Genomic DNA, 115,939 nt, shown 5'->3' with positions numbered 1-115,939 from the left:
TAGGATAAATGCCATATACTGTAGTCTGATCTCACACTTGTAAGTCGCCAGCCTTGGCTAGGCGTAGTTGCCTAGCCAGGGCTGTCATCATGGGTTGCAGCTGTCAGGACGCAAGGAAGCCGGGAGGAAAATAGCATTTCTACATCCTAGGGTGGAACTGTTCACGTTTGTGGTGACCCTAAGGGCTGAGGTTAAAACGCTTTTGGAGGTGCGCCCTATTCACCTGTTTCGGCGGGAAGGTACTGGGACTCTTTGTGTGTGTGCTTACTAGTATACAAAATAAATTTTATATTAAAAAGAATCACACCCGTGTGAACTAAGTGTTGCAATTCCCCTCCTCCCCCCCCCCCCCCTCCTCTCTCTCTCAGTAGCAGGCAACAGTGCAGCACTATCTCTGTCTCTGTTTCTGGCACAACAGCGCCCCTACTGGTACTCAGTCATACTGGTGCTCATAGTCACATAGGTAGGTTAAAGTCACATAGATGAATAGGTGAACACAGACATTCCTGTTGAGCACAGAAATTGTGCTCAACACAATCAAATGCTCATTCTCAGATGTTCTTTATTTAAATCAGAACATGACAGATACTGCATCCCGTGCATTGGCGCGCCAAAATGGTCATGGCCTACGTTGAAACATGATCCAAGGAATCGAGGGGAAAATAAATGTATACGACCAAACAGTTCAAGAGTTATATGCCAAGACATGATGCGAGCTGTTATAGTGCCACAATGAAATGCGCGATTTGAAACATTTGGGGCAGAGGTCCTTCCTACCGAGAGTTTCACAACGTCCTCCAACGGTGCCAGAGATCAGCTTTTCACAGACACACTATAGGGCTGGGATCCTTTAGGATTTTAACGATTTCGGTTCCTTAACGATTCCCTCTTAACTTCTTTACCGCCATCTAGTGTACAAAAAGTTTAACCGCTTCACTGCCGCTCATTGACTTCAATGCTATGGAGCTTGTTGTCCTTCCGGGTTAAACAAGAAGGTGGGGGCTTCCGGAAGTGGAACGACACAACACAACACAGCCCCCAGCCTTTAGCTAGCAGAACAACCAGCTACATTTTTGATGCGATGCGATACAAAATCACAAATGATTTACGATCGTCGGGTATGCACCGGCTCACCATGGACAGCTCTCGAACCTTTGGAGATACGGCGCTTTGAAAATCGGTTATAATGGAGGCTCAACGGAGCTGGATTAAAAAAAAACATCGCTGTTGGTGAAGGAGGAGGGCTATACTAGCCGGAGCAAGGCTAAAAGGTAAACAGACCGACGGCGCGTTCATATATGGATTAAACATATGTCTACGCTTATAGAATTAACGGTCAAAGAGAGGGTACAAATGAAACCAAAAATGTGGTGTTGTACCCTCTCAGAGTTGTGGTGGTCTTTGAAATTAAAAATACATTTTAAAAAGAAAGACCACGCCCAGGCGGTGGCGTAACCGTCTGGGCACCCGACTGGTAATCCAGTCGCAGTGTGCTGCGGGTTCGACTCCCGAGCCCGACACGGCCTTTACTGCATGTTTTCCCCCATCTCTCTCCCGTTTCCTGTCAGCCTACTGTCTGTCCCTTCAAAAAAACAATAAAAGGCGTAAACCGCAAAAAAAAAAAAAAAAAGAAAGAAAGACCACATCAAGAACAGTGGTCCCTTATTGGCCGGTGGAGTACACCGACATACATCCATACCCAATCGCAGTACTTGCACGCTCTTTCATGCTGGGCATGAAAATGATAGCTGCATTAGATGTATACTATAGCAAAGACAAATGCACTGCACTTTATTTGTACTGGCTGTAAGATAGGGCCCTAGGTGGTTGAGATTTGCAGGGTAAACACTGGTGAGAGAAATCTACTATATTATCTGACCTGTCAAGAAAGAACTGAAAATGAGTGATGAGACACCATTAGCAAGTGAACAGTGGATTTCCACTTTTTAAGCCCCCCATATCTGTTGATAGAAGAGATCCACTGAAGCACGATTAAAACCCGGTGTTTAAATCCACTGCAACTGGAGCTGGAGTGTTGCGTATGTGCATGAGAGCTTGGCAAGAGGAAGTGTGTACTGTATGCACGTGTTGTGTGTGCTTTCCAGAGAAGAGGGTTAGGGTGAGAGGCAGACAGGAGAGCGTGGTTTGGTTATGTGTGCATGTAGATGGGAGAATGTTGGGAAGGGGAGGCCGGGGTTGGAGGAAGGTTAAAGCAATATTTCACTTTGGCAGAACATTTTCCCTTTTCAGGACACACACACACACACACACACACACACACACACACACACACACACACACACACACACACACACACACACACACACACACACACACACACACACACACACACACACACACACACACACACACACACACACACACACACACACACACACACACACACACACACACACACACCTCCCAGGAGCTCACTGAGAGCCATCCTCCACCACAGAGCCCAGATTTGCTCTTTACTGAGTCAGCAAGCATGCAACGCAACGTGGAGATCGATCACGATGGCTGCATGGCTGTGCTGCAGCAATTTGCACTGTGAAGCAGGACATAATTGGCTATTGTGTTTTTCTTGTATACATCTCACCTTTCATATAAACTATACTTAATTGACTGGGGTCCCACAAAAGGACAGAACATCTTCTCTCCTACACCAAATCTCAGACCAAAATATAAGCTCACAAGTCACAATGCATTTCAAACTTTCTATCAAAGCCAGAATAAGGATGCCATAGGTTTCATGTGGATAATACATTACTATTCTATCAAAGCCAGAATAAGGATGCCATAGGTTTCATGTGGATAATACATTACTATTCTATATCAAAGCCAGAATAAGGATGCCATAGGTTTCATGTGGATAATACATTACTATTCCACAGGTATGTGTCTATTGTGTCATGAATTCATCCACACAGAACGCAGGTATTAGGAACAAAATATGTTTTTTTCCCGAAATTATAGGTCACAGGAAATAACAGGTATCAACCTGTATGAATGCGCTTGTAGATAGGCTATTTTGACTACGAAATTTGACGTAAGGGAGGTAAGGAGCTGACCTAGTGTAGAGCCCTGGGGGATCCCGTTCAACAAAGTATACACTATGGTATATTTACCAACCAATACATTAATCTTAATCTCCTTTTTTTGTGTGATTAATTCCCCCAAAAATATATATTTTGAACTGTGTATAATTCATTCTATATAACCCTGTGTGTAATCCACCCCACCTAAACAACATGCAAAAAAAACATACAAAAGAGAGACGCCAGGGTTAATGGGGTCAAATAGCACCCAACACAACTAATCAGATTAGATCAAGGGGAAAGGGGGGGGGGGGGGGGACTATTTGGTAGAACCACAGATGACCACAGAAATCTTGACAATATCACAAGGCAACTGAAGACGGAACTAAAGCAGCATGGTAGAGGAGAGGTACACCCGAGGGGGTTAAGGGTAGCTCCTCTGACGTGTGCAGCCATCAATCACACGGTGTGAGTGTGTAATCTGAGCTACTGTTGGTAGCCCCTTTGCTTGGCATGCTACACATGACTGAAATAGCATTTTCCAAAAGGCCTGACACCCAAGACGTTCTCTAGGCACACTGCCCAACCCTCTCGGACATAAATACGCGTGTGCACACACACACACACACACACACACACACACACACTTGCGCACGCACGCTCGCCCCGGGTCTAATCTGGCGACCTCGGAGCGGTCACCACCAGGTATTCCTAAACGTAACCTCAGTAAAACTAATAACTATGCCTAAACCTAAAATTATTGCTAAACTTAACCTCAGTGAAACTGTGCCTATAACCCTGAACGTAGTCCTAACCTTAACCTCAGTAAAACGAATACCGCTGGTGGCGAACGGTCCTCGAACCCAAATACTTGTAGTCATCAACCTGTTCCAGAGGATTGTACTAGTATATACTATATACTACACTATAGTAAGACGCCCTGAGGGCGAGGTCGGGTGTACGCAAAGTACGCATCTGCCTGGGTGATGGCAGACTTCTGGGCGAGCACTGGCGCTTTGGCATGGGGGGTCAGATCAACATATGGAATGAATTCTGTACTAGCCATATATGGAGCGTGTCTTGAGTGTACAGGGTTTGATGAAGTCAGATCAACATATGGAATGTCAGAACAGGATGGACGGGTGTGGGAAGGATCAACATATGGAATTTCAGAACAGGTCAGCTCCATATATGGAGATCTAAGAGTTTGAGTTTTATGGTCAGATCTAGGTGATGATACAGTCTTCTCCATGTATGGTTTTCCAGGGTTAGATGAGGTCAGTGTCGTGATCTTCATATATGGAGATGGCCATATATGGTGGCGTGACGTGTCACGAGGTGTGATGTCACAAGGTGTGACCATATATGGAGGCGTGATGTCACAAGGCGTGACCATATATGGAGGTGTGATGTCACGAGGCATGAGCATATATGGAGGTGTGATGTCACGAGGCATGAGCATATATGGAGGTGTGATGACACTTGGCGACGCGTGACCATATATGGAGGCGTGACTAACACACATAGATGCAGGTTTTCATAGTAAATGCGATCTACAGTCGCAATAATGGTAAATGGTGCATTTGTATAACGCCTTTATCCAAATCGCTTCATAATGAGCGTTACATTCCCCCATTCACACACCGAATGGCAGAGGAGACTATATAAGGCCCCAACCTGCTCATTGGGAACAATTAGGGGTTTAGTGTCTAGCTCAAGGACACTTTGGCAGGGAAAATCCGATGGGCACCCCACGTCACTACTTTGAAAGAATACAAGGGCAAACAAAAGAGTTGTAAAGCGAAAGAAAGAGAATCAACTAGGTGCTCGATGGATGGAGGTGCAATTATTTTTTAAATCACACCTGTGTGAAGTGAGTGGTGCAACTCCTTGTGGGGGTCCGCACGTGGGGGGGTCCCCCCGGAACATCCACCCCCAGGAACGCGCCCAGGGGGCCGGGCCGGTTCCGATGTGCCGCCCCACGTCCGAAACGGTGGTTGCACCACTTAAAAAAAGGCTGGTGCTTCAAAGATCAGTGGGACTAAAATACTGAAGAAAAGGCGGCGATCCCAGCACTCAATCCTGATGAAGACTCCTTTGCGAGTCGAAGCATGTTGGCTTTTTAAACTTTTCTAATAAAGTACCTTGATTTTATATCCACCCTCTCCTCATTTTTACACCTTTTTGAGTGCTTGGATCGCCGCCTTTTCTTCAGTAATAAAGAGTCTATTAATAAAACATCTATCAGAAATCAGAACGTGGAAAGGCCTCAGTGACAAATCATGACAATAAACACATAACAAATAATTAGAAAGAAGAAAAACAACAACAAAAAAGTTACCTTTTTTTATTCTAATTAATTGTTCGGCCCAAAAACAAATTGTGTTTATTGTCAGGAGTTGTCACCATCCGAGTTGGCTTTGTCTGAGGCTTACAGGTGGAACACCATGGGTTCTGATCTGCTCCTCAGATATACATGTCCAACTTTAAAGATTAAAACACTGGGGAGATGCTCATTTTATGGTGGGTGACTGGGATTAAGGGATGAAAGGGGTTGAAATAGAAAGCCAGCAATGATGTCATCCACAGAGTTTATTTTATAGTCACTGGCTTGTCTTGCTACCTCTCAGGTTTAAAGGCAATGACAATGTAACCTTTGTTTTAATCCGTAGTGTGTGTGCATGTGTCGATGCGTGCATGTGCACGTGTACAAGGGTCTGAGAGAGTCTGACTGTGAGTCACTACAAGTCGCAAGTTGCAAGTGGTTTCAAATAGACTACCTTTTACCCTTTTTGTTATCCACAGCATGCCAATCGTCCCCCTTGATGTGCTTAATTCATCCATCACCAGCGATATGAATAGATACTGACACAGTCATCCATCACAAAGTCTCTAATCCATTCACTGTCATCACTGAGTTGCTACAGTTAAGTAAAGGAAATGCTGATGCTGAACAGTATCCTATGTTGTCTTGAACTTCTTCATGCCCAGGGTTGAAAAAGGTTAACCAAACCTGGTGCCATTCTTTTAGGCTTGTCATTGCAGACAATTCATTGTAGATCGTCACAATGCCACACGCTATGAGCATGTAGATTTGCAAAAATAGTTAATAGAGCTTAACTAGGTGTATAAGTGTTTAAGAATTCCACTCACAAATTAAAAATATATAAAGAATATTGACAAAAACACACACAAAAACTTTGCTCACTAATCATGGGTTCCCAAACTCGCGACCCCAACCACAACCGGCGGTAATTCTATGCACATAAACTTGCACGTTTGGTGCGCAATTTATGTTTTTCAATCCGAATGAAGACAGCAAATTAACCCATTTAGACCAGAGGCTGATTCTAATGCCTTCTAAATCAGTAGTACTTTACTACTTTTTCATGCCAAGGACCCCAAATTGATATAGCCTATACTTGGCCACGGGCACCCCATCTGAAAATGTTTTGTGCCAGGGATACACAGAAGAGAAGATTTGTGTAAAAAAAAGAAAGAAAGAAAGAAAAAGGGAAAATGATTCAAGATTTCTCAAAACCTTTCCAGATTTAAAAATAATAGAAGATGTACAAGCTTGCAGCTTGTGAGCTTGTAGATCTGCTATTTTTGAGAACCATTGTTCTAAAAACTCTAGGCCTATATGTCCTAAGAGTTTTCTGCAAAAGTATAATCTTGCTAAATGACACAGATGCTTTGCTGGTTTAATGGGTCAAATATTATACAAAATGTGTGTAACATTATAAAGAAAAATATAACATCTCATATCTGAACTCACCTGTAGCTTGTCAGTGGACATGGAGGCATTGGAGGCCATGGCCAGACCAGACAAAATACAGCTTGGCATGGATCCATCCACAGTCCACACACAGCAGACACGTCATTTCCATCTCACTGAGTGCAGTTAACAGGCAGGCAGTCTAATGGGATGGAGGAGTTGGTTTTAGCCTCTCAGACACAAAACTTATATTTTGTTATTAGTTGCACTGCTTAAATGCAGCCCTATAACAGATTTGAACATGCACAGTAGGCCTAAGTACATCATTACCATTTACCAGACCTATAAATGTCCCCTGAACCTCGGTTTTGTGTAGCATAGCGTTGTAAAACATAAAATATCAAGCATGATAACCTACTTAACATTGCGTCAGACCATTTCCCCACATTATTATTATTATATTATTAACATTTTAGATGAAAAAGAATAGCTAATTTAACTTTGAACTGTCCAGTGGACAAGAAAGAATGTCGACTCCCATTTCCCCTCACTGTATACGTATCTTTTCCCTTTTTGCTCCCTATATGATGAAATTGAATTCCTGTTCTGTTCTTTAGCTACATAGAAGTGTCTATTTGTATGTCTCTAAATGTTTTGATGAATTGAACAATGTGGACCCTGTTGTAAACAAATGTAATGCTTAATTGGGTCGTCCACTCACAGTTAACAGTCTTTGTATTGAGTTTGTGCTTAAAATGTACTGTAAATTCTACAAACTGTTAATAAATATTTCAATCAATCAATCAAAAACCCCGAGTCTGAGTGCCTGTTCGCTGGAGAGTCAATTTCCAAATCACATTTATAGTCCATGACAGCGGTGAAACATGTTATTGATGACCATGTAGAACACTTTTCGTGGTTATATTTTAATATATAACGTGAAGTGACTGTGAAATCTTAGACGCGTGCATAAAAGGTCATTTATATTCGTAAAGTAAACTCACGGGGATGCCTAGCTACTTTCGGGACCCTCGGTAGTAGGTTACCTTTTCTGAATTGTGTACGGTCCTTTAAAAGGGGTTAGGCCGGCATGCCAAAACACAACGCAGCCTTGATCTCCTTGAAGGAAGCGGAAACGTCACAGCTGCCGCGGGAAGCTACTTGCGTTTCAAATCTGCGAACAAGAAAACAACATTGACTTGAAGCAGTAACTGCGGTGGCAGTGCGGTCACGATCATGTAAGTTACTGTGTTTGTTATGGGTGCATCATGCAGCAGAAATGCTTTTTTGCTGCTGGCGAAGTGACGAACGACTTTAATCACAGCAAATTGATATCAGCTGAGCTAACGTTAGCAACTGTATGTACTGTGTGGCGATGCAAAGTTTAGCCCTGAAACATGACTGCCATGATGATTATCATGACAGTCATGCAGTAACTGCACCCTGTTTTTGGCACTCGCTGCATTTACAAGATTTCCGTATATATAAACATTCAGATTTCAAATTGTATGCAAAGTTAAGCCGCCCCAATATAGCCGACAAGCTCACACACAACGCTGTGCCTGTGAATCTCTAGATGAAATGAGTACAAAGGACCCCAAACAAAACAAGCCACATGCTTTCTTGGGATTTAATTTAAATCCGCAGAATTGTTTTGAACTGAACTTTCATGTGCTTTTTCTACAAACTTATAAGGACAAACAATATGTAGAATGGCAGTTGTATGCGCGACGAGAATCATTAGGATGATCCTAACCTAGTGTGGATGATCCTAAAACTAGAGTGTTCCATAAAGCCAGTGTAGTAGAATTGACGATATGCACACACGGCTGCCATCTTGCCAGCAAGGTGCAACGTCCCATAGACAGAAGACAGAAAAGTTGTATTTAATTTGTATTAACATTTAATGAAAGGCTTGAATTATCCTCTATCTGCAATGTGTAATTGTTTCATACAAATCCACTGTGTAGACAGACATGTGTTATGAGCTACTCCCTGTCAAGAAATGCCTTGCAGTTGATTTGTCTGGAGAAGTGCTGGAATTTGGAAGTGCTCGTTGACTATCACACAACAGCCCATGAGTACCACCTGTTTTGCACATGCAGCAGGAGGTTGCTGTACTGATAACGAGCGCTTCACAACTCTGACACTTAAGGGAAAAAAAATCATCTGCAAGGAATTTCTTGACAGGTCTACAGTGGATTTTTATTAAACAAACACTTTGCAGATAGTAAGAGGATAATTCAAGCTTTTTGTACAGCTGCAATGTTGGTGAGTTTGACGCTATTTAATACAATTAGATAGGACTTTTCTGTTTGGATGAATGGGCTGTCTATGGGAAGTTGCACCTAGTGCAATGGGCAGGACTTTGAAAACCTTGATCTAGGCTAGGGCCTCTAGGCGGAAGGATGGTTCCATATGGGGCTAGATCTAGGCTTAGGCTAGATGGAGGCTAATTTTGTACTTTTAAGTTGTTTGTTTTCCAGTTCAGGTAATGCTTTTTGTGTTGTCCTTTTATCAATAATTGTAAACCGTACCTCTGTACAATCTTTAGTATTTCAACAACAAAAAAAAGTTTAATCTGATGTAGTTTCTAACCAGACACGGAAAACTAATACCCGGTATACAAAATCAGCCTGGGGTTCCCGTTTAATCCATACACACTGTTCATTTTAATCCCCCTTATATCTACAGTATGTGGAGTGCCTACAATTTTGTGGATTCTCAAGACTATCGAGCCTTTTTATAATAATAGATATGAAAGTAAAAGTCAGACATCTATGATAGTATTGGTCCAAGGCTAGACATTTTCTTACATTGTAATTTAATAATCATGCTATCCAAAGTTTATTATCCAACCCTTGCTTGACACATGCCGTTCTTTCAGAAATATGAGTGATTTGGAGGATTACACCCATTATCTAAATGACAAGATATCGTCATTAAAACACATGCTGGAGCTGTCGGTTGATGGTATGAGAAAGTATCTTATAAAGACATTATAAATGTGTGTAGACAGAAGTACAAAAAGCCATTAACACTTTTTGGTTTGTTTTTGCTCTCATTCAAAAACAGGAAATATGATTGGAAAAATCATGATGGATGTAGATACAATAGCAGGACTTCTTGATGAGTTTGAAAAACGTGTGGCTGAAGAAAACATTCAACTGACACGTTTGAAGGTAACGTACAGCCAACATGTTTTGAGGAAGTGTCAATGTCAACTACGGTAATGCAAGGATTCCCATACCACCCTAAAATAATGATATTTGAACTGAGGACCACCCTCAGTGATGCAAATATCCTGCATCCATATAGCCCAAACCACACCAAAGGGTCAGGTCGGGACAACGGTTTACCTTAAAAGTTTTGTCCTGACTCCCAACCCAACCCCTTGGTATGGCTAAATTAGACTCACTAAATTGAGAAAGGATGCAATCATGTCACCCTCCAGGGGTCCTGGGATGCAATTCTGTCCCGGTCCCGTGACCCATTTCATTGAAATTTACTTCCCTGCAGCCTGACATTGCAATTAGTTTGACTCAGTTCCACAGATGCATATTGTGAAAATAGCCCATCTACTGCAAGGCGTTGTGAGCTTGTAGATAGGTTATTTTCACAATGTTTTCCTCTTTCTTATGTAATATTTGGTAATAAAATGCATTTTTTGATTTATTGTTTTTTTTACAGGAAATTAAGACGTTCTTCCAGAATGAACTGAAAGATGGACGACATCTACAGGACAATATACCAGAACACATGCCCAGGAAGAAGGCGCCAGAGTAAGACCTCTTATTGGTTAAATAAAAGTTGTTTCTAATGTTTGGACCCAGATATATTTTCTTGAATAACAAAAAAGGGTGAATTAGTCTCAACTTGGCAACATCAAAATGTTTAGCTTGTGTTTTTATTTTATGGTTGGTATAACACCAAGGGATTGATCGCATGCTTATGTGGGACTATTACCGTTCTGTGCTAGCAAATGGGATGAAAATTTGAAAATAACATCTTAACATAAGTTCTCATATGAAACATCCATGAACACTGCCCACTAAACTGTGGGCTAGAGTACTTTAATGTAGATTGGCCAAAAATAATGAAATTATGTGATTGCTATCTTTCTAATGTGTAAATCTGTCACCTGTGCTTGGAGAGTGGGATAATGGGATTTGCCCTCCAGAAAGTATTACGTGTGATCATGGATGTTTTTGAACTTCCAGGGTCAGTGAACCGCCGCCGTGTCAGAAAGGACCTGTCGAGCAGCAACCAGCCGAGAAACAAGAGCATATTAAAAAGCCAACTAAGCGTCCCATCAAGGAGATGGAGGTCATCACCATGCCAGAATATGATGGCATCCCTGCGTGAGTAGAATACCTGTGGAGGGCTTAAAGCTGCAGTCTGAAGCACATGCTTGTAGATCTGCTTCTTTCAGTGTGTAGCATCACACAAACTGAAGTACCGTACATCAAGCCTTTTAACACTAAACATATGTCTTGACAATGGAATTCCAGCAATATGTCTAGTTAGTTACTACTGGGTAAACATATTTGGTTTAAGATTTGTGATGAGATACTATAATTAAAATGTTAAGATCACTTAAGCTTGTTATTTCAGGCATTTACCCACCCCCAAAAAAACATTAAACTATAGATTCTGAGCGAGAGAACCAGGAACTCGTTTCTAGGTTTTGGAACTATAAACTTTGTTAAACAAAATATTATTTATGCTCATTCCAACCACTGTGTCCCTCCAGGTACATGAAAGGTCGTATAACATATGGCCAGCTGAACACTACGGTGCAGATCATTAACACAGCTGTGATGGGCAAGTATAAGATCCTTCGTCAGCCAGCAAAGAACTTGAACAACCATGAAAGGCAACTGCAGCAGCGCTTCAAAGAGGCAGAGACAAAGGATACTAAGGGTACATGAGGATAAACCCTACAACTGCTACTTAACAGTACTTTTTTCATGTTAATAGAACAAAATTTTGTATTCGGGTTGGAAATTAATCTTGCTCGCTCTCGAACCCCCTCCCCTCCCCTCCCCTTCCCTTCTATCTCCAACAGGCCATTTTTTTGTAGTGGAGAACGACCTTTGTGAAATAGGACAGATGAAGATGGACAAACGTTTCCAGAGCATTTTGAGCATGCTAAGACACTGCCAGCGCCTGCGTGAGGTGCGCGGGCAAGGCCTCACTCGCTACATGTTACTGTAACATTCTTCCATAAGAAACTTCTTTCTTTTAAACCTATAGCAATGAGAAATCAGAATTAAAATGCAAAGATTATTTTTGCTAGTATTTGTCATGTTACGTTTTTGGACACTTTAATACTAATAAAAATAAGATTGTGTGTTTGACCTAATTTGTACGGTATGTTAATTGATTCTAACTATTTGATTACTATATCGTCGCTGTATTAAATCTTGTATATTTCAGGAAAGGGGGGGATCTGTGTTGGATCCAATTATCACAAGCTCCTCTTGTCAATACTTTTAATTAGTTCAATATTTATAAAGCCTGAAGATGGACTTAAAGGATATTTCAATTAAATATAAATATCACACTCAGGATTATGTGAACACCCCAGACAGTTTTTAAGTTGCCTGATTAAGTATTTAGATATTTGGGCCTATGTCGAATGCCTAGAGCATAGCAGTGGGCGTGGATTTTCTGGACCCACTGAAAACTCCAATTCATTTTTATGGAAGCCCTGCCATACGTAATATCAAGCAGAGGTTGCATTATATCAAAACTTGAATCAAGTAGCAGTAACACTGCCTTCAGATATGTTTTTCATAGATTCTCTGAATGAGTGGCAGTTGATTTAAGAGTATAAATGCTTTATATTCAGACCAATCGCCAGTAGGTGGCAGTATAAATGCACTTTTCATTTAGCCCCTGGTGGTAGAGTTTTATGGAGCTCAAACATCACTACTGTATGCAAAGGGAGAATACACACATTACTGTTGACCTGCAGTATAAAATAGTAAAATATGGCAAATAAGCTATAATACTGTATTTCCCTAAACAAATTGTATTTACTAATAGTTTTTGGCCTGTCGTTGGTCAGTATATTACACACCATCCTTGGACTCAAGACGTCAGTTATATGGATGGACCTTTGAGTGTGGCCCCAGATTTAGCAGTCTTATCTGCATGTGAATGAAACGTAATAAAGTGTTAAGGGATCTGGCTGTGGATTGGACCAGAGGGAGGAGGGATGTGTGAGAAGAACTACAGTATGTGCACCATGCCAGGACTGTGCTGTGCTTACTGTCACAATGCTGATTATGGGGTCTGTGACCTGTCATTTGTAGTTATAAATATAGCCCATTCAGCACTGTTTCAACAAGTCTATATGTCTCTATCTTAGCGTCTAACCTAGCGTCCCGTCCACATAAAAATCTTCAAAAAGAAAAATCTGAATTATTGAAAATAGCTGATCCACAAGTTCACAAGTGGTGACTGGTCCATTCCATTGTGACATGTTTTGAGAATGCAGATAAGCAATTTCTACTAAGACACCATTGTACGATAAAATATCATTTAGCCTTATATAGCCATAATGCATTGTTTGACATTTTGGCGTCTTTATTTGCCTACTCAGGACATGACTAAATGTCCTCATGACTACAGTAATAGAAGAACAGGTAATTTAAGACAAGCAGTGTTTCTCAACCATTTTGGGGCCTTAAGGCCCCCTATAAAACAGGCAAGCTCCTCTTGTCAATACTTTTAATTATCTCAATATTCATAAAGCCTGAAGACAGACTTAAAGAGTAAGTCATTTATTATTCTGCCTTATATGCTGCTTATATCATTTAGTATAATGGTTCCCAAACACTGGGTAGATGTATGGGTTGCTCTAAAATTATTATTATTTTTCATAACATAAAACGAACATAAAATAACCCTAACCCAGAAAAAAGAAATAAACAAAAGCAAAACAAAAAACAGGCATTTGGACCACAAGGTCATGGGTTCGAACCCGGACACTGCCAACTCAGCTTAATATGAGTAGCATATGGTTGGATGGGACAAATCGTGCGGTAAGTATTGGGAGCTGATAGTAGATGTGGCACAGACTCATACTCTACCTAAGCAATCCATCTCAGGGTTCTATAGCACATTGTAATGGGGATACACTCCCGCGTTCTCGACTGATACCGACAATAACCTCTCCAAACTAGTTATTTACCCACAAGCTCACAACATGTTGGTTATTACTAGCCTACCTCCCAGGGAGGGGAAAAAAAGGTATGATATGCCATTGTATTATTATTTACTGTTAAACAACAGTTACAGTTATATATTGGAACATCAACATCTAACTGGGTCTTATTATTGATCACAATTAAGCAATCAGCAATCAAAGGATGCTAATTCTGTGCGGGTACCAAACAAGATGGATTACTTTTAAATATATCTTTTATCCCACGATTTTGTAACCCATTTTTCACCCCTGTGTCAATCATCTAATGTGATCCTGGGCTCTACACACCCTCCACCAACCTACTGTAGTCCCCATATATGGGGGACAAGGGGAGAGCAACGGACTTGAACTCATGCTTCCTTCATGCCTGAGTGTCCAAGTTGCTCCCCTCCATCAGGCGCCCCGGCTGGCCAGGGGGAGGCAGTTTAGTGACCAGGATTACTGCATGTTTTTTGTGAGGGTACCTACCCTAGGGGACACGGGGAGAACATGCAAACTCCACACAGAAAGGCCCTTTCGCCAACCCCGCCTTCGGGTATGGGCACTGATGACGCGGAGGAGGAAACACGCCGCCAGCACCCACAGCGTCCCGAGCAGGAATCGAACCCAGGACCTTCTAGCTGTGAGGCGACAGCACTACCAACTGTGCCACCGTGCCACAAGATGGATTACTTAATGGTTCCAGTGTAAAACATGGAAGAGCGTTATTGACTGTGCTCAAGAGATGTGCACAAATAGAGTACTGTCCAAATTCCAGCACATGCATTCATCAAATGCAACACCTGCACCACTTACTTCAACACCTGGTTGTGATTCAACATTGTTCCTCTATAGCTTAAATGAAATAAACTCAAATAAACCGTTTACTTCACACTGGGTGTGATGTTTCTATCCTCATTTTTTTCTTTTGCTGGTGGTAGCCACTTCCAGACCGTACTGAATAATTGCTAGCTTGCATAAGGTATTTAGACTTGGACTCAAGTCTAACATGTACAGGTCACCAGGTGTGTCGTCTTCTCCAAAAAGGATGATACGATCTCCCACCATACAACAGCACATACCATTCATTTGCAAAGGGCATTTCCCCTTGCGCTCAACCTTCTTCCAGGAAAAGGTCTCTGGATTAAATTTCCACAGATCATTGAAGACCCGGCGATTTCCACCAAACTGGTCACAGTGTTCACCACCAAATATGTACAGCTCTCCATTGTAGGCAAAAGCTGAATGAGCGCTACGTCTTTCTGGAAGGAGCTGTGCAGAAGGCATGCTCAGCCAGAAGTTGTTCTCCGTGTCAAAAACTCTGGTGTTGTCATGGTAGAACCCCTTGCCGCCAAATACAAACATCTTTGTCCCGATGATTGTGGCAGAGTGACATGACGAAGCATGTAGCGGCGTGCCTATGATGTTAATAAAAGACCAAGCCATTGTGGTGGTGTCCAACTTGTAGATGTCATTAGTGTAACCAGTTAGCTTCTTTCCTCCATAGATATACATGACCTTTCCCAAGACACAGGCTGAGTGGTTGAACCTCGCCTCTGGAACACTTCCAAAAGCCTTGGGTTGGTACCAACTGCGGGTCTCAACATCAAACCCAGACAGCACGTCGCAGTAAGGCAGCCCTCCCCAGATGTAGATGGTATAGTCTATAAGCACAGCTGTGTGGCCCCAGCGCATGGAAGGGGCCGCACTGGGGGCAACGTCATCCAGCGCAGAGATACTGTGTTGACAATGTGCACACCAATCCCGGCGTCGTCGTAACTGTACCCTCCAAAGGTGTAAACCTCGTGTCCCACTGAAACGGCAGCGTGGCGGTATCCTTTTGGACCTCCACGCAGATGGACCGTCCAGCAGAACATTTCCTCAACACTGTAGATCAAGCTTGATTTATCAAATTGTAGCTCTTACTGTATATGAATGCAATTGTCCTGTTGTGCACCCTACCAAATGCAAATGTCCACACCAAGTTTGACCAATCCACAAGGCCGATGACTGTTTAGTCAATTGATCACCAGCACGATCGCAATAGTCAGGGTCTGACGTCTACAGTTCTGCACAGCAGTGCTGACAGCTATAGTTCTCAGGGGAAAAGGTGAAAGTGTTGGTGATAAGCGCTAAAATAGGTAAACAGGCCCTTTTATGCCCATATGGAGATCCCTGATGTCATCAGTAGGCCTATATGCCCATATTGGTATGCCCATATATGGGCATATTGGTTGGAATGGCAGTTATGCACATTGATATATCGGTCTAATTGGGCTATAATGTTTGAAATATAACCCCCAAGAATAAAACATCCTGATGCAGAGCATACCTTCCAGTGACCAGGTATAGGAGCTGCAATATAATAATAATAATAATAATAATAATAATAATAATAATAATAATAATAAACTTTATTTATATAGCACCTTTCATACATAAATGCAGCTCAGTGCTAAGGGCTTCACGGGGCAGAGCATAAAAATAGCGTTAAAACACAAGCAAACAATTAAAACAATAAAACAATGGCAAAGAACATAAAAAAATAAAAGCTAACAAAACATAACATGCAGGAAATCAGTCAGGACAAAGTAAAAACACAGATATCAAAACTCAACTAAAAGCAAGAGTGAAGAGGTGAGTCTTGAGTTGAGATATGAAAATGTCTAGTCTACAGAGGGTGCATGTCTGAGCTTTACTAGTTTATTCCAATCACTATTTGGAAGAAATAATAATGCATATTATTTCTTATGTGGCCTTTTAGAGGTATTCTCACTGGCAAATTGTCTGATTAAGCTATAATGTTGTAAATATAACCCTCAAGTATTTAACTAAGTTATTTTGCGGCTGAAACAAGCCTTCAGTTATCAGGTAGGAGTTGCAATTTCTGGCAGAAGGAAACTGAAAAGCCTGCATTTTAAAGCCTGCTTTTATAGATATAACCACTATGTGTCTGATTGATTGGGTGCTAGTGTTTGAAATATAATCCACAATGACCGGTAGGAGCTGCAACCACTTTTTGGCAGGTGTAATACAGGCTATGGCCTTTCAGAGGCATGTCCAGTGTTGTGTGGTGCTACTTTTAGAAGTGGGGGGACCCATAAGACATGTGCGTGCACGTGCACGCACAGACATGTAGACGTGTATAGAAACAGGGTTTTGCTATGCTTAATTGTATCCATAAAAGTCCAAAAACATATTTATGGCAAAAATATATATGTGTGTACCAAATAACGATGCTTTGATTGGCTGGAAAAAGTACAACATTTGTGTACTTAAGTATCAATACAATACTGTGTCATTCATAGTCTGGATTTTCGGTGGTGAGGTGACCACCGAACTACAACATGACGTCACAAGCCGTGGTGAAGAGCAAACCACCACCACCGCCCCAGCCCTTCTCTCTGTTTTTACTCACCACCGCTCAACGCTATTTCAGCTCCGGTGGTCACCTCACCACTGAAAATCCAGCCTACAGTGGTTATGGTAACAAAATGTACCTACAGTACCAAAAGTAGAAAGTAGGCTACTCATGCAAGTTTTCAAACATAGGCTACATAAAATGTACAAAAATAAATCCTCTGAAAATATTAGATCTACAACTCAGCGCAAAGAGACAGTCAAAAATGTTTTTCACTGTTCATATTGCCAGCAGCCAGCAAATTGTAAAAATGAATAAAAATACATAAAAAAAAAACTCTCAGAATTATCCTATAATTACGATTTACTTACGTGTTACACTGTTTTCTCTTGTGATCACTATCCTTATTTTGTCTATGTCAAGGATATTCAGCAATCATTTGGAGAAAATAGCAGATCTACAAGCTCACAGTGCATCACAACTTGTAGCTCGGCTATTTTCAAAGAGATTTTCAGCAAGTGACCCCATAATAGATTATTATGGTTGATTCAGACTGTATATGGCAGCATGATTCATGTGATATCCCAACTCAGTCACTAGATGTCAGTATTCGACTGCGTGTGTGTGTGTGTGTGTGTGTGTGTGTGTGTGTGTGTGTGTGTGTGTGTGTGTGTGTGTGTGTGTGTGTGTGTGTGTGTGTGTGTGTGTGTGTGTGTGTGTGTGTGTGTGTGTGTGTGTGTGTGTGTGTGTGTGTGTGTGTGTGTGTGTGTGTTTAACTGTCATCAGACTGTTAAAGTATTCAATCAAAGATCTGAAGTCAAGACAATACCTATAGCAGCCTTTAGGCATCTATGAAAAAAGGTTGTTAGTAAAATAATAATAATAATAATAATGGGAATTCATTTAACTTTCTTTTTTATTTCCCCACTATTTTTATTTATTTTTTAAACCAGAAGATTAGTAACAAAATGGATTTATTTATGGTTTATTTACAGAAGGTGGCAATGTTTGGCTGATAATGAAAGTTACAATTATTGCCTTAATTAAAATGATTGGCTGATAATGAAAGTTAAAATTATTGCCTTAATTATTATTTTTTATTTTTAGTCGATTCATTCACATAGCCTACAGTAGATCTGTCTGAAATGACAGTGGTTTGGTGTAAAAAATAAAATAAACAGACGTGCAGACGTCCAGAGTAGCCTACTAAAACGTTTGCTTGGTTGCAAATAAGTTGGATAACTAAGCTATTACATTTGATCAGTGGTATTGGTTATTGGATTTTTTTTTAGAGATCATTGATTGTTTTAACTTTTTTATTATTGTTTTCTGCCGCCATCATCAGTAAAGAAATCTCCTAAACTCACAATCTCTCAAAGCCATTTGCAGTTTATAATATCCCGTCAAGAGCGGATACGGAAACGGTCTGTGCATGTACGTGCGTAGAAAACTTAGAAAATGACCGCATAGATAGCGCATACAGTAGGCGGGCTCTAGACCGGATCAGAGCAACGAACAGTAAAAGAAAAACAAGGCTTTCTAAAATAGCCGACCTACAAGCTCACAACGCATCGAGGACGCGGTGCGTTGTGAGCTTGTACGTCGGCTATTTTTGGCGCGCGCCCCCTGCGTGCGACGGGGCATAAATTAGGCAATCGGAACCCCGCCTGTTTTTTAAGAGAACTCTCTTCCTAACTGGCCAGTCAGTTCTGCTCTACAAAGCCCATTGGTTAAAATGAGACGTCAATCACGTGTAAATGAAAAAAAAATGTAAATGACAATTCAGTGCTGCCAAGTCTGCTTATTATAAGCGAGCGACGTTGCTATTGTTTCTCTGTACTCTGTAGTTGCATGGTTTTGGGGGCTTGTTTCAAAAGTGTAGGCTAGTTACTTAGTTATATTTGGCTTTTAATTGTTTCATATTGTCGTTTAAAGCAATGGTTCATCAAACATCTTCATGTCAAGGACCCCCACATTAATGTGTATTTGTTTTGTCTACAACGACCCGTGCCAAAAAACAGCACTGATCGTGCTGTTTGCATTTCTGATAAAGTAATCAATCAATCAATCAATCAATTAATCAATCAATCAAACTGGCTTCCCTCCCCATCCCCTCCCATATTTCTCAGAGATATAGCTCAGGGGTGAATTCACCCAACACCTGTCTTGACTCTTGTTTTCATAGACCCGGTTACTTGTTTCTCGCTCGCAAAACAGGATCTGGCAACACTGGTACAATTCTCTGCTTTTCTCCTGAAACCAGTCAGACAGGTTGGAAATAAAAAGACAGAGATAGTTTAAAGTATTGACGTATATAGAGAGATGTTTTCACCAACTGAGCCGGTCCTTTACCCTGGTTGGATTTAACATTTACACCTTAAAAGCACGCACGTTATGTGAGTATGATGAGACTAATAGACTATAGTACTATACATTGATATATGTTTTTAAATATGGTCAGTCAGCAGGGAGGCACAGAGTCACACACACAATGTGGATGATCTATTCTACATATTTGTTGTGAGGGACATAACTTCACGCCAATGTGTTTTTCATTGAGTAAAACCCAACTATAACTGCAGTTTGTTGACGCTTACCACCGTTCATTTACCACGGGACTTTTGTATATACACTATTGTATTATTTCTGTTATTACAAGTTTATAGACTCGAAACTACGATAACTGCTTCAGTGAAGTTTTAGCATAGCCCGAACACCGACTATTGTTGGATAACAACACAACTTGTTTCTTTTCTCGGCGATCTTTTGCACTTATATCTACTTAGTGTCACTGTTGACACATATAGCCTATAACACTTTATTCTTTTGCTGTTTTTATGAAAATGTTCGTATGATCTCGTATCTTAAATCTCTCAAAGCCATCTGGATTGGACCACTATAATAGCCTACTTTTGTTTGGGCGCCTGGTATGAGAGTTATCACCAGAGTAGCCCAGTGTATTTGTTTATTTATTTGTCGCACAACAAAAGCATTTTTGATAGAAGAAGTGTCGCCGTGACTGCATGGCTTCCTATTGGCCTTGGGACAATTAAAACTATCATATATGCATTTTATTGAGTCTGGCTGCTTTCGTGTCCGAAAGCAAAATTCAGACTCAATCACCCATTCATAGCCATAATTGGGTAAATAATACTATCATAGATGTAATGTCTGCATTTTACATCCGTATCCGTCAAATTTAATAAATTGGTCTTGATCCGAGCGGAGCTCTACAACAGTGTAGGGCTGCCCGTTCTATATATTCTCTGATTATGCAACCACGATGGTTAATTATTCAAGATTTAGGGTTTTTTGCATGTCACAGTGAAACTGTAATTAAAGCAAATTGCATCGACGTGCGTTGCCTACTAGGCAACTATAGACAGTTCCCTCCTGATTGTTCGATAACGACCAATAGCGGTGATTAATAGCGTCGATGCATAGGAATGCCGTTCTTTACTTCCTCTCTCTCTCTCTCTCCCTCTCCCTCTCTCTCTCTCCCCCCTCTCTCTCTCTACCTATTACCTACACAATAAGGTGTGCTCTTGTGAGAACTTAGAACAAAGAGATGCATTACATAAGACTTAAGAAGGTATAACGTCTATATTCTAGTTACACTTAGCATACATAACCATCATTAAACACCAGGCAGTCACATTAATATTGTGACTCAGGAGTCAGGACCCTCCTTGTCAAACTAGTGGCTGGCAGGCAGTGTCAAAAGATGACTTGTGAGTCTATACTCTATATTAATATGAAATGGTCTTCTGAGAAAAGCCGCCTGCTATAGCCTTGGATCAAGACTAGATGCATTTTATTATCGAGTCTGGATTAAGTCAGACTCAGACTCGATAAAATACATCTATATACTGATAGCCTTGAGCCAAGGCATGCCTCTATAACCCATAGCCATTCACTGCTATATCTAACTGTCCAATAATGTCTCATGATGTCCACATGTGGCTGAGCTAAGACGGCTTGTCCCCGTTTTGGGTTCTTAGCATGCAAGGTTCCAATGTTCTACAATCATGCTCCATTGATTAGTTGTCAGCTAGCTAAACAAACAGATCAATAGTTAAAGCACTGGGTGATCAGTGGAAGGGGTGGAGGCAGCTGTGCCTGTTACACCCTGAGAGCAGAATGGAATACACTTTAAGTAGAATAATAAATTAGAACAGGCACATGGTAGAAAAAGTAGATGTACAGTAGGCCTACAGATTAGAATACATTTATTAAATGAGGTAGCTGCATGGTTCTCACTACAATTCTAATCCTGATTATATTTTTCTTTGCATAATATTTAAATATTGCAATCCCAATATTGATAATGATAATGTTATTATTCTTAATGAGTTTGTTGCTCATCGCGTGCATATTGTTTCTTTTGGCTTTCTGTGATGTTATTGTGCCTCTGTGAGCGCATGGCTGGGGAGATGGGATGTGTAGCCTGCAAGCCATTGTTCTGGTTAACCCTTTGTGTATACTGTAAGGACAGGAAGGAAATAAAGCCTCAGCCCTCAGTTATACTTTGTGTGTCAGTCGTGCTCAGTAAATAGCAGATCTACAAGCTCACATGCCACAAATGTGACGCATTGTGACACACAGCTAAGTATAAATCAGGTTAGATGTTTCAATCAATTGCCGATTTTTTTAATACATATTGTGCAAAAACAAGCTGGATCTGAATATGAGCACTGCAGTTTTGGCTCTGAGGAGCGCTTCAGGCACATTGATCATATTGTAATAGTATGTCCTCATTTTTAGCTACCCTAACTCTGGACGGATGCCCCATTCATTCCAGTCAGCATCACCCCTCTCATCCAGTGTTGCCATGTCTGAGCAATTTTGGACATATTTTTCTGTAAAGTCGCTTGTAAACATTGGTGGTTGCGGGTTGCTAATTTTATTGGGGCGGGGGGGGGGGGGGGGGGGGGGTCTTGTTTCTAAAGTGTAATTGCTTGCTTATTGTCTCCACCAGGCCGAAGGCATGTGGGGAGAGTATGTTTTGCACTCCGTCCGTCCGTGTGTCCGTCCGTCCGTCCGTCCGTCTGTGTGTGTGTCCGTCCGTCCGTCCGTGTGTCCGTGAGCAGCTAATCTCGGCCACCGTTAACCCGGTCGATGCCAAATTTTGCACACACACTCCCTGGATGCCAACGATGAACCTCTGCCCCAAACTTTCCAGAACGGCCTGTTATAGCGCCACCAGGAGGCCGCTTTGTGCAAAACAAGTTTTTGCACAGTACACCTACAGATTTTGTCCAAACATCACGCAAATTGGTACACAGTCTCTCTAGAGCCATTCAACGAAACCGCTCTTTCAGATTTCTCAGACTCCATCCTGATTGGTTAAGATTGGCTTCCAAAGTTCACAGGAGTGCTCAGTTTCAAACAAAATGCTGCAAATCATGAACACATCGCGTGATTTCCGTGAAATTGTGCACCCACATTCCCACTAGGCCGAGGACGAAATGCCACATGAACAATTTCAACTCAGACTCAAGGTGGCGCTATAACTGGCCGAAAAGTGTTTTTACCTCTAACTGCACGGATCTGTGGATAACTTTGTATGCCAACTCCCTAGAGGCCAAGGAAAAACCTTTGCCTGGAATTTTTCACATCTGCTCTTTATAGCACCACCAGGAGGCCGACATATGTAAAACTCATTTTCTATTATTACTCCTTCAGATTTTATCCAAATTTCACGCAAATCGGTATACACTATCTCCATAGTCATGTGATCAACACGGAGCGGCACCATTTCCCATCTTCCATCCTGATTGGCTAAGATTGGCTTCCAAAGCTCACACGATTCGTCCATTTCGAAAAAAGGCCACAAATCACAAACACAGTGTGCAATTTCCGTTAAATTATACACGCACATTTTCACTAGGCCGAGGACGACATGCCACAATTTTTTCCTCAAAATCAGCCTCACGGTGGCGCTATAACAGGCCAATTCCTGTTTTTAGCTATAACTGCATCGATCTGTATACAACTTATGTATGCACACATGGAAAAACATTGTACCTGCATCCCTCCAACACGAACCTCCGGCCCAAATCTTCCTCAACAGCCTGTTATAGCGTCACCATGAGGCCACAACCTGACCTGCCCTGGTGGAGACCTGTGCCGATTGGCACTTTGTCTAGTTTGAGCTTGCTTCCTAATGTTGTTTAAACCAGTGGTTTTCATGTCATCATGGACCCCCAAATGAATGTGTATTTCTATTTATTTGTCCCACCCTAACCCCCAAATCTGAAAATGTGTATACCTGGTTGCTTATTTCTCTCACAAAATCTGTCAACACTGCTCTCATCCAGTGCATCTTAATTAACGTGAAGGTATACAACGTCTTAGTCACACTTGCTTATCCAATTTTCTTTTCGTGTTATTTCAAGCGATATCTTCAAAGTTTTAATATGTTTTAGGCTATAAACAGCAACACCTCTGACAGTCACTTTCACGACAGAGTAGAGATGATAAAAGACAGACACGTTGGCAGAGAAAGAGATAGAAAGTGGGACACAGGATGAGACAGCGAGCGACTCCCTGGAGTCCATATCGTTTAGAATAAGGCTCTTCAATGGTCAGAAGGGAAATCAAGGATGCACAGCACACAAAACCCATTGTTTGTGTTGTGTTACTATGCATAGAAGCACATCACATTGACTTTTCTTAATTCCTTAATCCGTACGCTCTGACCTCAATATTCATCAATATAAATACCCAGCAATTATACCCCCTCATCTTATCCTGGTTTCAACTGCACTCTGTTTCATCGTCAGCAGCACTGGGCAAAAGCTCATAGTTCCTTCAAAATGTTAATTTGTTATACCAACCCAAATTTGATCACAGCCATAGCATATAAGTATATATAAGTGTATACACACATATTAAGGCCTCTAGGCAGTTATAACACTTTGGTTAGACAAGACAGTAATAGTATACCAGATGGTAGATCTTTCTCTCACTCACTCACTAACTCACTCACTCACTCACTCACTCACTCACTCACTCTGCTTTAGGGTATACAGTACATGCAAACTTTGGAAAATGTCTGTAGTTTAGTTGGTCATACCTTTGAAACAGCTTGTGATGTTAGTTACTGAAACGCTGAACAGCATATGCAGGCTTAAGTGGAGTGTAGCACAGACAAAAGCTGTGTTTACATTTTAGCCTGCAATTTCTGCATTTCTGGTGTCTAAGTATGTAGTTGCCTGCATCCGTGCAAATACTCGCTGACAACTTGGAATGCAGTTGTTGATGTTAACTGTTGTTTTGAACATTTGCTTGTCAGTATTCTCCACGTGTATTTATTTCTAATATGCAGTTGAACAAATATACACTTGAAAACACAGTACAGTGTACACATAAGATAAAGGTGATACAGCCTCTTGCAAATCCTGAATCCATGCGTGCCACAGACTTTGACATGCAATGCAAACAAATGTTTTGATGTTCTTAAATCTGCCTCCACAAAAACCTGATGTTTTTGTGTGATCAGTAGGCTATCTGAAGTTAATTTGTACAACTAGATGCTTCAATTCGGCTTGTGATTTTGGCCAGGGTGGTTTTAGAGCACTGTCTGTTTCCTCCTTATGCATACAGACCTCCACGTGCATGCTATACAGCTTCTGACTCCAATAGATCCACTGTGGAGGAATACATTATCTTTGTCTCCACCAGGCCGAAGGCATGGGGGGAGAGTATGTTTTGCACTCCGTCCGTCCGTGTGTGTGTCCGTCCGTCCGTGTGTGTGTCCGTGAGCAGCTAATCTCGGCCACCGTTAACCCGGTCGATGCCAAATTTTGCACACACACTCCCTGGATGCCAACGATGAACCTCTGCCCCAAACTTTCCAGAACGGCCTGTTATAGCGCCACCAGGAGGCTGCTTTGTGCAAAACAAGTTTTTGCACAGTACACCTACAGATTTTGTCCAAACATCACGCAAATTGGTACACAGTCTCTCTAGAGCCATTCAACTAAACCGGTCTTTCAGATTTCTCAGACTCCATCCTGATTGGTTAAGATTGGCTTCCAAAGTTCACAGGAGTGCTCAGTTTCAAACAGATGTCCTACATTCCTATCCTGGTGGAGACCTGTGCCCAGAAGGGCACTTTTTCTAGTTCTCTCTCTTTCTCGCTCTCACTCTCACACACGCACTCTTACAAAGGACCCTGCCAGTGCAGTCAGACAATAGGAAAACAGCCAATTACAAAGTGTCTATAAGGTAGAACATTGTTACTTGTCAGACACAGCAGATATCAGTCATCATGGATAAAGTAAAGGAAACAACGCCTCCTCCAAATCAAATTGAGTGGCTTCCTACAATAGCTGAAACTGTTTGCCAGCCATTCGAATGCCCCTCAGTCACAACCAACTTGTTCACGTCCCCTAGGCCTAGGCTACCAAAGATTAAAACTAAATGTTTACATCTGTAGCCTAACTGTGAGATGGTCTGCTCTAGCTGATAATATTTTAGCTCTTTGGTTAGAAAGGCTTCCTCTAAGCAGTAATCAAAAGTACAGTTAAAGTGCAGGAAGATTGCATTTGCACACACGCACACCTAATTCTCCCAAAATAGGGCCCCTTCCACATGAATGTGTCTATGTGCATACTCACACTCATTTATACACACTCTCTTACTCTCTTGCGCGCGCACACACACACACACACACACACACACACACACACACACACACACACACACACACACACACACACACACACACACACACACACACACACACACACACACACACACACACACACACACACACACACACACACACACACACACACACACACACACACACACACACACACACACGGCACTAGGCAACCGGGCCAGCGGTGCAGCTATGCTCCCAGCGGGTAAATAAGTTAGGCAGGCTGACTGACTACCAGTCACAATACAAGGCAAGGGTTCATTCAACTGCACTCACACATACACACCAGTCTCTATACGGGAGTCCCAAATCTATTCACTTTCCGTGTTGATATTCCACCGGCGAAGTGAGCTGGCCAGAGACGGGAGTGAGTATTGTGTGTGTGTGTGTGTGTGTGTGTGTGTGTGTGTGTGTGTGTGTGTGTGTGTGTGTGTGTGTGTGTGTGTGAGTGAGAGAGAGGAGGGGAGAGGAAAGAGAATTTACACTGTATAGGGTAGGTGGCAGCTACTGTACAGTAGATGGCTAATTCTCTGTCTCTCTGTATGTCACACAGTGCATGTTAACTCTTCCTGTAGCCTGGTCAAGAAAGTTTGTGTATAGTAGCTCTAAACTTACTGGTTCTGTCTAAGAAGACACATTACATAGATGCCCTTTACTAATGCTTAAACCCATTAACACCGGGAAGGCTCCTTTACATGAAAAAGTTTGATTGAAAGTTTGACACTGTAATAGCAAGTAGCAACATACATTTTCCAGAAAAGCGATTTATTTTATACAGATTCCTTTCCTTTCTTTTCTCTCTCTCAGTGCAATGTAAGTGTATAATACTGCCTTTTCTCATATGTTTGATATTATTACCAGTACCAGCCATGAGCCAACAAATGCTTTCACATTTTGACAGGGCTGTGCAGTCTGGCTAGTACTGTGCCAACTATTTTGTCAATAATGTCCTGTTATTTATTGTCCTGAAACATAGTAAAGTTGTGAATGTGGCTATTGGAGTTCAACTTTCCATTTGTCATTGTGGTCTCCGCCGCATGGTTGGTGCCCGTCCCTAGGGAATTTCCAGCAGCTATACGCAGTATCAGCCCCAATTCTGGTACTCTACATCTGTGTCTGTGGCTGCTAGATGTCTGTGGCTGCTAGATTTGTCCACGCTTTATTTGTCAGATGGGGGCTGTACGTATTTTAACTTTCAAAATAAACCAAACCAAATACGCTACCAGCTACTTTAATGTGGTACAGTGACAGACTCAGTCAGTCATCATTTGGAGGTCCAGTTCTATTCTATAACATTTCTGACTGGTTACAGAAGTATAAATGCCAACATTCACCAGCTCTATTGTTTTACCAGCCACTGGAGCCGGTAGACAAAGAATGCTTCAGTAACTATTATTATGTACTTATGTACTCGCACCTCCTCTGCCACCTGGAAAGCAAGCAACCGCCCATCATTCAGATTTTTATTGCCCAAGGCACACCAAAGGGCACGGGGCAAGTCCAAATCTCAAGGTATACCTCTATTAATGAAGAAGGCATGTGCACGCACATTCGTATCGAGAATAGAGTCTGCACACTGGTGATGCTGAAAAAGCTCTGCTGTATTGCCTTGCGTTGTCAACGTTTCATGTACTGTATAGCCTAAGTCCTAACGAAGATCTTAATTGATTGAAACATTGACGCGAGAGGACCTCAATGGAAATAAGTCTCAGGACTTTGTGTTATCCTCAAACCTTTCAAACAAACCAAATCGAATCAAGTCAAAATAAGTCGCAATTAAATACAGCAGAGCTTTTTCAGTATCACCAGTGTGCAGACTCTATACCTCTATTAAATAAATATCAGGGCAAAATATCCTCTAGTCTATAGCACGTGTTATCGCTGTCATCATGCTGCAAATATGTATTTGTATTTGTCAGTACTCGTGCAGGTACAAAAAGCGAATGAGATGCAATTTTGTGAGGTCCTCAATAGTATCGTGCTATAAATACAATGACAATAATGATAACAAACATTAGTATCGAGCCTAAACGTTGGTCGGGCTCTAGTGCACACTGGTTAAAACATTTGTGCAGGCAGTTGTTGGTACCTGCAGGACATCTGACGTATCTTCCATGTTGCCTAAGCACCAGCTGTATAGGGTCTTCTTCTGGGAGCCATCCTGGCCTGGTGTTTCGCCCCTTGTTCACCCACCACCAGGGATCGACCTTCGACTCTGCATGGCAGGGGCGTCCTCCTCCCTGAGCCAGGCTTGCACCCGTCCGGATAACTGAAAAGTTGTGTTAAATAATAAATATGCCTTCAGTTTAAATCAGCCTGGGTGAATTCTACCAGCTTGAGGCAACCCCATATTGAATATCACTGCTATGTTCAGAAACGTCCAGTGGCTTTCTTATCAGTCTTGGAAGTATTAAATGTTTGTATCGGTATGTGAGGACACAGCACTGATATGTGTCAGCTCTACAAGTGCTAGAGCATTATTCTTTATGATAATGGACAATTGCTTTCTTATCAGACTGAAAAGCTGCCAAATACTTCCACTCTGCTTGGAGGCCAGCCAGTTACTGTACTTTACAATTGCTACAGCTCTGGGCGGGGCTAGCTTAGCTACTGGTTCTAAACCTAAAGTGTATGCTGGCCTTCTAGGGTTCAACGTTAGCTAAGAGAGAGATGAAGCAAACATATTGTATAAAATTGTGTTGCAGATTAACCTTTTTCCTAGGTTTCATATAGCTCAATAGACTAAAGAGGTGTTCTAACAGGTGTTCTATTGCTCAATCCAACATGTTTATAGTGTTTACATAATCAGCTCCTTGCTGCTGGTGCCTTTAACCTTTTACCCTCGTGGATACTTCGTAGAGATGTACCAATACCATTTCTTCCTTCCCGATACCGATTCCCGGTACCCATAACTTGCGTATTGGTCAATACCGAGTACCTAGGATCTGATACCAGTGTGTAAGAAATAAAACAGTGGGGTTCAGGTACCCCAAGAGTTCCTTGAGGGAGGGTTTACGAATAGACCTTTACATGTCTGTAACTGAGAGTGTACACTCTCAGAGTTAAGGGTGTCTTTGAAATGAAAACATTTGAGAATCAGAGATCTAGTAATGTATACAAATTCCATTAACAAGTTGCAGCTACAAGTTAGTAATAAATAATAATGCAAATCAATAGTACAGTAAGAGTACAAAACAGTCTCGCAACATCAACTGAAGCATTCAAAATATCGCATACTCGCCGTCGCTGATACCGATATAGGCTACCAGCATTTTGGGCAGTTGATGAGTATATATTGGAACAACTCTAGTGCTTTATAGTACTTGCTGCTACATATACTACAGTATGTAAATTATTAACATTGGACTGTACTATGTTTGTGTCTATAGCAGTACGGGGATGCAGAGCCCCCCTCATCTCCTGACTGTCAGTGCCTGTGCCTGGGTCAGCAGTCTTTGTCGCCGTAAGTTAGCCGGACATCATCGGAATGAAAGCCCCTTAACCCTGAAAAGTCCTCCTCCTTTCATGCCTGTCCCTTACCCTCCGTCCGTCCCTCCATGCCTCCCTCCCTCCCACCAGCGGTCTGTCCGTGAACATGAGCCTGCTGCCACTGGAATGAAGCCCCCCCCCTCTGCTGCTGCCACCCCTCCCTGTTCTTGTGTTCCTTTGTTTTACTTCCCTGACAGATTCGCCACGTCTTTGTGATTTCAAACCCCTTCGCCAGGCACCACCCCCTTTACCATGACAGCGCTGAGCACCAAGTACACACATGCTCGTAGCTACAAACATATGTTTGGTCTGTCGTACAGCATTTCGATACTCCACACAGCTCTGGTCTGTGTGTGACGTGTGAGTGCGTGTGAGTGCGTGCGTGAATGCGTGCGGGGCGGGACGATATGATAATTACACTTCTTCTTCTGGGAGCCTGTGGCAAAAAGCATTGCAATTAACGATTAGCGATAATCATAATATGCTTGAAACTTAAAATGCCACCACTTTTGTAGCAAGACCACTTGGGTAGAGGTTTGGGTTGTGTGGTTACCTTGCCATGATGTAACTCCAAATGTGGACAAGAAATCAGTGCTCCAGTGATTAGAAACTGATAATTCAAATTTCAAAATATGCCCCTCATTGACTTACATTGTATGCTGAAACAGCTCTCAAATTCACTCTTTTAGTATGTATACAAACAAAATTTAGGCAATATAGAGCGTCGCCAAACCTCATACTCTTTTTCTTTTAATGTTAACTTCCTGTTGATTTTACTATTCAACTCGATCCGGATCCGGATTATACAAATGTTCTAATCTATATTGAATCAACTTCTTGCTAGTGTATGAGGACAATTTCACAATATATATTAAAATCATCACGATATGATTACTGTGCGGCGGTTCTCATCACGATAAACGATAATAATGATTATTGTCCCATCCCATCCCTAGTGTGCGTGCAATCATGCTCTTCTGTCCCCTGCCCCCAACATTGTGGTTTATGTCAAGCCTGCATTGTGATCAGTGAAACACACACACACACACACACACACACACCCAGATGACCCTAAAACTGCATGTCAGCACATTCAGACAGACGCATGCAAACATGTCACCCTCTCTTCCCACACACACACACACACACACACACACACACACACACACACCCTCACACACACACACACACACACACACACACACACACACACACACACCCCAGACACACCAGTGAAGCTGCTGAAGCAGGCGTTTCTTCTGATCTCTTTGTAGTGGTTTGTGTGTGTCCCGCGGCTCACAGCACATACAAATGTTCACCATTCATTCATTAGAAGTGGCATACTGTACTGTACAACAACAACAACACTCAGGGATTTTCTTGTGAGAGTGCAGTGCAGCAAAGCAACCCAAAAATATCACCAAAGCTTCATTTTGTCTTTTGTGAACAGAGACTTGGTGTATGAATGACTAAAAAGCTCCTTATTGTAGTATATGATTCTCCCAGAAGGCCTGAGGCTTGTCAACATGTCCAGTCAGGCTTCTTTGAGGTGGGGGGGGGGGGGGGGGTTTCATCCATGACCTGCTGGCGCAAACGACGACCATCACACATGTGACGAGTAACAGATGTGTACATATGGTCTTGTTTGTTTTATGTTATCGGCGAGACGGCGGAGGGGCCCGGTCATTTTCAGATTTTTCCAGCTTCCGCAAACACTCTGCCTTATATGGGCCAAAGTCCAGACTCATATAGCGGGGAGGAGGCTGAGTGAATGCTCGTTCGTTATGTGCCTGGCTGCTCGGCAAAGGCAAAGGATCCCAGTGTATGATGGATTTTTTATCATATGATTACCCGATCCTCCCCCCCCTCCCAGCCCCCCTTGCTATAAATGCCTTCCCGCGTTCCTGTGGTTCCATTTGGTTCCACTTGTACTCTCAGAGTTACAGACCTACCAGGGTCCATTTGAAACCCCCTATATCAGTGGTTCTCAACCAGTGGTAATTGAGGGGGTACCAGAGAGTTGGTAACCAAATGGACCCTTTAGAAGTTTAGATCTTCAACTCTTGAGAGTGTATATTCAAACCAAATGACCTGTTCCATTTTACGCTCTCACAAGTTAAAACCTCTTGAGCCCCATTGCCCCCGCCGGCAGCGGCTGTCCACCTCTGAACAGCGCTCAGCAGGTCAATGGAGACCCAATTGGTCTCCGATGTTGCAAATTTACGCCCTTTACCCCCCTGGGGTTTAAGAGGTTATTAAATGTGTTTGTTAAATATCTTATTTGACAAGAAATCTACACAGGAGAATGTAGACTAATAGTTATTTTGATTTGCTGTTCTCTAAGTTGCATTTACTTTGTATGTAATCGTGCCGCTCTAACTATCCAGGTTTGAACGTTGCTTAAGTAGCTATAAGCAATAATATGTAAATGTAATTACTTTTTTGTTTTGGTATTCAGATAGCCAGCAAATTGCAGCAATGGGTAAAACACCCCCAAAAAATGTTAGTCTCTGTGACACATCTAGGCGCCGCAATCTGCATATTTTCCCCCTAGAAGCTTTGTTATTGGTCTTGGGTCTGAGAGGCTAAATCTCAGAACAAATAATGGCCCTTGACATTAAAAGGGTTGAAAACCACTGCCCTATATGAATTGTTAAAGAGAACCGTAAAGGGATCAGACTGTTAAGAGGGAATCATTAAGGACCCTATAGTCCAGTCAGTATCCAAACATCACATCCCATTCGGTTGTGCCACACAATTGACCTAATCCAATAATGTGTGTAATGAATGGGATGTGGAGTAGCTGTTGGTGTTCTCTAATGGCCTGACATCACAGTTACAGCTTTGGGGGAGAAAATATTAGAAGATGAAAAATAAAACATAATTGGAGAGGGAAAAGAACATAAAGAAGGCAAGCATAAAGTCTAGCGATGGAAAACAAAAATAATTTTAATTAGGAGGTGGAAAATAGAAGATGACAAAACAGAAACCTCCGTATTCAACATCAACAACCTACCTGATCATACTACAGCGTGGCGCCTAGCCAATGGAGCCAGGTGCAGTGCATGCTCCCACTGCCAACTATTGCCCTCCCGTATTTGTTTGCTACTTTTGAATTTGAATCCTGAAAAGTAACAGTTTTGGACATATAAGGTTTCCACCTGACAGAGACGATATGGAAAGAAGTTAGCTGGAAGAGTGACGGTAGACTGAGGCTTGAGATGAAAGGACAGAAGATCCAGAGAGAGCTGAATCTGGAAGAGAGACTGGAGACAGGGGCTTGATAAAGAACAGAGAGAGAGCATTGAAGCAGTTCTTTTTCCTCTGGGCACCTCTTTGATCTTTTTTTCTGTTCACTGTTCAGTTCTCCGACTACAGACGATAAAGTCTCACGAGTCTCACTATTCTGAGGATAGAAACAAGGCAAGCACTTAGTCTCACAAGTCAATCCTTTGGCTTGCGTTGTGTGTTGTTTTCTTCTTCATAATTGTTTGTAAGGGATGTTGGTGAAGGGGGAAGTTAGTCTGAACTGAAGACCTGTGCCAGTGTCCTTAGATACCATCTGAGCAAAGATGGTATACTGTACCAGTAAGCCAGCAGCACCGCCACGCATACACGCACTGAAGAGTAAACAGAGGGCATTTAGCCCACACGCTGCCTAGTAGTGTAGCTAATCTAGCTATCCGGTCAGACTCAACTCAAAACTAAATACTCACTCAAAACAAAATAAGCCCTCATTCAAAAGTTGTGTAGGCTGTCATTGTATTTTCTGTGAATTAACTCAGATTAACCCAGTGATCCTCACCCATTTTAATTTCAAGGACCCTCAAATTAAATGTACTGTATATGAATTAGCCTAGGGTGACAGGTTCCTAGGCCATTTCATCTCTGGACTGGGACCCCAATACATGGTAAAGACATGTTTACAATATTTTACAACAGTAGCTACTTATATTTTGTTATTTAAAGCTGTGATTATTTATTTAAGAAGCACTGTTCTGAACCAATGTTCACCTTGAATTTCTTTTCCCTAGAAGCTTTGTTATTGGTCTTGGGTCTGAGAGGCTAAATCTCGGAACAAATAATGGCTGAAAACCACTGCCCTATATGAATTGTTAAAGAGAACCGTAAAGGGATCAGACTGTTAAGAGGGAATCATTAAGGACCCTATAGTCCAGTCAGTATCCAAACATCACATCCCATTCGGTTGTGCCACACAATTGACCTAATCCAATAATGTGTGTAATGAATGGGATGTGGAGTAGCTGTTGGTGTTCTCTAATGGCCTGACATGCCTCGAAAATGAAAGCTCTGTGGCAAAACAAATGAATATATTATGAAGGAATATGATATGAGCTGTCTAACAGTCCTGGAGATTGAAAGCAAATACCGTATCTATATTCATTTAGCAGTGGTGAGCCACCATAATGTGATCTTTGCCAGACACACATTACAACTAAATCTACAGTTGATTTTGTTGACAAAAATATATTTTGGCAAGCCTTGATGTCGTCGTAATGGCAGATGTTACGCATGTTTGGTTAATTGGTTGCAAGCTGAAAATAGCACTGCACTATTTTTACAGTATACTACCGGTATATTATTCTCCTCAAAACTTGGCACCTAATCTACTCCTACACACTTTCACTTAGAAACTCCATTCAAACTGTAAAAACATCCAGCTTACTTGTGGACATTGAACTGTGGACATTTGAAATGTTTTATCATTTCTAACTTTAAACACCCCAAAACATCTATGAGAAAGTCAATGTTATTTTAACTGAAAACCCCCTTTTCTTTCACTTGTTTGCAATCGTGTTACTTCAGCATCCTTACATCCTAAAACGTACAGACTCCATTTAAACTTTAAAATGTTGAGGTATATTATGACTTCCATTGCTTTGTTTAAATATTTGATTACTTTTATACTTTTGAAGCTATCCCACTTTAAGGAACATGTTGATTTCACAGTCTGTTCAACTTTTCAATACACAATAATGGTGTTTGCTAGAAGATAGCGAGAAGCATCAGCAGGTAAAGTCACTGCAGATGCATACACTTTAGGCCATTCAATCTAAGATTTGACCCAAAGGTTTTTATGATCCTTAGGGTCATCCAAAAAATGATTTATTATATACATTTTGGATCATGGTAAATTAAGGTGTTGAACATTGGGGTACCAATGAAAACGTATAAGGCAAAAGTTTCAAATTTGAATTACGTTGTATACGATTTGTGTGGACGTAGAATACGCACATCGACAGGCTGGGTGCTGGGCTAAGGAAACTTCAGTAGATATCGGATGGAGCCCTGTTGTACACCACAGGTACAAGAAAGACGTTCTTTATTGAGAATCTATTTGATCTTCATCAGTTCGTGACCTGATGAAGATCAAATAGATCGAAACGTTGTCAGAATTCTCAAAAAAGAACGTCTTTCTTGTACCTGTGGTGTGCGGGCTCCATCCAATATCTACTAAAGTTGTACGATTTGTCATGTCAAACTAGGGGTTATTCATGAATCTGAACCCATTCCAAGCATTAGGTTTGCACAAAAAAACACTCCTTGGGCTAAAAACGCCATAGCCGTCTTCACAAATGTGATGAGGTCATCACATTTGGGCAAGTGGCTATATGGCTGTTTTTATTTTGGGTCACGCCCCTTTTTAGCTTAGATTGACTGTCCTACGTACAGATATATCTTTACATCACCAAGTTGGCATGCGTATAAGCATATAAGTGCCCATATATGGAGTTCTTTGTCAGGCATGCTAAAATATGGAGTCTAGAGTACTATACAGATGTCAGAACACCATTCTTATGTCAGAACAGTCCAGCTCCATATATGGAGATCTAGGGTTCATCAGGGCTAATCTGGGCCCTGTCCAGAGCCTGGGCCCTGTCCAGAGTGTGGGCAGAGGCTTTTGTGCTGGTTCTGGATAACGGTGTATCCCACCGACTGAAGGCCGGGCACTGCACTCCCGTAGTACTGTGGAACGCGTATGACCTCAACTATTCCTAAACCATAACCTTATTCCAAAAACGTAACCTCAGTACTATGCCTAAACCTAACCTTATTCCTAAACATAACCTCAGTGAATCAAATACAAGAATACAAGAACCGCTGGGAGTGAGCGTTCCGTTTACCAGTCAATACAGTTTGTTATTGATTAGGCTATTATTGTATTAACCATCATACTTAAACCATGTTCTTCAAAGTTAGAACTTGGCATCTGCAGTGTCCACCAAAATAAGTTGTGCCATTTTAGCCTATTTCAATGTGTTCCAGCTTTTCTCTGATTAATAATTCATGGTTAGCAGTCCTGTATAATGTGTCCTAACGTAACCAGCAGCTATTCTGTTCTCGAGACAGAGAGATAAGACGGGGAGAGATGTAAGGGAAAACATGCTAAGTTACCAGGTTACAGTTACAGCTTTGGGGGAGAAAAGATTAGAAGATGAAAAATAAAACATAATTGGAGAGGGACAAGAACATAAAGAAGGCAAGCATAAAGTCTAGCGATGGAAAACAGAAATTATTTTAATTAGGGGGTGGAAAATAGAAGATGACAAGACAGAAACCTATTAACATTATTCAACATTAACAACCTACCTGATCATACTACAGCGTGGCACCTAGCCAGGTGCAGTGCATGCTCCCACTGCTAACTATTGCCCGCCCGCCCTATTTGTTTGCTACTTTTGAATTTGAATCCTGACATATAAGGTTTCCACCCGACAGAGACGATATGGAAAGAAGTTAGCTGGAAGAGTGACGGTAGACTGAGGCTTGAGATGAAAGGACAGAAGATCCAGAGAGAGCTGAATCTGGAAGAGAGACTGGAGACAGGGGCTTGATAAAGAACAGAGAGAGAGCATTGAAGCAGTTCTTTTTCCTCTGGGCACCTCTTTGATCTTTTTTTCTGTTCACTGTTCAGTTCTCCGACTACAGACGATAAAGTCTCACGAGTCTCACTATTCTGAGGATAGAAACAAGGCAAGCACTTAGTCTCACAAGTCAATCCTTTGGCTTGCGTTGTGTGTTGTTTTCTTCTTCATAATTGTTTGTAAGGGATGTTGGTGAAGGGGGAAGTTAGTCTGAACTGAAGACCTGTGCCAGTGTCCTTAGATACCATCTGAGCAAAGATGGTATACTGTACCAGTAAGCCAGCAGCATTGGTGGTGTCTTATCATGAATACATTCTTCTATTCTTCTATTTTCCTTCATTAAATTTGATTCTTATTTTTATCTGGTGTATAGGCAACATTGTTTTGCAATATCAAAATGAAAGAATAACTTTATGCCTACTACAGAGGACCTTAAGAGCCGCAGGTTGCTTACCCCTGCCTTCCCCAAACGTCTCGCGCAGACTTGTATTGTCTGTATTGTAGTTGTGTTGCCATTTGCCAAGTGGTTTGATCATGGGGTTTGATTATTTTGCGTTACTTTGCCTTAATAACTATTCGTAATAACTGGTCGTCATGACACGCACACGCACGCATGCATGCATGCACGCATGCATGCTCCCTCCTCCGCGCCACGCATACACGCACTGAAGAGTAAACAGAGGGCATTTAGCCCACACGCTGCCTAGTAGTGTAGCTAATCTAGCTATCCGGTCAGACTCAACTCAAAACTAAATACTCACTCAAAACAAAATAAGCCCTCATTCAAAAGTTGTGTAGGCTGTCATTGTATTTTCTGTGAATTAACTCAGATTAACCCAGTGATCCTCACCCATTTTAATTTCAAGGACCCCCAAATTAAATGTATATGAATTAGCCTAAGGTGACAGGTTCCTAGGCCATTTCATTATGATTTTCATCTCTGGACTGGGACCCCAATACATGGTAAAGACATGTTTACAATATTTTACAACAGTATAGCTACTTATATTTTGTTATTTAAAGCTGTGATTATTTATTTAAGAAGCACTGTTCTGAACCAATGTTCACCTTTAATTTCTTTTTTTAAATCATCCTTAACCTTTAAACTAAAATAATTATGACCGGGGACTTAAAATCATTGTTTTAATTGATGGCCTTCATGCCCTGGCACTCAGCCTTTGTGCCCTCAAAAAGTTGCCCACACTAAAGGCCAAGTGGCCTTGCCCCTAAAAGGATGAAATTACAGGCCTGCCGGTGATTCTTTTCCACACGTCATCATATCACTTAATTCAAATATCACTTATTTTTTTGTTTTGTTGTGATAATCCTCCCTACTATAGAGTGTGCTGGCCATATAAGGAGTTCCTCCCTGTCCCCAGTTAACCCCTGGGGGTCAAAAAACCTTAGGTTTCGTTTTAGACTCTCTATCCTGATTGGACGAAAGGCTGGGTCCCACAGCCAAAAACGAAACCTAAGGTTTTTTGAGTGAAATCACTGAATATACCTTTAACGAGAGCAGTACTGTACATGTGGACGGATGTTGACTGGCCACAGGCTGACAAAAAAACATAAAATGCTAACATTTTAAACATGTGAGAGCAGGGGGGGACCTTTACTTTTTGGATACGATGTGCGAAAAAAGGTAAGAATCAACAATATTGGCCAATATTCGCCGGTGTCGTAATCTGCCGACACCCTACGCTGTGGAACCTCATCTGAGAGCTAGCAGAGGGAGAGGTTTCGATTGGAGTTAACTTATTTTTTTTCCACTATTTACTTGTATTATGAATAAAAGCCTGGTCACGACCTAATGCAGAGTGCCTATAGGGGCGGGACCTCAGTCTCAACACTTGTTTCATTCACGGAGGATGTAAACAGATTTGTAAACGTAAGTGTGTAATGCATGGCTAAATGACACGGCATCCCTACAACTCAAAATGTCAAGGAATCACATCTATCATGGATTTGTTATGGATACTTCGTTTCATTTTCCAAAAATAAATAAATGAAAAAAGTAATTGGAAAAAACACAGTCTCCTCACAAATTAGGACAATATCAGTCCAGAACCAAGGACGGGTGTTTTCGATGAAGTTAAAATGGGTTTGTATAGGAAGGGGGCAACTACCATGAATATCAAATATCTAAATACTGAATGAAGCTACTTGAAAACTGTCTGGGGTCTTCAAGTAGAGTAGATGATAATAAAAAAAATTGAAAGTGAAATATCTCTTTAAAAGGATAGTTTATTGGGAGTTAAGAAATGTCCTATACTACAACTACAACTCCCTATATTTGCACAATGCACAAAAACTAATGTTATTTCCCATTCTTCTCCCTCCTCCTCTTAGTGGGCGAGATCAGTCCGAGTGATTCCTTGGAGGTGCCGAGCGAAGCTGTCATGTCGGTGAGCGTGCACGAGAACCGCAAGTCGCGCACCAGCACCGGTTCTATGAACATCTCTCTGTTCCACAAGCCCTCGCACCCCGACAGTGTCCTGACACACCTGAACACGCTGCGGAAACAGTGCATGTTCACCGACGTCACGCTGTGGGCCGGGGAGCGCTCCTTCCCCTGTCACAGGTAAGACCAGGGTGGTTTGTGGTGGCCATTTGTCAAAATTACATACAAAATGAGTAGACAAACACATAAAGAGCTATGACTATTACAGGTCTGTAACACTGAGAGTGTTCAAATCATTGGTACACTTTCAGAGTTATGGGGGTCCTTCCTTGGAAATAACACGTCTGAGAAACGCTGTCCTAGTGGACTACTAATGTGTCATAGTAAATCAGTTTATTCTGAAGAAAATCTGGCGAAAGACTGGCGTTCAGTAATTGGGACATATTTGACCGTGTACAGACATATTGATGACCCCTGAACGAGACGCCTTCAACAGAGTCCAGTGCCAAATCGTGTGATTCTCTCTCTCTCTCTCTCTCTCTCTGTAATGCCTCAACCTACAATTCATGTGTTTGTCAGGGTGGGGGCTACCCCCCTCAGTTCAAATTATATTATTTTGGGGAGGGTCATAGGCTAGACTGAATAGGTTCAGAACCACAGCTTTAAAACATGATGAATGACTAAGTGTTCTTTGTCTGTTCCAGGGCAGTCCTAGCAGCATGTAGTCGGTATTTTGAAGCCATGTTCAGCGGAGGACTGAGGGAAAGTCTGGACAGCGAAGTTAACTTCAGAGACAGCATACACCCTGAGGTAAATCCTGCTACAACTAAAACTCCTAGTCCTAATGATGCAAGTCATATGTGGTGGTCATGCAATACCCGTGGTACTTGTTATAGTATTCAGAGGCTAGTTTATGATGCCTGCACACACAGGGATCTCCATATTGTCTCTGTCGGGTGGAAACCTCATGTCCACAAGCTGAAAATGTGTTGCAATGCTATATGATCACGAAGGCCGTTAATTTCCGGGGGGGGGAAATCACACACAAAGTTAGAATATGGAGATAAGAGGTTTCTGACCGACAGCAGCGTCATATGGGTGTAAAAGTCATATAACTACAACTGGTATAGTGGCACAAACGTGACTCAAAAGTGTCATGAAGCCGATAGATTGTTTTTGGCAGTCAGGGACGTCGATGTCTGTGGACACAGACAGACTGACACACACACGAAGACAGACTGACAGCTATACAGGCAGTTCTGGACAACCACTTGTCTGACTCGATTTGCACTTGGTACAACACATCCCAGGGTCACCAGCAACACACATGCCAAGTTTCAAGTCAAAGTTATGCCCCAGACAGACAGACAGACAGACAGACAGACAGACACTTAGATTCAGTGAATTTACAGATAGTTTAAAGTTTGACGACAAACATTATGTTGGGTATCTGTCAGAGTGTCACGCACATTGGCTACTGTATGACTTGCAGTATACCCCAACCATTTTCCAAAGCATACCGTTATTGGATTTTAAGGGAAGACAAGTGAATTCACTGCAGTATGGTATGAAAAACAACTTGCAGAGACTTGAAATCTGCTTGTGTTCTGATACAGTAGGTAAGCCAACAGTGAAAGTTGCTTCTTAACAGTAACATCAATCAGCTAAGGAATAGTCAAATCATTATTCCAAAATGTGGGTATTCTTTGGAAAAGGGTCAACATATTGTCAAGTATGGCGTTACAGTTCACCCTAAACATTTATTGACCTATAGGACAGCGCTAAATATTTTTCTTTAATACAGTCATTCACATACACCCATTCACAAAAACATAGGAGCAAGAGAGTGTTTGTATGATGTCAATTGATTGTAGAGGCATAATTCATCTAAAGCATTATCCTAATGCTCAAGAACATAACATTTCCTCTGTGGCCATAAAAACATTTCCATCCTGTTAAGAAGCTCTTTTGCTGAAATGTTTTTATTGACAGACTAAATAGTCATCTTCATCCATGATGCAAGTCATTTCTCTGGTTTTAGAAATGCTGAACGCACTCTGCTCTGCTTTGCTTTCTTAGAAATCCCAACAATGATATTAGCAGTAACTTTCCATTGGATTTCTATCTTATAAAATGACTGAAAGGTCTAAAATGTTTCTAAAACGTTTGACATAAATACCAAGCTAATATTTCTGTCATTGCTCCACCATTGGAATACTTACACTAAAAACACAAAACGGATTTATTATGCACAATCTCTCATATGCCATCACTGTTAACATTGTTTGCAATAATATGTTTGGCTTTAAAAAATGAACAATTACTATCTCTGCCAGCACAGCTGAAGATTATGTTTTCTCCCCTGTCTGTCCGTGCACATGTGTGTATGTCTGCACTGCTGCAGTGATCAGCATGAAACATTGCATCACACTCCCAGTGGGCCAAGGAAGAACCCACCCACTCCAACAGTCTCCAAATTGCCTCATGGTGGCACAATAGCAGGTCGATTCATGGTTTGGCCTATAACTCTTGAACTGTGGGTCATTAGGGGGCACGGTGGCACAGTTGGTAGTGCTGTCGCCTCACAGCTAGAAGGTCCTGGGTTCGATTCCCGCTCGGGGCGCTGTGGGTGCTGGCGGCGTGTTTCCTCCTCCACGTCATCAGTGCCCATACCCGAAGGCGAGGTTGGCGAAAGGGTCTTTCTGTGTGGAGTTTGCATGTTCTCCCCGTGTCCCCTAGGGTAGATAGTAGATACCCTCACAAAAACATGCAGTAATCCTGGTCTCTAAACTGCCTCCCCCTGGCCAGCTGGGGCACCTGATGGAGGGGAAAGGAACTGGTTGGAATAACGTGTTCCTTCCACACGCTACGTCCAACCAGGGAAACTCCCCCCTGTCAGGTGTAAAGGAGCAACTTGGACACTCAAGCATGAAGGAAGCATTTGTTAAGTCCGTTGCTCTCCCCAGGTTGGCAGAGGGTGTGTAGAGCCCAGGATCACATTAGATGATTGACACAGGGGTGAAAAATGGGTTACAAAATCGTGGGATAAAAAATATATTAGAAAAAAAAAATAAAAAAAAATAAAAATAGAATAACTGTGGGTCATTCAAGTTTTTTCCCCTGGATTCCTTGGATCATGACACAACTCCCCATATAGGCCATACAGTATGTGTGGGAAAGCCTCTTTCCATGACGATTTTGTTAGGTATTATCACACGATTCATTAAGACAGACAAAACCCATTCGATTAAAAAAGAAAAGTAGGAAAATTATATATTTTCCCCTTTGTTTTGGCTCCTCCCCTTTCTTGGTCCACATCCTCTCAGGTGCTTAGTAAATAGTATCTTTCAGTTGTGTAGTATATATTACATTTACCTACATAATTATGATACCGACTTGTCATACAACCTAATCAATTAAATCATGAGCTTTTGAGAAGCTAGTGTAATGCTCATCAGTCTATAGTAATGATGCTATATCTTGTTAGAATCCCTGTCCAGGGGCAAGTGTGTGGTGTGTCTGCTTCTAAAGCTGACAGTCTACGAATGACAAGAGCAGGTAGTGGAGCACACAGGCCATTAAAGCCTTTTTATTGTAGGTGCTGCAAACTAACGTTTCGATTATTACATCTTCATCGCCTTCATCACTCATAGTCTATAAATAAAGATGTAATAATCGAAACGTTAGTCTACACCTGCAATAAAAAGCTTTATGTAATGACCTGTGTGTTCACTGCTTCTCCCTCGTATTGCTAGATGCTCATGAGATGCACCACCATGGCCTGTCATAGTTGACATCTTCATGCCAATGACCCCCAAAGTGACATGTAATTGGCAGCAGACCCCCCCCCCCCCCCCCCATCTGAAAAGTGTTTGTGACAGGGAGCCCCCAGAAAAAAAAATGCAAAAAAATTGATTTAACATTTTCAATATTTTTCAAAGCCTTTCAAAAATAGCAGATGTACAATCAGCACAAAGTGACACGCTGTAAGCTTGTAGATCTGCTATTTTTGAACAGCCAACGTATAAATGGATAAAGTGGTTAAAAGTATTACGAAACTGTATTACTGAAACTACTTTAGCTGGGGACGCCCTGGAATCCCCCCCCCCCCCCCCCCCCCTGGAAAACAAGGAAGTGTTGATCGAATAAAATAAATTTTCGGTTACTGCATTGTGCATTTCTTGCTTCAAATGTTTTCAAGAACATTCTTGAGAGCAACGTTTAGTTGTGTGTTTGTTTACATGGCTGTCATGTTGCATACGGCGCAACATCTTGCAGCGCAGACAGGTGCTCTGAGGCTTTGATTAGACAGTGGTCTGTTATATAGCTGATCGGTCATTATCAGTGGAGTTTCCAGTAATTACATTTCTGGCAGGCAAGCTGTGTTAATTGTCGTCCCCCCACGCACAATCAGTAGCACTAAAGGTTTTCAAAGAGATATACCTGCCAGACGAGTAGGATACAAAGGCTGAAAGGCATGCATTTAAATTTACATTCGCGCTCTACCGCAACGGCCAATCAGCTGTCCACTAATAGTTCTCAGGTCTTGTTTTTGTCCTCTTTTCTTTTCCTCATTGTATTGATTTTGGCCAGGCAGAAATGGATTTGGACAGGCCTGTCCTCGCCTTATTGTAGATACGCCTCATGGTCATTATCCTTATTCAGCGATAGACCAATCAGAACCAGGCATTCCATCAAGACATTTAATAATCATTGATAACATTGTTCCAGATGGCGAATTTGAATACTAGCATGGACAGCATTTAAACGCATTGTATGTTATATTAGCTTTCTATGATCAAGAGATAGGTACCGACCTACTCAGGGACCATGTAAGTCAGGAATGGTGCTAGTTGGGAATGCATCACCTGTGCTAACCTGTTTATGCAATACCATGGCTCCCGTAGCCATTGTAATAGTAACAGTGTACTGTATATGGAATGCCCATAATACTGGTAAACCGGGTCCATACATGCCTGTACACCGTACAGTATGGGCATATCGTTCTGGACAACCGGCAATCGGATCAACTTTTACGCTTTGATAACTAATCAATCTAACCGTAATCACTCGGACCCCCCCCCCCCCCCCCCCCCCTTCTCACAGGTGTTGGAGCTCCTGCTGGACTTTGCATATTCCTCCCGAGTCATCATCAACGAGGAGAACGCTGAGTCGTTACTGGAGGCGGGGGACATGCTGCAGTTCCACGACATCAGAGACGCCGCCGCAGAGTTCCTGGAGAAGAACCTCCACTCGTCCAACTGTCTAGGAATGATGCTGCTGTCGGACGCCCATCAGTGTAAAAGGCTCTATGAGCTGTCATGGCGGATGTGTCTAGTGCACTACGAAACGGTAAACATTTAGGATGTATCTACTAGTGAACTACGAAACACTAAACATTTAGGATGTGTCTACTAGTGCACTACGAAACTGTAAACATTTAGGATGTGTCTAGTGCACTACGAAACGGTAAACATTTAGGATGTGTCTACTAGTGAACTACGAAACACTAAACATTTAGGATGTGTCTAGTGCACTACGAAACGGTAAACATTTAGGATGTGTCTTCTAGTGAACTACGAAACACTAAACATTTACGATGTGTCTACTAGTGCACTACGAAACGGTAAACATTTAGGATGTGTCTAGTGCACTACGAAACACTAAACATTTAGGATGTGTCTCACTAAACATTTAGGATGTGTCTAGTGCACTACGAAACACTAAACATTTAGGATGTGTCTAGTGCACTACGAAACACTAAACATTTAGGATGTGTCTAGTGCACTACGAAACACTAAACATTTAGGATGTGTCTAGTGCACTACGAAACACTAAACATTTAGGATGTGTAGTGCACTACGAAACGGTAAACATTTAGGATGTGTAGTGCACTACGAAACGGTAAACATTTAGGATGTGTAGTGCACTACGAAACGGTAAACATTTAGGATGTGTCTAGTGCACTACGAAACGGTAAACATTTAGGATGTGTCTAGTGCACTACGAAACGGTAAACATTTAGGATGTGTCTAGTGCACTACGAAACGGTAAACATTTAGGATGTGTCTAGTGCACTACGAAACGGTAAACATTTAGGATGTGTTTAGTGCACTACGAAACGGTAAACATTTATAGGTCGATTTTGAAAGTGGTAAAACACATGTGGTAATACATAAATTGGCCTCGCTCTGCGCTCTTTTCTGCGGCTTTAGTTGGTAAAATGTTGAGATTAGAAACGGCCATAATTCTTTCATTTCTCAACCTTTAACCTTGGGAAGTTTGCTTTAATACGCTGTATCACACCCGATTCAAGTCTTCTTAAATAAAATGCTACGAGCGAAGACCATATACCATCGGGGCCACAGGCACAGCATTACGCAGCACGCATTCAACTCATTCCTTCATCGTGACTTGAATGAAATAAAATATAATAAATGTTATTTTACTGGTGTTTTTCAATAGAAACTAATTATTTTGAGGCATAAAGGTGACAGCATGCAGTGCAATAACCCTAACCCAAATGTGACAAAGTCATGTCATGTCTTCTATGGTGCCAGCCTGAAGAAATGTAATACCACGATCCCCAAAGTGCGCATTCCGTATGTGACATCAGCTGACTGGTAAAGAGAATAGTACGGACATGTTGATTGGGTACGTCTCAAACACTCTAAACACTCCCATGACTAATTCAAGGCCGTTTTGCGCAATCCACGGGGTGTCGAAAGCGCTTCTTATCATGCCCAAAATTGCTATATGACATTCCACACGCCCCCCAATTCTTAAAACTGTAATATTATATGTAATATTATTGGAACTGCTTAATCGAGCCCTTAGGGCTGAATTTTGCGTGTCTTAAGTATCAGGTCTTATTCCCTAACTTGAGTAAACTAAAGACCTGGAGGCGTGATCAATGCCATTTGGCTATTCTGAGTGGCCAAAGAGCATTGATCACGCCTCCAGGTATTTAGTTTACTCAAGTTAGGGAATAAGACCTGGTACTTAAGACACGCAAAATACAGCCCTTATGGGTAGATTTTGAAGGTGCGTTTTACCAATGGAAATACATAAATTGGCCTCGCTCTGCGCACATTCGTATTATGAAAGGCATATCGGCCCGTGTTGAACGCACTGACCCGTGTTGAACGCACACACATTATGGCTTACCGCGGTCCTGAATATTTTAGCATTGTGGGAGTGTCCATATGTTAATTATTTTCGCTTTGCGCAATTTGCTATTAAGCCCCTTGACCTAAAGACACTCAGCGCATAACGATTAGACGTGGGTCTGACCACCTCATAAACGCAAAAAGCACTGTTTGATTTGACACTTGAGCGGCTCTGAGAGGCTGGTAGAGTGTTGCCATGTCTGTTTATTATAAGCGGCTTATTTTTCTGTAAAGTTGCTTTCTGTGTGGTTGTTTTTCTTGTTTCTAAAGTGGTTATTTGGGCTTTTCTCCTAATGTTGTTTAAACCAGTGATCCTCACACAGCACATTCCCATGTCAAGGATCCCCAGATGAATGCATTTGCCCAACTAAGGACAGCTAATCCAAAAATTAAATAAAAAGATTACTTTTGAAAATAGCAGATCTATACCAGCTCACAATGCATCACATTCATTCATTAAAACTATGAACTCTGACTGCAGGGGGATATATAATGATCATTATAACAATGTGCAAGAACATATTTAAAAAGAAGGAAGAACTTTATATTTGTGGACAATCAAAATATGTTTTTTTATTTTAATGTGGTGTCATTCAAATTAATCTGGATATGGCAGACTCACTATTTAGAAAATAAAAACATGGCACTTCATTTAAAATAGGTTACAGACCCCTGTTATATGCGCTTATTTTTATAGACCTATTTACTTGTTTCTATGAGACATGGCAGTTTTGCGTCTTTAAAAAAAAAATGTTGAGATTAGAAACGGCCATAATTCTTTCATTTCTCAACCTTAAAAATAAATAAAAACATCTCCATAATCCGTGGGAAATGTGCTTTCATATGCTGTATCACACCCGATTCAAGTCTTCTTCAATAAAATGCTACGAGCGAACTCAGCGAAGACCATACCATCGGGGCCACAGCATTACGCAGCACGCATTCAACTCATTCCTTCGTCGTGACTTGAATGAAATAAAATATAATAAACGTTATTTTACTGGTGTTTTTCAATAGAAACAAATAAAGAGCGTGTGTAGGCTACTGTGTGCAAGTGCAACAGTGCATATACATGCATGCACTAGGCTATATTTCTTCCGTGTCGGGATGGTGATTGAGCTCTTCAAGTTCATAGCCCGTTTGGTCTTTCATAAAAAAACGTTGATATTAGCCTATAAACACTCATGGTTCTCTCATTTCTCAACCGTTTTATTAAATGTAAAAATCTCCATATTCCTTAGGAATCTTGCTTTCATTCGCTGTATGGTACATGGTTCTATCGTTATCGAATTAATTAATTACGCATGGATTGGCAATTTGCCAATATGCTGCTATCTACTCGCAATTCCATTCCGATCTGAAAGGTGGGTCTGTTCTTTTGAGGCATAAAGGTGACAGCATGCAGTGCAATAGGAATAATTAACCCAAATGTGACAAAGGCATGTCATGTCTTCTATGGTGCCAGCCTGAAGAAATGTCATACCACGACCCCCAAAGTGCGCATTCCGTATGTGACATCAGCTGACTGGTAAAGAGAATAGTACGGACATGTTGATTGGGTACGTCTCAAACACGCCTTAAACACACCCATGACTAATTCAAGGCCGTTTTGCGCACTCCGCGGGGTGTCAAAAGCGCTTCTTAACATGCCCAAAATTGCAATATGACATACTACACGCCCCCAGATCATAATACTGTAATTAGATTAGTAATATAGAAGTAAGTAACATAGAAGTCCTAAATCGACCCCTTAGTCTCTAGTGTACTAGAGACTACACACATGATATGAAGGAGAAGTCTGACCCGAGAACCATGACAGAAGTGACACAGTGTGTTGGGGTAGATTAGAAAGTGAACGTCAGAAATGCATTTCAGACACTGAGGAAAAAACGGGGCTGAGTGACTGATTTTCATTGCAAACATAAAACAGGAAAAGCTATGCGGCCGTTGTCCAACACAGAATATTAAATTACATTACTGGCATAGTAAAGGCAAGCGATGTATAAATACATAAAAAATAACACCATAACTCAGCATTGAAGAGAAATTTACGGTTCTGTGTTCTTTTTCTTTCTTTCTTTTTTTTAAATCTTTGCAGACCGTTCCCCACTTTTAATAATAATAAGGGGCACTGTGACTGGATTGACCTAAACGCTGAGGGCTGCACTTTTCCCTGCCCATTCCAAGTACAGTGAAATGTGTTTAATTAATTGCGTATGTAATATATCTAATCTTAAAGATGACATCATACAAGCAGAGAGGCAATGTAATTAGATTGAGCTTGAGTTCTTAAGTTATACTGTATGCCAAGAGCACCCAGAATGAGAGGCATGCTTACAGCTGCTGCTTCTGTTGGGGCTCTCCCTTTTAACCCTAGTAATATAGCTTAAAAGGGATCCAGTATTTCCTATTTTGGTCCATTGTCTTATATAATTCATTTGGGATTGTAAAATGACTAAAGAGGCAGCAAATTACTGATGCTGATGATGTCATGTTGAAGATACACACAACTAGAGATGTCCCGATACTGTATCGGTAAATGAGATCACAACACTGGTATCGGTATTCGGTATCGGCTAACACAGAAATTGAGGTATCGGGATCGGAAACGAAAACGGGACATCCCTACACACAACTATACAAAATATTAGCGCACTATAGCCACTCCATAGTGAGTGCTCCTTTTGCACAATCAGTGCCTTCTTATTTCAATCCTCTCCTAATCCTCCCTTCCATGTGCATCTATTCATGGCTAGGGTTTAACCACTACTTCAACCTTAATGTCCCTATTTTTGGTGGACCATTTCCCCCTTGAATAGATATTTTGGGGGGATTTTGGCAAAGGCATTTGGCGTATAGACAGGGGTTCAGTGGTCCTGGGTTCTAATAACCTCTATAATGCTCTACATTGTTGTCACCCAGGTTAGAGAAACAGAGGATTTCTACAGTCTCTCTAAAGACAAACTGCTGGAACTGGTACTCAGCGATGAGCTGGAGATAGAAGATGAGCAGGTGAGGAACCTTATTTTTCTTACAATACCTGCTTTTGTCCCTACCTTCCTGTCTTATTCCCTTTGTCCCTACATCCCTGTCTTATTTCCTTTGTCACTACATTACTTACTTATCCTCTTCATCCCTACACTCCTTACCTTCCTTCCTTATTCCCTACCTTTCTTCATCTTGATCCTCTACCACTCTTAACGAGTCATGAGATGAATGGTCAGATATTTACACTTTACATTAACACATCAACTGCCAGGTATAATGAATGAATTCTTCCGCCACTGCCAGTGTTTTTCCAGACCCTTCATTTGAAGGCCCACCGGGACACGAGACGTGAACCGGATGTAACGAAATAAATAAAATAAACGCTGTGTGCAGTGACGGACGATCGTCTTTCCTTTCACCCGGAAAATAAATGTAACCGCGATGCTATATGTATAACTCAAATCTAAAATGACACGGATGCTTTCCCGGTGTTAATGGGTTTAAACATAAATGACGTTTAACCTAATGTTAATAAATGAGTGTTGTTTGTGAACCAGGTGGTGTTCAACTCGGTGATGCGCTGGGTCCGCTACGACTTGGAGGGCAGGCGCCACCATCTGCCCGACCTGCTGCGTGGCATCAGACTGGCACTGCTGCCCTCCGAGTGTTTACTGGAGGCTGTGGCCTGTGAGGAGCTGGTCATGGCTGACAGGAGGAGCAGGTACCGGAACCTGTGTGTGTGTGTGTGTGTGTGTGTGTGTGCAGGCATTCTTGCTTGCTTGCGTGCGTGCGGGCGGGCGGACGGACGTGTATGTGTGTGTGTCAGTGGTGGAAAAAGTAATCTTATTTTTTGATTTAAGAGTATCAATACTGCGATGTAGAAATATATAGTAAAAATATATAGTAAAATATATATACTACTGTATATAGTAAAATTCCGGAATTAAAAAATGAACTTGAGTAAAATACAAAAGTATTAGTATCAAAATGTATTAATGTACCAAAAGTAGAAAGTACTCATTGTGCAGAATGTCCCATTTCACAAGTTTTCAAATGTCTAAAATGTCTTGAAAATAGAAAATCTAATAGCCCACAATACATCACACTGTGAGATTGATTATTTTCAAATGGACGAAATGTATAGGGCTGAAGTGGTTAATCCAAATATTAAAATATTAAGTTTTCAAATCAAGGTGTATGTGTAAAAGTACAATAATTGTTTCTGAGATGAGTGGACTAGAAGTAAAAGTACTGACTATTGGACTTCTGTAAAGGTGGACTTGACCAAATGTTGGCATATAGTTACTTTCCACCGTGTGTGTGTGTGTGTGTGTGTGTGTGTGTGTGTGTGTGTGTGTGTGTGTTTTTCCATACAGTACATGCATGTACTGTACGTATGTGTGTTTGAGCATGGCCTATTTTCCATCACCTCGTCTCAAGGCCAGTCGTGTGAGTTTGTAGACATAACAGGTAACCCAGATACCACCTGGCCGGGCTCCTTTTGATCTTTGATAGATTTCCAAACATGGAGTGGTGAGCCTGAGGGGCCAGTAGAGACAGCAGCCAGCTGCCCAGCGTTTTGTCGCATTGCTAAACTAATAATGTGGTGTCCGGTATAGGAGACTGAGGCCAATGTAGGGCCTTTTTTAGGATTAAATTTGAATGCAGTTGAATTAATATCTATTTCAATAAATTGAAATATTAAAATGATCAACTCAAAAGTATGTAATTGAGGACATTGTAACATTTAGACAAAGATATACAACTCTGCTTATATAGTGTAGGAGCTTCATAATGACAACCTTGTTAATGTCTGTGTGTCATATTTCAATATGAAACGGAAATGTTAGCAACTTAAACTCGGGACATGTTTAACCCATTCAAACCGGGAAAGCGTCTGTGTCACAAATCTTTGAATATAATGATATTCTTTCACAGCAAATCTGTTCTCAGGTCTTAATGGGTCATGGTTCTCCTGTGCAGGTTAATCGTGGAGGAGGCCATGCAGTGCAAGAAGAAGATCCTTCAGAACGACGGCGTGGTGACCAGTCCCTGTGCAAGACCTCGCAAAGCAGGACACACCCTGCTGATCCTGGGAGGACAGACCTTCATGTGTGACAAGATCTACCAGGTACATACACACGATAAACTATAATAATGCTCATCGTCCCATCCCTGGCAGAGAGCACATTATAAAGTAGGTTGGTCAACAGCAGTTGCATCAATGGGAAGACTGACACACTAACAACAGAAAGACAAACATGGGTAGGACAGTTATTTTGCAGGACAGCAGAACTGCTTCAACAGAAAATGAAATGCAGTGAGGGCAATATTTATATCGGCCAGATGATGTCTCACGTTATCATTTACTGCCCTAAACAAACATTAAAGTCCTTAGACTTGGCTGGCCTATGAGATAATTGCGGAAAGTAGGGATGCACCGAAAGGGACATTCTTGGCCGAAACCGAATACCGAATATAGGAAACAGTTGGCCGAAAACCGAATACCGAATAGCCGAATACATATTTGTTGTAAAGCTACCTGATTATGGCAAAAGACATGATTATGGCAAAACCTAACTTAAATAATAAACACTTATGGGTCCATTAAAGAAACATCTAATTAATTGGAGTCTTTGTGATTAATTAATCTCAATTAATCACATTTAATCGCATAGCAATAGGCCTATTTGACCTGAGCAGTGAGCTTTTTTTTCTACATAAGCATAGGCAATAAAACAAGTAGTAATAATAATAGTGATAATAATATTATTTATATAAAGCTTCTCTGAGTACTTAGACACTTTTCAAGGAGAACATGAGAAAACAAATAAAAACAACTTTATTAGAGAAAAACTAAGACTATGGAATAAAATAAATTAAAGTGGAATGAGATAGCAATATTCCAGAGGTGGGTTTGAATTTATAGGTGGTGGCATGTCTCTGAGTTTTGGGAAGTGCATTATAGTTGTGGACAGTGAAACCCTGACCATTAAACATGGGCAGACGCAACGATACAGTATCATTCATTGTTAAAGCTCCAAATGATATTCCCATTCGTCTTTGTGTCTGCCCGTGTAAACGCAGCAGCAAGTGTGAGGTGTTGGGGAACGGATGGAAAGTACATAGTGTTAAAACTAACGTTAGCTCCCATGCTAGCTATAGCTTCCCTCGTCAACAGACCACCCGTCCACAGATCGGGTGGAAGAGCTGCTGATATCACGTTGCTTGTGCCCGTGGATGGGAAATAAGATTTAAAAGGCTATGGAAGCGTGGATGAAAGCACATATGTATGCAATAAAGTTGTGTCGGATCTGCCTATGCATTGAAGCATTCCGTGACTGCTGCTCGTGTGTTGTGTTGTGACTGCTGGCTGCTGCCAGCTGAGCTGATGCATAGTTAATGAGCGTCATAAGCATGCGCCCTTCCTGCGCTGAAAGTAGCAGATCTACAAGCTATCTACCCGTCGCAATGCACAGCGCGTTGGGCTTGTACATCTTTGTTTTTCCCGCAGTTTAGTTCGATTCACAACTTTAGGACCACTACTACTATTCGGTGATATTTTTCGGCTTATTTGAGCCGAAACCGAATAGGCCGAAAATACATTTTTAGCCATTTTCGTCCGAATATTTTCGGTGGTCGAATTTTCGGTGCATCCCTAGCGGAAAGCCATGCATTGGATGGGCTAGCGTCTAGCGCCCCTCAAAAAAATATACCAGTGAAAGATTATATAAAGAAAATAAATAAAAAGTGAAAAATCAGTATGGCTGATATGTGGTGTGGTGTTTGTAGGTGGATCATAAAGCCAAGGAGATCATCCCCAAGGCAGACCTGCCCAGCCCCAGGAAGGAGTTCAGTGCCTGTGCCATCGGCTGTAAGGTCTACGTGACGGGGGGACGGGGCTCCGAAAACGGAGTGTCCAAAGACGTATGGATCTACGACACGGTCCACGAGGAGTGGTCCAAGGGAGCCCCCATGCTCATAGCCAGGTAAAGACATCAGTGGTTCTTAGAGGAGTGGTCCAAGGGAGCCCCCATGCTCATAGCCAGGTAAAGACATCAGTGGTTCTTAGAGGAGTGGTCCAAGGGAGCCCCCATGCTCATAGCCAGGTAAAGACATCAGTGGTTCTTAGAGGAGTGGTCCAAGGGAGCCCCCATGCTCATAGCCAGGTAAAGACATCAGTGGTTCTTAGAGGAGTGGTCCAAGGGAGCCCCCATGCTCATAGCCAGGTAAAGACATCAGTGGTTCTTAGAGGAGTGGTCCAAGGGAGCCCCCATGCTCATAGCCAGGTAAAGACATCAGTGGTTCATAGAGGAGTGGTCCAAGGGAGCCCCCATGCTCATAGCCAGGTAAAGACATCAGTGGTTCATAGAGGAGTGGTCCAAGGGAGCCCCCATGCTCATAGCCAGGTAAAGACATCAGTGGTTCATAGAGGAGTGGTCCAAGGGAGCCCCCATGCTCATAGCCAGGTAAAGACATCAGTGGTTCATAGAGGAGTGTCCCAAGGGAGAAGGGGTTCTCAATGTTTTTGGCTGGAGACCCCCGCCCCGCCCCCCTCCACACCCCCAATACAAATTGACCACTACAATAACCTTAATAATAGAGAAAATACATCATAAATAAATACTGAAACCAGATATAATCATTAAGGAAAGTAGAAAGTAGAAAAGTAGAAAATGTTTTCTAGAGGAAAATGAAAAGATGTTTTTTTTTTAAATATCCAAAGCATTCCGTGATGAAAGGAAAACCATAAATGATACGTAGCCTTCTAGTTAGTTCAGTCAGCATACACGAGGTTAACACGCCGTGCATTACTATGTGGGTTTATTGTATACAGTGCTCTGCAGGTCCCATACGTCATACACTGATGTGGCAATCAGCTGGCCGATTTAACCTCACCTGCGTCTGTGTTCTTTCTGCGTGGCTTATGCGTATGCGTTCCTGGTTTGTGCTTATGCACCATTTGCTCCCACCGCCACCCCGACACTGGCTCTGCTATTAGTTCTGTTCCATATGGGGGGCTTTTTGTCTCTCTATCTCCCTGCTCTTAACACAATCTGTATATAGGACGTCGGCCAGACGTCTTAGCACCACCAACCGTCGCGTACTAAAGACGTCTGAGGGCGTCCTAGCGCATCCTCAATGATACCGGGCGAGATAATATATATATATTTTTTGGGCAGTTCGCCTTTCGGCTACCGTATGCTACGCTCTGGGCTCATATTAGCTTACCGTTGACTTAGCTGTTAGCGCGGCGGAAAGAATGACTCGTCTCTCCTAATCCAGGGCGCTCTCCGTGGTTATGAACGGATCGATATACTGGCGCTTAATTTCTGCTCCTCATCCGTCTCTCCCGCAAAATATGAACGCTTTTTGGATCATATATCGTATAAATTAAAATGATCGCAATGTAAGCTAGCAATGTAAAGTCAACTTTTTTTAGTAGATTGTTTCCGGGTCGTGGCTTTCAGAGTAAAAGCGCTCAGACAACTCCGGCCACCCAGAGCTCCTATTTTGAAGAACTTCAACAATAATGGTGGTTATCGAATTGTGCTGAGCAGGGAGAAAAATTTAGCAGAGCCTGAACGCCAAGATAAAATATATCACACACTCGTATTCACATTCTCTAATGAAATATCAGTTCATTCTATTCGTGAGTTTGGTGTTTCCCTCGGTTAATGTCCCCCTTGTCCCCGCTGTGCTGTGTGTGTCAGGTTTGGTGTTTCCCTTGGTTAATGTCCCTCTTGTCCCCACTGTGCTGTGTGTGTGTCAGGTTTGGTCACGGGTCAGCGGAGCTGGAGAACAGCCTGTACGTGGTGGGAGGTCACACAGCTATAGCCGGGGTATTCCCTGCCTCGCCATCCGTCTCCTTGAAGCAGGTACGAAACAACACTCATCTAAACCCTAATGACGGGTTTTATGGGTCCGATGCCGATCCCGATTTTGGTCCTTGACCACGGTTTCCCAAAACACTGGGTCGTGGACACAATTCTACGGGTATTTCATTTTATCGAGTAAATATACTTTTGATTGTTTCCTACATTTGCTTTTTAATCGTTATTTCAAAACGATTTACCCAAAAAGCTCACAACAAATCACGTTGCAACAACTTGTGAGCTAGTAGATTTGCTATTTAATAAATAGGAGTAACAAATATTTGCCTACTCTAAATTTACAGAAAAATAAATACGGTAAATGACTTAAGTCCTACATTTTTGTTTTGTTTCTTCCCTATGCTGAAGAACTACTATATCCTGCATTGTTTGTCCTAAAGGTGGAACGGTATGATCCTCTGAGTAATAAATGGACCATGATGGCCCCTCTACGAGATGGAGTCAGTAATGCAGCTGTGGTCAGTGCCAAACTAAAACTCTTTGTGTTCGGAGGTACCACCATACACAGAGACAAGGCTTCCAAGGTGAGTGGAGTCATCAGTCATATTCCTATTGAGCATGTGTGTCTATGGGACACTTCTATGTCAATGGCAGAGAAGAGTGTTGGTCTGCAATTGCCTGTATGCTCTACTCTAATTCATGCCTTATAACTCAATAAATACATATTTATTTGGGGGTCCTTGACACAAAGAAATGACTCCGACATAATAACTGCCAGGTGCTACAAGCTCTTGTAGCGTTGTTTTCATTAGTTTCCGACGTTCTTTTGTTGGTTCACTCACTGTGTTTTGTTATGGCTTTCCTCTAGCTCCAGTTAGCTCACAACATTAACTTCTGTTGCCGCTCACTCCGCGTTGCGGCGTTCAGAGTTCAGAAGGTTTTAATGCCGTTCAGACTATGGGTTGTATGGGTAAGTCTCCCATTGGCTTAGAGGCAGCCAATCATGAAAAGTGTCCACTACAGTCGTCTTTACGGTCGTTAGTAGAGGTACTAGAAAATGTAGTCCAGGCGCTTTTCAAGCACCTGGCAAAAAGACCACTGTTCTCAACCCCCAGCTAACAAACACAACCTAACCCCGTCCTCACTGTTCTCAACCCCCAGCTAACAAACACAACCTAACCCCGTCCTCACTGTTCTCAACCCCCAGCTAACAAAAACAACCTAACCCCGTCCTCACTGTTCTAAACCCCCAGCTAACAAACACAACCTAACCCCGTCCTCACTGTTCTAAACCCCCAGCTAACAAACACAACCTGACCCCGTCCTCACTGTTCTAAACCCCCAGCTAACAAACACAACCTAACCCCGTCCTCACTGTTCTAAACCCCCAGCTAACAAAAACAACCTAACCCCGTCCTCACTGTTCTAAACCCCCAGCTAACAAAAACAACCTAACCCCGTCCTCACTGTTCTCAACCCCCAGCTAACAAACACAATCTAACCCCGTCCTCACTGTTCTCAACCCCCAGCTAACAAACACAACCTGACCCCGTCCTCACTGTTCTAAACCCCCAGCTAACAAACACAACCTAACCCCGTCCTCACTGTTCTCAACCCCCAGCTAACAAACACAACCTAACCCCGTCCTCACTGTTCTCAACCCCCAGCTAACAAACACAACCTAACCCCGTCCTCACTGTTCTAAACCCCCAGCTAACAAACACAACCTAACCCCGTCCTCACTGATCTCAACCCCCAGCTAACAAACACAACCTAACCCCGTCCTCACTGATCTCAACCCCCAGCTAACAAACACAACCTAACCCCGTCCTCACTGATCTCAACCCCCAGCTAACAAACACAACCTAACCCCGTCCTCACTGTTCTAAACCCCCAGCTAACAAACACAACCTAACCCCGTCCTCACTGATCTCAACCCCCAGCTAACAAACACAACCTAACCCCTAACCCCGTCCTCACTGTTCTAAACCCCCAGCTAACAAACACAACCTAACCCCGTCCTCACTGTTCTCAACCCCCAGCTAACAAACACAACCTAACCCCGTCCTCACTGATCTCAACCCCCAGCTAACAAAAGCAGCCGTCCTCCATCCTCCCTGCACAGGTGCAGTGTTACGACCCGGTGGCTAACCGCTGGAACATCGCCGCAGAGTGCCCGCAGCCGTGGCGCTACACGGCGGCCGCCGTCCTCGGCAGCCAGATCTTCATCATGGGCGGCGACACCGAGTTCACCGCCGCCTCGGCCTACCGCTTCGACTGCGACGCCAACCAGTGGACGCGCGTGGGCGACATGACGTCCAAGCGGATGAGCTGCCACGCCGTGGCCTCCGGCAACAAGCTGTACGTGGTGGGGGGCTACTTCGGCACGCAGCGGTGCAAAACGCTGGACTGCTACGACCCCACCTCCGACAGCTGGAACTCCATCACCACCGTGCCTTACTCCCTGATCCCCACCGCATTCGTCAGCACCTGGAAACACCTGCCCGCCTAGCCCGGGACGGAGGACGAAGCACCCGGGAATGAACTCGCCGCAGGTAAAACCACTGACTGGATGTTACGTGTGTTATGCTTTGGTTGATATGCAATAGCTATACGAGTGGTTGTCAACCCTTTTAACCCATTTAGACCTGAGGCCGATTCTACAAATGTCTTCTAAATACCGTTTCTGAAAAACGTATGTTTTGCTATCTCAGTGGTGCTCAAACCTTTTCATGTCAAGGTCCCAAAAAACAATATTTGGATGCACCGACCCCATTGTAAAATATTTTGTTCCAGGGACCCCCAGAAGCAAACATTTGAATATATTCAAAGATTTGCACTCATTTTCACGATAAAAACAAATAGCAGATCTACAAGCTCTGAGCTATGAGCTTGTATATCTGCTATATAGCTAAAATATAAAATAATGGTTAAAGTGGTTAAAAACTGCATATGCGTTCCATGTCTTACTGGATTCATTTCAAGCACCCCAGTTTGGAATGCTTATTGAGTTTAGCCTCGCTCTCAGCCTGATGTACAGCATATCTATAGGTACAAGTAATGTAATGTCTTTTCCCACTAATCACAACATGGGTTTTATGCACGCAGAATGTAAACAGATCTGTAGAGCCTCAACTTCCCTGTGTGTGCGATACGTCCGTCAAATTCCAGCACTTCCGTTTAGACGCTCAACAGGCTAGGCTTCGCCCATCGTGGATTTACGTGTGTGTGTGTGTCTGTCTGAGAGTAATTTGTAAAACTGCCCTAGGTAAATAAAAGCTTCATCTCACGTAGACAGACTGTACATCCGCTGAAATGTGAATGTATCCTATGGGCTATAACAGCTGACAAACCTACTGTACACCCACTGCTTTGAAACATAAATCACACCACCATCCACAATGTAAAGGACAACCCCAAACATCTTTGAATTGCTTCTGCAATGCAGTTATAGTACGTTTCTACATTTTCAAACCGTTTCCACCCATTCATTGAACATACATGTCCACACACTTATATGTAGATGGTGTTTGGGTTGTGAATGAGTTAGTGTTTAGTTTGGTGCTTTAAAGTACGTTTCCCAGGGAGTGTTAGTATTTGTAGAAGAAAACAACAGCCTCCCTAGATGTTGGTACCTACTACAGATGAGACGCGCGCACACAAACACCCACAGTCACACATCCTGCTCCCTTTTCACACGCACACATGACTCCCACTTATGTGCATATGCAGCAAGCAGAGCCCTGGGGTGTTCTCTCATCATTCTCCCCCCCCGGCAGCTTTGTCTGCTCAAGTCAACATGCTATTATCTTCTCCATTCTGTGACCTGCTGGTCTCTGTGTCTATAGGGAATCACTGCTGGTCATCAAATTATCGGTTTAGGAATGTGACAAAAACAATATCCATGAATTCAAGTCTCCATGTGGTGATTAATCGATAGAAAAAAACATTTTTCGACTCATTTCAACTATCCCTTTAAGTAAGACTCGATGACTCAACTCCATAACGTCATTAATTACCTACCTCTAAAACGATATACTGTATGAACTTATTGGAGTTATAGGAGAAGAATCACCCAAACTGAGCAGCGGTTTGCAGCCAGCACTAATAACATTAGTCCTCCCCAACCGCCCCGTTTTAATGGGTTAAAGTGATACTATATACAGTACCTGGCAGCTTGACAGTTGGCACGGTAAGATTCTCTTGTTGGGTGCGAGCTGAGCTCACTCTGTGCCTTCATTTCCAATTAATTTCCTTCCCCTGTCATCTTAATCACCCTTTGAAATTTGGAAGATTTGGTGTTGCACTGAAACGTGAGACCCATTGCATTCTGTGATTCAGGAAGGCACAGGGTAGGATTACATTAGAATATAGAGCCATCTGCTTCATTTGCATTTGTTTGTCTGTTTTTGCCAAGCAAAGAAAGCGAATGTCGAGATGAAAGAAAGCATGATTCCTCATCCCTCCTCACCCATGGCACATACAATGTACTAGACTCACTAGAGGTTTGTTTGCATTTGTTTTTGTGATAGAAGTGTGATTTTAAGACGTGCTTTGTCAGGCAAAGAGCGGATGAAGAGATACAAAAATAAAATCACGATTCCTCATTCAACCGATAAACATGATTTGACAATATTGTGTGACTTGAGGTTTGTATCGTGGCCAGACCCAACCCGACTCAACCCAAAGTCTCTACCAAAGTTCAGCATCACATTATGTAACAGATAATGTCTGCTGACTGCTACAGTCATGTAATGGGTGGCCAGAGACACACAGACTATACAGTAGATAGATGTACCGGCAGTGGTGGTGAGCGGTCAAAACTCTTTCCATGTGTTTCCTGCAAGAAAGATGTTCCCATGCATGTTCCCATTAAGTGAAACACTGCTGACTCGGCTGCTTTACCCCAATAGAGTCCTGGCCCGTTCCATTACTTAATATGTGACAGCAGCAATCCAAGGAAATCCCTGGGGAGAATTTCTAGTACATCTTCTTTTACTGTAATAGCCTTCCTTCTAATATCATTTTCTTTCTGGACTCACTGTCTGAACAGTGAACACACAGTTACAGTGTCGAAAGTGTAGGATTTTAGATTAGAGTCTGACAGCTATATTGGACATTATTATTTGACATTTTTTTTGGTCAAGTAAATGCTCTAATTTTAGCCACGTTCAACCTGGGGTGCGTTGGGATATGCACAGACATATTAGTTTGTATTGCACAGTGCACTATATCTGTACGCAGCCCTGGTGTCCCTATTTTGAGTTTCAAAAGTTTTCAGAAATATAATAGCAGATCAACATGTTCACAACGTGTCGCAATTTTCTATTTTTAAAAGGTCTTTCAAATGGATTAGAATTGATTTAGCGGTTCCTCTCTCTCTCTCTCTTTTAAAATACATCGGTAGTAGTCTAGGGGTCTCGGAAATTGTATCGAAATTTTGATCGCATTTTTCCTCTTTCCTCTCTCTTTCCAAAGACAAAGACAGTCCTCTGCCTGTCCCTTTGGACACCCTGGGTTTCATCTTATGCCATGCTTTATCCTCAAGTAATAAACATTTTCCGTGAATTACGCATTTAGGAGCTTCCACTATGCGTAATCGTTATCTTGCGGCCACACAACCCACTATTCATTTTGCCGACTCCTATATTTGTGGGTGGAGGTGTGTCTGTAGGCGTGTTGATGCGCTTTCCCTATATTTGCCATCTTATGCACACAGGTTTAGGACAATGGAAAGTGCCTCTTCAAACCACCCATAATGCGAATTCTGTTTGACAAAAGAATGCACTATAACGCCCATGTAACGACATGCATACTGACTCTGAGACGGTGAGACCTGAGTTGGAGCTGCCTCGGCTTGAGTCATGTTGCACAACATTCACAGCTCAGAGGTCTCGTTCTGTCTTAATTCTCCACAAATCTCTGTGATTGGAATTTTACTATAATCAGCAGTGTCAATTCCTTGTGCTTATTCTGTTTAATTGTCTAGACACAAAACAACCCGGCCTCTGTATCAAATATATAGGCTATATTTCAAGGCAGCCATAGTGTAAATCACTGGTCATAATGTTAAATGGATAATGGATCTCTTAAAGGCAGGTGGCACAGTGATTGGTTTTGTAACGCCCAAACCTATGCATAATGTGTGGGGTAATGGAGGTGTTTTAGGGACTTAAGCTGTGGCACAATATAACACATTTTACGGGGCCACACCTCTCACACAATACTAAATCCCCAAGTTAAGGAAAAAGGGCCCCTGCCGCAAGATGGAGCCCCCCATATATATATATATATATATAATATATATATAAAAAATAATGTCCTTTCAACACTTCCTCACTCTGTTCCCTGTGGACAGGACACAATCAGTGTGTCCCCCTCGGGCGTTCCAGACTCCACTCTACCACCAGCTGTTCCTTCTGACAGTGTTCTAAAGTGAGGTCTAAGTCCTTTCCCTGCTGACATCCATTAGAACTGGCCTCCCCGGGCGCCCCAATGTGGATGGAAATAGATTCTCGCTGGGGACGCTGTGGGCGTGTTCTCTCCTCCGCGTCATCAGTGCCCATACCCGAGGCGGGGCTGGCGAAAGGGCCTTTCTGTGTGGAGTTTGCATGTTCTCCCCTAGGGTAGGTACCCTCACAGAAAACATGCAAAAAAAATGCAGTAATCCTGGTCTCTAAAACTACCATCCGGGGCGCCTGATGGAGGGGAAAGGAACTGGTTGGAATAACGTGTTCCTTCCACGCGCTACGTCCAACCGGGGAAACTCCTCATGCATAGAAGGACTCCTCATGCATAGAAGGAAGCATCAGGTTAGTCCGCTGCCCCCCCCAGGTTGGCAGAGGAAGTGTAGCGCCCAGGATTACTTTAGATAATTGACACTGGGTGAAGAAATGGGTTGCAAATTTGTGGGATAATTTTCTTTTCTTTTTTAAGAAAAGTAATAATATATTACTGTGAAACAAGAGATATAATATATTATAGCTCCATGGTCACTGAACTAAATACTGGACTCAATCATCACAAGGCACACAATATTTCCATGATATGCATACTAAAATGACTTATTTTAACGAGAAATCAGGAGAAAATCTACTTTGTTATCAACCTTTCTTTATCCCAGCAACAAACTCTCGCGAGATTTGAGGGGAAGAGCAAACCATGCCTACTTAGGAGACTATGTAGTCTATTGCGCCTCTAGTGGATCCAATGAAGTTTGTGCATCTTCATATAGACAATCTTTGGCCTTGGTCTGCCCCGGGGTCTCCTCCCAGTGGGATGTGCCTCGAGGACCTCCCTAGGGAGACGCCCAATCTCTAAGGGGGGTGCCAGCCACCCGTCGAAGAAAACTAATTTCGGAGGAACGATTGCTCGGTAGACGGAGCTTTTCCTTCTGGCTCAACTCTCTTTTCGTCACAACAGTGCGGCACAGCGACTGCAATACCGCCCCTGCCGCTCCGATTCTCCGGCCGATCTCCTTCTCCGTCCTTCCCTCACTTGTGAACAAGATCCTGAGATACTTAAACTCCTTCACCTGGGGTAATGCCTCATTCCCTACCTGGACTGCACAATCCAGTTTCCTGCTAAGAACTGATCCCAGCCTCGGTACACAAAATATGGTATTATTACTGTTTTGGCAGAGTAATACACTACTCGTTACTAGGTCAAATAATATTACAGTAATTTTAAAAGTAACTTGTTACTGCCCAACACTGTTCCTTTCTATACCATCCAACAGCCACCGAGGTAGTCCAATAGTTTTGCCTTCTATTGAAGGTGATTGTGGTGAAATGTTTAGAAAAAGACTTCCATATAAATATGTGTGTGTGTGTGTGTGACATTATGATTTCCAAACACTGAACGGCATCAATATTGCTTAAATTATTAGCACAGCATAATGATGGGGTCCCAACAAAATGCACATTCCATGTTTTAACCACTTAAACCTCTTATGTTATTGAGCGGAGTCCCTCTGGGCTTTATACTTTATTTCTGTTCACGCTTTTTTCTGTGAAGGTTTTCCCAGAATACAGATTCTTGGGTGTAAGTGGTTAATCCGAGAAGTCAAGGCTATACAAAACATGTCTACTTTAATGTGTGTAAGTGTGTGTGCGTCCGTGCTCATGTGTGTGTGTGTGTGTGTGTGTGTGTGTGTGTGTGTGTGTGTGTGTGTGTGTGTGTGTGTGTGTGTGTGCATGCATGATGCAGGTGAGCCTGGGAGTGATGTGATGATGTACAGTGCAGAATAGAAGATGCGTGCAGCCGTGCAGTGTACCATGAGTCAACAACACCCCTCTCCTCCACCCACTTCCTCTCCCTCCATCCATCCATCCTCTTCAATCATCATCTGTTCTCCCCCCCCACCCCTGTGGCTCTCAGCTCCTCTCTCCTTGCCTCTGTCTCCCGTTCTCTCCTCTTTGCTCATCTCCAGTCCTTCAAAAATTCATGTTGTGAAACTGGATTCCCTGAGCAGTTCTCTCTCTCTCTCTCTCTCTCTCTCTCTCTCTCTCTTTCTCTCTCTCCTTCTCCTATTCTCTTTCTCTCTACTCCTCTGTCTATCCCTCTATGTCTCTTTCTCTCTACTCCTCTCTCTCTCACCTTTCTTCTATTTTTTTTCATTGTCTATCGACGGTTGTCTCTACTTGGTTCAATACCCATATTTCATTTACACATTTCACACGTACATATCTGTCTATTTTTATAATCCCTTTTTTTTCACCACACACACATACGCGCCCGTGCACACGTGTGTGTATTTTTAGAGCCTCGTCCAGAGCATGGCTCTGACAAAACAAGCCCAGCTCTGTCAAGACGCCTCCTCTACACTAAAAGAAAAGTTTCAGGAAGACGTGGCTAATCCTCCAGAAAACAAACGTTTGTCACTTCCTCTCTGGTCTGTTGTATTCATTTGTCATCTGTGTGTTGCTTTGTGTACACACAAACACTTCAGTTCCTCTGCCGAGCAAATACATCCATTTTCTTTTTCTTTTTTTTTTACATCATTAACCACTTATGCTCCAGCCTCCATATCGTGGGGAAAGAATGTCACAAATAGCAGATGTAGCTGTGAGATTCTGCTATTTATAGCCTACACACATATATACATATACACACACACACACACACACACACACACACACACACACACACACACACACACACACACACACACACACTAGGGTTAGTAAGAAGAACAATGCTATAGTGACTCGTGTCACAATAGGAACTCCAAAATTGTTTTATCAAGCACGTGTTCTTCAAAAAATTGTGGTGTTCTGAAACTCTGCTCTCGCCACCACTATTCAGCGGTCTGTGATTTTACTATCTCTCTCTCACCTGGTCCGTTACTCCCTTTACCATGTCTCTCTCTCACATGGTCTCTACTCATAAGACCGACTGTCTGTCTGTCTGTCTGTCTGTCTGTCTGTCTCTCTCTCTTGCGCTCGCTCTTTCACTCTCTCTTAAAGAAAAAGCACTCCACCAGACTGGTGGTGCTCTAGATTAACGGCTACAGTGATTTACTGTTTATCGTGATTCCTAGAGATGAATGGATCGGACAATTGATCGAGGGGATCAGTCGATCATTGACGGCCGTATGGATCATTCTTTATGGGTGGATCTGTGGAATGTGTGGATGGATGGATGGATGGATTGATGACTAAATGATGGGTGAACGTCGCTGCATGGAGGCAAGATGGATGGGGTAACAGCAGCCTGTACTGACAGGCTGATTAACGAAGCGATCGATGGATGTGTGTTCTGATGGATGAAGTTCTGTAGATGTTGAAGACAGTGCTTCTCAAAGACGTTCACGTCCCGAAATTGATACGTATTCGACCTTTATCGACTGTGGATTTTTTTTTTTTGCATTACTAATTCTACATACTTCTATATACTGTAGGTGGGTAGATAACTGAACCACTTTCAGACCGGCATGCATTCCCACTTTGGGCATGTCGGTATAGGACGAACCTCCTATATTAAAATTGGAACACGACCACGTCACTCTGACTATTATGTTATACTTTAGCTATAAAAAAAAGCAGATCTACAAGCTCATAGCGCTGCACTCGGTGCCGAGCTACGAGCTTGTAGGTCTGCTATTTTTGAAAAATCTTGAAAATGCAGCACAAATCTTTGAATATATATGCTATCAGAGCGAACGTTTTTAACTCAAAATTTGCTTCTGGGGGGGTCCCTGGAACAACATATTTTCAGATGGGGGTTGGCGGCCAATTACATATAATTCTGGGGGTCCTTCACATGAAAAAGGTTGAGCACCACTGACATAAAAACATCGTGATTTAGAAGACATTTCTAGAATCGGCCTAAATGAGTTAAGATCCACCCGGGTCCGACTGACACGTTGTGTACTAGTAGCCCTTATAAAAGGGAGTGCTGGACTCCTACGCATTCAGAGTGAGGATAACAAGCACATCACCAGGCCATTAGCCTGGCCTGCTCATATCAGACCACACAGCAGCATCTGCTGCACAAAGTCATCATTTATTCAACACCAAAACAAAAGGCAATGCCAGGAATTTAGAAGACGTCCTAATAACCGTGGTTATTAATCCATTTGTAACACCTGTGGCTGCAAGGTAAAACCACTTGAGTTTCCTCAATATAATAAAAAAAAAGAACCGGAGCATTCTGAAATGCAGGTTCTTCTCTATGGAGAGTGTTTTCTAAATGGCGAGACACGGAGAGGGAAAAGGAGTGGGTGAATGAAGAGTGGTTGAAAGAGTCAAGGGAGCGATACAATGAGAAGCTCAGGCCCTAGTGTGAAGCTTTTTTTACTCTCAATAGTGTACTTCAGTGGATCTAGTATTCAGAATTCAAAAGTGCAAGTTAATTTTCTTTATATCAATGCATTGCTGAATTGATATTTAGAACATTTACAAAAGTATTTATAATTTTTCTTTTGTGAAAATAGCCAATCTACAAGCTCACTTATTTCTTCGTTAATTCATAATATAGTTTTTGAGTCAAGGAACTGGTGTCAAATGTAGAATATTATTAAATATTATTTCTATTTCAACTGTAATGGAGAGATAGTTGTGTGCTTTAAACTGAAAACAGCACTAGCACGTTATTCAACCATTTGAATGTTAGCAGCTCATTGACTCATTGTTCTTTCCAACATATGTGTTTGGGTAGCAATAATTATTGTGGTAAAGGCAAGAAAAGGGTACTTCAAGGAACAAAGCAGTGTTCTCTGTCTGCAGCCTGGTTGTTTGAGCACGGCGCGAATGCACGCACAATAGAGAGCCGCCTGCTCTAGTTGGGGGAAGAAGAAGGGAGAAGAAGAAACAAAAGAAGCACTTGCTGCAACAACGGCACAAACAGATCTGACTCGCTTAAAGTCTCGAGTGACAGTGTGTGCGAGAACAAAGACTAGACTAATTGAGATTTGTGCACTTTTGTCAAGTGACAGAGAGGGGTTCAGACGAACGTGACTGAGTGGCTACTGGCTGTCTGCCTGACTGTCTGTGTTGCCAGATTTTGCGAGATAAATTAGCCACCAGGTCTATGAAAACGATTGAGCCCAAAAGACTAACTGCCAAACTATAGGCCACACAGCTATAGGTTCACATGGACATGGTCCAATGGTCCATGGACAAATGGATGCGTATTCATTTGGGTCCTTGACATGCAAATGTTTGAGAACCACCGGGTTAAACAACATTAGGAAACGAGCAAGCAACTACGCTTGTAGGTTGTATGAATTTGAAACCTGTAAGTAACAGAAACAAGCCAAAATAGAAAAACGCAAACCTTCCGCAACAACCAATATTTAAAAGCGACTTTACAGTGTGTCATTAATGTCGATAATAAGCAGACATGGCAACAGTGCTGACTGTCTGTCTGTAATTATTTGAGATAACAACAATTATTGAAAATGTCCATACATATATTATATAAAAAATAATAATCTAAATTAGCAGAAATAGCAGTTATACAAGCTTACAAGTCAGTAGTGTTGTAAGCTTGTAGATCCGCTATTTCCTCTATATTGTTGTTATTGTAATTTGTGATTACGAAGTCTAAAAGGCAAAAATAAATACAAATTGTAACGTTCCAATGTTCAATGCAAAAAAAACCCACTCGTGTGACAATTAATCGTCAACTTAAATGTGTAATGGTGACAGCCCTACTGTCTGTCTGTCTGACTGTCTGTAGGACGCTGACTAAAGGAGCAGCCAGTGTTGTGTAAACAGAAATGTAGGGAATGGAACTTGACCTGACACCACTCCACATTCCTGTCTGTTGCATGTTCAGCTGAGCTGATGTCATTGTTGTTTCTGACTGTCCCGTTCCCCGGAAAGAGGAGAAAGAGAAATAGAGAGGGTGGAGGGGAGAGGGAGACAGAGCACTCCACCATCTGGTGGAGGGCTCTCGCTGCCACAAGTGCAATGTCAATGAGTGAAGCTTTTAACTTGAAAGCCTGGCTGGAAACCGTTGAGTCAGGAAGTCAAAATCCGCTATGTAACATGTCCCACGTTTGTCATTTAATCCACCCAAAATATACTTTTTGTAAGCGATTTTAGAGTTTAGATAAATCAGACGCAAACCAAGCTTGTTTTTGGCCAAAAAGAAGAATCCGAGATATTTACGGCATATGCCAGCGGATTTTAGATTTTGTTCACAACCAGCTCTACTGTACGAGCTCCAGCGATTCCAACAAACAACAGCTTGTAAACAAGCTCATTCACCAGCTGTGCTAATCATCCCGTTGCAAATGGGGCTAACATCTGCCCCATTTGTAAGCCTGAGTCTAATTAGTATTCCAGTGGTGCCTGCATATCATGCCAACTCTCGCCACCTCGGTCAGTGTGCTATGCTATGCTATGCTAGCCACTCCTTCCACGTGAGGTAAGCTAGCTACTATAATGGTCAGTGCTGGTGTTTGAGAATAGAGCACCGAAGTCCTGACGTCACTCGCTCGTCCCCTCGATTTCCCTGGTTCACGGAAGTAATTTCTCTATGGAGAATAACATGGGGTCATCTTAAAATCGTTTCATATAGGCGTTGTGGTCCAAAAATAAACAAGCTGTCTTGGCGTTATTGTCAGGGAGGTGTCTCTGTATCGTTTGCGACACTCAGTCACTCATATTATATGATACAGTCCGTTTCTAGCGAAACATTTACTAATTGCGTTTTCTCTCAGCCAGGTGATTCTTCATAACCATATGAGTGAAGCAGCCTGGATGATTTGTTTATTTTACTTATTAACAGTTATTATATCTAAAATCCCTCTATGGGGATTACAATGCAAATAGTACATGAACCCGTGGATTTGTCAGACTTCGGTGCTCTATGCCAGTTGTAGCTTCATGATGAATAATATAATAATGATAACATATGATATAAATAATATAATGGTCAGTACTGGTGTTTGGGCACGCCAGTTGTAGCTTCATGATAAAGCAGTGCTTCTCAAACCTTTCCGTGCCAAGGGCCCCCAAAATTCTATGTGTGTTTGCGTGCGTGTGTTCGTGTGCATGCATGCGCGTGTGTGGCATTGAGACGAGGCGGCATCCATTACACACACACACACACACACACACACAAGCAGGATGATATTCAGACAGCATGGCAGCCAAGCTGACTGAGGATGGTTGCTGTTGTCCTGGTGGGCAGTGTGGTGCTGCCAACTCTGTTCTGTGTGGGCAGCTGTGATGCCATGCTGCCATGGACGATGATGGTGATGATGTAGGGCCTGGAAAGCATTTAGTCTAACGGCTCTGCTCGGCTCTCTCAATCACTCCAATGACATGTGAGCTATTTGTTTAATTTAATTCATGCTTCACAGGTTCAGGTTTTCGTTCACTAATATATCTTGTCGTATATTAAATTAATAAAGACTTTAATAATTTAATATACAACTAACCACACATAGTGACAGTTGCTTGCAAGTTATGTGCGTGCGTGTGTGGGAGGGGGGGGGGGGGGGGGGGGTGGTGAGGTGGGCAACGAGGCGAGTGGGGGAAACTTTTATTGGCTTTCCATCATGTAACTATGGTTTCCATATACGTTGTTTGGTCGTATTGCAGTTGTTCATGTCATCAAAACGAGGGCGAGGCTTGATTTCATGGGGCTTGCCAGAGTGATTTCAGCCGTCACATTTATCAACGCTATAGGAACGGAATTAAGCAAGGATCAGCTGTTTGCGATCACTTCATAAATGCCGTGCCGACGTGAACGTACGGCAACACCCACGCTCTAATTTGAGGCCGAATTTACACTCCATTGATAAATGAGGGCCTAAAAGGGGAACTATGGAGATAAAAATAAAAGGTTTCTGCTCGATAGACAATATGAAGCTCTTTTAGAATGTATAAAGCCTCTCTCACACACACACACACACACACACACACACACAGCCTATTTCCATAGCTCATAATTTCCACTCCTCATTTTCCTGCTCCTAAAAAGCTGCTTTGGTAGATTGGTGTCATATTCTACATAATTGAACCAATTTGAGCTGGCTCCATGCTTATGGCTTTACGCCTGCAGATTGCTATGCTAATACTTGACAGTAGATTAGCCCATGGCTTATGACACATAGGCCCAAACCAGCACATTATAAGCTTCTTAAAGTTCAGTTGCAGTGTATCTGGAGAGGGAGGGAGAGAGAGCGAGAGAGCTAGGGATAGAAGTTATATGATCTTGACTTTTGTATTCAGATGGGTTTATTTTTGTGCACAAGTTTAAAAAGTCAGCCACTCATAACCTCAAGTCTTAAGCATCCCTTCGTGTGTACTGTAGTTGAAGATTAGATGTTTGACAACGTGAGTGCGTGCGTGTACTTGCGTGCGCAGCTTGTGTGTGTGTGCGTCTGCAAATGATGTCTGTGCATGGCTACAGTCTGTGCATGGCTACAGTCTGTGTGGATTGGGTGGAGAGAAAATAGAGAAAGAGAGTTCCCAGAGTTGATGAATGTACAACCAGAATCTGGTTCTCCCAGTCCCGGCAGAATAGTTCTGGAGCAACGGATTGTGTGGCATTGCTCATTCCCTGATGGAGGGTAGCTACTGGGACGTAAGTCGGGACTTGATCACCCCGGCTGGGTCGCCTGAGTGAGGGGTATACTGTTGGTAGACCCGAAACCCTGTTGACCTCAGGATACATCACTGAGGAATGAGGATACGTCCCAGGTGCATTCATGTGATGTATTTTTAGTTATACGTATCTATGTACTACAGTGTACAGAATACAGACACTAGTATTTAAATGTTGATAGAAATGATTTACAAAATGTTAATGTCTTGGCTATATAGCCAGGGGAGGGGGTTACAGAAATAATACAGCTTGTAAGATAATGGGGGGGTTTTCTTAGTCTTCTGCACTGATGGGGGTGTTTACGGTTTGAGGTCGACTGACCAGTCTGAAAACTCACTTGTACTCCTTGACGTTCGAACATGCTGACTAAGAGTTGCTGTTTCCACTGCATTATGTCTTTATGTTGCCTTTGCTCTCAATATTTTAGCTTTTTTTTTTTGGCACTGAATGTACAGCACTTCGGTTCAACACTGTTGTTTTAAATGTGCTTTATAAACAAAGTGGATTGGATGCATGCTATTTTCAGAGCGCAGCACCCGGGGTCCCGGGCGTGCGCAACCAAACATAAAATTACTTTTAGTTCTACTGGATCTTTTCTCCACTATAGAGCATCGCAGTCCCGCCCCCTCGAGAGACCTGGAAAAGAATTCCCCGTTCATTTTCCTCATATACTTTTTAAAAAGTATTTATTTAAAGACGTTCACGCTGCGGACAAAGCCAACTCAAGTTGTGACACATCATGAAAATAAACACAATGTTTGGGCCAAACAAATAATTAGAAAGAAGAAAAAAACAGCAGGTTACAACACCTTTTTTTTGTTGTTTTTATTCTTTGTAATTATTTGTTTGGTCCAAAAGTTGTCATGATTTGTCACAACTCGAGTTGGCTTTGTATGATGTGGTATTTATTTAAAGACCTTATAAGGACTTTAAATAAATACTTTATGAAATGTCTATGGGAAAAATGCATTGGGAATTATTTCCTGGGCCTGGCGTCATCATGAACGGGGGCAGGACTGCGACGCTCTATTGTACCTCCTTAACATTTTTGTCTACTTTTTATTTAGCTTAGATTTTAATTCGTTTTTGTCAGTGGAAAAGGTAGTCGACGAACATTTTTGGTCACAGTTTTAGCCAACAAAATCAACACTGCTCCTGAGCTACCAGGACCAGTCCTACACTCATTTCCTTCACAACAAGAAGGAACCATCCAAATGATGGCATTAAGAAATCAGCTGAGTGTTGGAAATGTCAGGACGCAGCGTGGATTCACTCTGAAAGCTTCTTGGAAACAAGCGTCACAACTGTCTCTTTTTCCCCTTTTGCCTAGAGAGGCTGTCCATACTGGCTATATGCACTATTATGCAGACTGCCCATGCACTGCAGTGATGCAGAGGTGATCCTGACTGCTGTCATGGTTGTAATGAGGGAATGGAAGAGAAGACTCTCTGGGGAGTCCTTTGTTGTAGAACCTGGTAAAGTTGCTTCATATCGTTGCTGTCGGGCAGAAACCTCTCATGTCCATATTCTAACTTTGTGTGTGTGTGTGTGTGTGTGTGTGTGTTATTTATTCTCTCGTAAATGAACCCCTTGATACTACAGCATCACACACAACCCGTTTTGAACTTGTCGATCTGCTACTTTTGCCATTTTTGATATTGAATCCTGAAAAGTAACGGCTTATTACATAAGAGGTTTTCACCCGACAGATAGATAAACTAGAAGAAGTGCCCCTCGGGGCACAGGTCTCCACCAGGATTGATATTGGGATAAAATCTGAAGGAGTAATATAAAAAAGTGTAGGGAGTGTGCATACAACGTTTCACGCAGATCGGTGCAGTTATATGTGAAGACGCGACTTGGCCTGTTCTAGCGCCACCATGAGGCTGATTTGAAAACTGTCATGTGTTATTTCTTCCGCAGCCTAGTGGGAATATGTGTGCATAGTTTCACCGCAATCTGACACTGCGATGATGAGTTGCGGCATTTTGTACAAAGCAGCTACTCCTGAGAACTTTGGATGCCAATCTTAGCCAATCAGGTTGGAATATGAGAAATCAAACAACCCTGTCACATGACTATAGAGATCATGTGTACCGATTTGCGCGAAATCTGGATAAAATCTGAAGGAGTAATATAAGAAAATGTGTTTTACATATGTCGCCCACCTGGTGGCGCTATAAAGAGCAGATGTGAAAAATTCCAGGCAAAGGTTTTTCCTTGGCCTCTAGGGAGTGTGCATACAAGGTTTTACACAGTTCGGTGCAGTTATAGGCAAAAACATGAATCGGCCAGTTATAGGCCACCATGAGGCGAGTTGAACATTTTCAAGTGGCATTTCTTCCTCAGCGGCCTAGTGGGAATGTGCGTGCAAAATGTCACGGAAATCACACGTGTTCATGATTTGCTGCATTTTGTCGGAACCAATGCAGCTGGGGTTCAAGTGGTTAAAACCTCAGGGATCTGGTAGAAGAAACGGAGAGAGAGAGAGAGAGAGAGAGAGATGTGGGATGGCCAGGAGGGGAGGATTACTGGGGAGAGGAGAAATGAGAAGGGGATCTAATAGAGAGAGCTGTAATCTACTTAAAAACACACCCGCTGGAGAGCATGGGATAGAGAGAGGTAGTGACTCGTGAGGCACATCAGAGAGAGAGATACAGGAGAGGAGAGGTAGTGAGACACATCAGAGAGACAGGAGAGGGGAGGTAGTGAGACACATCAGAGAGACAGGAGAGGGGAGGCAGTGAGACACATCAGAGAGACAGGAGAGGAGAGGTAGTGAGACACATCAGAGAGACAGGAGAGGGGAGGTAGTGAGACACATCAGAGAGACAGGAGAGGGGAGGTAGTGAGACACATCAGAGAGACAGGAGAGGGGAGGTAGTGAGACACATCAGAGAGACAGGAGAGGGGAGGCAGTGAGACACATCAGAGAGACAGGAGAGGAGAGGTAGTGAGACACATCAGAGAGACAGGAGAGGGGAGGTAGTGAGACACATCAGAGAGACAGGAGAGGAGAGGTAGTGAGACACATCAGAGAGACAGGAGAGGGGAGGTAGTGAGACACATCAGAGAGACAGGAGAGGAGAGGTAGTGAGACACATCAGAGAGACAGGAGAGGGGAGGCAGTGAGACACATCAGAGAGACAGGAGAGGAGAGGTAGTGAGACACATCAGAGAGGAGAGGAGAGGGGAGGTAGTGAGACACATCAGAGAGACAGGAGAGGGGAGGCAGTGAGACACATCAGAGAGACAGGAGAGGAGAGGCAGTGAGACACATCAGAGAGACAGGAGAGGGGAGGCAGTGAGACACATCAGAGAGACAGGAGAGGAGAGGTAGTGAGACACATCAGAGAGACAGGAGAGGGGAGGCAGTGAGACACATCAGAGAGACAGGAGAGGGGAGGTAGTGAGACACATCAGAGAGACAGGAGAGGGGAGGCAGTGAGACACATCAGAGAGACAGGAGAGGGGAGGCAGTGAGACACATCAGAGAGACAGGAGAGGGGAGGCAGTGAGACACATCAGAGAGACAGGAGAGGAGAGGTAGTGAGACACATCAGAGAGACAGGAGAGGGGAGGCAGTGAAAACTACTTTGTGGTCCTATCTGATTGCATTAAGCGACGTTAAAATCACTTTGCCACTTACTTTGCCACTCACTTTATGCATGCACACACACTATAGAAAAATGCCATTGTCCAAAACTTTTCAGGGTTCAAATGCAAAAGTAGCAGATCGACAAGCTCAAAACATGTCCCTTCACAAGCTTTTATCTGGGTTACTGTGACGCTGTAGTATGATTAAGTAGTGTTTAATAACAAAACAACAAACAGAATATGGAGATAAGAGGTTTCTGCCCGACAGCAATGATATACTGTAGGTAGGGCTTAAGTGTTTAAGTGTAATTTGGAGGTACTAGTAACCTACGCTGAAGTCATCAGAGGACATTGTTTTAGTGTATTCTTCAGTTACAGTATACAGTCAATATCAGCACTTAACTTACTGTTGGGATTTTGAATGAACTAAACAGAATTTGGACAGTGCATTTACGTGTGTGTGTGTGTGTGTGTGTGTGTGTGTGTGTGTGTGTGTGTGTGTGTGTGTGTGTGTGTGTGTGTGTGTGTGCGTGCGTGCATAGTGGATAATAGCTCTCTGAGCACGGATCATTTACACTGTATGGAGACTGCTGACAAAGGGCATGCTGGGGAGTGGGTTGTGCGTGTGTGTGTGTGTGTGTGTGTTGTTTAGGGGAAGAGAGAGGCAGACAGGAAGTATGCGTGTTTGCGATGGAAAGCATGCAGAAGAACGAAGGCTTTCTTTTATGCCTGTGGCACAAAAACCAAAGGAATGCATCTTACGCCTGTACTGTACGATATCTGCTGGTGTGTGTGTGTGTGTGTGTGTGTGTGTGTGTGTGTGTGTGTGTGTGTGTGTGTGTGTGTGTGTGTGTGTGTGTGTGTGTGTGTGTGTGTGTGTTCACTGTTCAGAAAGCAAAGAAGCAAACGAAGCAAACAAGGCAAAGGTCTCAAGATGAAATTTGAGAATTTTTTTCTCTTTTTCACAAATGCCTCTCTCTCTCTATCTCTCTCTCTCTCATTTATTTCGTCTATTGAAGAACAGAGGATGAGATATCAATGTAGCATTTGGAGCTCTGAGATTCTGGTCCTACACAAGAAAAGGATTGTTCTCCAGTTTGGCTTAGGGATTAGAAATAGTCACGTCTTATTTACACTTACGTAGTTGCGCGCTTGTGCCGTGCACCGAAACATAGCTGAGCTTCACCTTTGAGGAAGCTTCATGAAATATCCGCCACTCCTCTATACCATCACAGAGCTAGGATATACCGTAGGCACTGCTTATCTTTGGCAGCTTATAGGACATACAGTATGCATATAGGTTGGTTGTACGAGGCAGACATTGACAGATATTTCTGATTTAGTTTTAGTCAGTCTTTTGAATAAAATTCCATTTAGTTTTACTGAAATGTATTTTGGCGGGCCGAAATTTATACTAATTTTATACTACCGAAAATAGCAGATCTACAAGCTCACAACATCTCTGCGACACGTTGTGAGCGAGAGTGACACCTGCACACACAAAACATAAAATTACTTTTAGTTCTACTGGAACTCTTCTCCACTAGTCCCTTCCTAACATTTCAGTCTAGTTTCTATTTGTTGACAAAATTCTCAGTATATTTAGTCATAGTTTTAGTCATCATAGCTTAGTTTTTATTCAGTTTTTGTCAGTGAAAGAAGAAATCAACACATTCCCTCTCTCTCTCTCTCTTTCAGGTGGTGTGTTGTCCATTTCGAGGGGCACAGACGTGTGAGGACTCCATTCTTCAGTCTGACAGACAACTTTTGGGGGCATGTCTAATCTTCACACGGGACGCACCTCCTGTTCCTCCCCGTGTCGGCATGGCGACAGTAGCCTGGTTAATAAACCAGACTAATATCGCATGGACCGCAGGATATTAGTCTGGGGAGGCTCAGCTTGGATTTCATTTCCAGGGAAACATTTTCTCTTTGACGCAATTGGTCAGAGCTACTGTCAGTCAAAGGTCTCAAGCATTGAAAGTCACTGTACCAAAGCCCGCCCATATTGCATACCGTGTCCCGATTGGCCGCCCACATTCTCTGGTGTAGGAAATGGGCGTACAATTGAGCCTCTCCAGACCGAAATCCGCCGGCAGGCAATTTATTTTTGCCAACGGCTGATTCGGTCTGGTTTATTAACCAGGCTATGGCGACAGGACCCGACGACGACAGAGCCAATTGTAACTGTTGCCAAAATCAGTCCAATCAGAAAACTCACAACTCTGAGTGGTGGTGGGGAGGGCGGCTAATGGACCAGTCACAGACCAGGATCAAATGCCATTGGCTAAGATATTTACAAAGCTTCCTCCCCTTGCATTAAAAAGCACAACGAGAGGATTCTTCTCGACACAACGCTTCCTGAGCTGATGCTTCTCCAACCGGTGGTGGACGTACATTTACTTCAGTACTGTACTTACATACAATTTGTTTTTTACAAGCTGATGACTTTTACTCCGATAAATGTTAAATAGGAATATTTATACTTTTGAGTATTTATACCTTTGGCATTTCTAGAAAGAGACTCTTGGGACTGAAACTTACCAAATTATATTGAATGAACTGAATGACAGTAGCCATAGTCTTTTGAATACAATTTCATTTACCGTAGTATTAATCATCTGAAATTGTTTAGTTTCAGTCTAGTTTTAGTCGACTGAATCCACAGTTGATTTTGTCGCGCTCTGATTTTCAGAGCGCGACACCCGAGTGCAACCAAACATAAAATCACTTTTCTTTTAGTTCTAATTTTCTCTTCTCCACCAGTCCCTCACTACATTTTTGTTTTTATTTGTTGACGAAATTGACAATATATGTAATCTTAATTTTAATCATCATATCTTTTGTATTTTATTATTATTATTTTGTTTGTCAGTGAAAAATATGGTATTCGACTAATGTTTTTTTCCATACAGTAGTTTTAGTCAACAAAATGAACACTGTTAACCACTTAAGCCCTATTTCAAACATAGTGAAAATAGCAGATCTATATAAACTCAGTGAGTTTATATATGTACTGTACAATTTTTACCATTTCTTGACAAGCGAATGACAAACTGACACTTCCTGACTAGCAAACAGCAAACTCCTGTACTTCAGGTCAAAGTATGCACGGATACTCCTGTACTTGAGGTCAAAGTATGGATACTCCTGGTCAAATAGTGCAAAGCTGCTATACTTGAGTACTTAAAAAATACTTAAGTATTCAAAAGTATTGATAAAATAAATTAATTAATAAAATATATTGCTTTGTTAAAATGTAGACTTTTTCCTTCCAACATTCAAAGCTTTTCCAGACATTTTAAAGAAATGATAATAGTGAAAATAGCAGACATGTTACACAAGCTCTCTCACAGCGCACCATGACACACTTTGCAATGCATTGGTGTGCTTGCAGATCTGCTATTCCACTATATTTGAAGTAGGGCTTAAAGTGATCTACTTTTGGAGTGAAAGTCATTAAAGTATACAAAAAATTAAATACTCAAGAAAAGTACAGATACTCAAGTAAACATACTTGGATACTGTCTAGTGTCCACCACTGGAACAGCATGGGCAGTACTGAACACACAAGCTGCTGGGGGACATTTGGAACTTTTGAGGCCATGCTGAATTTATAAAATGGTTCTTATTTGTTGAAAGACCGACTACTAGAACATTCCACTTCTGTAGAACTCGGGCAGAAGCGTGTTATCTTTTTTTGTTTGTTTTTTAAGACGACGCCACATTTATAACAATGAATCGATCAGCAACATCTTATCTATTAAAACAGTGGTTCTCAAAATGTGTGGCCGGGGCCCTGAGGATATTGTAAAATGGGGGCCTCAATGTAACTGGCAAAACATTTAAGATTGTGTGTTTTTTTAAATGTTTGAAAAATGAGTTTTCATCGTCCTATGATCCGTGACGCAACACAATCGATTGATTGATTGATTGTTAAAATGAACATGCTCTTAAAAATAGCATGCGGTGGCCCACTCGTCTGTGTTCAGTGGTCAGATGGGTGGGCCACGAACACTTTCAAGTGGGCACCCAGATCTATAGAGGGTTGAGGCACCCTACGGTATTATGTTAACGTCTTGTTCCTAAATAACTTAAACTTGAGGACAGATATTATGAACGAAGATACTACATCAGGAAAACAATTCTCTCTGACCTAAACTGTTAACTTAAAAGTCTGTTTTTCAAAACCTTTATGGAGCGTTTGTGCTTTAGAAAAACAGTATTTGTTGGCTATAGTTACGAAAGAAAAAATAAACGTTATGCACGGATGGAATGTATGCGCTAGAGCGGCCAGATGAATGCATCGCCATCTCTTAATCACCGGCTATTTACAAATACTGGCCTGGTTGACTCGATCTGCTCAACAAGAATAGTTTTGTGCAAGCCAGATTACTGTAAACAGGAAAACGCATGGCCTTGTGCTGCCTAAAGTCTTTAAAACTGCATCTAACTATTGCTGGTCTATAATTATGATCCATGACCAGAAAGAATAATACTAATAAGTTGAATCTGTGAGTTCTTAGATCAATTTCACAAAATGTATTTGAATTGGGTTTTTATTTTGTTTTAATCAGATTAGAAATGTAGCTCTGTAGCCATTTTGTACAAAATTATATCTTAGGGGGAAAAAAAGTTTAGTTTAGTTTTTTTGGGCAGACACTCATCACCAGAGTTGACAGTGAATAACCACTTGAACCAGAACTTGTTCATATTCTGAGTTTTTATTTGGAGTAGCTGGGAAGAAGTGATCAAAGTACAGTTGTAACGCAAGTCCTGTTTTCTTAAAGGAGTAGTTCACCCAATGCCACACCCCATGAAGCCTTGAATTCATGTAGATTTTCTTTTTAGTTTTTGTCACATTCCTGAGCCAATAATTTGATGAACAACGGAGTCTCAATTGAGTCTCCTACTGAGCAGCCACCCGCTCATCAAATTATTGGCCCAGGAATGCGACAAACATACATGAATTGAAGGCTTCATGGGGTGTGTAATTGATTAATTTTGGGTGCACTACTCCTTTAAGACTACAGGGGTTTAAGTGGTTGTTAAAAGGTCTCAGAAATGGCCCTGTCAGCTGTTCTTGTATGCATAGGAAACATTCCTCATTCAAACCAATGGTGTACACTGTTAGTGCTAAGCTAATGAGACGGTCTGCTGCTCTGGCAGTGACCAGTGACCACACATTTATATTTGATGACCAATGCTGTCGAGTGTCAATGTTTGCTCCACATTTGTTAGTGGGTCTCTGCTGATATGAAATATAAAAAGACCTGAAATATAGGAACATCTTTAGGTTTTGTTTTTTAACAACTTTTGGTCACCCTGAATGCAATAAAAAAAAAAAATCAATCCAGAAAGTTGGGCGAAAGTGTTCTTATTAACACTTATTAACTAGTATTAGAATTACAAAACTAACAAACAGCTGCAGTGGTTGTAGTTGCTGTAACTGCTCTTCTATTGGAGAAAATACATTATAATTATACAGTACTTGAGGAGTACTTACTGTAGTTACGTTACACCACTGTTTTAGTCTGACCTTATTGAACTCTGGAACTCAGACCAGTTAAGGGTCCACATTTGGTTCCACTCGTACACTCTCATCGGTTCTCAAAGTGGGGTCTGGGGACCGCCAGGGGCAATACAGTCATTTTAAGCTTTTATACTTTGGCTATTCAAAAATAGTAGATATACAAGCTCATAGCACGTCACTTCATGTGATGCTATATGAGCTTGTAGATCTGCTATTTTTCACAAAAGGGTTTGAAAACCACTTCTGTAAAGGGTTCGTTTGGACCACCGCTGAGGGTTCCTGGAACCCACTTTGAGAACCACTGGCCTAGCAAAATAAAAACAAAACATCTGCCTTCTCGGTGGCAAATGTGAGATTGCAGAGGAATGCACAGAGCCAGACAGTGTCTTCTTCAACAAACTGCAGAATATGAATCTGCAGCAAATACCTACGCCCCTATTTAAGTCTAAAGTTACATTCTCTGTCCTATATTGCAATTTATTGTATTATGGATGTACTGCATTTGAAGGGCCATAAGCAACTGAAATATTGCCAGCGCCAAACTCTAAATCTAAAATAAAAAATGATGATAAATTCAATGAATTGTCATGCAGGACAAAAACGGATATGGGAAGTACAAAAACACTTCACTGTCACCAAAATAGGGGCAACATGGTTAAAGTAGCTGACATTTTTACCATTGAGCTAATAGAGCTTGCCTGCTTGCTCAGGGGATACATTTAAACTTGACCATGTGGGATGTCCCTGTGTCTAGGTGAGAGACATGACCTTTGACACAATCTAAATGTCTCAATAGAAGAGCAGGGAGACAATACAACCACACCAATTGTATTAAGTTATATATCAACCTACTCTACCATACAGAACAGATTGGACAAATTTGCATTTGATAATTCCTTAATTCATTGAAAAAGTTACATAGTGCCGTTTTAAAGTGGTTAAAGACCCTACATTTGTCATAACCAGGTTTCTGCAGGACATTGATGATGATAACCATTGTTTGTGAGTCAATTTCATTGTTCTGTGTGGTGTGGCATCATTATTTGCTAGTGTTATAAAACATTTGCACATTGTCCCCTTTACCAACCCATTTGATAAAAGGAGAGTATTACAAGTTTATATTGAGCATATAAGTTTTCTCTCAATCAATTGAGTCGGGATTTAAAATCATATTGCACAAAGCTGAAGGAAGCAAAAATTAATAAGTAAATAAAAACCCTCTTCAATCTGCTGGAACTTTTTTAGTATTTGAAGATAAGACGAGGAACTTTTTTTTTAAAGAACTGATGACTTTTTTTTTCTTGTGTTTTATTTTCCAGAATGAAAATGCTAGGAATGTTTTTTACTGGAGAAATAAAATGTGTTGACTCACTTTTTAAAAAAGAACTGTGGATACCAGTGTTTTTATTCTGTGTGAGCAGACACGACGGAGCCAAGCATTAGACACAGTCATATTTCACGTTTGCAGCATTTCCGATTTTAAGTGCACATAACCTCTGTAGGCCAGCTGGAACATTAAAGAAAAACTGATTTATATGTAGCTGCGCGCGCGTGTCCGGCACCCAGAAAATAGCCGATCTACAAGCTCACAACGCGTCCCACTGGGAAGCGTTGTGGGCTTGTAGATCACTTGGGTACACTGCCACGAGGCAGCACGTACCCAAGCATAAATCACTTAAGCCTTGCACACACCGTCTGCGAACGCCGCGCGTCAAAACAGCCGCCTCCGCCACCTATCTCACGCCTCGCCTGACACTCCGATACGCCACTGTTCTATTTTCCAGCTGTTGCCGCGCGGCAACGCCTGTGCCGCGTCGCACCGGGTGTGTGTTGGGCTTAACAGTAGCTGGGGATCTGCAGCTTTTCTAATAATCGATAAACAAGGGAGGGAGGGTGGGAAAAGACCTAGGTAATATTACCTGTTTTTTAACTGTACCTATCAAATAATTTCTTCCTGCACCTATATCCATTAAAAAGGATGTCAGCATGCAGGAGGGGAGAGAACAAATAAAGAGCCCCTAATCCTGACCTCAAAACTTTAAAAACATCTTCTAAATCCATTTTCTGAAGTAAATATTTTCACGATTTAAAAAAAATAGCACCGAGTGGCGCGCTACGAGCTTGTAGATCTGCTATTTTTCAATAGCTAAATTATAACATAATGTTTAAAACACCAAAAGGAAGAGGAGTACCGAGCACTCAAAAATAGTGGAGAGGAAGTAGAGTTAAAAACTAATTTTATATGCTACTATAAAAATTTGCCAACACATTTTTAGACCAGTTATTGTCTTCATCAGGACGATAACAATATTAGTGCGCACGACACCGGCACGCGACCAAGCATAAATGGGGCTTTAGTCCCATGTGATGCTTTATACCAGGAGTCGGCAACCTGTTTTGACATGAAGTGCCATGTTTTTATTTTTTGTTTCACCATCTACAGTTTGCATCATTATTTAGCATTACGTTTCATTATGACACCACATAAAATGTAATATTTCCAACTGATTTTGGTTGTCCATATAACAACGTATCAAACCCTGTACCCTCAAGACACGCTCCATATATGGGATTGGTTTTCAAGATGCACTGTGGTGGAGTGGTCTACAGATGCACTAGAGTGGTCAACAGTTGCACTACAGTGGTCAACAGTTGCACTACAGTGGTCTACAGATGCACTAGCGTGGTCTACAGATGCACTACAGTGGTCAACAGATGCACTAGAGTGCTCAACAGATGCACTACAGTGGTCTACAGATGCACTAGCGTGGTCTACAGATGCACTACAGTGGTCAACAGATGCACTAGAGTGGTCTACAGATGCACTAGCGTGGTCTACAGATGCACTAGAGTGGTCAACAGTTGCACTACAGTGGTCAACAGTTGCACTACAGTGGTCAACAGTTGCACTACAGTGGTCTACAGATGCACTAGCGTGGTCTACAGATGCACTACAGTGGTCAACAGATGCACTAGAGTGCTCAACAGATGCACTACAGTGGTCTACAGATGCACTAGCGTGGTCTACAGATGCACTACAGTGGTCAACAGATGCACTAGAGTGGTCTACAGATGCACTACAGTGGTCTACAGATGCACTAGAGTGGTCAACAGATGCACTAGAGTGGTCAACAGATGCACTACAGTGGTCAACAGATGCACTAGAGTGGTCTACAGATGCACTAGAGTGGTCAACAGATGCACTAGAGTGGTCTACAGATGCACTAGAGTGGTCTACAGATGCACTAGAGTGGTCAACAGATGCACTAGAGTGGTCAACAGATGCACTACAGTGGTCAACAGATGCACTAGAGTGGTCTACAGATGCACTAGAGTGGTCTACAGATGCACTAGAGTGGTCAACAGATGCACTACAGTGGTCAACAGATGCACTAGAGTGGTCTACAGATGCACTAGAGTGGTCAACAGATGCACTACAGTGGTCTACAGATGCACTAGCGTGGTCTACAGATGCACTAGCGTGGTCTACAGATTACAGTGGTCTATACACAGTGCAGTAGTTAGATGCAGTACAGTGGTCTCATACAGCTATAGATATAGTACAGTGGTCTATAGATACAGTACAGTGGTCTTTAGATGTATAGTACAGTGGTCTTTAGATGAAGTACAGTAGTCTATAGATGCAGTACACTGATCAGTTGCTGCTGGTTGTGCCAATGACCAGCCTAAAGAAATGAGACAGAGCCTTCACAGTTACTGCCCCTACTGTTCCAGAGCCTGGGTAATACAGTAGTGTAAGAAAGGGTTAAAAATGAACCCCATGGGACATTTTCTTTTCTTGTTAGCTGGCAGAATCTTAAAATAGACCCTTCAAGTATTAAGAGAAAACAGGTGGCGTTAAAAAAAATCCACCCTATGCATTTATATCTAGACTACTATGCTGAATACATGTAGAATCACAATGGAAACATGGTCCCCTAGGACTTTGTGTTGTCCTTTTAGCAGATCTGACTGTACCTCGTGCTGTCTACATTTCTGTCTGATAAAGTATTAAATCAATCAAACACTGTCCTAGCTGTGCCAATGTTGGCACCTGTGCCCACCCCTGCAGTATACTGTGCACTGTACAGTGTCACACACACACACACACACACACACACACACACACACACACACACACACACACACACACACACACACACACACACACACAGAGCACCATCTCTCCTCTCTCTGGCAGCGTGCCAGGGGGATCCCTGGGGAGAGGAAGACTGACAAAGACGATCCAAGGGCGAGGGCTACAGGCAGGGCATCTCCTAGCAAGTACAGCGAGAAACCTCGTATCTCCATGTTCTAACTTTATGGGTTGTTTTTGTCCCCTCCGCCCTGCAAATGAACGACTTCCTTGACCACACACTACTGTACGTTGTCACACAAAAGCATCGAAAGTAGCACATCTACAAGCTCGAGCTCCCTCCCCCCCTCTCTCTCTCTCCACCTCTCCCTCTCTCCCACCCTCTCATACTGTATCCCTATATGTATCCCTCTTTATATAACACACAACGAATTAGACCGTTCCTCACCCAGGAGTCAGCCCAGCTCCTAATCCAGACAATAGTCTTGTCAAAACTTGACTATTGTAACTCCCTCCTTACTGGCCTACCGGCATGTGCACTTAAGCCCCTCCAACTGATCCAAAATGCCGCAGCTCGCTTGGTCTTCAACCAGCCAAAATTCTCACACGTCTCCCCCCTTCTCCGCTCCCTCCATTGGCTCCCGGTCACTCCCTTCTGGCTCCAAAACTATGGAATGCACTTCCCATCACAATCAGAACTGCAGCCCCACTCCCAATCTTCCGCCGTAGTCTGAAAACCCACCTCTTCAGACTCCACCATGGCCCGTAGCACTAGCCCCTTAGATAGCACTTCATGTAGACTCTTAGATAGTATTTTAAATATAGCACTTTATGTAGACATAGATAGTATTTTAAATAGACTTATAGCATGTTACGTAGACAGCACTAGAATTGCATTTTATGTAGTCACTAGTCATAGCACTTTATAGTACACATGTATAATATATAATATAGTATAGTATGTATAGTTTACATAGATGCTCCACTGTTACGTTCTTAGCTTACGCAACTACTTTTTATATATGTGATGTATGCCATGCTTTTTGTTATTGCTTAATGTAAATCGCTCTGGATTAAGAGCATCTGCTAAATGCCTAAATTGTAAATGATGTCCCTATAACTCTCTCTGTCTCTATTACTCCAGGACCTGGCTAAGATATGTATGCACTTCATTTAGCTGAAGTGCGGAAAGAAACATGAGCAATTGAGACCAGGAAGTTGTACATGCCCTACTAACCTTCGGATGCTGTTATCATACGTGGATGTATAGCGTCTGAAGTGGTTTTCCAACAATCTTCGAACAAATGTTCAGTTGTTCAGCAGTTGTGACTTTAAGGCTACAGACAAACATGCATACCAGGTGGTACTACAGAACTGAAGAACACTCATAATAACAGAAGTGAAGAACAAAAGAAGAATCCGTCTGCTAGCACCGAAAGATCTGAAACGGCGAAGGAAATAGATTCTTTGCTTTGTTTTCTTACTCAATGATTCAATCTTTCCACAACAGAGGACAGTCTAGGACTAGGACAGGTATACCTGGATGATCTGTTCACTATGAATAGTAATGGGGGATATGTCTACTGGTGCACCAAAAACATTCTCTTCTGTCTTTTTTGTGGTAATGATGAGAGCGTTGTTATCAGAGAGAGAGAGAGAGAGAGAGAGAGAGAGAGAGAGAGATATGTCTGCCTTTGGTTTTGTGAGATCAACTATTTGTTATTAAGAGCTGATGACCAGAGACAATGGGTGTGTATAAAACATACCTCTCTCTCTCTCTCTCTCTCTCTCTGGTGTCCTTGAACAGAGTTTAGATGGGCCATCCATTATGTGACCCTTACACACACACACTTACATACATAACATGCACAAATGAGTTCCCACGTGGCCCATAATAAACACTGACATGGCTCAGTGCAACGAGTCAACTGCCCATTAACTATCCCCCACAAACTGACCTCAGTGCTAATGTATATCTGTAAACAGTGTCCAACTGTCCATATGGTCCGTTCTATACTGTAGATAACCGCTACTACTAGCTTCTGTCAGCATTGTTCTGACTTCTGCATGCATGCACGCACGCACGCACGCACTCACGCACGCATGCACGTCATTCATTTTTAAACAGCAGTGAGAAGTGTAAACCTGTTAAGAGTATCATATCAGAAGAGGAGATACAATGTTTTGGCTGATTCATGTAGTTCAGAATCTCTTCATCTCTTCTACCGTTTCTCTCTGGGTCCTTTAAAAAGAGAATTGCACAAGCAAAAATCCCTATATTTGGGGGTACGTCTTTCTTACACCAGAGTGTTAATAATTGGATGGAAACAATTCAATTCCCTTTCAAGATTGGAGAGGAATGAATAATCTACGGCAAATGGCCTGATGAACGGGAACAATGCTCATTTAGTATACTGAATGATTCAACTAAAATTACATATTCATATACTGTATGTCAGCATTCTCACTCAAACCCCGTCAACTGATCCAGAATGTTGCTGTGGCACAAGCTGCTCTCCAACCTCCCAAAATGTTCACATTTCTCTCCCCGTCTCTGTTGGTTAGTTCAGCTAACCGTCTGTCCCTTCCTTCTGTACCTCTCCATCACCCAGGCCAAACGCTCCATGCAAGGCTACACTCTTCTCCCTCCTGGCTGGCTCCATCCTTATAGTCTACACAGACATGAACCGTTTGCTTGACCACACAAATGCCAAGAATGTTATTTAGACAGCATGTTGTTTAGAGACAGATGCTACATTATGTTTACCCATGCATGCCCTAGTCACTGTGTAGCACTTCATTTGTTTATCCTTTGCACTCTATTTATGCAACCGTTTCCGCTGCCATTTATTGACTACAGTTCATGCCATTTTGACTCTGCTTTAGCACTTTGTAAATTGCCCTGGATAAGAGCAATACCTAAATTCAATTGTATAACTTTACCGCCTAGACACGCTCGTGACCTTATTGTAATTTAAACTATACACATATTGAAAAGTATTGAGGGATTGTTCAACAGCATGAATATAGACGTACGGCTCTGGACCGACATGAAGAATGACTTCATCTGTAATCGTATTTGCCTCAGTGTGATGTCGGTGTTATTCCAAAGCCTACTGACCTCATTCCCACTATCTATATGAGACTAGACGTTAGCCAGACAGTCACTCACTGGCCACTATGAGGAGCACACACACACACACACACACACACACACACACACACACACACACACACACACAGGACATCATAAACCTAGCCCTGTAAACATGACTCTCGTATTCATACGAGAGTCATGACGCAACTTCACCCTGGTTTTTGCAGACGCTACATTTACAAATAATTAAAATATATAAACATTCGCATTTCAAATATAAAGTACTCACAAAGTGTCCCACGGGTGTTAGTTAGTAGCAGCGCCAGCGATTAGAATTTCTGCATCCCGCGTTGTTTAATAAAAAGCATTTTTATCCGAGGTGTTATTTTGCCATTGGCTTTCAACTACGCGCCCCTATCGGTCGGGAGGAGGGTGGCACTCGGTGTGTTCGATATAGGTACAGTACGCTGACCGCCCTGCCAATACAGACTAATAGGCGAGTGCGCTCCCGGTGTGCAACTGTGGATTTCCCAAACGAACCCCGTTTGAAAAAAGTAGCCGGAGAGCTCGGACAAAAATGCTTTTTATTAAAGAACGCGGGACGCAGCAATTCTAATCGCTCGTGCTGCTACTAACTAACACCCGTGGGACACTTTGTGAGTACTTTATATTTGAAATCTGAATGTTTATATATACGGAAATCTTGTAAATGCAGCGACTGCAAAAAACAGGGCAAAGTTACTGCATGACTGTCATGATAATTATCATGGCAGTCATGTTCCAGGGCTATCATAAACCAAACCGTGAGAAGCTGTTTTCTGTGACCTGTGACTTGTGTGGAGGGGTCTCTCATTGGCATGTGTTAGGACCCACCTACCCCTGGGGGGGGTATTAATGTACTTAAGCTAAAGTCTGACTGAGATGTGTTGAGTCAGTACGTGGTGTTCCATTGTAACGCTTCACGGCTACTCCGTATTCGAATACATTCTATTCCAATACTCTGAAACTCTGAATTGTGTCTGTCTCATTATTGTTGTTCAACTGTGTTATAAGTGCTCACCGACAGATTTAACAACACACACACACACACACACACACACACACACACACACACACACACACACACACACACACACACACACACACACACACACACACACACACACACACACACACACACACACACGAAAAGCGCAACATGTCACTGAGACTGGGTGACAAAGTACCAAGCATCATGACCTATCCCCGGCTAGTTATTGGCTGGGAACCAAATGAACTCTGATTGTGTACAAATGGAACCAAATGGACCCTCCTTACGGGTCCATTTGGTTCCATTTGTACACACCCATATTTGTCACAGGCCCAGCCTGCATCCAGCCCTCGGTCGCACCTCGTGGAGACATTAGTTCCGGAGACCCTCAGCCCGCCACCTATTGACTGGCCAGAGGCCCCCGGACCCCCAGCTCACGACCGGCTACAAACCGGGCATCTGCAACTTCTTCAAAGCATTTTTACAGACACAACCGCTATTTACAGACCCAACAACCTCTATACAAACACTGAAACACGGCGAGTACAATATCACATTAGTCCATCTAAGTATGAATCTGTCCATTTTCAATTGTAACCTTGCAGTCATTTCCTCCATTATATAAACCTGCTTCAGTCTCTGCTTCCATTGGGTTATAGTAGGTGGAGCATGCATTGTGCAGTGCACAGTCTTAGCGTTAAGGGATATGCATTACTTCATGGTTAACAACCTTCCTATGATTCTAACACAAATGCGCCCCTAGGAATTATGGGACAGCACCAGGCAGAACACGATTGGCCAGCCTTCATGGGGGTCAGGGAGGGCATACTGTACCTACCACACACACACACACACACACACACGGCAAGCTCCTAGGGAGAAGTTTAGAAGTAGGGAATGTGCTCCATGTCCCTCTGCATTTATAGATGGGAACATTCATGAATAATGCACGTGTGTGTGTGTGTGTGTGTGTGTGTGTGTGTGTGTGTGTGTGTGTGTGTGTGTGTGTGTGTGTGTGTGTGTGTGTGTGTGTGTGTGTGTGTGTGTGTGTGTGTGTGGTGTACAGTATGCCCTCTCTGACCCCCATGAATTTGACTCAAATCATCTCCTACTGAGGCTACTTCTATTGACTGCTCAGGAATGCCACAAAAACGAAAAAAAAAAAAAACTATCTCCATTCTCCATGAATTCAAGGCTTCATTGGGTGTGTAATTGATAGAAAATGGTTCATTATTTGTGTGAAACAACTCCTAACAGTGAATATTTTGACTAGCATTCTCAAAGTAGAAATTCCCTTCCCTGGCTCCCTGAATTAATTTTCCTGATGGCTGCCATCAGGAAAATGGAGTTAATGTTAATGATACCAGCATGTACCTGTACTTGCAGATCACGTCAATCATGTGTGTGTGTGTGTGTGTGTGTGTGTGTGTGTGTGTGTGTGTGTGTGTGTGTGTGTGTGTGTGTGTGTGTGTGTGTGTGGTGTGTACCTCACACAGGGCAGCCAGATGATGGAACATTGGGGGATAGACATCTCCTCCAATGGGAATCTTCATCCATTTCCATGACAACTGCTTCATCACGCAGCCAGGGGTAGTTCCAAGGTTGCCATGACCACCAAAGTGTGTATTCAGCTGAAATCCTCCTCCACCTGTGCTGCGTCACGGTGAGACATGTGTTGGACCAAATGCAGAACCACAAGCAGGCAGATAAAGTTGAATGATGATTTATTCACAACTGGACAGGACATACAAGGGCAGGACACTGTGACAACAAACTATAAACTGACAAGGGAACACTGAACATAAGGTTTAAATAGTTTGTAAAAAAATAAAAAACGTGTAGGCCTACATCACCAAAAGGAGGGCGGCAGCTAGCGGCGCCATTTTTGTGGGATTTAAACCTATATACTCTAAGATTTAAACTCTAGCCCACATCACTCAGAATAGAGTGACGGTGGTCTGTTTTTGTAAACATTGAGCTCGTTCCTGGCGACAACACAGTGAGTCGCTAGAGTATATAACATTAACATATATTATATGTTAATGTGTTGGCTCCAGAGTATATTATACTCTAAGCTAAGGAGCCAACACAGAATGGAAAGAAAAAACGTCGGGCTCGACATACCTTGGTTTACAAGCACCATTATGAGAGGTCAGCTTATGGTTGCACCGTGCAACCATAAACTGCAACTTGCACGTCGTTTGTTGAACTCCCTCTGGTGTTTAAAAAAATAACACACGCTCACCGTGTTGTAAACAAACCAGACAATCCCAGAAATATGCAAATATGGCGGCCGCTACCACGTTACACGGTGATGTTGACGCTCCGCTCTATAGATTAGACACAGGTGCAACAATAACTACAATCAACACACGATAGGCTGAGACTTAACTGGACACAGGTGAAATACAATTGCAATGCAGACTGATGAGACAAGGCAGGTAACAACAAATAGAGCAGACAGGAAACACTAGGAACAGAACTACAAAATAAAGGTATACAGTTCATGACAGTACTATGGACAGTACCCCCCCCTTCCTAAGGAATGGATCCTAGACATTCCAAAAACTAGTCAGAACACCTAGCAGATCTTCAACCTCAAAACTAGTTATGCCAAAAACACTGTACAGACTGTGGCAGGTAGCCTAGAACAAAAAGTCACACAGACTGCACTGGGGTGCAGAGTTGCGGTAGCAGAGTCTCAGTGGAGGAGAGCTGCAGCGGCCGCGGCAGTGGGGCCTCAGAGGTGAGCTGCAGCGGCCGCGGCAGCGGGGCCTCAGAGGTGAGCTGCAGCGGCTGCGGCAGTGGGGCCTCAGAGGTGAGCTGCAGCGGCCGCGGCAGCGGGGCCTCAGAGGTGAGCTGCAGCGGCCGCGGCAGTGGGGCCTCAGAGGTGAGCTGCAGCTGCGGGGCCTCAGAGGTGAGGTTCTGCGGCGGAGCCTCAGAGGTGAGGTTCTGCGGCGGGGCCTCAGAGGTGAGGTTCTGCGGCGGGGCCTCAGAGGTGAGCTGAGCGGGTGGGGTCAACATATGCCCTTACTGAGCTGCATTCACAAATTCAAGACATCTGTCTTGTGTCATATGCCCATATGGTTTGACCAAACATTTTTGTTTGATATGGGGGGGATCTTACAAGTCGCAATGCAACGCATTGTCGCTTATACTACATCTGCATCGCTGAATTGCATTTGTTGCTATATTAAGTAACATTTGTGGGGAACCCCTGGAACCCGCCCCTCAAGGGTCCCTGACTGTACCCCACTTTGAGAAGCACTGATCTATAAGGAACCTTTTAAGTCCAAGGCTATAATTCACTTTCTAATGGACAGCACTATAAAGCAGCTTCATCAGCACTGTGCTGGATCAATTAACATGAAGGGAGATAAGAGGGGGAGAGAAAGAGAGAGAGGATTTGACAATTCTGCTAATAATTATTAACCTTCATGCCAATAAAGCACTCTGAACAGAATTGAGAGGGGGAATGAATGGGCGTGTGTGTGTGTGTGTGTGTGTGTGTGTGTGTGTGTGTGTGTGTGTGTGTGTGTGTGCGTCTGACCAAGAAACATATGTACTGTACATTTTAGTAGACAGTACATTGTAAGAGAAAGGCAGGGTTAGGTACGTCTGTGTGTGTGTGTGTGTGTGTGTGTGTGTGTGTGTGTGTGTGTGTGTGTGTGTGTGTGTGTGTGTGTGTGTGTGTGTGTGTGTGTGTGTGTGTACGTATGTGCCGTGAGCATGTTGAAAGGGGGTAAATGATGAGCCTTGAGCATTGCCTCATTACTACAACCCCAGGGAGAGAAAGACCTCCTCTGTGTGTGATGGATGAAGATTACTTTATTTATGACTCCACCCATTCATGATTCATCACCACAGAGAGAAGAGAGTAGAGTAGAGTAGAATAGAGTAGAGTAGAGTAGAGTAGAGTAGAGTAGAGTAGAGTAGAGTAGACGATTGGATGAAAGATTCAAGAGGAGAGATTGAGAGGCGAGCAGAGATTCATTCAAGTGAGGAGAGGATACATTACTTTAACAGTAATTCATTGAGACACTTCAGCTCAGATTGACCATAAAAAACTATTTATTGCGTTTGCAAAGCTATTGGATGTTAGTATGGCGGTGTGGCTCTGCTCATGTGATATCAGATAATCTGTGTACTGAGACACAGGTATATCACATTTGATATCTCCGATTATCTGTGCACCGAGACACAGCTCTGATATCAACGACCCCCCAGAGCAGAGCCATCTGCTATTCATGCTATTCTTTTGAATAATCTGTGGGTTTTGTGAATACTGAACCAATTAAACTAAATAATAACTAGTAATGATCCACACAGGACGATGACTCTGAATAGTCCACTGATATTATAGTACACCGCTGCTGCGTGTGTAAACTGATATCATGACTCATACCCGCTCTTGGTTATGCCTGATTTATATACTTGAACGTACGACGCAGCCTGCAATCGCGTGCCGGAAATAGAAGCTCTACATTACAGGGGTGTCGAACTCAACTTGGGGTGAGGGCCGCATTGGTCAAAAGGTCACTTGATGGGGGCCACAACCAGATGCGGACGCACGCTCGATGTCTCAGTCAGTCACTGCTATAATATATAGATATATTCTACTGTAATTAATAAACAATGCAATAAGGATCCCCAACAAAACATTTGAAAGTAAAACATTTCAATTTGAAGTAAAGACATTACTTGTCTACCTGTTTACATCTGCTAATATGCAAAATATCTGCAGTTTCTGTTCAGTAATGTGTGGCTTTTGTTCTTATGTTTCAGGTGTTGATCACCTGAGAGCTATTACCATGTCAGCACAATATCTGCAGTTTCTGTTCAGTAATGTGTGGCTTTTGTTCTTATGTTTCAGGTGTTGATCACCTGAGAGTCTACAAGCTCACAATGTGTCGCATACAGTTACACAGCGCGTTGTAGATCTGCTATTTGCAGCTCCTTCATACAAGGAAGTCTAAGTAAGAAGATGAAGGGTTCTCTTAATTAAGCTGCGTGTAGCAATATCAGTGTGTGGATAATAGTGAGTGGCTTAATGCAGTGGTTCCCAAACCTTTTCATGTCAATGCCAAATTGGCACTAATTAGCCCACGGACCCCCATTTGAAAACATATGCCAGAGACCCCCATAAGAGAAGATCTTTACGGCTTTAGCAGAGATTCTCAACCCGTTTAATTTCAGGGACCCCGCCCCCAGTTTGACATGCATTAGTCTACGGACCCCCATTTAATGACATTTCTATCTCTGGGACCCTCATATTGTAAAATCAAAGTTAATTTAACTCTGAGAGTGTACAAATCTACAGAGTTACAGACCCGCAAGGGTCCATTTGGTTCCAAACTATCATTTAGCTGGGGACCCCCTGGAACTCCGTCAAGGACCCCTGGGGGTCCCCGGGCCCCACTTTGTGAACGGCTAATTTAGTGAACCCGTCTGGGGAACCACAGAGGCCGTGCCTGTCCCAGGTTCGATTCCGGGCCAGGCCATCAACAAGCTGAGTGAAGAGAAAACCACTGCTGCTGCTCTCCCCAGCCCTTCTCTCACGGTCACCACTTCACCGAAAACTCAACTATGAATAGGCCTTTATGGGCAATCCCCCTGGATACAGGTGAGTAAAGGCTCATACATAGTCTGGATTTTCGGTGGTGAGGTGACCACCGAACTACAACATGACGTCACAAGCCGTGGTGAAGAGCAAACCACCGCTCCAGCCCTTCTCTGTTTTTACTCACCACCGCTCAATGTTACTTCAGCTCCGGTGGTCAGCTCACCTGAAAAAAAGTCTGAAAATCCAGACTGAATGAGCCTTAAGTGGGAATGAAGTGAGGTGGAATGCAATGCGGGTGTGGCCAGATCGAGTAGAAAGACAGACAGACACACACAGGTCATAACTGAAACACTGCAGTTGTGTCTCAAGTTGTAACATTCTACTCCCTATAGCTTCCACTGACCTCACAACACAAAGGGTTTAAAAGTCTAGATTCAGTGTACGGATAGTACTGGTAGTCTCAGTCTCAGTCTGGATGCCATGCTCCCAGGTTCCTTGTTGTGGAGATGTACAGATGGCATACTGAATGATGTATGTAGGATGTACTCTATATTATGGAGATTTGGAGACACATCTGTCTTCATAGTTCTTGCTTTGGACTTTTCTCTTGTCTATCTACTTTACATCTACTTCTATTCTATTCTCAAAAGTTTATTTCTTATGTTTATTTTCAAATAACTGAGAACCACTTAAGTACAGAAATTCTGAGACAGGCTTTGAAAACAAAGTATTCACAAATTTCACATACAGAAAAACGGTCGACAGCCATAGTTATTTATTGAAGAGGAAGAATTAATGTACATGTCTAATGGTTTATGCCTCCAAAACAGGCAGAGTACAGATAAATAAAGCCTTATTATTTATTTATAAAAACAATCACGGATCATCCCACAAGAACAAAATCCACAGTCATCAAAACACTTTTGAAAATTCAAAATTTGTACACAGAACATATTTACATCATTTTGTTTGCTTTGCCCTTTTTCTCTTTTCTTTGTACATGAAAATAAAAACTTTGTACCTTCTTTGTTTTTAGTACAAATAAAATTGTAAAAATCTTTCTGGCATACAGTGCAAAACTGTAAGGTCTATAGTAATGATCTCTCAAAGCCACTGTTAATAGTTTAGTAATAATTATTCTAGTGCATTTTTTTAAAATGGGAACACAATTCTTGCTGATGAGTGCACTACACCCTCCAGAGGTGATGCTTTCAGCGCACAGGAGATTTGTTTTTTCAGTTTGTTGATCCAAAGACAGAATAAAAATATCTTCAAAAATAAAATGATTATAAAGAAGAAAAACAAAAGAAAAAAAAGGTTGTTGACTTTGATCCTTAGTAGAGGGCATGTTGTATTTATTTCATTTTCGAGGACTGCTATCATCACGCCTATATTATGTTTTTTAACACCTGCAAACCACATTATGAGCTTGTAGATCAGCTATCTTTGGTGTAAGCTTAGCCTAGTGTTCAAGTGGACGCACAACAAAACAGAAGAGGTGGGTTCAGTTCTGTAACTAAAGCACATGTGCTCTCTTTGGTAGTGAGTCACTGGAACAAAGGCCCTGAAGAAGCACACATGCAGGATGATAATTATGTGTCGCTCATTTTACACAGACACACAACAACGGCAACATTAAATGACAGAGACAGAGTAATTTTATTGTCTACTCAGGTTTATGTGAACACCGCAGACAGTTTTTAAGTTGCTTGATTCAGTATTTAGATATTTAAGTCTCTTCCGGCCTCCTCCTGGAGGAGGTTATTTTCCAAAATTATTATTAAAAATAAATAAAAACAGTACATGAAAAAGCACGGCCCCTCACGTATTGGAAGGACACTATCAGTCACCAGAAAAAAGGTTGGGTGTTTTCGATGAATCTATCATGGTTAAAATGGATTTTGAAGTTATAATGGGTTTGTATCGGAAAGAATATCAAATATCTAATTACTGAATCAAGTAACCTAAAACCGTCTGAGGTGTTCACATGAGTAGATGATAAAATGACCAAAAGGGTGTTGTTGTTGCGGCAGTTGAGTACATTTATGAATATAACTAAAAGGTGGGAGACAATAAATTAACCCAACAAAGTTAATGGTCTTGTGAAAAATGTGTGTATGCAACTTCATTCCTAAACACAAGGCTATGCATGCAATTCCTTTATACAAGTTGTTAAAGCATCTATTTCCATGATTGTAGTCACTTGGTGACATCGCATGGAGATGCTAGCCTGGCTCCAGCCCTGAATCGCTACCATTAAAAAAAATATCTCCTGGCGAAGTGAAACGAAATGAAAATTCAGACTGATTGTCAGGCTATGGAGATGCCATATTATAATCACTGCCACAGTGCCCCCCAGGGGGTGAAAAGTGTAAGGACAATTCAACATTTCCTCTGGTATATTCATAGTGTGATAGTGTGAACGATGAACAAAAATACAATTTTGATTGTTTTGGCAACAGTATACTACGCAGCACGACTGAAAACATGATTCTCAGTCTCTTTGATTGTCTGTGAAAATATATGGCAGCATAATTATGTAAAATTGATATTGCATATTTTAATAGGAAAACGAATCACGCAAATTTTTAATTGTTTGAATTCAGAACCAGAGCAGAAGGAAAAAAGCATAACATTTTTTACAGAAAAGAAAGATGGGGGTGGAAGCAAGATGAAATTATAGTAAAAAAAAAGAAAAAGAAGAGAAGAGAAGACAGAGAGAGACAGACAGGGGTTAAGGAGATGAGGAGAAAAATAGCAAATAATCACCGGAGCGAGGGGGGGAGGAGAGGAGGAATGTCTGCTGTGCCTCTTTTCAGCAGAGATGGCATGTTGTTGTTGGTGTGCATTATTCCTCCAGCTATGCCTATGAATCCCATTGGCCTCAGAGGGCCCAGGCAGGCAGAGCATGGGAGGAGAAAATCAATGTGCCGGAAATATAGATCTATGATGTATTACTGGGTGGATGGCGAGGCTTCAATGCAACCTCTGTGTGTGTGTGTGTGTGTGTGTGTGTGTGTGTGTGTGTGTGTGTGTGTGTGTGTGTGTAAAGAAATAATAGGTTGCAGAGGGGAAAATACACCAGTACAGTGATGGATCAAACATCTTTCCGTTCCGTAAATTCAGGATTTCTATAAAATCCATACATTGTAGACTCCTTTGGCATGAGAAGCAAATAACTGCTCTATTATCGTAACATTTTATTCAAATTAAAAGTCAACTAAACCGCCCTGCGACACAAAAACATGACACTTAACTTTTTTTCTTTCTATAAACCTTTTACACATTTATTTTGAAGGTAAAAGCACGAGATTGTCTCTGTCTTTTAAAGCTGGAAGCATGCAAGAATACTTCCTTACAAATATTACTACAAATATATACTTCAAACATCTATATACCTAAAGTGCTCATTAAAAAAAAGAAGAAAAAATAATCTCTATAGCCATGGTCTTATTGCACTCCAGTGACGGACAAACAGAATGCTGTTGTATTGCAGTGATTGTCAACACTGACTTGTAGATTGTATATGATGGCAGTGACAAGCAGAACAGAAGCCTATTGAATTACACCCACTGATTCAATTTCAAGGATGCACCCGCCCCTTCAAAGCACAACACTGTACATATTAAAACCCATTTAGACCTGATGCAGAGTCCAAAAAAAACCACCTTCTAAATAGAAAGTCTTCTGAAATGTTACTATTAGGCTATAGTCTGTCAGGTGGAAACCTCATATGTCATTCAAATAAAAATAAAATAATAGCAAAAGCTACTGCGTTTTGAGCGTTATTTTACGGGGGGAAAAACACACACACATAAAAAGGTTAGCATGTAAGAGGTTTTTGCCCGACAACAGCGGTATATATTATATACAGTATATCATATACTGTATAGCAACAACTAAAATGACACAGAGGTGTTGCCAGGTTGAAAGGTATAGCAAGCAATCCAAGGTCTAAATGGGTAACAACAACACATGTAATCCGGTACAGTTAGCGAGTGATGCTAGTTAGTGAGAACAGAATCACCAGATATTAAATAATAGTGGTACAGGTATTTAACTCCATTAAAAACTCCTCCGTTTGAGAATAGGGGGAAACTTAGTGGCTTTGCGTCAGTTTCGGAAATAAGTGGCTTCGAATAAGGATGTCCTGTATTAATCAGGGGTGGCTATTACTCTCGGCAGATTTGGTCTCAGTTGTGATTGGATTTCATTACCTCTGAAGTAATTAGGTACCCAACCAGGGCCCAGTATGCAAACATGGGGCGGGTTTAACACCAGAGGCATTTTTTGAATCCACCCCTTGGAAATGCAGGTTCCACACAGAGATTCCAGACTAATGCACACTTTACACAGTGATATGAATCTGGCCGTGGCAGACTAGGATGACTCCAGTATCCAATACCTCCACATGGATACGGAGGGACATTCCCAGCAGTGATCGTCTCAAAAAGCAACCACACACACACTCTAGTTCTAAGACTGACAAAAAAGCGATCAGCAACACTTGAGTCTAGCGTCATCATGACGAGACAAAAAGTCAGCACAGGCCTTCAGTTTGTCCCGGACCATCCAGTTTCAATGGATCAACGATTCAAAAGGAATATTAAAATCTAATTTAGATTCGTGGACATTCGCCGGACATTTCATTGGTTCCAGTTCCGAACCAACTTTTAGGGTTCTGAACCAATTCATTCTCAGTGGAAACACTGAGAACCAGTTCGGTTCAACCTCGGTGGAAAAGGGACCAGAGAGAACCGTTGTCTCTATCTGGCCAGGCTCTCTGCTGGTGAAACTGACTCGTCATCCATTAGTCATGTCTGGGGTTGTGACTGTGTGTGTGTGTGTGGTTCACATGTGCCCCTGCACTAAACAGCACAGCAGTGCATCCTAATGACTCTACTACTGGTCTAACCTTATTGTGTGTGTGAGTGTACGTGTGTGTGTACTGTGGAAGATAAGCAGAAAATACTGGATTGACTAAATTGCCTCGGGGGAGGAGGGTGTTGCTAAACTCCATCCTTACAGAGAAACTGATGTCACTCCCTCATCCCCTTGGTCACGGAAGTGTTTTCTCTATGGAAAATAACATTGGTTATCTTCGTCTCATATAAAAGAAAACTGTCCCAGAGCTATTGTCAGGAAGGTGGCTCTGTGTAGTTTACGATAGTCAGTCAGTCACTCATCGTTTCCTTGTCAGATGCTTCATATCCATATGAGCCAAGCAAGCCGCCTGGATTGCGTGAATTACGTCAGAATTTCGGTGCTCTATAGAAAACCACTAACAGTTCCTGGTTCATCAAGCATAGAATGAAACCAAAACCCAGGAGGACACAAATCCTTAGAGTTCCTCCAAGATAAAAAGTTTGGTGGGGGGGGGGGGGGTTTCTTTGAAATAATTTAAAACAGCATCATAGTCAATGACATGTTCTTGTGAGATGTTAAAACAGTGGTTCTCCATGGACATCTGGAAACATTTTTGTGCCAGGGACCCCCAATAGTGAAGATTACATTTGCAAATATTTCCCCGATTTTCCCCCCCAAAAAATGCTGGCTCACGAGTCACGACTCGCTTGTAGATGTGCTATTTTCATATATAGCCCAAGTATATAAATGAAGGTTAACGTGACTAAATTGATTTGTCATGCTATATAAGTGTTTCCATTGGGGACCCCTCAAGGACAACTGTGAGAACCACTGCATTAAAACATGTGAAGACCAGTCAGAACATTACATGTTAGAATTAGCAACATAACAAAAACAGACCACTAGGTTATTATTGCTTCGTGTTTAAAGCTTCCATCTGCTACAAAGTGAACTCGTTAAAGCCGGGAGAGGAGATAGATGTGTGCTGGTCCTCCTCGCGCCACAAAGGGACCCAAAGGAAGTCCCTCAAATAAAAGGTCACTTAAAATCTCTTCACAGTTGGCTGGAAGAACTTTAAAAAATAAAAAATAAAAAATAAGAAAGAAAGAAATCTAGTTCACTCTCTCTTTTCCCTCTCTCTGATCGTCATAGTACTGTACTGGATCCTGTCTTCATAACCTCAGAGTTATGACAGAAAGCGCTGCAGGCAGACTGCAATGCAAGGCACAATGGAAACATCAACAGAGTCAAAGTCCTCCTCACTTAACTTTGACACCTGCCCCCCCCCCCCCCCCCCCCCCCTTCATAAAATGACGTATGGGAAATGTAGTCCTGTCATCCTGGGGGGGTTGTTCGTTAAAGCAATTTTTTGTGTTTGGGGTTTTTTGTGTGTGTGTGCACGGATCTACCGTGAGTGTGTGTGTCTGTCTGTCTGTCTCCCAGAATGTCTGACAGACAGAGAGGCTTTGGACACCTGTCCTGTCCTTGAGTCCAGACGATCCAAGTCGTCCGGATGAGAACGCCTCCGTCTCCACTGAGAGCCCCGTGGACGATGTGGTCCAACGTCAGCATCAGCAGAAGATGTCCCCGTCGCTCTGAGGTTCTGCCGTTACAGTGGCCTTACCATCTGGAGATAATCCAAAGATAATAAGAGAGAAGCATGCTTTTCTTGATATATACATCAACGAATTGACACAAATACATTGCTATTTTATCTCTCAAAAATAGCGAGAATAGCCTGTAGTGTATACACGATCACAACACATTGTGCGATTGTAGATGTGATATACCAGTAAGAGGCCTGAGGGCGAAAAGCGTGCACGCATCCGCCTGGTTGACAGCAGACTGCTGGGCGAGTGCTGGTGCTTTGGCATGGGGGGTCAGATCAACATTTGGAATGAATTCTGTACTGGCCATATATGGAGCGTGTCTTGAGTGTAAAAGGTTTGATGAGGTCAGATCAACATATGGAATGTCAGAACAGGTCAGCTCCATATATGGAGATCTAAGGGTGGCAGCGGGTGCAGTGTCTTGAGTATACAAGGTTTGATGAGGGCCCAGGTAGGGCTGGGCCTTAATTTTCGGGCCTGTTGAGAATTCTAGTTTTCGCCAGCTGCCAGGCGCGGCTGCACTAATAACTTTGGGGCAGGCCCGTCTAGAGTTTAAATGGACAAGTATCAGTCAAAAGGGACACATCGAAGAGGAAGGGTCAACATAGGGAATGTCAGAACAGGTCAGCTCCATATATGGAGATCTAAGGGTTTGAGGTCAGATGTAGAGTTGCTGGCCAATATTGATGACATCAGGAATCTCCATATATGGGCTTAATATTGATGACATCAGGGCATGAACATATATGGTCATGCCTGGGGGTGATTAACATATATGGTCATGCCTGGGGGTGATTAACTAACTAACTAACTGACGGGAATTGCACGTTTTCATAGTAAATGTAGTCTCTCAAGACAGACTGTTGCCTCGCGTCACCTGCGGTCGCAATTAACAGTTGTACCCCTACACAGCACAAACATCTTGGTCAGATCAAACTCATTCACCTCATTTCAGGGATCGCTCCGTGTCAGACTGCGAGACATGTTTCTGTCAACATCATTGTTAAGATGCCACGCAATTCTATGTTCACTTCCCATGTCATCATGTCACTTTTGGTTGAGCTGAAGGTTGATACAGAAGCTTCACTGTTTATTCTGAATACTTTTGAAAATAGCAGATCTATACCAGCTCACAATGCATCACATTCATTCATTAAAACTATGAACTCTGACTGCAGGGGGATATATAATAATGATCATTATAACAATGTGCAAGAACATATTTAAAAAGAAGGAAGAACTTTATATTTGTGGACAATCAAAATATGTTTTTTTATTTTAATGTGGTGTCATTAAAATTAATCTGGATATGGCAGACTCACTATCTAGAAAATAAAAACATGGCACTTCATTTAAAATAGGTTACAGACCCCTGTTATATGCGCTTATTTTTATAGACCTATTTACTTGAGACATGGCAACAGCCTCTTTTTGCGTCTTTTTTTTGTAAAATGTTGAGATTAGAAACGGCCATAATTCTTTCATTTCTCAACCTTAAAAATAAATAAAAACATCTCCATAATCCTTGGGAAGTTTGCTTTCATATGCTGTATCACACCCGATTCAAGTCTTCTTCAATAAAATGCTACGAGCGAAGACCATATACCATCGGGGCCACAGGCACAGCATTAAGCAGCAGCATTCAACTCATTCCTTCATCATGACTTGAATGAAATAAAATATAATAAACGTTATTTTACTGGTGTTTTTCAATAGAAACAAATTATTTTGAGGCATAAAGGTGACAGCATGCAGTGCAATAGGAATAATTAACTGAGTCTCCTACCGGATATTATGGGCTCAGGAATGTGACAAAAACTAAAAAACCTCCATGAATTCAAGGCTTCATGGGGTGTGGCACAGTGGCGGAAGGTTCCTATAACGGCAGTGGGTGCAGCCATGCATATTTGCGCTGCGGCTGGCTGCTATTAGCTCTTAAAAGAGCCGTTGTGTTGTGTTATTATTTTGCCAGTGGGTTCTTCTGCTCCTGTGCACCCCCGGAGTTGACGCCACTGGTGTGGCACCATAGTTACAGCCCCAAGCTATGGGACCTATCGTCACCATAGTTACAGCCCCAAGCTATGGGATCTATCGTCACCATGGTTACAGCCGTCACCATAGTTACAGCCCCAAGCTATGGGACAAAATTCCTCATCCTCAAACTGCGTGAGGCCAACTGCTACACTGCACACCTGCACTGTTCCCCTCACTGTTTAGACAGACACAAAGCTGCACACCTTTCATTTACGCATCATGACAGTGGTCAGGAGGTGCATGCCAGAGTTCTTATTTTCTGCCCGAACCCGACCCGGCCCGGCCCGACATTTTAGGGCCGGGCCGGGCCCAAAAAATATGCTAATTAGTCGGGCCTCGGGCTCTGTGATTTTCCGTGATTTTTTTCAAGAATGTTATTATAATACAAATAGCAATTCTGTTATTTGTGTAATGTGTAGGCTATATAGCCTACAAGTATGTATTTATTATGAAGAGGGCTGCGCTATGGTGATTCACTTGTGACAGGAGGAAGACGGAGGAGTGGAGGTGGGGGGCTTGGAATGGATTACTGACTGCGCAGGCAGAGAGAAGTGAACGGTGGCGGTGGGGTGGTTGTTTAATGTTTATACCGCTGGCTGGCCTCTGTTTTGCGGCGCACCAAATGAGCTTCAGTTCATAATGCTAAATGTTTTATAAATCAATCAGATTATCACACGATAGACTGCAACATGACAAAAACAGTTGCACTGAGCCATCTCGTTAAACCCAGCTGGCTAGTGGCTGTGATGAATAACCTAATCATTAGGCCTAATCAACGTCATATAGTCACCAACCGATCCATATTCAATTCAATTCAATTCAATTTTATTATAGTGTCAAATCACAACAAGTTGTCTCAAGACACTACAACCAACAAAGTTCCACCCAGAGCAAGCAATATTGCGACAATGGTAACGAAAAACTCCCCTTTAGGAAGAAACGTCAGGCAGAACCCGACTCTAGGGTGGGCGGCCATCTGCCTCGACCGTGTCGGGGGGGGGACAGAAATATACAGGTGGGCTCCGTGGAGCATTCTGTAGTGTATGATCTGACCACGCAATGTTAGGCTACAGGCTATTTGATTTACAAAATGATTAGTATTATAACCGCCGTCCCCGGCAGCGGCGCTCCTCGAGTCCTCGTTAATATATTATGTGCCCGATTTAAAATAACAGATCTCTAAGCTGTCGAGACACGCCATGAGCGGGTGCGTGGATGGTTTGTAAACTTCGTAGGCTATGTTTGTTCTTTTGGACACCGAACGGGGACGATACTTGGGGTCTTGGACATCATCATCACTTCATTTCAGAGGAAACTAAGGGGAGCTACTCACCAGTCACCACCACTGGAAATGGAATCCAATAGAATGATATGGAAATGGTACATTAACAGTCTAACGTGAGCTACATAAATCCTTTATTTCGGCGATAAGTCCATTGAACTCCGTTCTCACTCTCACACAGATGCACACTGAAAGAAAAAAAAAAACGCCACTTTAATGCATGGCCAGCGCAGCAGCACGCGCCGTCAGTGGTTAAAGTGCCGTTCTTTTTTTTCTTTGTCTGGCTTTATCGGGCTTCGGGCCTAACATTATGGTCATTTTTAGGGTCGGGCCGGGCCGGGCTTCATAAACTAAAGAGAGGAAGGAAGTCTGCACACTGTTGAATGAATGTTCCCCAAAAAGATTTTTATTACCAAAGCGGGGAAAAAAACACCCAACGTTTCGGCTTCTGTGGCCTTCGCCAAGTGTTCGCGACGCGGCCACGGTGTGTGTGTGTATGTGTTGTGTTGGAACTGTTTAGGAGCGGGTGTGTGTGTTTTTCGTGATGCCGCCATCGATGGGCTGTGCATGGGCTGTGTGTGTGCGCTGATGGGTCGTTAAGCGTGCGCCTAATCCAGGTTGTGTTATACAAATGTGAGGAACTTCCTTTATTTCACTACATTTTTTAAAATAGTTTATCCCATTTTGGGCGGGAACCCCTTTTGGTGTTTCAAACATAATGTTATAATTTAGCTATTTTTGAAAAATCGTGAAAATATTTATTTCAGAAAGGATTTAGAAGAATTCTTTTAAATTTCGAGGTCAGGCCTAAATTATTATTTTAAACTAAAAATCCTCTCTCTCACACTTGATCACCCTCCTTTGTGCCAATGTTGGCTGATCTACTGTATGCACTGACCTGTGTCTCCACCCTTGCCCTTCTTCTTCTTCTTGTCCTTCTTATCCTTGGCTTTGGTCAACTGCAGTAGCCTGGAGGCCTCTTTGTCGCCCGCCGGAGGCTTGGAGGACGAGAAGAAGTTCTTGGAGAGCCTCTTGGATCCGATACGGAGGAAGGGTTCTTTGGTTGGAGCAGAAGACGACAGCAGCTCTACCTGCCATACAACAACAACACCATCCAAGTCAGTGGTTCTCCTTTTTTTCCTCTCTTTGTTTATTTTCACGGTACACCGCATATTTAAGGGCTTTAGATTAATATAATCAAGTATTTGCAGCTTTGATTCACAAAAACCCGGCGGAAAATAGTCCCATGGTTTGTTGTTGAAGAGAAAAGCATACAGCCATTACGATGCGAAACGAAACCACCCTGCACAGCATGTTGTAGTCCAAACAAACCCCGTTCACTTGCATTGAACTCATTTTCCCAGAAGACCTAGCAGCCCAGAGCATGGCTAGATTTCCGGTCTAGTCATAACGTGACGGCCTCATCAGCAGGTCCGCGACAAATCCGCTCTCTTTTTAAGTATAAAAAAACGGCAAATTAAACAAACAAGGTTTAGCGTATTAAGCAGCACCGACACATGGATTAAATAGCGAGGAACGCGGGTTACGCAGTAGAACAATATAATCAATGTAAATACACTGGATGCTAATTTACATCCACATTACCCCAAAATCTTTAAAAATAATAATAATAATATTAATAAAAAAAGTAAAATAACACAAACAAGCACACAATACACACAAAAACAAACACACACACACACACACAACTTTTACGACTTCATTTTTGTACAGATTTGTGCTCTTCATCAGTCACGGCCGGTAGATTTTCCCCCAGGGGGTCCTATACCAAAAATTAAGCCAATAGCATATACTATGTTATCACACTTTTGTATTTTCATAATCCCTGCGGCTGCTCTAGGCTATAGTCATTCATTAATTTGTGAAAGACAGACATAACTAATGGCATGAGCTAAAATAATGATTAAGTACTACACCTTTTTCTACTTGTGTTGTAGTTGGTTTTATAAGTTAGCATTAGCCTCTTTAGGTCCTGGGAGTCTGCAGTGTTCTTCTCTCATACGCACATTTTAAATAATAAAGTGAAAAGCTGTGTTAACACATTTTTTAAATCCATTTATCTCGGATTTCATTCCCCGGATTCTTAATTCACATAACTAAGTGTCAGCGTTTTTACTTCCGGTTCATGGGGGGTGTGCACACTGATCCCACACACCAAAAGTCCCACAAATCACCCCTCGCTCCAGACATGCGTTGGTCAGACATGCGTTGGTCAGACATGCGTTGGTCAAACATGCGTTGGTTAGACATGCGTTGCTCCGTGCTTGCGGTTAGGATTAGGTTAGGGTTTGGGGTAGTCTAATGACAGTCGGACTGATAGTATGTTGGAACTAAAGCCTGTACCCGTTTATTGCCTGTGAGTTTATGGTCTTCTAAATAAGAGCACACTCTGAAAAGACCGTGGCTGAATCTAAACACAGCGAGAAATACATCTGCCAGTAAATAAAAATGAGTAAGGAAGAAAATCGGTTTCTGCCCGACAGCAACTATATTAATTCTTTGACATGAAAGAGCTTGAGAAGCATTGCTATGATTCTAAGCTACCTCTTGGACGTGTTCCGCTGTCTCTCTGGGCTCCAGGTGGTCCAGAGACCCAGAGCTGTGGAACCTCAGGGAGTCTTCAGAGGTGGTGGAAGGGGTCCGCTGGTACCTCTGCAGCTTACTCGACTGGGGGTGCACACACACACACACACACACACACACACACACACACACACACACACACACACACACAGTGAGCACGACATGTCGTCTCTGCCGGGTGGATACCTCACATTAAATACTCTGTTGAATGTTTTAAATCCAGGCTCAAGACTTGATATGTTGTTGTTAATGATACTGTTTAGTATGCCTCTGCATGTTGTTTCACTATTGTTTGTTTTGTTGCACTGATGAAATGTTCTTTACAGCACTTTAGTACAATTAAAGTTGTTTCGAAATGTGCTTTATAATAAACAGGATTTGATGCCCAAAATCGTTACTTTTCAGGATTCAAATTCAAGAATAGCAAAAGTAGCAGAACGACTAATGCCTAAATTGTAAATATGGAATGTCTTCAATGTATTGTTTGTTTCAATCAATCTAGTTCTCGTTATCGGGTGAAAGCCTTTGTCACAAATTGACACAGCAACACACTCTCACGCCCCAAAATGCATATTGTGACTTCTTGGGACAAATGTGCCCAAACGTCAAACGTTTGAGCACCTCCACACTCCAGGAATGTGGGAAAAAAAAATGTTCAAACGACAGAGTCGCGCCTCTGAAGTGAACTTGAGCCACGAGAGGCACCTGCCGAGTAGAACATTTTGAAGTCCACTTCAGCCGACTCAGTGCCGTTCGAGTTAATGTCCCGATAGAGACAGAATGGTAACTCTTTAGTTACAATATGTTCCGTATTAACCACAGGGCTATATATTGCGCCACCCCTTACCCCTTATCCCTAAACGTATTTGGCATTTTTTACTCTTTTGAAAAACCTTTCAAAATAGTTCAAATAGCTGATCTACAAGCTCACAACGTGTTGATGTAGATAGGCTTGTTGAACTATTTTCAAATGTTTTAAAATAAGTTTAGGGATAAGGATCGGGGTAGTTGTGGCTGGGTCCACAGTCTCTCTCACCTCCTCTCTCCTGGTGGCCTCCATCCTCTCCGTCTCTCTCCTCACCGCCTCCTTGTCTCTCTCCAGCCTCCTCTGCGCCTCCTTGAGCCTCTCCAGGTCTCTGTGGAGGTCATCCTTCCTGCGGTGGAGGTCCTCTCCGTCCTCCTCCACCTCCCTGCGCCTCCTGGCCGCCTCCCGCTCCTCCTCTGTCAGCTTGTCCTCCCTCTCTGCCAGTGTCCGCTCCCTCAGCTCCCACTCCCTCTCTCGTCTCCTCCTCTCCTCCTGATGTGCCGCCTGTTGTTTCTGTGCACCAACCAATGACAACGTTGGTACCCATTCAGGAATCCATTGCTCTGCTTTTATATATCCCCCCCATCTGGTCATTCTTTTTTTTTTTTATGGCCAGATGGGGATATGTCTTATCCCTGCTTCTGGTCAGACCGAATACTAGGCATTTAACGATATATCGTGAATCGATTAAAATCGATTCAAACTGGAGACACTGGCGGCCAATTTTTGGCCAGACAGGCTATTCTCAACGGATCATATCTAGGGAACGGGTGGTCGTGCTGACTTTTTACCAGAGGCTTGAAAAGCTGCTGGTCTATGAAAGCCCATGAAAACTTTACGACAGATCGACATGCTAGTCATCTATGAAAGCCTATGAAAACTTTACAACAGGTGGCGATGCCTCAGAAATCTTTAGGCTAACTAATTTCAGCATAACAGCGCAGGGCACAGCAAAACAGTTCGTAGACCTGCATGAGAGCAGAGCACACCGGAGCACACCCACTGATTTAACAGTAACACATTTGAGTCTCCGTCAAGTTAAGGCTCATACATACAGTAGTCTGGATTTTCGGTGGTGGGGTGACCACCGAACTACAACATGACGTCACGAACCGCGGTGAAGAGCAAACCACCGCCACCGCTCCAGCCCTTCTCTCTGTTTTTACTCACCACCGCTCAACGTTATTTCAGCTCCGGTGGTCAGCTCACCACCGGAGCGGTGGTCACCTCACCACCACAAATCCAGACTATGAATAGGCCTTCACTGTTACCGCAGCGACGCGCGGCGTGGACCCCCACGCAGACTACCGCGGAGGTGCGGACCCCCGCGATTTTGACACGAGATGCTCTTTAATACCTGCCAAGCAAACACTACAACAGACAGCTGTGCGCGAGGTTGCGACATACTGTATAATGGTTTGGAAAATGTGCTACCTGAGACTGTACAAATACAACCAAATGGACCCATAACAGTCCATTTGTACAGTCTCAGAGTTTATTGTTATAAAGCAGGCCGCAAGGTGTCAAAAGGGGTACTTGACCCCTCAACCCGACCTCCTTTTTTTATAATTTCATAGCACAATTCTGGAGATATAAGGCAGCCACTGGTTACAGTAATTATCTGATAATTGATCCGTTTTTGTTTTCCCTGTAGAAGCACAGTCAAAACCTCTGTATTTATCGATTGGGGGATTGATCGTACTGGATATAAATATTCTGTGACTACTTAAAGCAGTAGTTTTGAACCAGTGGTCTGAGGACCACCAGTGGTCCTTGAGAGGCTTCCAGGTGGTCTCCAGATAAATGATGGAGAGTTGGTAACCAAATGGACCCATTTTACGCTCTCAAGAGTTGAATTATTGGTAAACATCTGCATTGCTTAATTTATCTTATTTAAGTCTACACAATTACAGAGAATATAGAAGATTTTTTTTTTTTTTTTTTTTTTTTTTTGCGGCTTACGCCTTTTATTGATTTTTTAAGGGACAGATAGTAGGCTGACAGGAAACGGGAGAGAGATGGGGGGATGACATGCGGTAAAGGCCGTGTCGGGTTCGGGAGTCGAACCCGCGGCACACCGCGACTGGATCACCAGTCCGGTGCCCAGACCGTTACGCTACGGCCTGGGCGATTTTTTATTTTTTGATCACATCAATGACAGCATGGATTTGTGAACAAAATCTTATCCAAGGACTACAAAATATTATTTTATAGGCTAAATCTCATCAAATGGTGGTCCTTGGCTCAAATCCTGATTAACCCATTTAGACCTGACGACGATTCTACAAATGTCTTTTTTCTGTTTTGTGAAAAACCCATGAAAAACCCATGTTTCTATGTCAGTGGTTCTCGAACATTTTCATGTCAAGGACCCCAAAATATATAAAAGTAATAATAAGTAATTGGCCGCCGACCCCCATCTGAAAATATGTTGTTCCAGGGACCTCCCAGAAGCAAACATTTGAGTTCTGAAAGTATATATATTCAAAGGTTTGTGCCACATTTTCACGTTTTTTCAAAAATAGCAGATCTACAAGCTCGTATAGCACGGTGCCGTGCTATGAGCTTGTAGAGTATAACAATGCTTGTAAAGCATATCATAATGCTTAAAACACCAAAAGGGGCTCCCGCTCAGAATAAGATAAAGAAGTTCTCTCTCTTTCTCGGTCTCACCTGGAGGCTGGCGGCCTCCTGCCTCTGCCTCTCCAGACTCCTCTGTTTCTCCTGCTCGATGAGGGAGGGCGGCCGGGAGGAGGAGCAGGAGGACAGCGAGGAGGACGAGGAGTGTCTGGAGGAGGAAGAGGCGGTGGCCAGACGCTCACTGAGCGACGCACGCTGCTCCTCCATGAACGAGTCCTGCTGCACCACCACGGCCTGCAGACACAATTCAATACAATTCAATTCAATTCAATTCAATTCAATTCAATTCAATTCAATTCAATTCAATTCAAATTCAATTCAATTCAATTCAATTCAATTCAAATTCAATTCAATTCAATTCAATTGGCTTTATCCCATTTTGACCTGAGATCAGATTCAAAAAATGTCTTCTACATCCTGACAGTTTTCTGAAAAAGCTACGTTTCTATGTCAGTTGTTCTTCGATTTTTCAAAAATAGCAGACCTACAAGCTCGTAGCCCTACGAGCTTGTAGATCTGCAATTTTTTGTTTTGTAGATCTGCTATTTTTTTTGGGTTGTGTTATAATTCGATATCCTTCTCCTATCACAGTAGCTCATGTTGCAGTGTTTGCACATTGTTTTGGTACAGTGGACAGACGGTTATAGGAAATGTAGCTCGGTTTCCACTTCATTTTGCATAGTCTGTCTTCTCTAGGAAAACAAGTCTGCCTATGGCGGCCTTTCTCGATCGCAATACTGAGTGCTCACTGAGTGCTCACTGAGTCCTATAGTCAAGATCTTGACCTAGTCAAGATTTTTCTTTGTTTTGGGTCACAGTGTATTCTCTGTTTAGGACCAGATATTCTAGTTTACTCTGCATTTGGGTTGCTTCTTTCCAATGTGTCAGATAGCTTTCCTTTTGCTGTTTTATATATGTTTTATGCTCGTTTAGTGACAAAATTAGTTTTCTATCTGGTGGCAATGTTTGTGTACAGACTTCCAGGACCAGCTGGCTGAGGGGACATCTGGCTAGAGTTTGGCTGTGTGTGAGTGCCACTACGGCTGGCCAAATGGAGACATTTTATTAACCGGTTACCGTCAGGCCTTGCCGGCTAATTAACCGTTAGCCGTTAAGGAAAAAAGTGAGCGATTGAAGCGACAGTGGAAATAAATACATATCTTCAGGTTTTAACGCACCTTCAGTCACCAAGCCTCTAGTCTGGCTTTGGCCATACTGATAACATGAATTCACTCTCGCTTCCTCCCCAATATGATATCATAGTGGGGAGGAGGCATGAGTGAATCCACGTTGTCTCTGACAAAGCCAGGCTACCAAGCCTCCTCCACCGCATCGTTTAGTTTACCTACCAGCCAGTTGTCTGCAGTGTGTCTTTCGGGCATACTCTGTGTCAATAAGACGGCTGAATTAACGTTCGACTCCTCGCCATATAGCGGCACATAATGGTCAAATAGCTCTCTGTGGTGAGTCCAACAGTCGAGCCACATGCATAAACGATAGTTACGTATGTAACTACGGTTCTATGAGTCCTGAATGACCGCCAGAGGCGGTGCTTTAAGCACTGAATACGTCCCTTCGCGCATGCGCAGTCGAGTATTTTATACCAACAATGTCGGTTGACCCCGTGATGACCCGGAGTCGTCTATAACTTCCGGCAGTCATCCGGGGCTCAGTCCCTACAGAATCTTCTCGCGAGAACACGAGGATTCTGAGTGACAAGAGTGCCTCTGGCGGTCATTCAGGACTCATAGAACCGTAGTTACATACGTAACTATCGTTCTATTTCGTCCCTGCTGACCGCCAGAGGCGGTGCTTTAAGCACTGAATGACTTATACCAGCCAAGTCACGAGGAATCCTGATTACAGACCTCAAAGGGTAGAACCGGAGGATTCGGGGAAGAGGGCCACGTCCACTGGGTGGGGAGTGGCAACATTCACCCTGTAGTACCTTGAGAAAGTGCCTGCCGAAGCCCATGAGGCGGCGGCACAAATGTCCTCCAAGGGCACCCCTCTCATGGCAGCCCATGATGTAGAAATGCTCCTTGTAGAGTGGCACCGTACCCCTGATGGTACGGGGAGGTTACTTGCCTCATAGGCGTGGCTGATTGTGTCTACAATCCAGTGGGACAGGCGCTGCTTGGAGGGAGCGCCGCCTTTGTTCACACCACTATGGCAAAAGAACAGCTGCTCTGCTCGCCTGATGCGTGCAGTAGCTTCAATGTAGGCTCTCAGGGCCCGGACTGGGCACAACAGCTCCAGTTTGTCTGTCAGCTCCCCAGGTGGGGGGTTGAATCGAGCCAGCCTGATAGGCCGGTTGAGGTGAGCCTGCGACAGCACCTTCGGGAGGAATGCTATGTTTGGCCACAGCGTGACCCCCGAGCCGTCTGCGTTCCACCTCAGACATGATTCGCTGACTGACAGAGCGTGCAGTTCACTGACGCGCTTTGCCAATGTAATGGCCAGGAGAAGGGCTGTCTTGCATGACACCCACTTCAGCTCTGCCTGTGCCAAGGGTTCGAAGGTAGGCCCGCACAGGGCGTCCAGTACCCGGTTAAGGTCCCATGAGTATGAGAATGTGTGCTATAGAGCGGAGCGCACCACTTGCCGCTCCAGCACATTGCCGTGTTCGGCCCAGTAGACTGGCATAAACTTCATATGGGTCCCATCAGATTCAAGACATGTCGACACCCGTCTGTCTTGCGTCACGAGGAAGTATGTAGATCGGACTTCCCTTAGTGTGACTGAGGATATACAGCCTCTGTTGCGCCCTTGGGCAGGAGGACACATCACTCCTGGTCTGATAGTAGGGCTCTCGTCATGTTGCTGATAATGGCCATTTTGACCCGCCGGATATGGGGGGCTGGCGTCAGAAGGCACTGCACAGCCCGGAAAGTCACAGTCACAGTCAGGTCCCTGCGTGGGACGCCAGGGAACACGCTGGCCTCTAGTGTGGGCCGGCGGTGATACGCGAGCTCCGAGGGCAGTCAAGATGATTTCATCAATGTTGGAGCTCGGCCCTTTGGGAGGCGGGATGTGTCGTAGGCCTGCAAGCTGCAGCCTGGTCTTCCCCCCCTGGATGGTTCGCTCCGGCGATTCTCGCCCGGCTGAACCACCTAGTGCTCCTGGCTCCTCAGGGAGACTACGGAGAGTTGGCCTAGGCTCATCAGTCAAGCTTGACTGTGAAAACCCGACTTGGCGACGGGCTAGAGATACGATGGACATCAGCCGCCCACGCTCTGAGGACATGACGCCAATGCCTCCAGTGACACACCAAAGGTGACTGAGCCAGTATTAACGTTGCCACTATTAAGTGTGAACGGGAGGCCCCAGTGAGCAGGTTGTCTGTGCTCCTGCACTGGGGTCGAGGTCACCTAGCGTTCTGCCGCCGGGCCTCGTTGGGGAACACAATGAGGGATGCAATGACAGACTTGGTGGCTGGCATGTAACCCAGGCCAGCCCTTATCGCCTTGTGCGTTCAAATCTATTAGTGTCACGTCGCAACGGGTTATCTCAGGACACTTTTCCCAATCAGGGCAGGGCTGCCAGGATTTCACCATCGATATAGAGATGGGAGAGGGCCCTGATCGTTCGTCCGGCAGGCCTGTAGCTGTCTCAGGTACAGGCGTGGGGGACGGCGAAGACAGCAAGAAGAAGGCGCTTGGAGGAGCCGACTGCCTGCTTTAGTATGCGTTCCACGGCTATGCGCATGAGCTGAGAAGTGGGAGGCCGGCTCTGATGCCTGGGAGGCACCGCCTTCTGCATCTTCCTCATAGTCATGGAAGTGCGTAGCTTAAGCTGTCGGGGAGAGCACATCAACCTCGAGTCAGTTGTGGCATCGGAGAGGTAGGCGCTTCGGCACCCTCCGAGGTGCCTAGGTGTTATCTGAAGTGAGCATGGCCCTCATGCGGGCCAACTCTGCAGATAGCTGAGCCCTCTCGGATCTGCTGTAGTCAGCGGTCAGACCTTTTCCTCCTGGCACACGGGGCAGGACCAAGGTCGGCTCACGGCTGAAGGAGAGCTTCACACGAGGTACAAAAGTGGGAGCTCTCCATTGTGGTGGCACCGGTTACTCTGGACCGGCCGGTGCACACAAGTCCCAACTAGCCCAGGGCGCGGACGCTACTGGTTGCTAGGTGTTGGCCATATGCTTGAGGGAGCGCATACGCTGTCTGTACCAGCAGAGGCTTTCGAGGTACGAAAGTGGGTGCTCTCCGTTGTGGTGGCACCGGTTCCTTTGGACCGGCCGGTGCACACCAGTCCCAACTAGCCCAGGGCGCGGACGCTACTGGTTTGCTAGGTGTTGGCCATATGCTGCAGGGAGGGGGCGCGTACGCTGCCTGTGCCAGCAGAGGCTTTAACTTAGATCGGCATATAATGACTTAATCGAAAAACTGAATGCTGCTATACCTGCCGCAGCATGTGAATATGCATTTACGTTTATGCAAATGCTCATTGCAGCACTTTGAGATTCAACCAGATGTAAAGTGCATCATAGAAACAGCACACAAACGTTGCTGTTAGATAGACTGTGCGACCTGCATGGTCGCGGTGGGGGAGGGGAGCTTTACGCTACCTGTACCCCCGGCGGAGGCTTACTTATAATTTATGATAATAAAGTAGCCTTCAGTCAAGGTTTGGACGCTGCTATGTAGCAGCTGTAGTGTTTCCTATGTGACCGTTTATCACGGCACTATGACGCTTATCCAAACTCCAGTGCATTATTATTTATGTTTGCTAGTCCAGAGCGAAACAAAAGACACTTCCAATACACTAGTCACGTGTGCACTACTACGCATTCATGCTGGGAGGAGGGAGCGCTACCGCTGCCTACCCCAGCCAGGTTCGGTTAAATAAACCGACACAAGCTAGTTTTGGAGAAAAGGCTACAACCGATAGCTCCACCGATAGGGGCCACCTGCTGAAGGAAGGGAGCGCGTACGCTGCCTGTATCAGCTGCAGCTAATGAACATAACAAGCTATACACCAATAGCTGTTAATAAATGCTTGAGCTAACAAACGATTAGTAGTAAGTAACATCAAGCTGGCCGTATGCTGGAGGAGCGGAGCGCATACGCTGCCTGCCCTGTACCAGCTGGGCCAACAAACAGTAAGGCAAGCTATATACAGATAGCTTTTTATCTTCAATAGTATAATAAGCGCTTGGGCTACAACTACAGGTAGCAGCGCCAGTTAGAGAGCTATGCTGGAGACCAGCTAGGCTACTAAAAAACAAGACAAGCTATAGCCTGTTCATAAACAGCTTTAACTTTAAGCTACTGGTAGCAGCTGTGAGCTACGCTGTCAGCAGCGCCAGATACTCTGTGCTGGGGACCAGCTGGGCTAATAGGACCTACAGGTACCCAGGGGCACTAATCCGACCTGTGGGAACAAACCAGGTTGCACCCACTGTATAAGCAAAAAACTGTTAATGGAGCTTTGAGCTCCAGACATACTGGTAGCAGCTTCAGCTAGGCCCACTACTGGGGGCCAGCTGGGTTAACAACCAGACAGGCTATGTACACCAGTAGCTGTTAATACTATTTTGCTACAAACTATACTGGTAGCAACATCAATACCCTGGGAGGACGCAGGAAGCTGCTCCTGTACCGGGCTGATAATAACAACAACAATACAGCTATTCGCAAAAGCAGTTAAGCTTGAATGCTGCCAATATCGGTATATGGCTTTGGCCAGCAAGGCTCTTGCCATCACTAGGGTTGGGATTCGTTAGGATTTTAACGGTTCCGGATCCTTCCCGGATCCCTCTTAACGGTTCCGGTTCCTAACGGTTCCCTTAACGGATCCTAATATTATTTTTTCCCCTTTTTTTCTGACATAAATGATGCTTATATTATACCTAACCTAACCAAGTACATAATAAAAACAAATTAATTAATGAAATTATTGAAAATGCACTTTACAAGTATGAGGTGGCACTATTATTTAAACTTCACCACCACCACCACCAGCTAGCCACCACAACAATATCATTTTTACTCTATATATTGCAATTTGCTGTATATTAAATACAGTACACATTGCAATAATGATATTGTTGTGGTGACAAATGTTGTCTTTAATGTTCAGATTAATTTAATATGAAGGACCCCTTACCATGGGCGGAGCTTGGGGGGGTTCAGGGGGTGCACTGCATTTAATACCTTCTGGCTTCTGACTGTAGTTTGTAATCATCTCTCTTATCATGATATGATGACTCGCTGTATGGCTGTAGTGCATGTGTGTGAGCTGCTGTACTACCTAAATAACTCATTTTTAGGGGTTAGGGCATTGTAAAAACGCTAAAATAATAAAATAAAGGTTAAAAAAATCGGGTGTCGTTGGCCAAGCAGTCGCACCCCCCAGCGTCAACTTCAAGCTCCGCCTATGCCCCTTACCCTAATGGAAACAAATAGTGCTTTCTTGGAATAAAAAAATCCTTTTAGCAGAACTTGTATTGAACTGTAGGCTACGTTCCTGTGCTTTTTTCTGCAAACTGTTTATAAAGTAGGCTAATCAATCTATGGAGGTATATGCACCTAAACGCTGGGCTCTCAACAGTCACGCGATTAATTTAAAGCCAAATCAAAAGCAGTTGAGTTGCTTATAAGTTGTAAAAAATAAGTGCTGAAATTTGATTTGGCATGATTCATAAAATATCAGACAGAAAGACGTCGAGACATTGGCGTTCTAAATTAACACCATTAACAGTTGTACAATACACCTAATGAAAAGCTCTGTAGACATTAGTAGTTTTTATTTTCTATTACGTTACTAGCCTGGGGAAAATGAACCAGCCTTGCATCATCCTCATCCCCCGCCGGCTGTGGTGGAGCTGCGGGGAGTGTGAGCTTTCCGCATGGCTCTCAAACGCGATTTGCCTAGATTATTCTCGTGAGTTGTGGACTCGTGTAGGCGTATTGATTTTGAGTTGTTTCATCAATGTGGACGTGCAACTGGTACAAGTTGCAACAACCTTTGCAGGGAACTATAGCATAACATTTATTCCACTTTGCGTGCTCAGCCTCAGAGTAATTTCCCTCTCTGTTAACCACACTTTGGAGATCTCTTCGACATCACTCGCTCCGTGGCGGTGAGCGGTCGCTGAATGCACAGAACAGTGGGCGTATCCTCCCCGACCCCACACACTCCTTTAGGTGGGGTGACGTCACCTCAGGCTCTGCTTGCATGCATGCACATTGCACAGACACAGCGGAGCTAAATGACGACTGATGAGAACCGTTTGGGGAACCGTTAATAAAAAAACGATGGAACCGGCTCCGGATCCGCAATGTCGGAACCGGGTCTGAAATGGACCCGGTTCCGAATCCCAACCCTAGCCATCACCAGCAGGGGCTAAACAAA

General features: G+C 42.9%; 3 protein-coding genes across 11 annotated transcripts in view; 2 read left to right on the top strand and 1 right to left on the bottom strand.

The window, feature by feature from the left end:
• Positions 1–9,633: 9,633 nt before the first annotated feature.
• Positions 9,634–12,119, top strand: ska1 (spindle and kinetochore associated complex subunit 1). The gene is made up of 6 exons (XM_083762461.1): positions 9,634–9,732; positions 9,835–9,941; positions 10,450–10,541; positions 10,980–11,120; positions 11,513–11,682; positions 11,828–12,119. Exons 1-6 carry the CDS (start codon positions 9,651–9,653, stop codon positions 11,974–11,976), a joined length of 741 nt encoding a protein of 246 aa, XP_083618587.1. The 5' UTR covers positions 9,634–9,650; the 3' UTR covers positions 11,977–12,119.
• Positions 12,120–19,575: 7,456 nt separating this feature from the next.
• On the top strand, positions 19,576–75,250 carry enc2 (ectodermal-neural cortex 2). 4 transcript variants are annotated; one of them, XM_083762457.1, is made up of 13 exons: positions 19,576–19,711; positions 29,376–29,449; positions 38,712–38,943; positions 39,468–39,573; positions 43,870–44,115; positions 48,855–48,944; positions 49,478–49,641; positions 50,904–51,051; positions 52,713–52,909; positions 54,694–54,799; positions 55,195–55,338; positions 56,880–57,309; positions 75,116–75,250. In XM_083762457.1, the coding sequence occupies exons 2-12, from the start codon at positions 29,386–29,388 to the stop codon at positions 57,264–57,266; spliced, it is 1,884 nt and encodes a 627-aa protein (XP_083618583.1). In that variant the 5' UTR covers positions 19,576–19,711; positions 29,376–29,385; the 3' UTR covers positions 57,267–57,309; positions 75,116–75,250. The 4 variants fall into 4 exon arrangements, with proteins under 4 accessions (XP_083618583.1, XP_083618585.1, XP_083618584.1 ...); XM_083762458.1 differs by lacking the exon at positions 19,576–19,711 and adding an exon at positions 26,291–26,353; XM_083762459.1 differs by lacking the exon at positions 29,376–29,449 and having other exon boundaries at positions 19,580–19,711.
• Positions 75,251–93,489: 18,239 nt separating this feature from the next.
• The window catches only part of LOC310856914 (uncharacterized protein), a 94,944-nt gene continuing 72,494 nt past the window's right edge, over positions 93,490–115,939 (bottom strand). For 5 of the 6 annotated variants that reach the window (XM_083762449.1, XM_083762450.1, XM_083762448.1 and 2 more), the window contains 5 exons: positions 108,611–108,811; positions 106,169–106,450; positions 105,094–105,216; positions 103,427–103,619; positions 93,490–99,229 (listed from right to left, as the gene is read on the bottom strand). In XM_083762449.1, coding sequence (XP_083618575.1) covers positions 99,174–99,229; positions 103,427–103,619; positions 105,094–105,216; positions 106,169–106,450; positions 108,611–108,811 — 855 coding nt within the window. In that variant the 3' untranslated portion in view covers positions 93,490–99,173. Of the gene's footprint in view, positions 99,230–103,413; positions 103,620–105,093; positions 105,217–106,168; positions 106,451–108,610; positions 108,812–115,939 lie in introns of all 6 variants that reach the window. The other variant, XM_083762452.1, reaches the window with a different exon arrangement.

The sequence above is a fragment of the Protomyctophum parallelum genome, assembly GCF_964188405.1.
Source record: "Protomyctophum parallelum genome assembly, chromosome: 4".
NCBI classification, from domain to species: domain Eukaryota; kingdom Metazoa; phylum Chordata; class Actinopteri; order Myctophiformes; family Myctophidae; genus Protomyctophum; species Protomyctophum parallelum.
The sequence above is the reverse complement of the archived record's forward strand: the minus strand, read 5'-3'. Positions and strand labels throughout refer to the sequence as shown.

What these genes read in the sequence shown, in the direction of transcription:
- ska1 (XM_083762461.1), top strand. Translation starts at nt 9,651, where the DNA reads ATGAGTGATTTGGAGGATTACACCCATTATCTAAATGACAAGATATCG. An exon ending in GCTGGAGCTGTCGGTTGATG is followed by an intron (nt 9,733 to 9,834) that starts GTATGAGAAAGT and finishes ATTCAAAAACAG; the next exon opens with GAAATATGATTGGAAAAATC. An exon ending in TTCAACTGACACGTTTGAAG is followed by an intron (nt 9,942 to 10,449) that starts GTAACGTACAGC and finishes TTTTTTTTACAG; the next exon opens with GAAATTAAGACGTTCTTCCA.
- enc2 (XM_083762457.1), top strand. Translation starts at nt 29,386, where the DNA reads ATGCAGAGCCCCCCTCATCTCCTGACTGTCAGTGCCTGTGCCTGGGTC. An exon ending in CATCCGTCTCCTTGAAGCAG is followed by an intron (nt 54,800 to 55,194) that starts GTACGAAACAAC and finishes TTTGTCCTAAAG; the next exon opens with GTGGAACGGTATGATCCTCT. An exon ending in ACAGAGACAAGGCTTCCAAG is followed by an intron (nt 55,339 to 56,879) that starts GTGAGTGGAGTC and finishes CTCCCTGCACAG; the next exon opens with GTGCAGTGTTACGACCCGGT.